The following is a 133,604-nucleotide window of genomic DNA, read 5'->3' on the forward strand; positions in this document are numbered from 1 at the left end:
ACTGGTCGATATCTTTAAGATGATATTTCATGAAGGGGCTAAGTCCACAAGGACAATAAAGACTTTGTTGAATGTGCCCATTATTGTAAGACTATTTTAAGTGGACGCTTCGAAATTATATCGCATAATCTAAGCATGCATAATTATCCATTTTGTAGTCTTCATGAAGGCTTCATAATAATAATAATAATAATAATAATAATAATAATAATAATAACAAAAATGAAATAAATAAATGAAATGAAAATAATAATAACAATAATGATAATAACAATAATAATAATAATGATAATGATGACGATAATAACAACCAGATAAATATTTGATTCGTCATGAGGTCGAATTTACGTGGTCTGTGGTCGGTTTTTATGATCATCCTTAATTCAAGAATAAGTGAGTGATTGACTAGATCTTTAAAAAAAAATTGAGAAAAAATGATGATGAAAACTAGAATGGTTATAATCATGACAATTATCAAAATTTTCATATCGATTGATTGATTGATTGGTAGGACTTATATCATTTCAAGTTCAACAATACAATTTGAAAATAGGCCCTACTAAAGTTTTTAAGGGTAGACAGTGATATGGCGCTGATTTTTGTGTGATTTATTCTCCGGTTTCTTCTATACCGGGGTAATCATTTAAGTCACCTGGGTGGAGAGTAACAATTTTAAATTAACGCCTTACATACGGACATTAAAAATGAGTTATGCAATCCTTAATTGGGTCTGTCAAATTATTCATTCTCAAATTATATTAATATCCGAATGAGATATGTGTAAATATTGGAATATTAGACGATTCTTTGATCCTTGTATACAGTGCATCACTGTAACCCTGCACATTTCTCTGGACATGAATTGTGATGACTTTGGCTACAGAGGGCAGTATTATTATAACAAAGGCCCCAATTTTTGCAGTTGATCGTATACAGTTCATTAGTACAATTGATCGCAAATGATGATCTATGCAATCCATCATTAAAACTAGCCCTATATGATCATTCACTAAGCTTTGTGATACAGAATAAACGCATGTCTCTTTTAGAGTCCCACAACATCAATACCAAACCTCCTTAATCATACTAAACATTCATGTAAAGCACGTTTGGAATGTCTTGATGAGTAATGATGATTTGCTTAGCATAGAAGTGTTATTCTGTTCTTTCTTTCATCTGCTCATTTATTTGAAATAATTTGAAATAATGAAATATTAAACGAGACCGTAAATTCCTATTTCGGCGATCAAAGGAGCGTTTCATGATCAAATCACGTGTCAAATGATTTATCTGACAATTGTTTACTGAAGTAACAGTGGGACGTAAGTCTCAGTCAACCAAAACCAATGAAAGTTGTCAAACCTGAAAACTTGTCGGATGAAAAATTGGCAAAACGCTCCCCCAAATAGTATTGGTATATATTGGTACTGATTGGTAGTTTCTTCATGACGATATCAGTTTTTGTATTTTTTTTAATTCATCTAAGAAGAATAGAACATCGCCCACCGATTTAAAGCTAATAAACACAATACAATACAGCACGAATAATATTCTAGGTAATTCTGCAGGTTCAAACAGTACATAAATCATCTCCGATCGCGTTTGCCTTTAAAACAAACACTTGAGATCAAAACGTCTAATATCACTGCCTCTCTATAATATGACCATTGCACGCAAACGATCTTTGGTTTCCAAATTGAAGCTGTGTTCGAGTCTTCAAGATTTCCCGTGAGCTTAATCAAAGAAATACGCTTTCGATTGATTGAATGCCGGGGTCGTCCCAATCAAGTTTCTTACACACACACCATCCATCACATCCACCTCATAAATTTAACAACTTTACCTTCAAGCGCTTGAAAGATGCACCGAACGCGGAAATTAATTATAAAAAATCCAATACTATTGTCAGTGTGTCGCGTTTTCGGTTTTAAAAATATTATTTCAAACCAAAGAAAATAAAATAAAAAAAAGTAAGGAGGGGAAAAGAAGAAACAATAGGTTGACAGATATCAGAAAAACATGACTGCGATGTTTGAATATATAATTATATCTGTTATCAAATTGGAAAAAAAAACCGTAATTATTAGGTTGCCTTGCCCGTGTAAAAATTACCTGGACCCAACCCTTTTAATTAAAATCAGTAATCTTATCAATCATGGAAACCATGCATTCTTTCATAATATCTTCCTTTCCATAAAGGATTGTCATTTTGATTCTTCCTGGTGTGGCGAGGTGCCGTGGTCTAGTGGCTACGACTCTCGTCTTTCAATCTGAGGGACGTGGGTTCGAATACCAGTCATGGCGTTTTTTCCTTCAGCAAGATACTTACCCACATTGTGCTGCTCTCGACCTAGGTGGATGAATGGGTATAAGGTAGGATTTTTACCTGAATGCTTTAGCGCCGATATAGCGGCTCAGCTACAGCCGGGGTAATAATGATACCAAGTATCAAGTGCAGAAGAATATATGCAATATTATAGCTGCGCTATCCAAACTGGATCGTAATTATTATTATTGATATTGTGTACTTTACCTCTTTATATAAGTTAATGGTATGTTATAATAATTTGTACCTAGCTGATTAATGTAAAGCTTAACGTATTATTATCGTTATTATTATTATAAGCCAGAAAGGGGGAATAAACGGTTTTGCACGGTGGGGGGGGGGGGGGGGGCGAAAGTAGAGGCCGAACATGCATGAAATTACAATTCGATTGTCATTACCACGTGTTTTTACATGGTTTCTGAAAAAAAAAATACGTGAGGGACAACTACAGTGATAAGGACCGTTATTCATAATGTGAGTAGAGGCTCGCTTGTCATGATTCCTACAAAGGCTTGCTTCTTATAAGGACCGCTATTCATAATATGAAATAGGGGTTGATAGAGGCGTCTCCCCAATTTATGGTCTCACCTCCCACAAATAAATGTCCCCTTAAGAAACCTGAGGAATGACGCGACAATTTTAAGTCCAAGATTTGACCACCTCATTTTGCTTTTTGTTATACAGTGCGTATAAAAAAAAGTTTACACTAAGAAAAAAATCCTGTAAAATTATACATTCGTAATATCCTGAAGATTTTTCCACATTTTTACATTGGTACAGATCCATTTAAGCAAATGACGATATAACTGTCGAAAAATATTTCCGCGTAAGTGAATACCACTTAATTTTGAAAAGTTAGTGAAAATTGATTTGCGCAGAACTTTGAAATAGTTATGCGAATAAAAGTAAACCTTAATCATGAAGAACACGTGTAATTTAGCTAGTAAAATTGATTTGTAGATATCTTTTACCTTTTTTAACTTGTTTCATTGCCCCCAAACACTTCGAAGAGTGCATTGCGCCCCACCCCTCTCCCCCACACACCGAGGCCATCGTGACGATATTTGCTTTACACTGAGCTGTGATTTACATGGAATGGCTTAGGCTTGATTTTCATTTTGTTAATCATTGTCAAGCTTGGGAAAAGTTTGGAGAAACAAGTATTAAATGAAAAATGAAATGTAAACCCACTTTAAATGATAAAAACTTAGTAAAAAAATGCTGGATATGTCTGATATAAACTTTTGTTTAGATTCATTTATGTCCTCAGATCCAGCGGGCACAAAAAGGGTAAAGTTTGTGCTTACTAAGTGTTGAAATTTCAATTTGGGTGGCAAAATTGTTACAAAATGCTTGATGGTATCCGTTTTATTTCAGTTGACTAAAAGTGCAAGGGAAATGTATGAGAAATGTTTCGCAGGGTAAGTTTGATTTCGCCTTTTCCCCTTGATACAGCGTGAAAACGAGCATTTTTGCGCAAACAGATTTCTGCGAGCTTTACAAAAATGGACAGTGCTCACTCAAGTGTAACATTCTGTCAAAACTTTTACTTTCATTGGATAGATAAGACCAAACCCCAATATTATATGTGAAAAATTTACCAATATGTTGTATACTTTTTAATTCCCAGGGCTTTTTCAAAGTGTAAACTTTTTTTTGATACGCACTGTAGATCAAAGATTTCTGGAACTACTTCCCATATGCAAGCAGTATATGGCGTCATCCAACATTAATTATATAAAAAAAAGACCGTTTGCTGGTTTGCAAACAAAATGTGTTTTATATTCCAGGATTAATGAAGAAGGAGAAGAAGGGGTGTGTAATGTTTCTTTCGCGATGTTATTGTGAGAAGACATGCATCCGTGACCGGCCAATCAGTTTGGCGTCGATGATAAAAAGTGGGATGGAATAACACCAAGACACCAGCTTCAATTTTACTTTGTGATAAAATCAATCATTCTGTCCATTACCTCTGCAAGATTGATTGAACCAGAACATTTTTTTTATTGAAGATTAGTACCAAAGTTGTACAGCAAGGGGGGTGTTTTGCAACTGGCATTTTATTTTGCGATTTTTGGCAGTCACTGCATATCTTCCGTCAGTGATCTGTTTTAGAAAGGGTGTATTCTAACTTTAAATCAATACTTGATACTTTGCTGTCTTTGTTTATAGCTGTATATATATATCATGAGCCTAAAAAAACAATTTCCCAGATATATGACGAGACCCAAGATCTTGTCATCTGATCATCTCTCAAACACAGGATGTAGACATGACGAGATCCGAGATCTCGTCATCTTATCCTTTTCCCTAAGAGATGTAGACATGACTAGATGATTATACGAACACCTGAATCAGGGTACTAATGGATAATTCGTTTTTCCTTTCCAATCATCGCAGAGCAAAAACGGAAATCAGCCCCGTGGTTCGGTCTTTGAAAACACAAAAACGAAATCACAACGAGAAAAACGTGTTGTGATTTCGTTTTTGTAGATCAAAAACAGAATATTGAAATCAGAAATGCTTTTGGGCTCTTTCTGATTTCTCATTCTATATTTGTGTTTGTTATATATCAAAAACAAAATCAGAACACGCTCTCCGCTCTCCGCTCCGTGATTCTATTTGGAAAAACGCAGACAGCGAAAACGAAATCGGAAACTAGCTTTCTACTTCCTGCTCTGTGATTTTGTTTTTCGCACAGCCAACAGCCATATCGAAATACTGTTTCTGCTCGTCCTTTCTTTCAAGTATATTAAAGAGCGCCCTTACGTTTCCGATCGTTATACACGTGCATGCGTGACTATTAAATCTTCTCTCATAAATCTAACTAGTAGTATTTTAATAACTTACAGGTTTCTTTACAGTTTTTTTTTTGTGATACAACCAGCAAGAAATGGTGAATATTTTGTTTGACTTTAATAGGTTGTACTGCTTTTCAATTAGATATATATATTATGTATGTTCATCAGTGTAAGAGACTAACTAGGGGATTTAACAGGTGAAGCGTGTCTCGGGCAACCATAAAAACACTGGCATGCCCAAATGCAAGAACATTTAGGGGACCAACTTGAGTGAATAAAAGGGCATAAAATTTTTGATTTTTTTTTCAAGGGGCCCCCAAGGATATCCCAACGGCCTAGCCGGGGTAACAAGGTATACTAACTCGTAAAACTCGACTTCGGCAACGAGATAAACACTAGCTTGACCCGATACATGCATATTAAGGGGGCTCAAATTTGCAAATTTAAAGGAATAAAGGGCTCTTTCAAGCATTTTTTTTATTTACAAAAAGGATTTTTTTTCAAGGGGCCCCCAGGGATATCCCGACGGCCTAGCCGGGGTAACAAGGTATCCTAACTTGTAGAACTTGACTTGATGGGCAACCAAACACTAGCTTGACCCGATGCATGCATATTAAGGGGTCTCAAATTTGCAAATTTAAAGGAATAAAGGGCTCTTTCAAGCATTTTTTTAATTTACAAAAAGGATTTTTTTTTAAAGTGGCCCCCAGGGATATCCCGACGGCCTAGCCGGGGTAACAAGGTATCCTAATTTGTAGAACTTGACCTGGGCAACCAGATAATTACTAGATTGACCCGGTGCATGCACATTTAGGGGGCTTAAAGTAACAAAACTAAAGGAATAAAGGGCTATTTCAAGCATTTTTTATTTAAAAAGCAATTTTTTCAAGGGGCCCTTTATTCCTTTAATTTTGTTAATTTGAGCCCCCTAAATGTGCATGCGCCGGGTCAAGCTAGTGTTTATCTGGTTGCCTGGATACCTGGTTATTCCGGCTTGGCCGTAGGGATATCCCTGGGGGCTCTTGAAAAATTACTTTTTTATTAAAAAAAATACTTGAAATAGACCTTTATTCCTTTTTTTTTTAAAGATTGAGCCCCCTAAATGTTCATTGGCCGGGTCAATCTAGTAGTTATCAGGATGCGCGAGTCAAGTTCTACAAGTTAGGATACCTGGTTACCCCGGCTTGGCCTTCGGAATAACCCTGGGGCCCCTTGAAAAAAATCCTTTTTGTAAATAAAAAAAATGCTTGAAAGAGCCCTTATTCCTTTAAATTTGCAAATTTGAGCCCCCTTAATATGTATGCATCTCATCAAAGAAAATTGAACATAGTAAAATATTACATTCACTATCATAAATTAAAAAGCGATGTAAAAAAAAATTACACCATAAATACAAAGCTTGGTTTAAATGTACAAATATTGTGATCAACACATCCATACATTTGACAATTCTTAACGAAAATGAAGTAAAACAATGTCATGAATAAATTCTAAATCAATTCAATTTGTTCTCAAAATATCTGATATACATTTTTTTTCTAACAAGATTGATTCCATAATTATTTTAAGGAATACATATTCTTTTCTCTTACATTGATCAACATACATAATATATATGTCTAATTGAAAAACAGTATAACCTTATTAAGTCAAACAAACTATTCACCATTTCTTGATGGTTGTATCACAAAAAAGAACATCTGTAAAGCAACCTGTAAGTTATTATTATTTTGCCTCCGACGAAGATTCTGCTAGGATCGAAAGCTTAGGCCCCTTTTTTAATTTCTAATTATTAAAATACTACTAGTAAGATTTATGAGAGAAGATTTAATAGTCACGCATGCACGTGTATAACGATCGGAAACGTAAGGGCGCTCTTTAATATACTTGAAAGAAAGGACGAGCGGAAACCGTATTTCGATATGGCTGTTGGCTGTGCGAAAAACAAAATCACAGAGCAGGAAGTAGAAAGCTAGTTTCCGATTTCGTTTTCGCTGTCTGCATTTTTCCAAACAGAATCACGGAGCGGAGAGCGTGTTCTGATTTTGTATTTGATATATAACAAACACAAATATAGAATGAGAAATCAGAAAGAGCCCAAAAGCATTTCTGATTTCAATATTCTGTTTTTGTGTTTTCAAAGACCGAACCACGGGGCTGATTTCCGTTTTTGCTCTGCGATGATTGGAAAGGAAAAACGAATTATCCATTAGTACCCTGATTCACCTGGGTGGAACTATTAAGCTTCCATAGATTTCATATTAATAGGTTGGTTAAACAATCCCGACGGTGATTATGATTACCCAAGGTCAGGAGGAAGTAGTTTTCCTGGTAAAGGAGAGGATTGGCCATGAATAAGATTATACCAGCAATGAATAATTTTCGATTTCAAATATGAAAGTACTTATTAACTCATTACACTTAAAAGAGGATTTAGACGAGTACTTTGAAATTTTGTTTTCATTTACTGGTGACACGCATCACTTCGCATAGTACACTAACCCTAATACTCCAACGTGATTTAATGATACATTATAAGAAATCTGTAAATCGCATTTCATTATACTTTGGTACTGAACGGGAAAGTAAAAGCAGAGATCAGAATTTAAGAAGAAAAAAAAATGGCATCAAGTGGAAGTTTTAATCAAAATATTTATGAACAGTAGAGGGCGTTTGTCAGTATCTATTGCTGCTCTGGATTTATTGCATAAACTTTTCGCACATATTTTATTCTGCAATTACAAACTGAATTTCCTACAAAATATACATTGCATGAATGTATATCGCTGTTTTCATGCCATGCTATAATACAAATCGTAACTCTATGGAAATCCATCCGTACCATAATTTTCTACGAAAAATTTGCACGATGTCCTTTGTATGCAAAGAGAAGCGCAGTGAATTTTCAAGAAAACAATGAATGCAAAAAATATTTTGAACAAACATGCATAATAGATGTTGACGTTGTTGACCGTCCATAGTTTCGATTAATCGGATCAATCGTAAATCTTTGTAAGACGGGGCACAGGAGGGTTGTCATTCTATAAGAACTCATCTTGAAGTCGTTGCCACAAATGGCATTAATCTTTAAAGTCAAGCCCCCAAAAGTTGATTTTATTTAAAAGAGAACACTATTAAAAAGGTTGGGCAACATACTGTCCACACAACAAATTATTAAAAACTTTATCAAATTCTGGGTAGTTTTAAACCAATAATGTGTTGAGTTGGATAAATTTTTCAACCAATTGTTGTGTGGACAGTATGTTGCCCAACATTTTAAGAGTGAACAATCAAATAACAATTTACGAGATTTCACATTTTCACTGGGTTTTCACTATTTCCCACAAAGCATTCATATGCGTAACACGCTGATAAGATATGCAAATGAGAGAGTCGATGGTGTCACACACACTTTATTCTTTTTTTATTAATTTTTTTTTTTTTTTTGCATTTGACAATATTAAAGAATCTTCATTAAATCACAATAGCCAATAGGATACAGCAATACAGAATTTCCACATTTTATTAACTGTTATTACTTAGCCTTTTCTCAATTACTTAATATAAATTATTTCTTCAACTCGCTATAGGGATCCACGCTCTACAAGCAATGCTTTTCATTATATAATTATGAGGTAAAATTGATTTTGTACTCATACTTTATTTTGTATCTGTATTTGATTTATATTTGCAATGGAAATGAAAATAAACTTCTTGAATCTTGAATGGCAATTCCACATGTTAAGGGAAAAAATGTGCTTCACTTTATAATATATTCAGATTCAGATATTTTTATTGTCCAATTGCAATCGGTACAAATGGAAATTCAATTTGTTCGCACAAAATAATTCATAATTTCACATGATACACACAAAAGATTACACGATACATGTAGTAAACATTATGCAAATCAAAAAGCAAAGATAAGAGAAATTAAGATAAAAGGCAGGAAGGGGGGGGGGGTAATATAATTTAGTATGGCCTAGTGCGTTTATCCGCCACTTTTTTACCCTATAATCATGATTCCAATCATGATTCAAATCACGATTCTGCAGAATCACGATTGCGTTTAGTCGAAATTGAATATAATCATGATTAGAATCACAAACATGAACTACGAAAAAAAGGGCGTTTGGAAAGACGTTTCTGCAGAATCACGTACGAAAATGTTCGGATAAACGATATCGTGATTTGAATCATGATTATATGACGTCATTGTGTCGAGCTATTTCCGGTTCTTGCCAAGGCGCGCGCCCCACGTTGTCACATCACATGTACGTCGCCGACCTCCAATTAAGTGTCCAACGTTGACCTATACTTCCTGGGTCAAACTGCGCACTGTGATGCGCACTGGATCGGTCCGAATCCGAGGAGAAACAGCGTTGGAACGAAGGTCGTCTAAACCCTGATTCTGTAGTAATTGTGATTCATGTTTGTGATTTGAATCATGATTCCAATCATGATTCAAATCACGATTCTGGCTTGAGGTCGGATAAACGCAGCCTATATATGCACGGATTGAAAATGGAACGAAAGAATTTACGAAGCGTGAGGTTCTGCCGAGAAGGGATCTCAGACGTTTGCCTGACCTCATCAAATTATATAGGGAGGGCATGGTTCTCAAAGATATTTCATATTCGTATAAAATGAGCAGGTGACAGAATCAGTTCCCTTATTTGAATATCGACCCGGATGATAATGCAAGCGAAACTTTAAAATGTCATAAGTTTCTTATTTCATATCCGATTATGGTAAAGTGTTCTCGTTTTTAACTTGTTTTGTTGGCGGGGAACCCTAAATGGAATGAAACCCTTAATTTGTAACCAGGTTTATTTAACATTAAAATCATGTAATAATTATGTGACATGGTGCATTCGTTTCCCATGTATTTCAAGATGCACGTGTTTATAAATAAATTTTGGTCAAAAGTGGTTTTAGTTCCTTTTGGGCTCTTTAAAATCTAGATCTTCATATCTTCCAAGAAAAAGAGAAAGAGAGGGGGTGGGAGGGGGAGGAGAGAGAGGGAGAGAGGCAGAGAGAGACAGAGACAGAGAGAGAGAGAGAGAGAGAGGGGGGGGGGTATGTAGAGCCATGGCTGGGGCCTACTTGGGGATAGGTGAGACTACGTTTGACCTAGCTAAAGCATCCGTCACCATGCATCACCAGTTTTACATGTATAATGCTATTCACGGTTACAAGTCGAGCAAAAACTTGAACTCTTGACTTCTGAAATGTTGAAAAACATATCCTTTGTCAACCTGTACATGGACCACGAGCGCAGCATATTCTCTGCTCTGGAATGTAGCTCTGTGCATTAAAGAGGATTATATCTCTGCATTATCATAAACATTCTTTTATATGTTTACTGTGACATATGACGAGGGGAAAATATGAATTAATCGATAATATTTGCATGATTTTGTTATCACTGAAAAGATGAACTTTTGACTCCTGAAATATTGAAAAACATATCTTTTGTCAACGTGTACGTGGGCCATGAGCGGAGCATAGCACTATTTATGATGTATGGTATTATCAATTCATTATGCCTCTGCTCTGGAATATAGTTCTGATGTGCATTCAACAGGATCATATCTCTGCATCGTCATAAACATTCATTCATTTACTGTGACACATGACGACAGGCTAGGGAAACTAATGAATTTATTGGTAATATTCGCATAATATTTTTCATCACTGAAACATGTTCGCGCAGGGCAAGCTTCGTCTGCTGGGCTGCATATGTTTCATGCTCGTGTTTTTTCCACTCTGGGTGATAGATGCATGGCGGCTTTCTTGGCCAGCATTCATAGTGTGGGGTAAGTTGCTTACAATTTATGAGAGTATAGTACTACGACAGTATGTATGTGGTATTATTCTGGTTTTTTTTTCAATAACGTACATAAACGTAGGCATGGTGGGAAGCCAACTCTATACAAAGATGAATTCGATCGGCACTAGTAGTATAAAGGTACGTTATACTATAAATCATTTCTTTGAATATTTTCTACATACGAATTCGTACGTATAGGCCTTAATACCTCAGGTCTCCTTTCATATTAAATCGACAATTTGACCACTAGAACTAGAATAACAATAGTCCTCAAGATAAAAATGATTATACGACACGTTAGCTCATGATTAAGGGCGCCCTCAATAATAAGGGTTTACGTAGAGTATTGGTGTCCCACTTAAGATTGGCCATTATTGTCCCCCTGCCATACCTCATTCATCTTATGCCCGTGATATATTTGATTTCCTACTATTTTCTATACCATGTATACAATTTTTCACAAATTTCGTCTCTCTTTGGTTGCAGTGATGCGCAAGTTTGGGTACTATGGAGAAACGTGCAGCTTAAATGAAAATGTTGTATGATGCTTTATGCTAACTGTAACTGGCGTTCAGACGGCCATCCCCTCCCCCTCCGAAAAAAAAAGAAAAGGAAAACTTTTGTGAATAGTTTTCTCTTTTCAAAATCTTTCTAAGAGTACATTTTTTGGGGTATTAAAATGGTCGAAATTGTTGTTCACTCTAATATTCTTAAAACTTTAGCTCCATCTACCATACCTGACCCCCTCCAAATATTGTTGGCTCATTACGCCACTGCAACTGTGTGACATAGATTACTAATGTATGTTTTCTTAAATTCATTACAGTGTGTGCTCTCATCTGCATGTCTACGATTACATTTATACTGCTACACGTCTCCTTCTTGATTGCACCAAAATATGATGACGTCAAGCTCTTAATATGTCGGTATTTATTCATGAACATTATGGAATGGGTTGGGGCTTTCTACCAGAAACGGCAAGAATTGGACTCGATCCATTGCATGGAGATGCAACAAAGGTTTCTCATGAAGACATTGTCGGAGATGGCGAAGACTGCTTACGGAAGAGACCACGGATTCGCTAAGATGACTTCAGTGTCTGACTTCCGGACCAGTCATCCGCTGACGACATACGCGCATTATCGGCCGTATGTGGAGCGCGTCGCACAAGGAGAGGAAAACGTGGTACTCCCAGGAAAGCCTTCGAGGATAGCTTTGACATCAGGAACAACAGGACGTCGGAAGCTTATCATCGCTTCTAAGAAACGCCAATCTGTCTTTCTCTTCAAACTGGGCACCGTGGTGTCTCGTGTGCTCCGAAAGCGGTACGATCCTGGGCAGTCCCTGTTGCAAACGGTGTGTCTTCTCTACGTTCACACCGAACCGAAGATGTCTGAAGGTGGGATTCCAATGGGCCCTATCTCGATGATTCAGATCCCAGATCTACTCTTTCGGATCACCTTCAGCACACCGCCGGCGGGAATGCGACTGACCAATGAACGACATGCTATGTACGTTCATCTCCTTTTCGGACTCAGAGATCCGACCCTCAAGTACATCAGCGCATTCTTTGCCCCGACAATGTACTCGTTCTTTTCCCTACTCGAGGATGAATGGCGAGATCTCGTTGATGATATCGACCAAGGAAAGATTAATGTCCACCTCGACATCGATGCTGATGTTAGAGCTGCTCTGAAATCAGAGTTGGTGCCAGATCCTAAAAGAGCGGCTGAACTAACCAAGGAGTTTCAGAAGGGTTTTGTCGGTATTGCAAGACGGATATGGCCGCGGATGAGGTACATGCTTGGGATATCATCTGGGGCATCCGTGGTCTACGCAAAGCGTTTACAGGCTACGTACACAAAAGGTAGGTCTACTATTTTTCTCCTACAGCATTTGGGAAATCAGTGATGTTTGAAAAACACAGTGTGTTTTACAGTGTGTTCACTGATCGGAAGACAATGTGAAACTGTGCTATTAAAGTGCACAAAATGTAAGATACTGAATCCTATATTCACAGAGCCCACTATGTGTACACACTCGACATTGCACTGTCCAGGTAACCACAGTGTGACATTATCTTTTCATTCTAACACACCGTCATAATCATATCTCCACATAGTTCACTGTTTGAACACCCCTGTGAACACACTGTGTGAAACTTCTTTCCAGCAGGGAAGCAACGAGTTTGATGATACCAACTGAAGATCACTCTTGCCAAAAGGTATACTAAATTTAGGAACCTGTATCGAAATGTACCAGCGGCGTGTCAGAACCTGAAAATTAACATGTCAAATGCAAATAATATCACATGTCAATAAAAGTCAAGATCGTATTTTCAGACCATTTTGTTCCTCCTTATTCTCGGACTTATTTTAGGGATTCCACTCATTTCGTCTACCTACAACGCATCGGAAGGTACAATTGGCACACTTTACGGAAAAGACCATCAGTACATTGTAGTCCCTGGTGATCTGTTTTACGAGTTTATCCCGATCGAACATAGGTAGGCCCTAGATGTTTACTCAATACACTCGTTTCAGTGCTTTATAGCCCATTATTTTACTCTTCTCCAGGAAAATATACCAATTCCCCTTATGGCCTTATTGCTTCTTAGCAAAAACTTCCTCACAATTATAGTATTTATGTTTTGGAAAAAAAAAGGAGGAATAAATGGATGCTCTAATTCGACTACGAAGGGAAAAAAATGATGAAGATCAACACTCAGAAGAAAAAAAAGAATATGAGTAATCATAAGCTTCAAATTCAGTAGGAATTCCGGTTCCCTCCTGCCCTCGGATATCCCTTTTCCTCGTAAACTTAATTGCTAGCCTTCCAAGTGGTAAATTGAAAACATGAGTTCAACTGGAAACATACCGACTGGCTATTGATACATTTGTTTCTTGAGAGTGTTAATACAATTTAATGTGATTTTTTTTCTTAAAGTGAAGAAGACCAACCCGATACACTCTTGGCAGACGAAGTCAAAGAAGGCCAAACGTATGAACTCGCCATCACGAACATGGATGGTCTTTATCGATATCGCCTTGGTGACGTCATCAAAGTGACGAAGTTCCACAACAGTGCTCCAATCCTGGATTTCCAGTACAGGTGATTGTAAAACGACCGTATACATCCGATAAGTGTTGCGGTTTACCTTATACGCATGTCGGTATCGAGATCGATATTAACGAGTTTTCGCTCCACAGCTCAGGATGCTTTCAAAAACACAGAAAATTTATTGTCGAATGCCCTTCATGGCAATGAGCAACCAAAAAGTCTTTGTCGATAATTGGTAAATCAAATCAGCAGTTTCGTCCTGGACTCTGGGCGAACGACATATTTGCAAGTTGTCGTCAGCTCCGAAACTTCAGACGAACTGCTGCTCCTGTTCACCACTTCTTTACAAAGGCCCGTATTCTGAAACCGGGTTTAATTTAAACTCTGGTTTTAAGTTGTGGTTTAACTATGGAAAGCCAGTTGTAACATAAATCTCTAACAGTAGAGGTTCAGCGTATCAGCTCATTTGACTCCCAAAACATTAACTGCCTAGGAAGGGTAAGTATGACAATTGTCTTCACCATTAAATAATTAGTAAAGAGCACAGTAAACATGAGAAGCATTCACTGTAAACAAAAATTTGAAACGTTTGGCTTCCCATGATATTAGCACCGAGTTAGACCACGGTCTAAGTTAAACCCGACTTCATAATACAGGCCAAAGACCTTTTAGTTGTTTCATTGTGATTTTACATGCATTTTAATTACATTTTACAGTGTTCTTGAATTGGTTCTGAGTGGCGGCGCGAAAACCCGCTATTGTTACGGATCCACGTAGAGCGTTCCACAAGGCAGTCCAGATTGAACCTTCAAAAAGAGAAGCTATATCTTTCCCAAAACTATAACGTGGAGGGACGGACTCCCAAATTCCCTAACACATGCCTATCCCTTCAACTTTGGCTATCAAATACTAGTATATCAATGACAAAAATTAATGTGATTGAAATGGTCATTTTAGGATGGAAATAAAATGACAAATACATTTTTCTGTATAAAAACAGATCTGGTGAACTTCTGAATTTGAAAGGAGAAAAGACAACGGAAGTGAACCTGAGGTCAGCCATCGTAGATACACTAGCAGCTTCCGGAAAGGTCATTGTTGACTACTCCTGTGTCGAAAGTGTGCTTTACGAAGATGCATTAGGTGAGATCCATTTTTGTGGATTTTTTTCGCCAAAACACATCTTCCTTTAATTTGCATTGTCAAAATAATCTCGCATTGTACCACGATGCTGGGGCCTGTTAAAGAGTTACAAATATTGTAACTTTGTCATTAATATGGCAACTACCACGGAAATCTGGACTGTGATTGGCTTCCCCACCCTGTTAGCATGTGGCCAAGTGCAGCAGTTAAAGACCTTAATGAAACGGGCATGTGCTATAATGTGATTCGCTTGTTTTCAGTACACTGAATATGTCATACAAATGTATGTTCATATAACATGTTCTTCTTCTGATTTAGGTCATTCTGATCTCAGAAACAGGGTCTATTATGTTATATTTGCTGAACTGGATGACGACGACAGCACAAGCGAGCTGAACGTTGACGAGGTACTCTCTCTTTCATTTTCCCTTCCCCTTCACTCACCCTCTCCCCCACACTTCCATGGATTCCAGACAATCGGCACAATCACGACATTATTCAATCAGCCACATTATCATCACGTAGCATGGTTTTATATATAGAACTCTTAAAAACTCAATTTCCGATAAGTTAAATTGCTTCATTTCGTCTAAATGAAAGTCAATGAGCCTGTTTTGCAATGAACAACCAATAAAAGCCAAATTCCTTTGAATAAAAATAAGTTTGCCAATCAATGTGGATATAATGGCAGAATCCTGTTTCTAGTTTTTTCAGCAAAAATGTAATCTTCTGAATTCCCATTCGAGTTTTCAAATATTATTTTGTTATCAATTCTCAGCTAACATCACAAGTCGACACTCAACTACAGGCGGATGCAGCAGGTTACGCCCATCAACGGAAACGAGATGCGATTGGTCGGCTGAAGTTAGTCATCGTCCAACCAGGATCCTTCCAGGCTCTTCGCGCTCATATATTGGCAAACACCGCATGTGCATCCGCGACACAAATGAAGATCCCTAAGAAATTACTCAAGGCAGAATGGATACAGCTATTGGTGGATAGAGATATTGAAAACGTCTAACGTCCAAAAGGGTTTATAGGGACTATAGCAACAATACCCCTCCTATCAATGTCAAGACAATCAGTTTTCGTTCCTTGCTCAGCGCATGCGACATGGTTGTGCGAGTGCTTCCCCCTTTTTTATCTTTTCCTCTTCTGAGGTACTTTATTTCATAAAATAAAAATAACAATATAATAGCATGTACAAAAAATTTATGAACCGGTGTAAATCAACAAAAAAAGTGGTTATATATACAGATGCAGAAAGAGTAAGAATATCTAGAACAGAAACATATAGAGTTCTACTAATGTATCTTTCTTATTTTTGTATTTCCACTAAACATAATACTTGAAATCATTTTTAAATATACCTTCCAAATTTCTAAAGTAATTAAGCATAATTATATACCTTGTAAATTGCATATTGTGAATAAGCTAATAATATGTTAATCGAATTAAATTTAGACTCACTGATTTAAAACCAAATACAATATTTTTTTTCTTCTAAATAAATGTCTTTTTGAAGCAAATCTTATCAATTTATGAACCCTTTCCCCAAAATCAGCTGCTTTCCTTATATTCATATTTAAAAAAAAATTCTAATATTGAATACATCTCATTTGGCATGTCAGACAGAGTTGTAAATTCTTTCCGCGTGCTGATATTTTGCTGTTAATTCAAGTTGTCATATCCAATTATCAAATATTTATACTTAAATACTTAAAAATCTTCCTGGTGTATATGCCCATTGGTGGTGGCTATTAAAAGTATTATTCACATTCGGGTAATAGGATGATTCCATACGTCATTCGAGGTATGTTTTAAAAAAGGGACGGTATAATCAACACTTGCCGTCTGACAAGGTGTCAGGGCCCCGTTGCAGAAAGCGTTGCGATCAAACGAAACTAACAAAATCAAACGCAGCTTTCTTTTCAACCAATGAAACGCTCGCACTCCTGGACTTGCATTTAACACTTTAAACGCAACTCTTTCTGCAAATGGTCTCTTTCCTGAAATGTGATTGGCTGAGAATCATAGGTGTTGAAGATCGTTAAAGGACAAGTCCACTCCAGCAAAGAGTTTATTTGAATAATAAGAGAAAAATCAAACAAACAAAACACTGAAAATTTCATCAAAATCGGATGTAAAATAAGAAAGTTATGACATTTTAAAATTTCCCTTAATTTGACAAAATAATTATATTCACATCCTTGTCGGTATGCAAATGAGGAGACTGATGACATCACTCACTCACTATTTATTTTGTATTTCATTATGTTCCAATTTTCTCCCTGTTGTCGTGTGAAACAATGATTAATTCCTCCCTGAACATGTGCGACTAGCATTGTTTAATACTATATGGTTCAATCAAGTTGGTCCGTACTGTCAAATCTGTAAAAAAGAAATATTGTATAATTCAAACAATAAAAAACAAAATAAATAGTGAGTGAGAGACATCATCGACTGTCTCATTTGCATGTCACTGAGTTGTGCATATCACTGTTTTGTGAAAAATAAGCGAAACTTTAAATGTCATAACTTTCTTATTTTACGTCCTATTTTGATGAAATTTTCAGCATAATGCTTGTTTGATTTTTCTCTATTTATTCAAATCAACATTTTTCTGGGGTGGACTTGACCTTAAAGGAGAATGAAACTCTTGGAGCAAGTTGGCTTTTGTGAAAGCAGAAAAATCAAAGAATAAGATCAACAAAAGTTTGAGTAAAATAGGATTAGCAATAGAAGAGTTATGAGCATTTGAATGTCGAGATCACTAATGTTATGGAGATCCTCCCATTGGCAATGCGACCAAGATCTATGATGTCACAGATGAACAACTCTCCCCTTTTGGACGCTGAAAATATACCCCAAAACATCTCTTTTTGCTCATTCTAATCATATGACAAACGATTCATCAATGATATAATGTTGTGAAACCTATGTACTTGTCCTCTCATAAAGAGAACACCTCACCTTGTGATAGACTCTATAAAAGTGATAATATAAGTGAAATAAGTACTAAAGTAATGAGGGAGTTGTACGTGTGTGACATCACAGATCTTGGTCGCATTGCCAATGGGAGGATCTACATGGCATTAGTGATCTCAATATTCAAATGCTCATAACTTTCTTATTATACATTCAATCTTCCTCAAACTTTCAACAATATGTTTCTTTGATTTTTCTCTTTGATATGGATTCAGCTGGTTTCAAGGGTTTCATTTTCCTTTAAATATACAACTTTCGAATAAAGGAGGTTTTGCCGGATGAAACATCGAGCAGTCCTGACATCGTGTACGTCCTTTCATGAAACATTCCTGAAAAAACCCACAAAGTCATAAAGTTGAATATAAGTTAATCAATTTATTTTGATTTTTTTTTTCATTGTGCATATAAACATCTATGTACTTTAGAATTAAATGTATGTTATAAAGTCAGATTAATTGAATATATTTATACTGAAGTCTTCAAGAGATATTTATTATTTTTGTCATTAGCTAAATAAGTTGTTTTTTTAATACTCTAAGGCGTTGTAAATCGCTTTGTATTCATTATTTTGTTGTCATTTTCTAAATATAATTTTTTTCTAATAAAATTCTAAAAGGCGCTGATCGCAATTACAGCTTCTGCTGGGAATTGGGGATGTGGTTCAAAGAAGGAAAATATTTAAAATTGAATACAAAGAGCAATTATCTACTCATGCTTTCATCATCTTGTGATTGAATAAAACTGTTTTAAGTGCATTTACTTCCATTATTATATCAATTGCTAAAAAAATACCATATATCCAAAATATTCTTCGTACATTACTGAGCACAATAATTTACCTTCAAGAAACATTATTCAAATAGATGACTGATTTCAGTCAGTGATTTCAAAATTTGATTTGCGAGTATAAAAAAGTTACAAAGATAACAGAACAATATGCATACCAGACAACCATGAGCAAGTTACATCGGTCATAATACAATCCGTCTTTTAGCTGGATGGCGGTTTTTATGATTCACGATTTATCTTGCAAGTGTAAATCATTACAACATTGATTGCCATCATAAAGGTTCCTTTTCTTCATTTTTAAAATTTCAGTCATTACTCATTCCTAAGTTTGTCACCTTTGTTTACACGGAAGCAAAAGCAAATACATAATCTAAGAAGTTTATAAGCGAGGAGCATTACTGTTAAACATATTAAAGTTAATATCAAAACAACATCTAACAAATGATACTGAATAAACGATAAGTCGTGGGCAGGGGATCGCATGTAGCTTCCACCATGTTTGATGACGTGTTCTATCCAGAAAGCTGCTCGATCAGGTGCTGTCATTGGCCGGTCTCTTAAAATAGCCGAAGCACGCTTCGCGTTCTTACTGTACTCTGGATTTCCCAGAGCTTCTGTCAGGGTCTGGTAAATGTAGTCTGCGTTCAAACGTGTCTTGTCAAGAGTGGTACCGAGTCTCAACTCCTTGACCATGACAGAGACGTCGACCTGGTCGCCGACAAGGGGCATGACGACCAGAGGCACACCGTGGTACACTGCCTCCAGGAAACCATTGTTGCCACCATGATAGACCAGGAGACGGGTCTTGGGATGACCGAGGACATCCTGGAGAGGAAGCCATGACAAAAACTTGATGTTTTCTGAAAAGCGTTCTGGTGGATCTGCTCTTAGGTGAAACAGAACCTTATGAGGCAAACGGCCGAGAGCCTCGAGGAAATCCTCAGTGAGCTCGGGTTTTGATTTAGTTATCTCTGTGAAGTTCGAACCAAGCGAGAATACAACGACTCCTTGCTCTCCAGAACTTTGCATGAATCTTTCCAACTCGTCCTCTAGACGCTGAGCTGGTCTTGCAGTAAGACCACCAACTGGAATGACATTCGGAGTTAAGGGATACGGGAACCCAATTGAAAAATCCGAGTTAATGAGATATAAATCAACTTCCGTGTGAATAGAACTTTTCATTTCTGGATCCAGACCGTATACATCTACTATCCCCTGAAGGGGTTTTGAAATAAGGTTGTAAGTAAATATGTTTCCTACCAGGTACGAAATGGTATTACTAACGCGTTGTGGGAATGACATGCTAGAAGCCAACCCTGTGGAAAGCATAGGTTGATAGGATGGGTTAACTGGAGACCCAGCAAGCTGTTGTATGTATGGGAATGCTGCTGAAGTGGAGACGACGACTCCACGAATTTTGGTGCCTCTTTGCTTTGAGAAGAATGCCTTCATGTAGATTCCACAAGGCCAAACCACATCAACCACCACAACATCCACATCTTGCAAACGTTTCATAAGCTTCCCGTCGCTAAACAGTGCCTCGCAACTCCGCCGGTTTAGATCCGAGAACATTGATGCCAGGACAATCATTTGGCTATACTGCTTACCAGCAAAAGCCAGGTCGTTCATTTTGTATTGAAGGTGTTCATAATCTCTGTTTAGACTTGGAAAGCTATAGGTTTCGAACTTTAAAAAATCAGTGTACTCGGGCTGAACATATTTCCCGCTAATCAAATCATTAATTAAAAAGGTTACCTCATGTCCTCGATCAACGAGAGATCTTCCTATAGGAATCAATGCCATCACGTGGCTCCCTCCTGTATAAACTCCTACGAATAATACTCTGGCACTATCACACAATACTGAACGGCCAAACAACAGACAGATAGCAAAAAGCACATAGCCATTTTTGAAAGCCATATTCCATTGCGCGGCGAGACCCGAGTCTAAAGAGGTGATTATTATCTATCTAAATAACCTAGCGGACAGTTTGGTGACAGTTCGTATGATATCATTATTTGGACTTGTCGATTTCCCTTTATCGTTGAGTTCATTCATGGTATACTTAATAAAACAGGACTTTGAACTCATATTACTAGACACTCGCACTTGAACTATATAGTCCGACCTCTGAATACAGAAAGATTGTGTCTTTGTGGTAAACTGTAATCCTTTCCTTTTGGTTTGGCAGAGTTTGTTTTGGGTGCGTGGGGGGGGGGGGGGGGGTGCTCATGGGCTCGTACCCGTGCCAGTGAAGTATTTTTTTCTTAAAGGACGAGTCCACCCCAATAAAAAGTTGATTTGAATAAAAAGAGAAAAATCCAAAAAGAATAACACTGAAAATTTCCTCAAAATCGGATGTTAAAATAAGAAAATTCGTGGGGCTATCATACAATACGATTTCAGGGTGTTCATGATTGGAATTTGTTACCTTATGTTGTGAAAAATTCTTCAACTTTAACGAGATTCAAATGCTTATGTAAACAATTATTGTTTAAACGTTTGATGTGCACTGAGTAGAGGGCATTCTTTCTCCCTCTCGATCTCTATCTTCCCTCTTTCTTTCTTCCCTATCTCTCCTTTACTTTTTCTCTCCTCTATTTAACGAATGGATAAACAAAATTGCAAAAACACAAAATAAACTGATAAAGCAAGCGAGCAAGGCAAGACAAATAAATATTGATTCTAAATTGTATGTATATGACTGTGTGTGTATGTAGGTGAGGGGGAATGTGCCATCTTATCGGGTGATCGCATCCGATCAGGTCATATTTTCGCAATGTTTTGTGAAAATTATAATCCCAATATCCATATTTCAAGGGGCAACTACTTCTTGCCCCCACCACCCCTCCGCTACGTACGTCCATGAAACAGAATAACACGTTAAATTTTAAATTCTCATCCATGCAATTCAGTGGCGCGGAGAGAATGAAGGAGGAGAAGTGTAAAAGGAAGAAGGAGGAGCAGAACAAGAAAAAAAAAAGGAGGAGAAAAGAAGAAGAATTAAAGAGAGGAAATAAGAAAAGAACAATGAAGCATATTTTACGCAATTCCCCTTCTCATCCCATCATCTTTCTTTATCCCATTAAAATATTTGCTTGTTTAAGTTTATTGAATGTATGAAAATTCTAGTTTTTGTCCCTTCAAAGATGAAGAGCGCATCTGGGCACAATGAATGGTTGATAGTTAAGCGATAAATTGCCGTTTTAAAACCTCAAGGAGTAAAGTCCACCGTGAACCATCTCCATCCCCGTTTCCGTTTGTCATCCCTGACCGGCTTATCCTTGAGAACATTAATGAAAAGTAATATATTAACTAATATTTGACAAGAAAAGAGAAACCGAAGGGTTTGCATAAAATCAATATGGATAAGTTATTGTCCGTAAAGCATTTTTAGTGAGGGGTGATTACGTCGGGGGAGATATATTCCGCGAGGGAGTTGTCTGCTAGGCCTATAGTTATATAACGGAGAAGTGTGTCTCGTCCAGGGGAATTTTTCTTCAGCGGGGTTATCCACCCCGCCGAGTGGACCGGTCCACCAGGGGAGTTTTCCTCCGGACTTGTCATCTGCAGTTTGAGGGGGCTAGATATGGTGTACCGCATAAAAAAAGTTGAGAGCGAGTGAGCGAGCGAGCAAAAAATTCGAAATTTGTGATAGATTTTGACATAATATTAAGAAAAAGAATAGCATATTTCAACTTCTATCTTTCTTTTTCTTTCCTTGGTCGTGATTTATTTATCTTCTTTTTTTTTTAGGGGGAGGGGAACCCCCCCCCCATCTGAACGCCAATGTTGAACAGGCTTTTTTATGTGCGTTGTTGCTAAGCGCTATGCAAGAGTGGCGTGACGATAAAAAGAAATGAGGGGGCACAGCATGGCGCGTGTGGCAAAAGTTTCTTAAAAATCCCGAGCGAGCGGAGCGTGCGATTTTTTTTCACCTATTCATTAAAATCTTACTTAGTGATAGATTTTGACATGAAATTCAGAAAATAACATATCTGACACTTTTCCAGTCCTCTTCTTTCTTTCCTTCTTCTACTTCAGTGCCATGTGGATGGGGTCCGGGGGCGGAGCCCCCGAAACCTTACGAGCTTCAGCCATTTTTAACCTAAAAGATAACCATTTTCAATCAAACCACGCACATGTTTTTCAAAACACATTACTTCAACGCAGTGGCATTATCATATTAACCAAACGTTTTGAGGGGACACAACATGGGAAATGTGGGAAAATTTCTAGAACGCCCCGAGCGAGCGAAGCGATACATTTTTTCAGCCCTATGAAAATGAAATTTTAATCATGTAATTGTCTATCCCTTGGCTGTGGACAATGACAATGCTTGGGTGGTACCTCTAAATTTCTAAACCTTTAATATTTTTGTCCTGATTACGATCGTTATTGCACGAAATTTTAGCAAGCTATTACAGACTTCATACACATACGCACCCATTTCTTTCTTCCCGTTCTTTATTTTTCATCCTCCGCAGCCGGGCAGTGTTCTTATTTTTTTTCTCTCTCTCTTTTCCCCTTTTTTCAATTTATCTTTTCCGTTAGCATTTTTGCTCATTTCATTCTACCTTATTTCCCGTTTCTATTGGCCTCTTTTCTTTCCCTTTCCCGCCATTAATTCTCGTTCCAATTTGTCATTACCCCTTTCTCGCTCATTTTTTTGAAAGTAGAATTTCAGGATGATTTAATTTATTCTTTCCCACATGTTCTTGTCTTCCTCCCCCCTTCCTTTCGTAGTTTCTTCTCTTTATATTTTTTATTTCCTTTTTCCTTTCCCTTTTCTTGTTTCCACTTTTTCTTCCATTTCTTTATCTTTCTTTCTCCCTATTCATTTTTCTCATTTTTTTTAAATCCTGATAAGCTCCGACCGGGGTATGACTGCCCTCTGCCTGTTACGCCACTGCCTCCGCAGTAGTTTTGTCCCTAGGGAGATTTTAGAACCGAAGATACTAACTTCATGGAAATAATAGATTCAATCGGTATACCCTCCTTGTTTTCCCCAGTTAAAGTTTCTGTGAAAATAGAAAACGAGAAGTTCCATTGGTATCCCTCAACATCCACTAGCGTGGTGCTAGAAAGCTTTAAAAATACTAAAAATTCCTTAACAGAATATTAACCTTACCTCAGATAAGGATTGTATAGGCCTAGCTCCCCCCCCCCTACACAAAAAACCCACCAGAAATCGAGTTACGATTATGAATACATGCATCTTGAGAATTACCAACAAACTGTTTAAAAAAAGGGTAAAATTACAAAACGTCCTTTGGTATTTCAATGTCAATTTACTCAATTACATAATAGGTTTTGAAATTGAAGTGCAAATAAATATCAAAATAATTGGTTCGATGTATTGTCAAACTATAAAGCACAGCAATTAGCAAACTCATTTTCTCTTACAGGGTGCGACATAATATATATACTTATAATGACCGACATGCATTGTTGTAATTGTGACGTCATGCCCGACATGTATAGTCATACATTTCAAACGCGGGCTTTCAGAAGCAAGTACGATAGCAATAGCATTTATCCCGCTGAAACAGTGAAGTGTTGAACATTCATCAGTAATTTGAATTAACTAACATGACTTGTGAATGTCATTATCATATGAATATCTTTCTCTTCATATCAATTTTGTCTACTTTGATTTTTCTATGACGGTCACCGTCCATTATGGGCACTGTGTTGAAAAAAAAAGAATAGTCCGTGTTTAGAAATTATGGAGTTTTAGTACCGCGGTGTTGAACGGATTCAAGAACATAGAAAATGTTTTGTCTACTTTCATTCATGATAAAGAGCAACGAAGAAGTCTTTGTCGAGCATTGGTCAATCAAAACAGCAGTTTCGTCCTGGACTCTGGGCAACCGGCATATTTGCAGTATTCGTCAGTTTCGAAACTTAGGAAGAACATGCTGTTCCGCATCACCAATTTTGACAATGACCTCCCAGCTGTCTTTGTCATTTGACCGGCATTTTCAATGCATTTACTGCGTTCTTGAATCCGTTCGGCGTCGTAGAGCGAAAACTCCTTATGTTTATTGTACTAACTTTATGCAGAAGATCGATAGGCCTACACCACTTAAATCCTGGAAAATCGATGTGCAGTTCTGGTTAACATTGTTTAACTGAGTTGCATGTGTTTTCATTTAGGACAACGCATGCATTTCAAGAAAGAGGCATTGATTGGTTTTAATTTCAATACTGTACAATTCATAATCACATTTTCCCGAGTTTCCTCCTAATAGTCGAAATATAAATGACGCATACTGTGTAGAGATCGTATATCTCTGAAATCAAAGGAACAAGTTCATTTGCATAAAAAAAGAGAAAAGATCAATGAAATTTTGAGAACAAATCTGGACAAACAATAAAAAAGTTATGAGCATTTGAATTTCAAATCACTAAAGCTATGGAGATAAATTGGCGATATGACAAAGATTTATGAGTCACATAATTAAAACTCTCCCCGTTATACCATTAAACATATATTTTCCGCATTATAATGATTGCACAAACCCTTTGTTCGTGATATATTTTATGAAGCCTCTTGTACGTGTCCTCCGATGAAAGAAAACACAGGTCTGATAAATAGATAGACTTGATAAAAGTGATAATTTGAGTTGAATCATGTAGGGAAGTACTTGGGGAGTTGTACAAATGTGACAATTTGTACATACTCCCCAAATACATTTTTGTGTTATTGCCAAATCATTTCTGTTTAAAGTTCTATGTCCAAATCATTATGATGTCAACTTTCAAAAGGCTTATGACTTTCATATTTTATTTCAACTTTTCTAACTTTCATATTTCGTTTCTTTTCTTTTTTTCTTTTTCAGCTAACTTTCCCCCAAAAGGTTTCTGAGGTTATTATGTGTACAATTTGCTGATCAAAGTTTATATCAACTTTATGTTGATCGAAGGTTAATTCAATTCAATTTATTTACATTCTCATTAAAACATGAAAAAGATACATAAGATACATAAGTAAAACATAAGTCACAACATACAGAAAACATATTTATGAGAATGAGGGGCCAACAAAAATGAGCAGATAGCCTTATCGAGCGTTGACCCAATATCTATAAAACAAAAACGATAAATTTATTACAAAAACAGATAATATAAATAAAAACAGATATTAAACACATTCAAAATAGCGTAGTCATACAACAAATTAATAATACAAACTTAAAAGATGTAATTTGTAATAACCCAATAACGTTTTAAAGAATTGAGGGTTCGGCATGTTTAAATAGAATACGGTAAATTATTCCAAAGAATAGGTCCTTGAAAATAAATTGAGTTATGAGTGTATTCTTCAGGTAATAAGAAGCACAATTAGGTAATGGTTACTCAATAAGAAGGCTTGCGTATACAAACTCGGTCATTATTCTCTTCGCAGGTCCATGCCATGGTTGAAAATGACCAGAGAAGAAAGAGTGATTTTCAACGATAAAAAAAATCACTGTCTGGCTGCTATGGCATATTATAAGCGAATAGTGAAAAACTACAAAATACAGTCTTCCTCAATCTACTAGTAAAAATGTATCTTATGAAACCTATAAGTATACAATCTTATCACTCATCAAACAATTATTTGGTATAGGAGCCTATACGCACCTTGATATCAGGAGCCCCTCATCAACTGCATGCATGAAGCAACTGGACTGCTACCGTGGAGTTACCCCACACCCCTCTCGGCCAGAGCAGCCCTCGCCCTCGGCGGCCGTGGGTGGCTGGTCAAAGACACCATAAACTATTGTCTCCAAGTCTCCATCCTTCCGAACCTTGCTCCCGTTTTCTTTCTTTTAATACTATAAGTCCCAAGCTTTTCTGCCTCCGCATTTTCCCTTCCATAATTATGTTAATCCTTAGTAGAATTCAGTTCGACAAAACCAGTTCCATTATAGTACGATTTAAGGCTGCCACGGAGCGGAATTATATTTACAAACGGAAGGTCAAGTGCAGGCTTCACGGGATCGGATCATCACCAATCAAATTTTCGCGCGGGTCCGGCGGTCCGGTCGTCGACTTCTGGCCGTATCAGTGGACGTCTGGACCGCGACCGAAATTAGAACTACCCTGTCGCAGAGGGAGCTGCTCAATAATTATCAAACAAACTTTCGTTTTTTTTTAATGAAATATTGTTATGACCATGCGTGACGGTCATAACAATATTTCGTTATAAAAATCGAAAATGATGAATTTTAACAAATTGAATACTTCTGACAAATACGCACATTAAAATGCTGTAGGAAGTAAAAATCATTTTGAAAATAAATGAATTGAAATTGAATTATTAAACTAGATCCTCTCCTTAAGACTGCCACTTAATTATAGGCCTATCATTAAATCATTTCATCCATTTAATACACTTGCACATACGATATTCCCTGTTAGTCTATACACTGTAAAAACTGTGGTGTTAAAACTGACACCAGTGGGTGTTAATAGAGGACCACACCCTCTGGTGTTAAAATTACACCCTAGAGATTGAATATAACACCAAAGAGTGTATATGTAACAACCAAAGGTGTTGCAATAACACCTATAGGTGCTAAACTAACACTGTCAATTTAACACCGGTGTAAAATAACTGGTGTGGTCCTCTTTGTACACCGGTTAACACCGCAGTTTTTGCTGTGTAGGCCTACCAAATAGAAAACAAATATTTTAAAAGTCTGTATATATGTATGCCGGATTTTTAATGCTAAAATTCCCCATGGCATTTGTTTTACGGGCCCCGCAAAATTTTAGAGTTTTTAGTAGTTATTTTATCTAATTTCCCCGAGACTGTTAAACTTCACCCCATCAAAGAAAGAAGAATAGACTTCTATATTTTATACTAATTACTTTTGAATAAAAGTATTTGTTTTTGAATGCCTTCAAATTCCTTCAAATACAGTGACCATCAATAGGCATATTAAAGTAATGAAGCAAAAGGTCCCGCAAAAGGTAATCGCGATTGTCTCATTTCACCTCGATTTCCCTAACAATCATTGAAAATACAAAACCAATGGGTATCCTGCCTCGCATCTAGCTTTATATAGATCGCCCCTCCATATATACCGAATGCAAACCCGTCAAAATATGGATTCGGGCTAATATAGGCATGATAGGGGAAGAAAGCTCTCAAGCTAATGGTGACGAGTAGATGATGGCTGTGCTGACTATCGCTGGGCTCACTGGTATTCCATTTTCATCTGGACACAGGATGTTTTTATACAAAATATATTTTGGACAACCATTAATTTTGATTTTTTTTAATAATGTCTAGTTACGAGACACGAATGATAGTATAGGCTACAAGGGCCTCGGAACGATTTTGAAGGTGAGAGCGAGGGGGGGGGGCTGAGTGGAAAATGGGGGTGGGGCTGTCCACGAAAAAAATCGCAACCAAAATTAATGGTCATTTTTACGTTTTTGTACACAGTTTTTTGAGAAAAAAAAGTGGGGGGGGGGGGGGGGCTGAAGCCCCTGGTTCCGCGCCTAATGGGTCAATACACTTTCAACACTACAGAAATGACAGACTGAAAGTGATGATTTTAATTCTTGCTCACTGCCATTGCCTGTAATATAGGGTGCCTTAATACGATTTTAATATGGTAATTGTTTCAAAAAGCAAACGGATTCAGAAAGCAAGATGTAATGATAATTTTTCGCGCTCGCTTTGTTTAGTTTAGCTTTCATTACATAAAGTGCGTAGAATGACAATTTTTAGGCCAAAATGTCAAAATATTTCAGCTCGCGCTTCGCGCTCGCATTATTTGATTGTTAAAACATGTATCATCTTCATGGGTGACTGCAAACAATCCCTTAACAGATCCCTTTTCGATCAAGCCAGAACGTTTATTAAAAGTTTCTTCTCGCGCTTGGCGTTTGTAGTAATTATTTAGTTACATACGCATTTTGTTCAGGATCAAAAACATTGCCCAGAATGTTAAATTTTCAGGACAAAATACATGAAAGCTAAACAAAATTAGCTCGCGCTTCGCGCTCGCACTTTTATATAGGGCTTATGAAATTATTTCAAATTTATGTTGTTTTATAAGCCTAAAGCTAAGAAGTAAGTATGAGGACTACCCCTTAAAACAAATAAGATGAACTTTGAGCAGCCGATCAGGGAGAATATGGGTGAAAATAATTTCGGGCCCCATTTCTTATTGGCGAAAGCTGGATCTAGCCCTGTGACAAATACACTCATAATTATACACACAGAGAAAAAAAAATTGTTGCCCCCCATTAAAAAGCAAGGACCCCCAGTGCCCCCCCCCCCCCCCCCAGGAAAAAAAATCCTAGCTACGCAACTGGTCGAAGGTGGTGAACATCTAGTTAGTTCGGGCAATTAAACAATAATTATTGACGAAACCAGGAGGCAAATTCACAAGGCCCTGGGAACAATTTTGGGGTGGGGTTGCTGATGTACATTTTGACAAGCAAGCGAGAATAAAAAAAAAAACAATTCCCCAAAAGGGGGGGGGGGGTTCACAAACATGTTTCTTCGGTCTCGAAAATATTGACAAGCACCCCAAAGTAGAATAAAAATGGGTTTCACTACAAAATATAGGTCAGTTTGATAACATGTTTCCATTTTTTAACACCTACAATAATTTATGGGAGTGCTGCCTATAATCAGCTAGACGCAGCACCCCCAAGGAAAATCTTCAGCACCCCCGCATCCCATGCAGGGCCATGAAAATCACAAGGTAATAGTTGGGTCACGGTATTAACTGACATTGATTGCTTGTCATATCGAAAAGTTTAATTTTCTCTTCTTTTTATTCCGGATGGGGGCGGGGGTCCTCTCGCTCGCTTTGCACCTCTCACACGGCAGCATTTACTTCTTTTTTAAAATTAATTTCTTGAATGTGTGTACACCCGGGCGTTTGAAAGCCTCAGTTATGCATACATTTACGTAGGAATTGTGACTTTATTCGTACGACTGCATGGTGACCTTATCTTTGCCTTGAAGATGAGGGATATGATATGCAAGGCAGACCAAGCTTGCATGAAAAAGAAAAATACCCTGAGCTAGAACTCAACTGCTGGAATACAAATTAGACGCTTTGTCGATCTTTGATCAATTTTTTGTGAGAACTAAAAGGGGGTCAGATCTCATACACTTTGTTGATTTTGCTAAAAAAAAATAATATACTCCTTTTCCTATTTTTGACAATGTTTCTCTTTCTTTTCTCAGGTACTCCTGTTTGCATGCTAGCAATTTTTTTTAATTTTTTTTTTTGGGGGGCACGTGACCCCATATCCCAGTGTAGTTATTCACCTGGATCATGACTATCACTGACCTGTCAAGCATATACAAGGAGGATATTAATTCTTAAAAAATGTGACAAAACAAAATTTTAAAGGATTGCACTTATATTTTTTTTGCACTGAACGTGCAAGTAAAACAAAAACAAAATCGTGATCGATAGCGCTGCTGCATAGTATCGATATCTAGCTGAGGCGGAAATACTATCTCTCGAACCCGAGAAACGAGAGTTCTTATTTATTCTATTTGCGAAGCATCTGAGTCTCTCCCAGTTATCTAAAGTATATAGAAATCATGCAGGTAATGAAACGAAGTTTTGAGTGAGTGAATGATATTTATGATTATATATTTGTGTTGATTTTTAAGGGAATGTTGGGAAATTGAATAGAGGAAGCCTGAATACAATACACAAAAATGCACATTCGGGACTGAGCTGTGAGTACGTTTAAACATTGCACTCGTGATAAATCAATGGAAATGAGAAGTGGGCGGAGCTCCAGCAGAGCTTATCAATAGTCATTGCCGTGCGTGGATTTCCTTATTTGGTTATTAAAACATCTTCTTGTGTCTGGCAAAGGCTAAAACGTTTAAGATCTACATGTGTAATCATGATTGTTTTGTTGTTTTTGTTAATTTTCACTGAATTGGTTGTTCATTTGTACTAACTTTAGCCTTTTTAATGATAGGGAAGTTAGGGTGTCTGGAGAAAAGAAATATTTTTCTTATTTCAAGAAAATATCACATTTTTTTGTGAATTTGAAGAGAATTAACCATCAGACTGACAGAAATATAACATTTTTTGTTTAAATCCAATTATTTGCTGCAAAAAAGAAGAATGAAATTAGGTCAATTTTCAGCATTTCCTTGCCATAGACTGTGTAGTTAATAAATGGACACACACAAATCCAAATTTTTAGCTTCCGAGAGCTGTTATAAAAACTTATAAATTCATTATTAATGCCAAAAACTTGTCCATAAAGTGCCTAATATGAATTTTTATGCTCTTTCTGATGGTATGATTTTTATAAAGATTTGAAAACCAGATCACTATGAAAAATTGCGACAAAGTGAACAAATTTGTGCAAAACAAAAATTTCATTTTCCCATAGAAAACGCATGGGGAAATGGCAATCTCAACACACACACAAATAAGGGTTTGCAATTTATCTCTAAATCCTCATTTCAAATAATCCTATAAACTTGTCCTTACTGTTAAAAGAAGCCCCTGAATTTTCTCTTTCCATACATGCCAAATACAAGTTAAAGGACAAGTCCACCCTAACAAAAAGTTGATTTGAAAAAAGGAGAAAAATCCAACTAGCAAAACACTGAAAATTTCATCAAAATCGGATGTAAAATAAGAAAGTTATGACATTTTAAAGTTTCGCTTAATTTCACAAAACAGTTATATGCACATCCTATTCAGTATGCAAATTGGCAGACTGATGACGTCACCCACTCACTATTTATTTTCTATTTCATTATATGAAACATAAAATATTCTAATTTTCTCCTCCTTGTCAAGTGAAACAAAGTTTTATTTCTCCCTGAACATGTGGAATTACCATTATCTTAACAGTTCCTTATTGTCAAATTTGTAAAAATTGAAATATTTTATTATTCAAACAATAAAAAACAAAAGAAATAGTGAGTGATGGACATCATCGACTCTCTCATTTGCATATCGCTGAGTTGTACATTTAACTGTTTTGTGAAAAATAAGCGAAACTTAAAAATGTCATAACTTTCTTATTTTACATCCGATTTCGATGAAATTTGCAGCGTTATGTTTGTTTGATTTTTCTCTATCGATTCAAATCAACAATTTTCTGGGGTGGACTTGACCTTTAATAATTAATTCAGATCACATTTTTATAGCAGCCTGAATTTCCAGAAAAAATTTGCCATATTTTCCCCTAAATCAGCCTGTTTTAAGCTGACACTTTTCAGTGTGGCTTCAGACACCCTAATGATAGGCAAGAGTACCGTACTTGGGTCAAACCAAAAACTTTTGTAATTAGACCTACCACTACAGACACTGATTGAGTCAGCTAAGGTTAGTAGGCCTAGAACTTTGTAGAAGGAAACTTTATATTTTCTGAACATACACTATACATGTAGGTATACATGCACTAAATGATAATTGTTGAAGTATTAGTAATACTCTCAAACTTGTCAAAGAATTTTCTTACCATGACACAGGTACATGTAAATTAGATGGCCTTATTACAAAACAACATCTAAACTCAATCACAATTATTGGAAATACTCCTGTAAAATTGCAAAAAAACTGACCACAATGCACAACCATATCGTCCATCTGCCACGTCGACATCTGGTTTCAAGAATTAAAAGACTTTGTAATATATAACACTTACTTTGCTTGGAAGACGATTGACAGATGAATAGAATTTGTAATAGTATGAAGGTGGGCACCATGTCTGCGCACCTAATTATGTAATTTTTAATTTAACATGAATTTGTTTTAATTCCACAATACTTTTTCCATTGATAAAGTTCCTTATATGCTTATGAGGAAGTGTGCCAAAAATCTCATAAAAATTGGAAATAGATAATGGCCAGTCATTTTCAGATTAAAAAAGAAATGGTGCCCCATGTCTGCACACCCATTCACTTTACACACGATTCAGGGATTTTGATGAAGAAGGCAGCGTGTTGAGGCCGTCAGATGAAATGCCTAAAATTAAGTATTTTCCACCATTTTGAGTCAGATTTTTTAATGAATATCTGTCTATGTATTGCAGGTGTAAAGTTTTTTATCGTTGTGTATCTTCTTTTACTAGTATTAGAATCGTGCAGATAGGCATGCATGCAGACATGGGTGACTGCACAGACTTGGAGAACCTTACCAGAACACCATTGTGATTGGCACTTGTATTCACAAGAAGAAGATCAATTCGGAGCAAGACGAATTGTTACCTGTAGACTTATTCTTGAAATTAAAATATAACCACAGAAACAGTATTTCAAAAAGCTGGTTTCAAGCAGATCGTATTGTGAGAAATTACTTTGAATATGCGCTTCAATTTTTCCATTTAAGACTTTCATTTTGTAGCTTTTTCATTGGGTGAGGCACCTCACTGAAGGTCCCAAAAGTAAAATGGTTAAGCATATTTGGCTAGCCACCATCGGTCAAGTGCATATATCGGGCAATCTTCCATCTGTGTAGGCGAAGAACATGAAAAAAGATAGATACACTACCTGCTACACACAAAGAAAAAACATGTGAAGGATGGAGTTATGGTAAATGCATAGCAAACTGCCATGAGGGCGCGTCGGGGTCTAGTGGTTCTGACTCTTGCCTTTCAAACAGAGGGTCGTGGGTTCGAATCCTAGCCAGGGCGTGTTTTCCTTCAGCAAGAAATTTATCCACACTGCTGCCTGCACTCCACCCAGGTGAGGTAAATGGGTACCGGCAGGAAGTAATTCCTCAAAAAGCTGTGCGCACTGGAATCGGTAGACTAGCTTAGCCGGGGTAATATAGGAGCACCTTGAGCACCTAGCAAGGTGGATACGCTATACAAATCCTATATTATTTATTTTATCGTGAAAATACTACCCTGCTTAACATTAGGCAGCATGTGGATGTACTATGTTTATATTCACCAGTAATTTCATAAGTCATGTCCACTAGTTCAAATTTATGTCCACTAGTTCAAATTTTATGGTAATTTTTCTATGTATGAGTCAGTGGAGGAAACAGATTGAATTGAATTTTCCAAAACATTTATCATCGATCTTCATGCTCAGTCCCCAAATATGCAACATGAAATAAAACCAAGAGATAAATATATTTCAGTTATTTATATTTGATGCTCTCTATTAAGGATCCAAATGAGGATACACAATGGAACGACGTCTTGCGAGCCAAAGGTATTATTCCCGAGAAAGAAGCAACGGTGACGGAGGATCAGATAGAGGACTTGTTAGACCAAGCTATCAAGCACAAGACTGGAGTAGGTGCTGAAGGTGAATTATAATAATATTAATAATTTAAAAAATGATAATAAAGTAATGATAATGATAATAAAAATGAAATCACCATCACATGTATGATGTTTAATTCCTTATTACAATCATCTACAAAATTAATTTAAAGATCAATTTCAAGATTGGTGCAAATCCTCCCTGAATTGATTGGTTCAATGATGCTGAAAATGTTCATGTACAGGTTTCAGAATTTGCACTGAGGTTTGAATGTAATGTAGGAAGTATTATTAGCAATTTTGTCCTTTTATTGGTATGTTTATTTTTACCAGAGAAAGCATTAGAGGACATGACATTAGATGAACTGGATGAATTAGAAGATGAGGAGGAAGAGAGGATACTTCAACAATACAGGTAAGGAACAGTTTAATCAAAATATTAAATAATGATAATAATAATACATGACATTTGTATAGCGCAGTTTCCATCTTGATTAGATGCTCAAGGTGCTCCAGAGTAGAACAACAAAAACTATTTATATGTACATATAATACATGTCTGAACAATAAGTCAATGTCTATCAAAAACACTCTTAAACAGGTATGTTTTCAGGTTGCCCTAGAAGGTGGTCACTGAAGTCTGGGCTTTCAAACTCTGTGGAAGAGAATTCCACAGAGAATTCCAATATTAATGAGATTTATAATGTGCTAAATCCACTCTGCAGAGTGACCAAGGTGCAGAAACTGAAATATAAAGTTAGGTTGGCAAGCATTGAACATTATAGGAGAATGAAACCCTTGGAGGAAGTAAGCTTGTGTGAGAGCAGAAAAATCAAAGAATGAGTTCACATCGAAATGCTGTACAATCAGTAAGACAGCTACAAGCATTTGAATGTCTAGAACACAATGGAAGTTCTCCTACTGGCAATGCAAACAAGATATTTCCTATCCCTTTTTGTGTGTATTTCAGGCAACAGAGATTAGCAGAGATAAAGAGGATACAAGACAAAGCAATTTACGGCACAGTCAAGGACATTTCTGCTCCGGATTATGTACAAGAGGTTAACAAAGCTGGTGAAGGTGTATGGGTAGTGTTACATCTTTACAAAGTAGGGTGAGTGGTATACGTATGTCCTGTATTTACTTCTTACAAAAATATGAGTTTGAGACAAAAAAATTGAAGAAGTTATTGATGAATGTTCGTTGCAAATCCAAAGAATAATAGGAGTAATGTGATGTATGTTTTTAATATTCATTGACCTCACATGCAAACAGATGTCTCTTGGTATAATCGATTTTCATAAAATACCACCTTCTCTGAAAATTTAGAATTATTTTATCAGTGCATTCATTTAGGTTACGACAATTAAATCCATCCACGCTTTTAGAATAATGCCTGTTCATCGATCACTGGTTAAAAAAAATCCATCTCCTTAAGTCACGAGTCTCACCAAATTACATCTATATATTAAACATATATTAAAAACTGGGCAGTGGTGTCAGAAAAAACATTCTTTATAATTTTTTTCTGGAATGTGCTTAGAAACAGTTTATGATACTAGTATCGGCATTTAGAATATGATTAAATCTATGAAGTAAGCAACTTCATGATGGTACATGATACAGTACATAATTCATAATCTCTATACCGTACACAAATGAAAAAAAAATGTATGTACCGGTAATATATTACAATTAATTATTATCCTAGATCATTTTATAATACCTTAGATCAAGTTCTTGTGAAATCACATTAAAGCACATTATATTACATGGTATCTTAAAAAAATGCACACTACATGTACATTTTGCTACTACATTGCAGAAATATAAGATTTCTTGAAAGTTGCTATTGAAATTGATGAATATTGTTTTGTAAAAAAACAATATCAAGTGCTTCCCTTTCAGACCTTTCAACCAATGTAAATTCTGATGAAAGAGTACAAATTTGCAATTATTAACCACTATAAATAAAAAAAAAATTCTACTGCTATCTACAGCACCCGCACCTGCACCTGCATTGCAGCATTTTGTTCAGTAATTACCAATCTTAGTCACGAACCCTTTTTATGAGGCCGCCATCAATTACAAGCTTAACCGCTCACGGTGGCGGTCTCCTGCGTTCATTTGTTAATGTTGCTTTTTGTTATTATTAGAATGTGAAGTATATGCCCACATCATTTTTTTTTTCTAATTATGTATTATGCTTATATTGTATACATTATGGATTATTTCGTATATTGCAAAGAATGTAAATATTTTTGATAATGTATTGTGAACGCAGAAATAAAAATAAAACTAATTATTAATTCATTCTTATTTTTCCTGATAACTTCACTGCGCAGTCCTGGGGAAACTACTGTTTTTTTGTTAATTTTATCTGAGCACAATAATAATAATAGTTAAATTTATATAGCGCTTATTACAATTTGTGTCTAAGCACTTAACACTTTACTTACTTTACTCTGTTTCTACTTTCAGTATTCCTTTGTGCGCACTCATCAACCAACATCTCACGCAGTTGGCGGACAAATTCAGGGCCACCAAGTTTCTTAGGAGTATATCCACGACGTGTATACCGAACTACCCGGACAAGAACCTGCCTACATTATTTGTGTACTATGAAGGAGAGATGAAAACGCAGTTCGTGGGTCCATTGGAGTTCGGAGGGATGAACTTAACGATAGAAGGTTAGTTGGAGCATGGACCTATAAGAAATGGACGATTAACGCGATCATTCTTTTGATGCAATCATAGTCGCCGTCTCCTGATTATGTGCATATTAATGATAACATACAGGTGCTTTGACAATAGCGACTACCAAGGCGAATCTGATCTTCACAAAGGAATGTTTTGCTCTTTTTGCCGTTTGTTGGCTGATGTCTTGTAGCAGATTATACCTTTCAATTAAGATGTTTCAGATTTGGAACAGCAAATTGAGAAGCAGACGATTTTTGTGATATCAAATTTATTATTATCGATTTGCACGCTTCTGCACACTCATAATGACTTTTCTAACAACCAGAGGGGGACGACCCCTACAAGAAACCCACCATGTTTCTCTGGAATATTATGAGGAAATCTTTAAAATTTGATTATAAATTACAATCAATCAATTTCATTTTAGCCTCTATCTTGAAATATTCATACATTTTTCCAAATAAAAACCATGGAACTAAGATAACCATTTGTAAACCAGAACTGCACATTAATTTCCGAGAATTCAGGTAATTTATTACCTTCTGCGCATACAATTTGTCTAATGTTAAATGTCTAATCACCGAAAGCTTCTGTAACTCATGGTTTAATTGACGGCGACCATGATGGTATCACAGGAGATAAATATGAAGAGAATGTTATTCACATGACAATGACAGTCAGATGTTAGTGAATTCATTAACTAACCGATTAATGTCCAGCTTTCATAGGTCTATGGTTGGAGTGTCATCAGCTGGATAGCAACCTGTATCCCTCTTTGTCACTTGTTTTTCTCCTTTACTTCTGAATGACCCGTATTCTGAACTCCGGTTCAATTTAATCTCTGGGGCCTGTCTTACAAAAAGTTACGATTGTATTGATCCAATCAACTGTAACTCTATGGAAATCCATCAGGGTCATAATTTTTTCGACTTGAAATTTGCACAATGTCCTTTGTAAACAAAGAGAACCACAGTGCATCTTTAAGAAAACAATGAATGCATGAAAATACATCATAGCTAGGAAATATTTTGAACAAGCATGCGTAATACATGTTGACGTTGATGGCCATCTATAGTTGCGATTGATCGTATCAATTGCAACTCTTTGTAAGACGGGGCCCTGGTTTAAAGTTGTGGTTTAACTATGGATAGCCAAAGATTACACAACTCTATGTAAACCAATACAGGTTCAATTTGTCAGATTAATTGATATTCAATTTATTCATAACTGTCTGGGAATAATAACTAAAGTAGTTTCCTTCACTGATAAAACATGGGGACAGAACATGATAAAGATGAGAAACTTACAATGTGAACAAACTGAGCTATCTGGTGTCCTATGATTTAAGCACAGAGTATGAACGTTGCCACAGATAAACTGTACTTTACTGGCCATTGGACTAACAACTTTCGCTCCTGTTACAATTGCTACTCTGCTTTTTCTCTTTGAGGTATAGGGTAAGGTTTAGGCTTGTGATAGGGTTTTCTTTGTCCAGAATAATGTGAGGATTAGGGTACATTAGGTTTTATGTTAGGCTTAATGTGAGGATTTTCTGTAGAAGCCATTGTTGCAGGAGCATGTGTCAGGGAACCATTAATCTGTTTCTTTTTATCTTTCATACCTATTTCTCTCCATGCCACTCTAATGTTTCTCTCGATGTTTCTTCACCTTTGCTCATAGAGCTGGAGTGGAAGTTAGCTGAAACGGGAGCTATGAAAACAGACATGAAGGAGCCTCCTAAGCCTCAACTCAGGAACACCCTCACCGTCTTCTCAGGGCGAGGCCAGAATGCTGATGATTCCGACGACGACGACTACTGAAGACTGCCAAAAGGGGTGGAGGTTCCCGGATTCAACTCGTCCCTTTTGCTATTTGACATGGATATTATCCCCAAGTTTCGTTCTGATGCAAACTACCTAGTGACAGCTTTGGTAGTTCTATTACATTGCCATTCTTACAGGAACTCTGTCACCATCTTTGCAGGGCTTGACTAGATTATTCGTGATCTTCAGAAAGGATTTCTTAAGACTTTCTCTGGCATTGAATTTAACTTCATCTGTTCAGTACAACTCACAGGTCAACAGGTGTTTCCCTTTTGATATTTATTATTAAGCATTTTGCAGTAAAGAACTATTTATAACATTAACTTCAACCATGAGACCAAAATGGAAACAACCTTGCCATCTTTGTTCGGTGTGACTGGTATGTAGTTAACTTTAAAGAGGATATGTAAAATAACTGTCTTCCAAACTGAAAATAGTACAATATTTAACATATCAAAGCATTCTTTTGCTCTGTGACCTTATAGTTTCCTACCAAATGGAATATCGTTTAAAGCAGATTATCGACAAAGCCGATCAGTGTTGACAAGCTATACAACATTTTGAAGCTATCGCTTAGAATGCTTTTCATAATTGGGGGCTGTTTCCTATTAGGAACGACTAACCAGTGTTACAGGGAGTGTTTCATCATAATCTTCTGACAACTTTCCTTTATTTCCATTGGCTTAGAAGCACAGGTGTTTGACTAATAGGCTAAAAAAAGTTGTATTCATGTATTCTCACCCTACACTACAAATACCCCATACCAGAGCTATTGTTTATAAATTATTTATTGCTATCAATATCGGGTATAATCACTCTACAGTGGCATTGAAGTTTGCTGTTTTGAAGTGCTGAGAAACAGCTAATGTACATGTGTAATTCACCAAGTGTAAGCATCAAACAGTAAAATTGGGTAAAATAAGTTCGTCCTATACGTGGGTTCTTCCTGAAATGATTTTTCTCCAGTTTCTGGTTCACATGGAAAAAGTGTAACGCTTTCAAATTATAATGGGTTCAGCCATTCATGAAGTGACGTAAAAAATAGGGAAAATTGGGTTGGTAGTGCAAGAAGGTTTATTACTTTTAATATGGAATTGCCTAAAATCAAAGTCAGGAATGATCGAGTATGTAGGTGATTGCAAGTACTATATAATGATAGTTTGGAACTCGAACTTAGACCCACTTCTCATCTACTGGCTGAAACTAGTGAAAACCAGTTTAATATGTAATGGGAACGCTTGAAGCGATCTTGGAAGTGATATTAAGTGGTCTTCCAAACCAGTTTGAAAAACCACTCTCAATGTGGTTTTCAAGACTGCTTTATTTGCCTCGTTTAACTGGTTTAAGCGTGGATGAGGACACAATCGTTCTTCGCACAAGTATGGGTGCATGTTAGACACACTAGTACTAAGTACACACTGGGTGATTTCAAGTTCAGAGTTGACCTTTAGGTGTTGGGTCAATTTTTACACAATTATAACGCCAAACATAATATGAAGATGGTCCCGAAAAGTCACTCACTAGTTGTTAAGATGTCCATAATGTGATCTGGATCAGTTTTGCAAACTCTGAATAAGTTTTGGAGCTAGGGGAAGCAATTCAAATTTCAACACCAAGGCCAACACCGGACTTGAAATCACACATTGTGCGTAGAATGCCTACGCTGCGGTTTCAAATTTTGTGCGAACATGTGACCCCATGGAGATGGAGATGAGAATGCTAGCATACCAATCTTCTAAACGGGTTTCCTCTAGGGGAAAACCAGTTCAAGAAAGTATGATGAAAGTAACATGATGAAAACTAGTGTATGATTGATATAAGACCATCAAAAGATGGACTGTATTGTGTAGAAGTAATCTTGATGAATTAAAATTAATGTCTCCATAAAACTCATTGTGCCATGTCTTCCCATCATTGAAGTCAGGAAATTCATTCATGCATGGTTTATAATTATAATGTGTTGAGATAACAAATCACACAATGAACTGAGACTGAAACATAAATGATTAATTAGCTTGCCAAGTCAAGCGTTATTTTCAACCCATGGTCATAAAATTGTAGTTATAAGATATCACTCACTTGATGTCACTGGTAGAAACTATGAAGTCATTGAGATGACTGTCAATAATATAAAAAATAAAAATAAAAACTATTAAAGAGACTTCTTAATCATGCTTAATATTTTTTTTTTATTATTTCTTTTGTATCCTACTCTTTAAAGTACGAAATTGATATATTACAATGTGAATGGAATGAGTACATAAAATGAATAAGTATATGTATTCATTTATATATCAGGAAAAAAACAGCTGAATAGTTGCGCCTCAAATTATTAGACTTCATGTAATTACTGGTTCGGGAATGGTTTACATCAGGGCCCCGTCTTACAAAGAGTTACAGTTGATCCAATCAATCGTAACTCTATGAAAATCTATCAGTGTCATTTTTTCTACAGGAAATTTGCACAATGTCCTTTATAAACAAAGAGAAGCACAGTGAATTTTCAAGAAAACAATGCATGAATATACATCAAAGCTGGAAAATATTTCGAACAAACATGCATAATAGATGTTGACGTTGCTGGCCGTCCATAGTTGCAATTGATCGGATCAATCACAACTCTTTGTAAAAGACGGGCCCCAGAATTTATGACCATCTGGTACATGAACCCCCTCAGGCCCAATTGCTTTCCAAGCATACTTCAAGATTGGTTTGTGTATGTGTAGGGGGCGAGGATTGGGGTGTTATCAAGTTACTCATTACTTTATCCACAATTGACTGAAATATGGCAAGCCAAAATGTTTGTCAAAATGATTTTGAAACCATTACCATTTTTGTTACGGTCAAAAAAAAAAATCTGGGATATAAATTGTATAGTGCTGGGTAAATATTGAGGGCTCATATTTTGCTATTTCATATTCCAATATTTCATAAAGTCGTGCACAACTTTACAGGTGGCTGTATGAAACTGGCCCTATTTCAAGGATGTTATATACACATCTGTATTTGTGTCAGGTAGTAATGAATTAACTAGAAAAGTGACAAAAGTTAAATGCTGCAAACAATTGCTAATCAAAGTTATAATTAAAAATACACAAACATCTTTCTAGGCAGATTAAAATGTTGGGAGCAATATTTCTTTTGTCATGATATGTATAAGAATTTCAAGTTACTTATGTGTATGTTCAGTGTTGAGGAAAAGGCTTATATACAATGCGTGAATAGTAGAACATGGAACACACAAAGAGTTGCTACCATTTACAGAGAGATATTGGGGGGGGGGGGTTACACTGTTTTTACAAATCTGTTTTGATAATCATAATTGATAATGTTATCCTTTCAGTTTTTATATATTTAATTGTAAATACAAGCCATTTCTGAACACATTAAACATTCATTTTGTCTTGTTTATTACTCTGTTTGATATTTCATCCCTTGCTTCTTTTTCCCTTTTCCCGTTTTGTTTATTTTCGGGGCGAAATCCTCGGGGGAGGGGGGCGGGGGAGACTACCCCCTCAAGTTTCTTGGGTTCATTATGTCCCCACGTTGGAGTAATGTGTTGTGTAAAAGCTATATCTGTGCAATGCCGTGCTAAACATCGGCAACTTTTTAAGGTTTAAAATGGCTGAATTGATCTCGATAGCTTCCACTGGGGACCCCACATGCATATAGTGCTTTTATCTGATGCGCGCCTGGTGTGCGCTACGCGCAGATTTATATTTAAAAAATCCTGTTCATTGCATGTTTGTTTTAATGTATATAAAGCATGATATGACCGGGAAATTAATGGTTCTTGGCAATGCCCCCCTCCTCCACCGACCCCTGTGGCAATTGGGTAGTTGGTTGTGCTGGAGATGACGGTGGTCTTGATGACAATGAATAGTGAGGGTGGGGTGATTATAATGGCGATGATGTTGATGATTGTGGTCAGTGGCGGCGCCGCAGGAGGGGCATGCATGGGGGACCTCGCCTTATGGGTTTTTTCAAGTTATAAAAAAGGAAAAGAAATCTGAAGAAAATGCAAAAGACGCGTATATAAAAACAGGCATACGAGGTCTTGGGGTTGTTACGCTTTATCACCTCTGTAATTTATACCAGATAAAAAAAAGGCCGTCTTGCCCCCAATCCAATTCCCCGACGTCGCCCTGGTTATAATGGAGATGATGATGTTGAGTGTTTATATTGAAGGTGGTCATAATGGAGGGGCGGGTCCCATCTTCGCCACTAACGGGAGGGAGAAATTTTTCATCCAAATAAGCCAGTTCGTAGTTCCTTTCTGCGCATGATCAGAGGAAGGCCATTGGTACTAAAGTGACATGGTGGTTTAAAATTTAATGACATAAGCACCAACTTTGATGCCTTGATTATTCATATTTTCTTTTGATCATGTTTTTCATTTACATCCACAAAAAACAACAATGCGTCCACGAACGCCTGGTATTTCACAGTTTGCCAAGTACATTGTGCAACATGCTATAATATGCATTCAAAGTAGAAATCAACAAATACCTTCATAAAGGGTTCATAAGTGTGCTAATCTAGTCACCTGGTCTACTCAATTTCTTCATCCTGCTATGTAAGGCATGCTTACGTAATATCTTGCTTTGAAATCTGCCTCTCATAATGAAAGAAAATGAAAGGTCATTTGACCAAAATTGTCCATGATGTAACTACGAACAGTTCTATTTCCCCGCTTAGCCCCTGAAAGCTTTTCTTTTTTGACAGAGTCATCCTCTCTAAAGTAAAGACTGAAGTTTTAGGTACTAGTAGTTATACTAGTACAAATTTGTGGATATATTGTGTGATCAGACCTGAATATTGTACATTCTGAGCATTTTCTTAATTAAGACCAAGATGTGTATCTAACTTGACGCGAAGCGCCTGGACTGATTTTTTTAAAATACACTGATCCGAAAAGGGACCTGTTTGGAACTGTGTGCAGTTACTCATGAGGAGAATACAAATCTCACCAACCAAATAATGCTAGCGCGAAGCGCGTGCAGAAAAAGTATTGATACTCCGACCTGAAAAAGCTTGACAATAGCTGTCATAAATAATAAAACCTAAAGATTTGACTACATTCAGCCCAAATCAAAGAAATAACCTGTCATATACAAGCATCCTTGTTTAAAGTGAACTAAGACGTAGTCAACGAACACAGTAACTTCACTGCACAATAAACATTCCGGTTTAAAGTTGTTTATTACAAACTGTATGATTTCGATTTTCGAATCATATTCATTTCAATGTTATTCAACATAATTTCATGACAAAATATATTGAATTTTCTTGTTATTCAAAATTAGTTTCATTTTATGAGTTAAGAAGTCAATATGGAATGAGAAAATATTCAATATGGAATTGGAGAAAAGAACGTTCCGAACATCATTTAGGGGATGATTATCAAATCAAAGGACTTCTCTGATTGTTTGCGGATTCAGTCCAAATGTCCATATGATTTAAATGAAGATGGAGACCAAAGAGTTGATTGGAAATTAATATCGATGACTGATGGCGTAAAACGACGAATGCCGAAGGAAAACGAAGAATGCCGAATGTCGAAGAATAACGAAGAATGACGAAGTGTGTCGAAGAATGACGTCATCGAAACTTGGCGCGGTGTGACGATGCACCCAGAAGCTGTCAGTAAAGCTAAAATTCAGTTATCAGGATTGCTGAAGCCTTAAAGCATAGCCCCAACAAAGACGTACTGCTCATTAGTAACATCTTCCTGACCAAAAGACCCTTGAAAATTTAATAATATCCCATTATCCAAAATTGAATATTCTAAAGTTTCAACATTTTCAAATATTTTTTATTAATAATCATTGTTTTAGTACCCGTCTTTCTTGTTATTCATTGTGCATAGACAAAATGTACACTATTAATAATTTCTCAGTAAATTGAATCAGTCCTTATAAAGTCAACACAAAGTCACTTCTGAAAATTATCAAACAAGCACTCATCCCAACACTGTACATAGTATACTTGAGATAATTAATTAAAGGGATGGTCCGGGCTGAAAATATTTATATCCTAATACATAGAGTAGAATTCACTGAGCAAAATGCCGAAAATTTCATCAAAATCGGATGACAAATAATAAAGTTATTGAAGTTTAAAGTTTAGCAATATCTTGTGAAAACAGTCGTCATGAATATTCATTAGGTGGGCTGATCATGTCACATCTCCACTTTCCGTTTTCTTATGCATTACATAAAATCATAATTTTTTTCTTTATTTCATACTTGTGTGAATATGTCTCCCTTATAATGAAATAAGTTGCATCAATAAATATCTAATGCACTAAATCAGTTGTCAATCCAATTTTTCTAGTTTTTGGAGGAAAAAAATTGAGTAAACCTAATTTCATATAATAAAATACAAAAGAACAAGTGGGGATGTGACATCATCAGCCCACCTAATGAATATTCATGACGACTGTTTCCACAAAATATTGCTAAACTTTAAAATTCAAAAACTTTGTTATTAATTTTGTTATCCGATTTTGATGAAATTTTCGGTATTTTGCTCAGAGAATTCTACTCTATTTATTAAGCTATACATACTTTCAGCCCGGACCATCCCTTTAAGACAATCACATATGTCTTGCCTAGCCGACTGACAAGAAGCATCGGTGTTTCTTTCATTTTCAAAGACAAAGTCTTGAGTACAACTCACTATCATAATAGTCCTTTAGATCAAGAATAATTTAAAGCTGAAATAAAGAGTGATAAGAATATTGAATAAACTCACCGCATCTGTGGATATAATAAAACTACAGAGAGTGGTTAACTAAAAGTTAAAACAAAAATTGAGGGTCGTTTCTTGCTGGCTCCTCGGAACACAGCCTCAATCAAAGAGAAACAAAATAAATCTGAAACCACTCTCTGTGCACAGCAGCAATTAGGTGCACTGTAAACCAATATATTTCGGGTGGGTCTTGGAATCTTAAATGTTTTTGTTTTTCTTCACCCGTTGAGAACCAGGGACCTACAATAAAAGGACCTGCAAGAACTGAATTGGCCTTTAACTCTTTCTTTATTCAAATGACTAAACGCGTAGTCCTACAATGACGAGAAATAAAATAATGTCATCACAAGGCCAAAAATGAGCAATTTAACGTTTACATCCTTTCAAACAAAACACGGCATAATCACAAACGTACAGATGGGGGGGGGGGGGGGGGGGCATGCCCCCGAATTTTTCACGACAAAGAAAAATATGAGAAAAGAGAAAGAATTAAAAAAAGGAAAGGTAAAGGAAAATTGTGAAATATAATACCTCAATTTTGATTATTTCATGTAAAGATCTATCACAAATTTGATTTTTGTGTTAAAAATGTTATTCCTCTTTTGCTCGCCGCTCTCTCGAAGATTTTGATAAATTGTGCTCCATGCTTTATGACTGGCCCCTCTTTTTTTGGTTCATTACGCTATGCTTGTGAGAACACCATTTATTATATTTTCTCTGTTAAAACTTTTCTAAGTGAAATGATTTCTTTTTCCAATTTTGTTGTAGTGACAATTTTGACACATATAAATGAATTACTTTTCGTAACCATTATCAGAATATTTGAGTGCGAAGCGCGAGGTGATGATTTTTGTTGTTTTGTTGTTGACATGATGATGGTGGTGGTGGCGGTAGTGCTTGTGGTAATACTACATCATCGACTCATTTGCATAATTGCATATCAGATTAAAGTATATATGCACCTTTTGAATTCAAGTCTTTGAAAGAAAGAAAAAAAGGGAGAGGAATTTTTGCTCGCTTGCTCCGCTCCCTCGCAACTTTTTTATAATATAAATTTTGCCCGATACACCATATCTGGCATCCTCAAAATTTTTGGCTCATTACGCCACTGCTTGGTCCCGATAATCATAATACCATTTTTTTCATTCTCATCTGACCTTTAATGAGTTTTCATTGAACAAAATCTCGACCGTTTAATCCGTATTTGCTATTTTTATTTATTTTCCCTTCTTCTTAAAGGACAAGTCCACCCTAACAAAAAGTTGATTTGAATAAAAAGAGAAAAATCAAAAAAGCATAACACTAAAAATTTCATCGAAATCGGATGTGAAATAAGAAAGTTATGACATTTTAAAGTTTCGCTTAATTTCACAAAACAGTTATATGCACATCCTGGCTAGTATGCAAATGAGGAGACTATGACGTCATCCACTCACTATTTCTTTTGTATTTTATTATATGAAATATTCTAATTTTCTCCTCATTGTCAAGTGATACAAAGATTAATTTCTCCCTGAACATGTGCAATTAGCATTGTTTAATACTATAAGGTTCAGTCAAGTTGGTCCTTATTGTCAAATCTATAAAAAATGAAATATTGTATAATTCAAACAATAAAAAACAAAAGAAATATTGAGTGATGGACATCATCGACTGACTCACCTAGTTGTGCATATCACTGTTTTGTGAAAAAAAATAAGCGAAACTTGAAAATGTCATAACTTTCTTATTTTACATCCGATTTTGATGAAATTTTCAGTACTATGCTAGATTAATTTCCTCTATTTATTCAAGTCAGCATTTTCCTGGGGTGGACTTGACCTTTAAGTTTAAGTTATTGATCATTTACCCTCATCATCCTCTGTTAATGTATTTAATTCTAAACAACTGAAACAACTTTTTCAAGGCACGCTCACTCGCCACATTTCTCCAATAATTACACACCCATTGAAAGACGATGCCTGGTCATCATTCTGTCTTCCAACTATTGAAAATTTGCTAGCCCGCTCGCTTCGCTCGTTCTCATATTGACACCTACTGCCATTCACTACTGTATATACCAACAAATCCTTTACAATATAGCCGTCGAAAACAAATTCGCGATAAGCCTTCAGCATAAAGATGGAAGTATTAGTGTAAACATTTACAGGAAATACCTACGTATACATTGCAAGTGATGTGATAACTACACACCACTTGAAATAAATTTTTGAACACCATCTTGTCTTCCAACTACTGAATATTAGCTTGCGCTTCGCTTGCTTGCATACTGATATTGACTGTAATTCATCACTTTGTATCACAACAAATCCATTGCAATGTAGCCATTGAAAAAACATCATTGCAGGCCTTTAACTCGATGATGATTGCATTATATCTACACGGTTATTTACCCCCATATACATATCCGTTGGTGAGGGGTGTCCCCAAAATTTTGAATTTTAAGGTGGATATGTTGATATCATCCCCCAACTGCTCTGACCGGATTTACGCCAGAGGCATTGTTTGTTCAGATTATTGGAGAAAGTTAGCCTACGTGCAGTAGTATTTCGCCTACTTGAAAAAAAAATGCGAACACAGGAGAATAGTTTGGCTTAATTAGCAATTGTAGTTTAGTCAATTAATAGTCATTTTTATCGAAATAAACATTTTTTACCAGCTATCCCCCCAAAAAAATATATAAAAAATAAAAAAATCGTAATTTCTTTCTCTTTAATGTTTAGGGCTTTGGTGTGTTTAACCCGATTTCAGGCGTGCCTAGGAAATAATATTTCCAGTCTTGTGACCCATTCTTCAAGCCATAATACCCAATAGCCAGTGTTAGGAGGGTATTGAAATTGCCCGCGCCCCCGCTGTAGTCCCCAAAGCACTTTAAGTCTTCCAAATGACGTATCATGCCATCTATGCATAAATCATATTCTGACTGGCGCAGCGACGACAAGGCGCGTCGAAAATGACGCCAAAGATGAGCGAGGTTAATGCCACGAAGCGCCAGCAGAGGAAGGATTAAAACCATGATCTTCTCCGAAAATATGATTGCATTCATCACATTGATGGTGATGTATTCTTGTGTTGTTTTGGCGTTGTGCAAGGCTTGGTAATTCCAGCTTAGGTGTACAGCGAGCCCGAGAGTTGCGAGGTTGACCGTGAACAACATCCAGTAATGAATTACGTAGTTGAAGATTTGGAAGTCACGATAGGTTTCGGATAGACGCCCTCGGCAAAAATCCAACCTACAGTAATGAAAATAACAAAAAATGCACAAGTGATAGATCGGGTCTCGCAAGTACACCGGTGTTTGTTTCGCGATTACAATCCTACACACCTAGGTCTACGACAAAATGAAAAAAATAATTACAAAAATGATTCTTACCTTTTCTTATGTTTGACGATAAAAGCGAGGTCGACCTCCATCTCGTTTTCAAACGATTTCCTCATGAGGAACAGAAAGGCACAGAAAGCGACGAAAACGAGGAATAAGAAAGACTCGAGCGTCGATTGGAATTCCCAAGGACCATGACTGTGTTCGACGAGGGAACCGAATGCGATCTTGATGGCGGCATCGATCATAATCCATACACAGCCAGCAACAATGAACCAGGTGCCGTCTGGTGATCGACCACGACTTCGTGTGGATGCATTGGACAGATACTGGAGTCTGCGCATGACGTAGTCCTGATGGAGGATCGTTGGCCAACTCCGTAGTTGGGGCTTGATCTCGTTGCTTGATTGGGAAGGACTCCGATTACCTTTCATGTCAAGAGCAAAATCCAACGCTTAAATTATTAAAGTATCATAATTTTAATTATTATTGTTTGTATTCTCTTCCCTCTATGGAGATCTTCAGAGTCATATATACCTCTTGAACTCTTAAATGGAAATGATAGACGTATTGTAGTTATAATTTGAATTATTGTGAATTCCCTTTTTATCTATGTCGGGGTTTAGTTTTTTGCAACGGCTGATCAGCAGTCTTCCATGATGATGATGATTGATGATGATAATGATGATGATTATGATGATGATGATTTGGATTATGATGTTGATAATGATGATTATGATGACTACGACGACGGCAATGATGATGATAAATTCTAACATCATCAGCAAATTATCTAATCATCCATTAAGAAAAAACAAAGTCTACATTGGCAAACTGGAGATCGAGGGGGAATGGAGGGGGAGGGGTAATATAGGGCCCACTTGAAGTCCTATCGTAATTACAATATTTCTGGTCAACATACACAATCATGTATGTGTTATTGAAAAAAAAAAGCGGAATATTAAGACTTACCATTGAAGAGATGTACAAGGTGAGAATAGAAGCAAATGAGGGGAACAGATCCTATAATACCAAGGAATGAGAAATACGACGTTAGGTGCATGATCTGGTCTTTCTTGCCGAAATACTTCGTAATATAGATCGCAACAAGATATAAGGTGGCCGCCGTTAGGATTGTCATGGTAACAAAAGAGACGAGACTTCCAATGTAACGGTGCCTAGGACCATGGCCTGAAAGTGTAAGAAGAGATTTGACGGGTCACAAAGTCATTTTATTTGTTCATTTATTGGTAAAAAAAAAGGATGAGCAACAGTAGAGACTGAATTGGTCAATTTACATAAGCTGTTCCGGGAAGAATTAAATGTGTATAATGTCCTTGCAAAAAATTATAATAAACTATGTGTAGCGAAAAGGATGTAAGGAATAAATAATGCTTATAGCCATGAATATAGCCATAATATGTCTGTAAAGCGCTTAGAGACGTCGTTCCGATGTATTAAGCGCTATATAAAAGCGGATTATTATTATTATTATTATGAACTGAAGGGAGGGGTACGTGCCGTTTAGAAATTGTCCAAACAGTCATTTTGTGAAACAATTTTGCAGAAACATCCATGAAAACTGTGCAAGAGATCGTTATATTTGCAATCGGATAAAATGACCTCGATGGCATTATTATGTTCTTGTGGGTTTATCTCTTCTTGCCTTCCAGAATGGATCACCGAAAGATGCTACTATTACAGTTAAAATAATATATCATAATATCTTATCCACACCTAAATAATGACATCCAGATGGGGGCGCGCTTAGGGGACAATACCCGCAAAAATTTTCCCAAGGAAAAGAAAAGAAGATGGAAAAAGAAAGAATAAGAAAAGGTAGTAAGATCAATTATTTTTGTATGATGTCCAAATTTTTCACAAAATTAGATTTTCATTAAAAAAAAACACCATATGAGATCATGAAATGTTTTTCGCTTATCACGCCACTGAGCTGAGAATTAATTGATTGATGCAATATTGCCTTCTATTGTGAGGATAGGATTTTTTTTCTTTGGAGACGTGTGGGCATGCATTGAAAGAATTAAATGATCATGTAAACGGATAGTAAATAATGAAAACGATTTCATTGTATCATTATATGACCACTACGAGCGTTTACTCAAAGCTTGCGTGATGGGGACAATGTTCAGATTGTAAAAATGACGATGACAGTCATGGCAGTGATGGTGAAGGTTATGGCGAGGCCAAGGGCGGAAATCTCTCCCCAAAGGTAAGGGGGGGGGGACAAGGGGCTGGAAAATTTGATAAGCAAAAAAAAAAAAGAGGTTATCACCCCAAAAAGTAAGGTCATCTCGTCCAAAATACATGTCTTATTTCGATTTTGAATAATGTATATCCTTCCATCATAAAAAAACAAAATTAGTAGGGGGGACATTTGATATTGTGTCCCCCCTACTATTTTGGGTAGGGGGACGCGTCCCCCTTGTCCCCCCTGGGATATCCGCCCATGGGCGAGACTGAAAATACGATGATAGTGGTTGTGGTGCTAGGATAGTGACGATGTCGTTGGCTGCCATAATTCTGAATATTTGTGTTGATGGTGGGGACGATGGCAAAATAAGGAAAAAAATCAACATGATAATGATTTAACTTATAATGTTTTGGGAGAAGGCTATGAGGATCCATTAATATAATGCTGGTGGGATGGGGGCCGGGTGTCCAGATACTTTAAAATTTTGAAAAATCTTTTTTTTTTGCTTTGGATTGCACAAAAAATATAAATTCAATAGGCATAGATCGAGATGTAATTTATTTCAGTTCTGTTCTTTATAATATTGCCTAAGGCATTGCACTAAAAATTGATGAAACTTTGCTTGTTAACATTTTCAAATGGTCGTTTTAAAATCGATTGTCCGGACACACAACAATATTGGGTATACCCCCACACCACGGCATGCACGCTTACCTGTTTCACTTGTCGGAAGAGGCCTAGCATCGCCGTCCCAAGCCATACTCTTACAAACTTCACATTCCACAGAACGTGATGATCGTTGCGCGCTGCCTCCGATTTCTTGGCCATTGGTACACTGAGAGTGAGAACTCGCTCGATCTCGACCGCGACCACGGACTCGAGTAGGCAAAGGCGAGCCGTTGCAACCACGGATTTCAAAAGGTGAGACAAAATCTTTGTCGAAAACGTTGGGTACTCTACCGTCATCGTGCGAATCCCTGCTAGCGTCGTCGTCATCGTAATCGTCTACCCCACCTCCTCGACCTTCCCACATCACGCATTGGTCGCATTTCGTCTTGATTGTGATAGGGCGGGGGTAAAAGATACCCAACAACTGGAGGCTGGTCTCGATCAAACGTGTCCATTTCGTTATTGCACTCATGTTATTTGTTCGCGACATTCCCAGCTAGAAGACGTTGTGGGTTTGTTTCAATGTATATCGCTAGTGGTACGATAATGGATCTGGTTAGTTCAGTTCGGTTTCCACCCCCAAATTTATCAATAGCTTGTCCTCCCGTGCATGTCATAAATTTGATTCCAGCATCAGCCATTGTCGCATTTTATGGATATAGAGTATACAGCCTAATATGATAGAAACCATCCATTATAATGTCTTCTAATGACCGAAACTGTAAAATCATTACTCTGTTCATCATTCCCTATTCATCATTCATGCCTGGCATTCATGTCATTGGCGTAAAGTGAATCCGGTCCTAGGTGTGGCGGGGAGCGAGGAGGGGAGGGGATAGTCATGATAATAATGAGCTAAAAATCCACATTTAGGGGCCCGCGGGCACCTCCACATCAAGGGCTATTATGTCCCGGGGGTATTATGTATACGGATACGCGGAGTACACAAAACGTGATAATAATACTATCTGACCTACACCCTTGGTAATGTCAAGAAAGTCCGATCACAATTTTTCTTTCTCGATGGCCGTTTTAATGGTTTTGTTGTGACATAAACTATGTCCCTATACCCTTCCGATTGTCAGTTTAGATGTCGAAATGGTTAACTGTTATGTGTACAGCTTTGCCTGATAAAGCAACAATTTGGAATTAATTTTCATTTTGTTTTTAGTTTTCATTTTTGTACCTACATTAATGACTTTTAACGCAATCTTCCTGAATGGAAACACATTTTGGAGAAATAAAAAAGGTTGATCTATGGAGAATGGGCAAAAGTGGATTTAGTCCCTTTCGCATGTAAAATCTACATATGTCTATGCTGGCAAAATGAACATAAGGGGGGGGGGGGACTGCATAGACAAAAAATCAAATCATGCATAAAATCTTCAATATCACTATCGAAAAGTCACAAGCTCCCTTTCACTTTTGATGAGTGATTCAGCATATCCTCGGTTTACTCCCTCGATATAGAGCTTCATTAAATATAATCTTAGTCACAATCAAAGGCCCCGAAGAGTCACACCCGCCCTCCGTGGACGAAAAATGCTAACCCTGCCCTATACGTCTCCAAATATTGAGGCATTATTTTTCACATCATTTAGTAAAGTAGGAAGGAAGCCGGAAAAGGGGACACTCATGATGAAAACATCTATGCATTCAGTGGCGGATCCAGGGGGGGGGGGCACAGGGGGCGCGCGCCCCCCTAATATTTGAGCGGCGCCGAAGCCGCCGCTCAAAAAAAATAAAAGAAAAGTAAAAGAAAGAAAAGGCGCCGCTTGAAAAAATAAAAATAGAGGAAAGAAAAGAAGCCACTTAAAAAAATTATACACTGATATAATATTAGTAACAGTAAAGGAAAGACAATACCCCAGCAAAGCACAATCATATCATCTTCCTTATCTTTTCTTTTAATTACCCTTTTCCCAACAACTTCGCCGGTTGAAAATAATCAGCAGTGCGCTGCCTGCATATAACTGGCGCCAATCAAGAATAATCAGCGCCACCTAAATCTAAATCGGCGCCGGACAAGAATTTTTTTATTTTATTATTTATTTATTTATTCATATTTCACCAGGGTAGCTCATTCAACAAAAGTTGATCTTCCATGAGGCCCTGGATAACAAACAATACAATTATATACAATTAAAAACAATCAATGGTGATAATACATATACAATCATCAGTCCATATGCTATTGTTAAAATACAGACGTATAAAGTGATAACAGTATTATATAAAGTAATATATCAAAAAAGAGATGATAGTTTATAGCATCAGTCCTGAAAGGGGAATGGTATTGCATCCCAGTTGATCAGCCTAGGCAAGATTGAGGAAATGTCTTTGAACAGAGAGTTTGAAATTATTGAGGGTTTTAACATTTTTAACACTTTGTGGGAGACTATTCCATAGAACGCAGCCATCATAATATAAAGCAGTTGTATAATAATCAGTACGGCATTTACCTATAACTATATCATGATGAGCACTTTGTCGAGTATTTACATTATGAACTTTAGAAATTTCTTTAAAAACATTTTTAAAACAATCTGCTGATAAGTCATGAAGACATTTATAAATAAATATACACCTGAAGTATTCTACTCTTTTCTTAAAAGGCATCCATCTTAAACGAGTAAACATTTCATTAGAGGGGGTGTATATATTACAGTTTAAAATAAGTCTTGCTGCCCTCTTTTGCAATTTAGTCAACTTATCACTTTGACCTAAATATCTATTCCCCCAAATTTCACAAGAGTAATCCATTTGTGTTTGAATGAGGCATACATATAATAATTTCATTGAAGCTTCACCAACATATGGTTTGACTCTTCTGAGCATGGCAAGTCCTGCAAATACTTTTCTACATACATAGTCAACATGATTGCACCATAACAAATTATCATCAATAATAACACCAAGAATAATCAGCGCCATCTGGTTATAGATCGGCGCCGGTAAAGAAAAATCAGCGCTGCCTGAGTCTTAACCGGCGCCGATCAAGAATAATCAGCTCCACCTAAATCTAAATCGGCGCCGGACAAGAATAATCAGCACCACCTGGTTAAAAAAATCGGCGCCAGTCAAGAATAATCGGCGCCTCCTGGTTCTAAATCGGCGCCAGTCGATTATGAATTGCCGCTGCCTGAATCTTACGTGACGTCGGTAAAAATAATCAGCACTACTTGTTCTAAATCGGCGCCGGTCAAGACAAATCGGCGCTGCTTTTGTCTTAACCGGCGCCACCTAAATTTGAATCGGCGCCGGTCAAGAATAATCGGCGTCCCCGGGTTCCAATAAATAGGCGCCGGTAGAATAATGAAGAAGGGCCTATTGCCAACCAAATCTAGATCGGCGCCGGTCAAGAATGATCAGCGGCACCTGGTTATACATTTTATTGTTGAATGGTCATAACGAATAACAAAGCTTATCGCATGCCCTTACAGCATGTACAGAGTGGACTGGGGCGGGGCAGTTGCCCACAGATGTCATGAAATCTTTAATTTGTTATTTAAAAAATCCCAGAATCATTCAAAAGTGTAGAGCAAATCCTTTAATTTTGATCTTATTTTCCAATGCTTTAATAAAAAAAAATGTCAGTCACTTTTCTTCTTTACACATTCCACATTGTGCCACCTCTATGGCCTTTAGTGTAAGACAGCTACTATAGTGTTTTATGAAGATGATTCGATATTTTAGTCCAAAACTTTGCTAAAACCCGTTGCTAATACCGGGAGTGTATAATTACGCAACCAGACGTATATTCGTTAGACCTTAAACCACTAAATATTATTTTCAATGTATAAATACAGTTTGTCAATACTTTTGTTTTAACGTTTAAATGTTTACGCCACAAAATTTGATTTATTTTCATCTTCCAGTAAGTTAAATATTATTCATCTGATCACTCAGGAAGAAGTTAAAAACAAAGATAACGATACCTGTAAAACTGGAGAACTATTTCAAAAGCTCTGTCTTGAAGGATCTCTTTCTGAATTCAGGTCTTCAGCATTATATCCAGTTTCATCAAAATAATTAGATAAAAATTACTCATCATTACAAATTGCATTATATTTAGTGAAAAGCGTCACAATATATATAAATACCAAATTCTGTATATAGGCATATACATCATGTACATGAAAATTGAATGATAATATATAAACCTGGATTGGTGATGTATTCCAAATGATTCATGATGTAGTATCATTGTATATACAGAGGCGTCGATCCTGGGGGGGGGGGGCAGGGGGCGATCGCCCCACCAATGAAAATATTGGGGGGGGGCAAACATATCGTTTTGCCCCCCCCCCCCATGATTCCGCATTTGCAAACATGAAATAAGATGGTAATGTTACACATAAATCAGCAAGCGAGATTGAGCTACACAACTCGTTCTTTATTTAAAATCATGCTCAAATTGTCCGCTTTTCAGATTGGAATATAAAAATTTTCAGCTCGCGCTTCGCGCTCGCATCTATTGTTTTTTTAGATACCCATCTTAATCATTGGTACCAAAAATGCTTAGAATATCAAGCTTTCTGGTCAGAATATAAAGAAATTTCAGCTCGCCCTCGGCACTCGCATTATCTGTGTAGTGAGATATGTATCCTCCTCATGAGTTACTGCAAACAGTCCTAAACAGGCACCTTTTTCCTGTTTTCAGGTCAGTATACTAAAAAATTTCAGCTCGCGCTCGCATTAATTTGTTGGTGAGATATGTGTCTCTATCTCATGAGTCATATAAATAAATAAATATATATATATATGCATATGTGTGTGTGAGTTTGTTTGTTTTGTGTGATCGAGCGCCTTTGGAAAGTTGATTCATGATTTTGCCCCCCCCCCCCCCAATCTGAAAAAAGGATCGACGCCCCTGTGTGTGTATATATATATATATATATATATATATATATATAGTAAAAAAAAACTTGTATCTCAATTAATATACAAAAGTATTGGCCTCATCGCAATAAAAGGGTTAGTACATGAGATTTTGAAATCGCACATAACATGCATAATTTGTGTTACTTTTTGCTTGTTTCTTTCTTTAATAAGTTGTTAAATCTCTCTCTATATATGTTTTAGAAAGATTATATGTTAGAATTGATGTATATTTTCTGTTATAATGAGATATGTGGACTTCAGGGAATGGTCGTACGCAGCAAGGGGATGGGGGGGGGGGCAAATTCCCGATCAGCTGTTGTAAAAACACTTTTTTTTCCTTAACATTTCATGAAAACTATGAAAAATGTGCAAATGTGAGATGTGCACCAAATACTTCTTTTTACACTTGTAAAAAAAAAATCGCCCCATTGAGCAGCTCGGTCCGTTTACTCTATCGTTTTTATTTTATTTTTTTAAATAAGTTCGAGTCTTGCCCCCCCCCCCCCGGAAATATTATCTGCGTGTGGTCATGCAAAATGGCATGACTAGAAATTTTGAAAAGAGCATTTGACAGGGTCAGACTTTACCCCTTTTTCAACATTTTCTTTTATGGCGCCGGTGAAGTGCAAAAATATGTACGCCGCTCGGCAGTGCGCCCCCCCCCCCCTTTCGCCAAAAGCTGGATCCGCCTATGCTTATTTATGAAATCTATCGTAAAACGCACTTAGGCCTATGTTGAAAAGTAATCAGCTGCAGTAGTTATGAACGGCCTTAGCCTATATATGGACAAATGGAAATTTTTGAAAATCGCGAGTTATTTAGTAAATCAAATGGCTCACTTTTAAACACTTTTTGCAGCATAATATTAGACAGATAGAATAAAGAATACACATTGTATACCGGGATTGTATATACACAGCTGTGTCAAAAGACTGGTTGCCAAAAAAGAAGAAGAGTTATATAGATCCCCATCATCGATTCCCCCCCCCCCTTCCCACCTAGACCCCAAACTTGGCTAGTCTACCTGTTTCACAAAGACTTATAATAACAAATGCACATTATTTCTCCAACAAATTTAGTGTCAGCCAATCAGATTGAAAAATTTCGGTATATATTAAAATATATTCAACATATAAATATATATAAATGTAACAATATATATTTATTTAACTATATGTATGTATATATATATATATATATTTATATCATTACATTTGTTACTTTGTAAACTGTATCAAGAGAAAAAAAAAAAAAAACATATAATATAACAATATATACATATATATATATATATATATTGTTAAATAAATATATTGTTATATTATATGTGTTTTATTGTTTTTCTCTTGATACAGTTTACAAAGTAACAAATGTAAAAATAAATCGAACCAATTAATTGAGCTCATTATAGGTCCCAGGTACATGTACAAGTCATGAAATATTGTTTGAAAAAACCTTGTGATACAAAATAAGTTTATAATGATGAAAGGCTGGTCCGAGTTTTGTCGCGATCAGTGACGTGGCGTCTGGGCGCGGCGCGCGGTCTGATCTGGCGAACAATAATTGATGACGTGAATAGATCAGCTGCTGAGCTACGTAAATAAGAGGAGTAAATAGGGTAAATAATATCAGCTTCTAAAACAATTTATACTGATGTTATTTTGGTTTAAGTAGTTAGCATATTTGTACAATGATTTTAGTGTGTTTAGGAATGTTTTCTTGTATGTTAATGATATGAAAATTAGAGGCCTAAAATATAGGTATATTATTTTCTATCTAGTCCCACGTGTTGTAAAATTTGTTATGTAATTGTACGGGACCAGTAATTGTCAGTGGCAGTGCCATATTGAATCCTATTACCGAACACTCATAAATTCAATCATATCAAACTTAATATAATTCGCATGTGAAATATTTGGTCACTTGAAAGGCCGTAGTTACTGACCAAACATGTGTTTTCTGTAGGAAAAGTTTGAAAATTTACAAAGTCAATGAATGACTGAGCCAGCTGATCATGATGAAAATTGAAAGACATGATCATGCTGATCAGCATTTCTTAATTTTTGTTGGTTTGAAATAAATAAAGATTTTGAAAATTAATGTGTAATTTGCCCTTTTTCATCATCTATGGGCATTATCCTGGTTTAACTAAGTCACCAGTCCATTCGCTGCCATTTATTTCGTCAGCGCTGGTGACTTCTTTCCACTCCCATTGACTTTGTACACAACGAGTGCACACCGACACACACGAGAATAGAGGTGACTAATTTTACGATAAGGCCCATCTATCTAGATCCAAATATGTAATTCCTTTGGAGAAATCAGGGAGTTGGGAGGTTTTTGAGCATATTGAAATGTGGAAGGCCACGCTATTTGAGCGATTCGATCATTCCATACTCCATATAGAGTTAAATACCCTCGAACATAGTTTTTTTTTTTCACTAACGATATTCATTATAAAAGCGTGATTTTACATGCTGAAGATGTGCTTAAAATATCAAAATACTTTGATTCTTTTTTGTTTTGCTTGTAATATTTCTAAAATATGTTGTCATTTTTTTTTTTACACCTTTTTGTAATCGGTAAGAAGCAATGTTTACAATTTTCTTTCTGTTCATTCTAATTCTTCATGCAAGTGCCGATTGAGCTGATCAGCAGAGAAGTGTTTACCAGCCGTCATCTCCAAAACTTCACTGATAAAATCAACTAGGTATCTGCAATTAATATGGAAAGAGTACGATTAAAATTGAAATTAAAAAAGCATGCGCTTTCATTGACACTGGGTCTGCACTTTTTTTTTTTTTTTTTTTTTTTTTTTTTACCTTGATGTTGGGCATAAAGTATAGAAGACTTATTTGCCCCTCTGCATCTTCTTAGAACTTGTCCTCAGTTATAAACGTAACAATTTCACATGCATGTGTGGGTTTGGACGATTTGTGAAAATTCTGTGTCTGGGTCGAAGCGATTATACTTGGTTTTCCAGGCCTTCTCTAGATTTGATTTGAATGAATTTATACTGCTACTGTTTACGACCTCAGAAGGTAGGTCATTCCATAGGTTGATTACCTGTGCGAGAAATCCCTTTGCCTGAGTGTTGAATGAGCTCTTAGCTTGATTATTTTTCTAGAATGTCCTCTTGTCCGAGGTTGAGTGTCAAGTTTGAAGAAATTTGTACAGTCTAAATCATCTATGCCCTGAATAATCTTAAACGTTTGGATCATATCCGCTCTATTTCTCCTATAGGATAACGTTGGTAGATTTAGTTTCTTCAGTCGTTCCATGTAGCTCAAGTTCTTCAGATGTGGAATTAGCTTGGTTGCTCTACGTTGGATTTTTTCCAGTTTTATGATGTCTTTCTTGAGATAGGGGTGCCATACACTACTGCAGTATTCTAAAGATGGTCGTATGATTGACTTGTAAAGTTGAACCAGACCTCTTTCATCCAAATTTGAGAAGGTTCTCTTGATAAGTCCTAAGAGGCGGTTTGCTTTGGCACAAGCTTTGATCACATGTTTAGAAAATTGCAAATTGTTATCAAAGGTTACTCCCAGGTCATTTTCCTCTGTCACTTTTGGAATTTCAGAAGTGTCATCTGGTACTAGTAGGTAGCTCATACCTGGATTTTTTCTTCCAATAGACATTACTTTGCATTTCTTCTTGTTGAAAGTTACTTCCGCCCGAGCAAATCACCCGTCGACTTTCGCCGGGGAAGAGATGTCAGTGCGAAAGGGTACATTTTTTTCTTTGCCGGGGAAGTGAGGAATGCGTGCTGGAGAAGTTTGCCGGAGAAAAATGAAGAGGCCAGTTTGAAAGGGGTATAAGTAAACTGCATGTAACCACGCTTCGTTCAGGGTAGATATAGAAGTTTAGATTATCCATGAGTAGGTTGCTTGATGTCAATGTTGGACTAAGATGTTTGTCGCCTGTCACGTCACGCTGCACCTCTGAATTTTTGCGAACAAGAAAAATGCAAGGTGCATGTGTGCGTCATCACAGAATATCACTGGGAAACTTGGCTGTTAATTTTTGTTGGTCTGAACATGATTAACATCCCCAACTGACTCGCCAATAGCCTGCAAAGTATCATTGAAAATTTTAAGAGAATTTTATAGAAATATATATTTTTTTAAATCTATTTATCCATAGATCGTGAGTGGCATCAAGATCCAGAAAGTTTGAAGTTGATGGAGAAATCAGCCTTTTTAAAACAAGGATAATGCATCATGGACTTTCAATCTGCACTGTCTTTTTCTGCAACCATTTCTACCATTGGTCTCTTTTTGACTGGCATGTAAGTATGATGTCCTCGGCATTGGAGTGTTCCATTACCTTGGGACTACATTTGTACTTGCAAAGTTTTACACTGTGAAGTGCAATTTTAACTTCAACGAATTGTACATTGGTGTAATTAATAAATAAATGATAAAGTTTGGTTATCCACTCCAAAGTAAATTTTTCAATAGAAGTTATCAGTGGGAAGCTGTAAGTATGTATAAGTTCATGTATATACAAACATTAATCATTTGATGTTGTATAATTTGGGCTAATGAAATTTACCATTTCATTTTCTTTTTTACTTGCAGACAAATTTGCATGAAGATCAGATCACAGGGTAATACAAAGAACATCTCCATTTTTCCATTCATCGCAGGTATCATAAAGTAAGTGTACTCTATAATGACCTCATGTATAGCTTGTATCTTAATCCAAGGGTCAAGGGTTCGAATCTCACCCAGCATTAATGTTCTTTGGCAAGGCGCTTATCCACATTTGTCACTCTCGACCCAGGTGTTAAATGGGTATCTGGTATGATGTGAACGTCAATGTGATTAGATTTGCACGTGTGCACTGATAAATGGTTGCCTGGCCAGGATACTTTCAGGGAGTGGAAAAAGTGTACTTAATTTGTGGAAAAGTGATGGATCCTTTGACTGCGGTAATAATAATAATTACAATATAAAGTGCTTAGAAACACAAGTATGAAATGCTTTTATTTAAAGTATTGTTACAATAGACATGACGATATAGGTATACATGTATAGATAAACTATGCTGTAATAGGAGACCTACTCGGCCTTGTATATTGGGCTCCATAAGTTCCTATGAATTTTATTTATATTAAAGGTCAAGTCCACCCCAGGAAAATGCTGACCTGAATAAATAGAGAAAAATCAAAGTAGCATAGTGCTGAAAATTTCATCAAAATCGGATGTAAAGTAAGACATTTATGACATTTTGAAGTTTCGCTTATTTTTCACAAAACAGTGATATGCACAACTAGGTGAGTCAGTCGATGATGTCCATCACTCACTATTTCTTATGTTTTTTATGGTTTGAATTATAAAATATATAATTTTTTATAGATTTGACAATAAGGACCAACTTGACTGAACCATATAGTATTAAACAATGTTAATTCCACATGTTCAGGGAGGAATTAATCGGTGTATCACTTGACAAAGAGAAGAAAATTAGAATATTTCATCTAATAAAAACAGAAGAAATAGTGAGTGGATGACATCATAGTCTCCTCATTTGCATACCAGCCAGGATGTGCATATAACTGTTTTGTGAAATTAAGCGAAACTTTAAAATGTCATAACTTTCTTATTTTACATCAGATTTTGATGAAATTTTCAGTGTTATGTCTGTTGGATTTTTCTCTTTTTATTCAAATCAACATTTTGTTGGGGTGGACTTGTCCTTTAACGTTTGTCATTTTGGTTTCATCGTTACTTAAACAGGGACGTTTTTAGTATAAACTTTTTTTTTTTTTTTTTTTTGCCCTCCAGCACAGTGCTATGGACCAAGTATGGTGTACTGATAAAGGATCAGACAGTCATTTTTACCAATGGAGTTGGTATTGTTCTTCAAACGGTTTACACACTTGTCTATTACTTAAACACAAATGATAAGGTAAGTATATTGTTTATCTTAGCACTCTTAGCACTATTTCATGAAGCCTGTCAGCACTGACACGGTGTGCAATTCATGTGTACCATTTGGTTTGCATGACTAGCTCTTCTGTACTGGTCAAGTAAATTCTGGAAATCTATTGGCCTAGGAAGGTAGGGATCTTTCCTCCTTCATGATTGGCTCTCAAACACCACAGGTTTTACATGTAATTGCATGCCATTCATACTTTTATGCAGCTGTGTAATTGGTCTTTATTTCACAGCTGATTGATTTGATTGTATTCATACATGTAGATGATAATATTTATATAGCGTTTTTCTATATTAATATACAGTACTCTTCTGCGCTTAACAATTGGTATCATAATTGTTATTACCCCGGCTATATCCGAGCCGCCATATGGGCGCTCAAGCATTCAAGGAATTTCTTTCTACCAGGTACCCATTCACCTCACCAGGGTTGAATGCAGCACAAAGTGGGTAAATTTCTTGCTGAAGGAAAACACGCCATGGTTTGAAATCAAACCCATAACCCTCAGATTGAAAGACGAGAGTTGCAACCACTAGACCACGACGCCTCAACAGATATATGCTTAGCACCCCCTCCCCCTTCCAGAAAAAAAAGTTTGCTTTTACAGAATGGAAAAAAACTAGGGACAGTCAGTCATGTTTGTTTTTGTCTTTTAAGAATGATACAAAAGCTCCTCATACTTTTCTGTTGTGGATTTCCCACCTCAAATGTAAATATAAAATGGAGATACATGTAGTGTTATTTTTTTAAGGTCATAAATATTAAAACTTAGGTCGATCAGCACATGTTTTTTTCAAGGGGGGGGGGTCATATCTGAATGAAGTTGGAGTACAGCAAACAAACTTTCCTCATTTTTTGTCCGATTATAAAAGCAAAAATATTTTCATTTGATTTCTTTTATTTTTTTTGCAGAAGAATGTACATTCCAAGCTCCTATACACAAGCCTGATCTTGTATCCAACATTAGGAGCTGTGAAATTCATGGACATATCAGCAGCAACAGCCATTCACTACATAGGCTTAGCATCCTCATTCGCAACAGTACTCATGTATGCAGCACCTCTTAGTGTAGTGGTAAGTAAACATATTCTTAAACCCTGAGGAGACTTGGGGGCCTTCTTCTCGACATTTTCACGATTAATCTGTAACATGAAAAGCCTGTGCAACGTTGTTTAGTGAGCCTTTTCTTTCAAATCTGGCGCAACATCTGAGACCTAAAAATGTCATCAACGAATTCCATTAAAAAAACTCTCACTTACACACACAAAAAAAGAAAGGAACATATATATGAGAAATTTCAAAAGCAATGAAATGATAAAGCATTTTGAAACCAATTATTTTAATATTTATTTGGAGTTGATGAGATATCTGTGTGGTCATGATTAGGTCCATGATAAAGCACTCACATGTCTCTATGTATCACTTTCCATAGCAAGTGGTCACCCAATTGGTCAGCTTGCTGGGTGATCTTATGCACAGTATATGACAAATCTTAATTATTTGTCCCTTTCTTTTTTTATAGATATTTATGACTTTCTTTTGGTCTGAAAATTTTGGGAATGATTATTTGTACACTTCAAAGACATGTGTACATTTCTTTCCATCGGAAGTAATTTTTTCCTACTTTTTTTCTAGGCTCAGGTCATCAAAACCAAAAGTACTGAGGCCCTCCCCTTTCCTCTATCATTTGTGGGATTGATAGTATCGTTGCAGTGGTTCTTGTATGGACGTCTTGTACAGGACTCGTTTATTCAGGTGAGTTTGAGCAAGTTAAGCAATTAATTCCTATTGTTGGGTCACTAAGCAAGTCCTATACAGTAAAGGGTGCAAGATCTGACTTTGGGGTTGAGAGACTCCGGATCTTTGGCAGTGCATGGCTTTGCAAGGAGAGGCAGACCAAGTGTGTTGCATTGTATGGAAGTGATAATAATTATAAGATCACAGTTATTGATCACATTACAAATGTGACATTTACACAATGATAAGAATAGATAATAGACATAATTCATATAAACAAGTTCGAATCTAGATAAGGGATAGATAAACTCTTCGCTTTACCCCCTAACTGAGCCAGGCAGGAGGGGAGGGGGGGCATTGGTTTAACCAAAGCGTGATTATTTCCTTATGTTGTATTCCAAATCAGAAATGATTGAATTACAGAAAGTATGAGGAATATGTTTTACTTGTACAGAATGTGACCAAAGCTCCAATAAGAGAATTTGGTAAACAGGTTGTTGATGCGGCCTGTATTTATTTAGTTTTCCTGTATTGCACCTGACGACGATGGTACAAAGTTCAATGCACTTTCATTTTGGATTACCCTAGATGTTGATAACATGTATTGGCACAATTATCATGATATTGATTTTTTTTTCCTTCTTCTAGATTCCCAACTTCATGGGTATGCTTCTGGGCGCATTTCAAATGTCTCTCTTTATTCGATATCCTGGCCCCTCTCGGAAATACGACCTCTCGGGACCATCGAGTGTCATTTGAAGGACTTGCTTAGATAGCAATGAAGAGTAAACAGTAACACTCACAGAGGAAACCGGTTTTATCGGCTTTCTCTCTGACACCAAGAATCTTGAAGTTTCTATTCCTTGATTCATCCTTGTGCAATGACGGTATAGGTTACAAAAGGCAGGAGGGGATCGAAGAGACGAAACATGTGTGCTATTGTATTCTCAACAAAGCTTTTAACCTGTTGCCAGCTGGAACTCGGTGCAAACTGTACAAGGGCTATGGGAATTACAGAATTCAGTATTCAGCGGGTTAATCTTACTCCATGAGCATGGTCGCATCGACTTTTGAATTCGGCCAGAGTCAGCTTCGTTAGCCCTGTGAGTCATCAGTTAAAGTGCTTGAACATGGTAGTGACATTTGAGGGGGAGGTTGGATGATACCTTCTCCCCCTCCCTTTGAATTTGGAATTTTATACAACGTAAGAGAAATAATAATCTTAGAGTGACCAAAAATCTCATAAAATAACCTTGAATGAAATGTACTGTCGTTGCTGTTGAGACAACTTCTAAAAAAAACCTGAGTAAGATGGTGTTCATGATATACTGCGAGTATGTTTAATGTTAAATGAATAAAAAAGAATATGTGTCTCTCTCGGTCTCCCCTCTCTCGTTGCTGATCATTGGATTTTGTATGGCCATGTGTTAGGGAAAGAAACATGAATTACAAGTTGAACAAAATTCAACAAGAAACATGAGAGAGGAGGGTTTATGAGAGCTTGAATAGAAGTCGGGAAGTTCTGTAAAGTTGTAAACACTATCTATTTTGATGATTGACAGTTTAATTAATATCATGGTGACGTAGGGTATTGACAAATCCCATATTTGCTTCAGTACACAGAGTTACGGAAATGACATCTTTTTTGAAGTTCTAGACAGAATTTTATATTTTTTTAAGTGAACCTATTTATTTGTTGTCTATGCTATTATATTTGGTACACGTGATACGGAAGTACAGATACTGAGGAACAATCGCAAATACTTGATGATTCTGCCCAGGCCCAAATTAGAGAGCTATCTCTAGCATCTAGATTGCTATCTACTCACTAAATTGCCAATTTGATGTAGCCTTCGATATCTCACCTTAAAAAAAAAACAGCTTTCGTATTCCTTGTCTCGTTTCTTTCAAATTTACACCATACAGTTTGTCTTACTATTTCTACTTCACAAGTCATTTTACATGTACAAGCAAAGTTTAATTTCCCTTTAACCAAATGCCACTTTCATGTAGCACATTGAAAATGTTTTTGCATGATGGAAAGGGATTGAATTCTGAATACCATTATAAGTACCATCATAACTTTCATTACAATTTGCATCATAAGTTGCCTAGTTAGAGCGTATAAAACATGTGTTGTGCTTTGTAGCTTACAGGATATTGACTAATTGTTTAATTGTTAATTTTGCTTTGAATTTTGTGTAGGATCTTCAAACAGAAAGTTCCAATGGTATTTTATAACACATTTCAGAATACATGTACCCTAAAACACAATTAGGTAAACTGTACTCTGAATAACATCCCCAATATTCATCTACAGCGCTTACTATTGTGTCCTAAACATTGAATTTGAACAACTCCTTATGCCAAATTAATATATGGAATTACCTGCATTTTTGAAATTTTAGGGTGATAATATATATTTAATGTTGCTGGGCCTCTAATGCCACATTTTACAATAAATGTGTCGCTTTTATTTCCATATTTTTGTAAATTATTGTAATCATGTTATAATTTTCTTTAATGAACTAGTATCTGATAATTTTTTATAGATTTAGATCATTTCTTGCAATAAATCTTTTTGTAGGCATTAAAAGTTTGCAGCTCTATGCATTGAAATAGGTGATGGTTTAACTTAATATTTTTTTAAAGACAATCATTTATTACAAATGACATATCTCTGAATTACCTTTGGGTTCAACTCCACTTTGGAGAAATGCTATAATTTTTTAGTTTGGCAATCCCAAGCAAAAGTGGACATTTAAAACAAAAAATATGTTGGCTCTTGTCCAAATCCAGACAAAATCAATTCTCATACATATTCCACTATCTAAAAAATTCTGGGGCGATCGATCCTTTGCTCATGCCGGACTGGCCCTGTGGAATTCACTACCACAAGAGTTGAAGAACTCAAACTCTGCAACATCTTTCAAGGGCAACCTAAAATTGCATTTGTTCACAAGCAGGAACTAGGTTTGAAAACAGACATTTTTCCTCATTTATAATGTACCTTTTCTTGTACTTCTCTAAGTTCACTTTACTTTTATGTTTTGCTCTCTTCTAAGCGCCTTGAGCATTTAATCAAAATGGAAAAGACGCTATAAAAATCCTATGTATTATTATTATTATAAAAAATTGTGGATGTTGGCAATTTATATCTCATTACAAACAGAGGAGCTGCTCGTCTGTGACGTCACAAGATCAAAATTTAAAAATTCATAACTCGGTTTATTCTTTGAGGGATTTTCATCGGACCTCTCTAATGTTTCCCTCTAATTTTCTGCTTTTGTTAAAATCAACTTATCGTCAAGGTGATCTTCCCCTTCAAGCGATCATATTTACAACGTTATGCTGCATATCTCCGAATTTGTATGTATTTACAGTGTCTTTAATATTCTGATCAACTCAACCATAGTAATGTTGGGGGCTACTTTAAATGAATGCATGTATATGCTGTGATATTTTGCAATCTGCCTTTAACTTTAAATGTATATTTTAATTGATTTGTTAACATCATCCAGAAAATTTAGATTGGAAAAGATTTGTTTTAACGGTAGTATGAAAAGTTACTATCAATATAGTAACTCTGACATCCAATGGTAACTTCCCTGAAATCCTTGATTCTGATTGGCTGATTAGCATTGTTACCATGGTAGTTACTATTGAATGGCAAAATTACTATGATAGTAACTTTTATGCAACGGGCCCAGGAGGGAGAAAAATCATTATTGTTTGGCTATAACTGAAAAATGTATCTATTAATGAATTTGACAGACTAAATTTCAAATGCACGATTGTGGTATATCAGTAAAGTATTATATTTGTTTTAAGAATACGATGCTATTTCTCCTTAATAGTATTAGATAATTCATTCGGTTTTCTAATTTGATTCTTGTGTACATGTAATATGTATCTTTCTGACCATTCCTTCTTATTTTACATCATTATACATGTGTGCCAATTTTAGTTGATTTTTTTTATTGAACGAAGATTGATTAGTTCGAAATTATTTTGATTTATTGCCAGTGGGTTTTACATGTAGGAATTAATTCAGTTTGCTCACGTACCTGTACTGTGCCTTTTAAGTGCATTTTTGAAAATGATCTTTTATTGAATTTGGAGGGGAGGTAACAGAAATTTGTGACAAAGCTTTTAATTGACTGTAAATATTGCTGTTATTTCATATCTTTTCATTCATAATTCTTTAAGTATGCACATGCTTTTCTTGTAAACAGATCTGTGTTGAAAATTTTTGTTTCAGATTTGCAATTCTGTAAAGATGCAATTTAATAAAACATTTCTTTGTATACATCTCATTGATTATTATCACATTGACTATCTTTAATCAGAAAAGCCCATTGCACATTCCAAGCCGTTTGCTGCCCTTTTTGGAAAAAAAATAAGTGTTGATTTTTTTTTTCATCTCAAACAAAATAAGATTATGGATTAAAGGATTGACCAGCGACGGGGGCAAGTAAAGGAATGGGGTCTAACGGCTGATGAGCATGTAAACATAAAAAAAACCTGTTAAGGTTACAATCATTTCCAAATAAAATATAACTCGCAAAACATTGAATGAAAGCCTTAAAATCAAATCGACCTCCAATCCCATAGTCATTTGAAGTATAGCGCCTTTTCCTTTCGGTTACAAAGAGAAGTGGTTGTCACGTCACGTTTCGTCAGCATAACTATTTTTGTTGTCTATTTGTCATTTTAACCTCATATTGACAATGGATTAACTATTTGCATATAATCACTTTCCTGAGGCTCTCGATTATCTTGTTGAATAAAGCAATGTATTAAAACAAATACTGGTATTTTGATGTACTATTTAATAATGTCAGTCTTGTTTTTTTGTTTTTTTCAGTCAAGTGTTGTTACCATGGACTGCCAAGTTATATTAGTATTTTCTCTCTCTCTCCGTTATTTTGATGAAAAAGGTCGATGGAATTTTCTTCTTCAATTGAAAAAGGAATAGGCTTACCGATAAAAATCAAAATGATTTGACTCTTCGTACAAACCAGATTTTCCCCCTGTAACTGTACTGTTCGATTGGTTTAGATTGTTCATGTAGGTGAGTGTGGGTGTGTGAGAGAGAGTGAGAACATAGGGGTAGAGAGAGATTTGAAGGACTTTAGAAAAATAAACCTCACTCGCCATAAGAACGATTGATCACAATGGTTTTGATTATGACATAAATTACTGAAGTTGGGCTCCACCATGCATATTGATATGCGATCGAGCAAATTCTCAATAGTTCAAAGACTGGATGGAGTTCAAAACTGTTTTTCTTTTGAAAGTATTATAGCGATAAAATTAGGATTAAACAGTCGAAATGTATTCAATGAAACTCATTTACTCATTGGTTGGATGTGAGATGAGAGTGGAATAAGATGTCATCATATTAATAACGCACAGATAGTGCTGGAGATTATCAAACTGGTGGCCAGTGACATCCCAAAGATACGAAAGACAACCCGCTAGGAACCGACCAGATTGAACAAGAATCATGCAGAGAAAAGATTAAAAAAAGTAAGCTTGATAAGAATAAAAGGAGGACATTGGGATGGGGTCGACGAAAAAAAATACCGTGATGATATTTATAGTAACATTGGACCATTATGTAACTCAAGTGTCACGCGCGTAAAACATTCCCCGTGCATAGACTTGTGTGTTAAAATGGCACTCTTGAAAAATTCATAAAACATAAACGTGAAATTAGATGGTCGAATTTTTACCCGGGGGGGCCACTTCCATTGACGAGTGGATACCATGCGCGACCATGGGGTCTCGAAAAGCACCCTAAACACGTATTTTCCAAATTCTGAAAATGCACCCCTTAATAAGTATTGGCGTCTAAAACCATACCCTTAACAAGTATTGAAAAAAAAACGATACTCTTGACAAGTATTCCCTGAAATGAACCCCTAAACAAGTACAGTGATGGGTCCATCAGTCGTTGGTTTTACCTTTAATACACACTTGGTTTAGTACGGCCCCATGCATATCATCTTCTACACCTCGCGCAAATCGGACTCTATATTAAACACGTAGTGCTGGGGCAAAAAGGACATCCTTTACTCCTTTATAAAACATTTTAATTTTGTTTTATCATTCCCGCAAATATGACCCTAAACACGTAGCTTTCCTAGCGAAATAGATACCCTTTTTTCATTATTTTTGTGTTTTTGACACCCTTATCACGTTACGTACGTAACGTGCCCTATCTTGAAAAAGACATCCTTTTTACGTGTTTTTTTGGTCGCGCATGGTATCCACTCGTCAATGTAAGTGGCCCCCCCGGGAATTTTTACTACCATTGGATAGGATATATATCTGACATTCCATATCTGACCAGAAAAGGGTAACGTAGCCAGCTTATTTAAAAAATAAATCGCCATTTATGAAGATAACTATGATGGGATCAAATTTATCAACTGAAACAGTAAAATAGCCCTAATTTTTCCGCCAGTCAAAAAATTGTTCCAAAGTCATTGATATGTCTTCCCAATTTGGGGAAAGGAAATTCAGTAGTTACCATTTCTAGAATCAGTGTTAGATTTTCAATTTTATTCATACACTTTTGTCAGCAATCAGCAATATCAAATTGAAAAAAAAATCGAATGGGCTGGGTCGAACGAATATCTTTAATTTTCCTGTTGTAATTAGGCTCATGAAACTCCCAATTCTATGCATTGGAGCATACCCTAGTTTACAGGCACGGACCTTGATTGAAGCTTTGGTCAACAAGTGGGTAACACACAACTAAGACTAGCACAAATACGACATGCTGTTGCAATTTCCTGAACGAAAGCGACCTTCTGAGCACAGGTCACTGTATATTCAGACCACTTTCCTACATATATGTATACATATGTATATATATGTATATATATATTATACATGTACTACAGCTTTGGCAACTCTTTTATAAAGAGTTGCCAATAAAAGAGTTGCCAAAGCTGTAGTACATGTATAACTTCACACATTTGTATACTTTCTCCCATACGTGTACTGTATCAAAACAATAGCTTTGATCCAGCTAGCTGAGGCATGGCGGCTTGTCATTGTTCAAAACCCACCTTCACCCGACAAAGGAAATTATAATTGGTATGGTGTCGAAAATCTGTCTATCTGACGGTCAATCGGATCGGGGTTGCCCTAGCCACTAACCCGTCTCTGTGGTCTAGTGGTTAAGGCACCGGCGTTCAAAGTTGGGGGCCCGGGTTCGATTCCCGGCAGAGACATTTTTTCGGCATCACCAATTTTTCCAAAAAGGGTAGATAGCTCTGGGGAACCTTGATCTAAGCTACGCCTACCATTGTTCTCTTCATCAATTTCTTTCACACTATATGTATATATATATATATATATATATATATATATATATATATATTAATAAGGCAAAGTGGTAATGCATTGTACTTAGTTCCAACAGTTTATTTTGAATTCCAAACTTTCGACGTTAAACATACGTCTTCCCGTATGTTTAACGTCGAAAATTTGGGATTCAATTCAAAATAAACTGTTGGAACTATAAGTACAATGCATTACCACTTTGCCTTAAAAATATCTTCTATGTCCAACACGCGGAACGTAATATCGTTATATATATATATATATATATATATATATATATATATATATATACCACTATTGACTGTATTGACTAAATTGACTGAAGCCATCACCCGTCATTTTACAGTCAGACCGCAGGTCCCAAGAAAGTGGCTTCTTTCATCCAAGTGATATTCATGACTTGAGATGTTTTGCATATTTAATGAGCTTGATGCGGACCAAAACACCTCTTTTCATTCGGTCATTGCTGCTCTAATTGTGCATCGAATTTCATGAATTTGGTACCATTGTAAAGAAGAAGAATCATTCTTTTAGGTCATGTGTTTGGATTTATTCAAAGATTTTGTAATATAGGTTAAAATTTTGATCTAAAATATGCTACAAAATAAATATTTTCACCTGACAAAAGCTGCTATTTTCACACTTTATTTTTGTTTGAGCCCAAATGATTTTTATATCATGATGAAGCTGAATATGTATGCTTTGAAATGATATAGGTTTCAAAATAAGAATTGGTTTAATCGGGTCAAGATCACACTTTTCATTTGCCAAGTACATAAAGCAGCTTGAAAACAAGAATACTGCACTCTGATTGGTCAAAGAGACCACACAATGGCAAATTCCAACGGTCCCAGTGCCTGGGTTCGTGGGAAGGTCACACTTCCCATGTGGTAATCTCCTCAAATACCCCGCGCCTGTTGTTCTGTGAATCTTATCCAGCCAATCAGAACTCTGGATTTCATGCAAGTACAAAATTTCAGAAATCTCGTCTTGTACCTTGGTGGGAAAAGTGTGATCTTGACCCGATTAAAAGGTGCTGCATATCAAGAGTGGCATTGTGAGAAAGTACAGAAGTTCAGCTTTATGTTGATATCAATATCATTGAGGCTCAAAATAAAAAGTTTTGCACAATTTGCAAAAGAAAACAGAGGAAGAAAATTCAGTTTTGAGGCACATTTTCAGGCCAGAAATTTACTTATTTAACAAAATATTGTATACAAAATAAATGACCAATATAAAAGAGTAACATTTACTCTATCTGATGGTGCAATAATATTTCATTTAACTTGAGGTTAAATCAGGTAAATTCTTAGAGAAAGAAAATCTCACGAATCACGAGATTTTGCAAGGAGGAGGATTCAGCCACGAGATGATTTGGATGAATCTGGCCTTTTTGCTCATTAGCATAGGGACCTGCGGTCTGACTGTTTATGACTTTCAGCTACCAAAGCCGCCTATACAGTGCGTCCCAGAAAAAACGAAACCGAGATTTAGCGATGATTTATCATAACTTAATCATAAATAAAATAGACAAATGACCTACCAATGTAAAGCTTAGAATCTCCTCTTTCATCTGATATTAGTGAGTGAGTGAGCAAAAACTATTTGAAGAAAGGATACCAAAAACTCATTTGGCGGGGGGTATCTGAATTTCAAAGAGAAAATCGCATGACTGAAAAGTTCAATATCTGCTCTTTTATTTGATACCTTAATCACAGAAAATGGTCGAGAAGTAAAAAAGTTATGATCCCTCGAAACAATGCTTGTATTTCCATAATTTCATTAAATAAACGTATTTTCACTGGCTTCCCACAGAAGCTATCGCACGGTAACAAAAGACTTAATGCATGGCTGATCGTCAACGAAACGGAATGTCGAGAGAGTTTGAACGCTAGCCTGTAAAACCTCTTCATTTTATGAAATTATTGAAATTCAAGCCTTATTTCAAATAACCAGAACTTTGTTATTTCTTGACCATTTTCTGTAATTGAGGTATCAAATTAAAGAGCAGATATTGAACTTTTTAGTCATGTGGTTTTCTTTTTAAAACCCAGATACGGCCCGCCAAATGAGTTTTTGGTATCCTTTCTTCAAATTGTTTTTGCTCACTCATGCGTGAATGAGGAATTATCTAAGTAATACCAGATGAAAGAGGAGATTCTAAGCTTTAAAATGGTAGGTCATTTGTCTATTGTATTTGTGATTAAGTTATGATAAATCATCGATAAATCTCGGTTTCGTTTTTTGTGGGACGCACTGTATAGAGATACTCAGTGGTGTCAGGTGTCAGAATGCAGTGTGTGCCAGTGCGGCTATTATCAGCTTTTCATTGTTACCCTTTTGTAAATGTCATGCCAAGCACGACTGAATGAAAAAATATTTATGATACAGATCTGGCATTAAGGGTATTAGGTAGGTGTTATGCTTTTGGTAAAACCACAGGTTAGTGGGCAACTACAAGTTTTCTCTAAAATATGTTTCATATCTGTTTGATTGACTGAATGGTTTATGAAGATGCAGTGGTGGTTATTTTATAACTTATGTAATCGGGACTAATAATAAATCTAAGACATTCTAAGTGGTATGAAAATATCATTCCAATTTTTCGTCTTAAAGCAGGCCTTGCAAAAAGAAAATCGTGTTCTTGTTACTCTATGTACACTGCAGAGTTTTCGACGATGGAAATTTTGCTTCATTATTAAGTTATTTGTGACTCACATCTTTATGATGTCCATATTGTTCATTATGTGATCATACTATCAATACACTGAGCATACTGCATGATTGTTTTTTTTTCAGCAGAAAAAAATTGCTGAACTTTCCCGGAAAATAACAACAGTGCAAATTACAGTATTTTGCAGGCATTCAGTTTGTGACTCCCTAGTTTCATTCAATACAAAAATTATAAATAGTGGGGCTATTGATTATGATGAAGACTAATGTACCAATCGGCAGAGGGATGGACAAATATCCAGATTGGTTGTTTTACAAAATCATTATCCTTAATGTTACAACAGGTCACATTTAGTTTATCTTGCTGCAAGATATAGGAGATCAAGGTGATATCTACCTCATCATGAGCAAACACACCATCAGCAAGTGTCTCCATTGTCGTATGCTACCCTAGACCATGGACCTACTACTAGGTCCATGCCTAGTATAGGCATACTCAACATGCTTGTCAGCCTCCGTTTGTTGTTCTTGCTCCTCATGATATCTCTCGTAGGCAGATTACTGGTGATGGAGAACTTATGGTCTATGATAACTTCACCAGCTCTTAGCATTCTCTCATAATTCTTGACAGAAATGTCATTGTACACGTCGAAAAGAGCACTCTTCTTTCTTCCATCTGTATAGTGACTCAAATGTCCTTGGGAAGGTGAGATGAGATCTAAGGAAGTGCCACCATGGGGAAATAATGGAAGTGTCGAGATGGAGAATATCACGGGAGAGGTCTTTGAGCATTGTTTAGATCAGGATGGTAAAGACAACGAGGAAGAGGATATCCCTGAATACCTTAAGGTCAAGTGGAAATCGAGTAAACTTCTCGAACTTGCTCGAACTTATTCGAGAGGAATACTACACACCACTGAAACATCTTATAATAGGCTGTTATATATTAGTCTGGGATGAGTGGTCATAAGCTCAAGCTTTCCAGATGACATCTGGTAGCCATCTTGAATTAAACCTGAAGATGATCCTATATTGCAAAAGTCATAACATAAACGGATTCTACACACCCCAAAACCTCTAAAAAGAGGTATTGCTCATCATTCTGGGGCAAAGGGTTCAAAAGTCGATCTGGCGGCCATCTTGGATTTGACCTTAAGATGACCTTATATGGCAAAATTGATAATAGAAATGGATTCTTCACACCACACACCCCTAAAAAGAAGTATTCCTCATCATTTTCGTACAAGGGGCTCAAAAGTTAAGTTTTTAAGTTGGTATCTGGCGGCCAGTTTGGATTTATGCAAATTAGCAAAATTACCCAAAGTTGCCGTTTGGGCAACCAAGCTGAATTTGTTCTAGGACCCCATAGGAACATGAATCATGAAAGAAACTTCATAGGAAAGAACATTTCTAGGTTGGTGTACTGAGCCAATGGGACTGTCAAATCTACTATAACCAGGTAATTAGGGAGGAGGACCGACAGGGCTTTGACAAGACCCGGATGAAAAGCGTGAACCATCATCCTTCCTAAGATGACAACGTATAGCGCCATTTGTCAGCATGATCACAGATATTGGATGGTGACACCATGGTAACTTGAAGCACTTTCAAGTATTCGACTAGTCTAGATGTGGACGTTAGTAGTTATTTTGTTTGAAAACCCCTACATCAGTCCTCTCTCTCTTTTCACCTTCTCCTTCGAGAAGGAGAAGGTGAAAAAAGAGGGGACTAGTACTGATTTAGAGGTTTTCCAAACAAATAACTACTAACGTCAAGATCGAGACTAGAGCGAACCTTGAAAAATAGACCCGTTTTTTCTGCACCATTCTGCTCCAACAGTGGACATTGAACCGAAGCAATCTGGACAAACAACATCAGGGTTGCATGCGTTTTGTTTTTTACAGACCAGACATGTAACGGTACTGTCGCGAGACCGTACAATAAACTCTGCTCAAAAAGCTCATTTTTGTGCGGCGTTGAGGTCTTACTGAAACTGACTAACTGAAACGGATCTCACTCAGATATATCGTATCAACGTCTTAACCCTCCGACAGACGTGAACCACAGATATTGCATTCAGTTTGTATACTTTTCACATGCACCCGTTTGAAGGGTGTCATAGCAGCCAGTAATGGCATCTTCAGATGAGAAAAGTTTGGACCCATGGCGATACGTCATAATTGTTTCCAAGTTCATGGTTTATTTTCTGCATATTGGACTAGTCAAATCTCTGTCTGTACTCATTCCCTATCTCGTCATCCAACTGGACGTGGACACCGCAACGGTTGGCGTCCTTGTTACCATGGAAATCGGAATATATTTTATGGCTTGTAAGTATTTCCCTGCGTTCATGAATTTGTTTTTATGTTTAAAGGTAGTTAGGTATATTGCATGATTCAAAATCACTGCTACACCTTTTCTGTTTACCATTGGGAGAGCAAATGAATTCATTAATTTTGCTGATCAAATGTATCCGCGAAATACACGATTAGCTAATATTATTTAAACTTATAACTTTAAGAATTATTTTCCCTCTCTCCTTTTAATCATACCAGAAGTGCTTAGCTAAAGGTTGAAATATATATATACAGCTGTGCATTATCTTTGTTTATTGGTCTTCGCATCTTCATGCTCATGAAATACTAGGATTAATAATCAGGCTAAAATACTCTTTAAAGAATCGGTATTTAACAACATGCATTCCCATTTCTTTGCCAAATGGGGTCAATCAGGAAAAATCTACTCTACTCATGTTTTTCATCAAATTTGGATCTCAAATTCTGGGTTTCGCTAAGAGTCTGCGAAAACTAAAAAAACACCAACAACAATAAGGGCCACTCAATTGCGATAAAGCTCGGAGAGAACCCTAGGTGACTTGGGGCACTTGCCCCCGTCCCCAAAAAATATAGAGAGAAAAGTCCACGTCTAACAAAAAAAAAACGATTAAGGGTAAACAGCAGAACAGGGAATGGAAAATGGTTAATGTGATGTTATTTTCGGAGGCTCGCTCGCCACTTTTTCAAGGGAATTTTAAACCCATACATATCCCATGTTCTGCCCTATCATTTTTTTTCTGGCAACTGCAAAGGTCATATGCCTATCTTCATATTGAAAAAAATCCAGATTACCAATTAATTTTAGCATGTTTAGAAAGACCAGTAGCATTACAAAATAGATCTATATACACAGCTTTCTAATTTTTAGAAATAAAGTATTAGTATCATTGATTAAATGTTTATCGAAAAGTAATTAGTTCGCACTAACAGGCGCATCTACTACTTCTAAACATATGCTAAAGAGAGGCATGACGCATGACCTCTCGAAATGTTGAGGTCGTGATATTTTCACTATTGTTTTCTCTAGCCGGCTGGCTCTTCCGGTCTGTTAACCATTTTCAACAATTGTTTTTGTATATAGGTCCACTTGGTCATTTTCTGAACCATAAGTTTGGCTCTCGTCAGGTGACAACAATAGGAGGCATCTTAGCTGCAATTTCGTTCATGGCAGGAACATTCTGCAAGACAGCGCCCTCTCTTGGGTGCCTTTTATTTTTCACAGGTGATTATACATCGTTTGCTAAAAAAAAAAGAGATACACATTTAGACTTGCAACTTAAACATATTTTGTTTTATATGTTTTTATTATAAGTTTTCTTTAAATTAGTTTTTAATATAAGTTTTATTTTACATGGAACCACCACGTAGAACATTAGAAGGGCGCACTAGTGTTAATTTTCACCAGAGCTGCCAGAACGTAGGGGGTGGGGATTCAATCTGACAATAAACTGGTCTTCATTAAAGCAGAAAGAGAAGAAAAAATATTAGTGAAGATGTGACGACAATTCGTCAAAGAACAAGGATGTTATTTTTTCTTCAGTTTTTTATATTGTGACGTCACAGATAAGCAGCTCCTCCATATGTCGGATGATAGATTCCACAAGATCCATTTTCTGAAAATATGAAATGAGTTTATTAGTGAGGTGGATAAATCATCACACACATCATAATTGCACACCGCCTTCTACATGTTCTACATGACAAATATTATATTTATCATGTTTATTTAAACAAAATGAATTTATGGGATTGATATTACATGATATATAGGGAACTGCTCGCATGTTATGACGGCAAAAATTGGAGAAAACAAAATTAATGACTTTTATTTTTAGATGGATTTTCAATAAACCTTCGTCAATATGTTTGTTAATCATTTGTTAATGATTCTATTCCATCCAACACTTTGTCAGGGTGCACTTTTCCTTTAAACTGCATCTTAAAGGGGCTTAAAAAATTTTTTTTTCAATTTGTTTCCCCTCCACAGGGATTTTATTATTATTCAAAAACATAACAAGATATCTTTTCAATGACAAATCAAATTAATAACAACGAAATACAATACAACAGTAATTGTAACAAATATATAAATTGAACTGTCAGGTTTACATAATAGTAAACAATTTAAGGAACAATGGCGAAAATGGCGAAAATGGCGAAAATATTCTTGCTGCTGAATGCAAGTCAGAATATGAAATTAACAAGGACAACGCTTAAAACATAACTTTATACAACAGTACTCATGCAGAACCTCTTCATGTAATTTGAGGAACATTTGAAAGTTCCCAATATGTGTAAAGGAAACTTTGAATTGTTTAATTTCAAAGCTCTATTGATTTTTTAAAGCTCTATCCTTTCCATTTTTAAATCTTTATCCATTCAGTTCTTTAAAGCTCTGTCCATTTCATTCTTCGAATAGTAGAGAGGACAAGCCGAACAATCATAATAAGAGACAGTTTGTCTTCCTGTCACTGATACATATTTTCTGGCCATTTCAGTCAGTAGTACACTCTGATTAAGGTTTGGTCAAAATAACCAATGCGTTGGTGACCGAAACAAAAGTGGTCAAATTTACCAATTTATTTGTTGGATTCTACCAATAGAAAGGTTGAAATCGAACATTTTATAATCGGAAAACATACATTACCCAACAGATTGATTAAATTTGACCAATCCTCTTTAAGAGTGTCCGTTTAGAATGATAAGCACTATAAAACTGTGAGCAAGCATTTTTTTTTTTAGTGAAAGATATCCTGTGATTTTTCAGTTCAATTTTCTCTGGACATCGTTGATAGAGTCAAAGCTACAGCAACACGTGAATGTTATGTTTATCTTCTTTTCCATAATATTCAACCATAGGTCTCCTTGTTTATCATCTTTTCCATAACTGATATCTTCAACCATATAGGTCTCTTCGTTTATCTTCTTTTCCATAACTGATATTTTCAACCATAGGTCTCTTCGTTTATCTTTTTTTCCATAACTGATATCTTCCACCATATATAGGTCTCTTCATTTATCTTCTTTTCCATAACTGATATCTTCCACCATAGGTCTCTTCGTTTAACTTCTTTTCCATAACTGATATCTTCAACCATATATAGGTCTCTTCGTTTATCTTCTTTTACATAACTGATATCTTCAACCACAGGTCTCTTCGCTTCCCCGTTGAATCAAGGATCGAGTGAAGTGCTTCACCAACATTACAGAGACAATTTCGGATTAGCTTCGGCAATCACGATGATGGGTAGTCAAATCGGGAGTTTCGTAATGCCCTACCTGACCTTGATAAGTATGGATGCCTATGGGCCAAGAGGGAGCTTCTTGATCCTTAGCGCCATGATGTTTCATTGGGTACCAATAGGAGCCACGCTGCGTTCATATCCGAAAGGCCAATCTGAAAGTGGAACATCCTTGTCTAAACTGTCTACAGGGAACGATAGTGATGACGCTGGGTGTGAACGTGAGCCACTTCGAACTAGAAACGATGATCAGGTCTGTCAGCTTCAGAGCAAAGAAATAACAGCCACAGCGAGTAGCCCCCGCGATTTACAGTCTGATCCAAACACTGGACAGATGGAGAAAAGCCAAAATCTTCGAGAAGGAATGTTCAGCATGATCCGAAACACCATGCTTGATGCCGTAGATTTTGTTAAAAAGGAACGCGTTTTTGCATGCCTTCTGCTTCCCAGCCAGGTCTTTTTCGACATGTCTTACATCGGTTGGTCAGTGTTTTTGTTCTCCTACGGAATAGCCGAAGGATTACGTAAAGACACAGCCGTGTTCTTAGTCATGATCGCTTCCGTTGGCGGCATCGTCGGAAGACTCTTCCTCGTAGTATTCCTGTATAAGTACCCATTGTTAACGATACCATTGCTGCCAACAAGCCTCTTGATATCATCCATATCGCTCCTGGCGTACCCTATTAATTCCTCTCCGACCTATCTATGCATCTGCTCTTTTGTCGCCGGGATTGGTTTCTACAATACGTATTCAACATTCGACGGAGTTATTTCTTTGAAGGTCCGGAAAAATAATTTCCCAAAGGCCATTGCTTGCTCCCTGATGGTATCCGGGGCCTCTTTTCTTGCTTCTGGAGTACTAACAGGTAAATATATACACACTTAATATTGAGGGAAAAAGCTGAGATAGAAATAACCTTTTCAAAATTGAAGAGGATTTCCCATCATTGAGAGCCCTGTGTAAGATGGGTAACTCTGGCTTTTTTTTTCATATCTAACTCTATCTATTTCATGGATTTATTTTCTTCAAGTAAACAGATTCAGCAAATATATTGGCTCAGTGTGTGTGTAGGGGGGGGGAGGGTGGGAGGTGCTGTGGCCAAGACGCCTGACTGCACATGGAAGGTCCGGGGTTCGTTCCCCGGCCGCGGCACCTTTGCCCGTGAGCAATGCATTTTTTTTTTATGTTCTTTTATCCTGCATTCAAATAAATGGAAATGCTATACGCATAATTGGTATTACTAGGTGTGCACTTGTTTAAAGAAAAAAGAAAGGAGGTGTAGGGTGTGTTGGATGGGTATGAATATTTGTGGGGGCACGGGTCCAGAGATGTTAATGTATCATTACGTAGTCATGGTAGTGACACAACTCAGTGGTCTGATTATATGGAAACACCTATAGTATAGTATTTATTTTCCGTTTAAAAAAAGCAAAACGAATGGATAGCCCATATTCAGTTTAGTCGACATGACAATACTGTTCTTCCATGGGGTCCATATACAATAAAAAGTAAACAAATATGAAAGAAGAATAACATAAACGTTAATCAAACAAAATAATAAAAGTGGTAAAATGTATCATGTTACTAACAGGAAAAGATAATAAAATTCAATAGTTTGGCAAGAGTTTACACGAAATATTTCATAAAATGAATGAATTGAATGAATTAGACCACCATGATAACTCTTACAAAATCAATCACGCTTAGATTAATTCTGTAAGTCCTGAAATATTGTAACAGCAGTGGTTTTCGACCAATTTCTAAATTGATCATGCAGAAACACGCACATTAGACATGTTCCATACTTTATGATATTTTTATTCCTGAGAACAAAAAAGGGTAATATAAAAAAAACGAATAAAATGAATGTTACATAATTATTTTACATACATTCTTTTACATATTTTTTTTCTTCAAAACGTACAATTTAGCATATTTTATGACTGAAAGAGCATGCATATACACCCCTTCATTTCTCATGGAATTTTCACATGGTCTGGAGTCGGTTGCCCGGCGTTACTTTACCACGCTCGTGGTAATAATTATTTTCCTCTCTTCTTTTCTTTTTATTTTCCACCAGGTTTCCTTCATGATTTGCTTGGTTCATACAGGGCAGTCTTCCGTATACTGGGGTGCCTCGTTGGGATCATCGGTGTAACAATTACGATTCATATCTGCGTGGAGGCGAGGATAAAACGGACGAACAGGGGCCTATAAGTACTTTTCTTCAAGCGGGTCGTTAATAACTTAATATTCCCTTATTACATAATAAGTCTATTGCTGTTTTGTTTGCTCTGAAATACACTTGACACGTGACAGGAAAGTTTGCCACCTCCCTAATAAATCGAAATACCCACGTGAATCGATATTTCAGACTTGTGTGTAATGATAAAGGTGTGCGTAATCTTTGTTCATAACTTACAGGAAATATCTTTGGCATACAGATGGGAGTGGCTTGGGACCAACAAATATAAGGGGAAAGGAGAAAAGGAAACGGAAAAGGGTGAAATGTAATATAATTTTCTAAAAGGATGTCAAAAACTGTAACAGAATTAAATGTTTGTATTAGAAAGGGTCAGAATTTTTGCTTACTCGCATTTTGTTCCTACGCAATGGTTCCCCCTCAAAATATTTTTTTATCATTACGCTACTGAAATACATGGTACAGTTTGTCTTTTCTCAAAATATATTTTAAAAAGTTTGTCATAAAAGACACACACACACAAATTTTTTTTTTGTTATTCACTACCTTCGCTAGCTTGCATATGTGCATAAGTCCACATTTGCGTTGGCCATGTTGGAACTTGCCTTCCCCAAAAAACTTCCAAGGATAGGATGAAAATAAATAAAAAGGAGACAAGAAACACACAAATGATTATATGTTATTATTCTCTAAATAGTCTCCGGACTATGAACCACAAAGCCCCACCACAGCACTTGCGTCCTTTGGCAAGGCGATTTTCTATATTTGCCACTCTCCACCCGGGTGTGGTAAATACGTACCCGGTAGGACAAATGTAGGAAGAAATTACTTGAATCGAGTGTCCGATCAGGGTATAGCCATGCTAAAGCCGGGTTGATAGTATGCAGCGCTTGGAAACATTGTGTTAAGCGCTGTACGAATGTTGCATATTATTATCATCATCATTGTTATTGTTATTATTATTACTATTATATTATTATTTTTTCTATTGTTATGATTATTCATGTACTGCACTTTTCCAAAAATTTCCCAAGGTGCTTACAACAAGACAAAGAATACAACAAAGTCTAAAATGATATTTGCAATCCTAAAACTCTGGATTGGAAAAAAGAAACGTCTGAATAAGTCCCTTTTAAGTAAAGAGGAAGATGGTGATTGTCTGAGTAAATGAGGTAAATTATTTCAATATTTTTAAATAAATATTAGGCCACAATCTATCACAAACTTCGACTTTTCTTTTACAAAGGTCCAAGTTTTCGCTTTAAAATGTTGCTCCACAAATATTTTTGTGGAGCAACATTTAAATGTGTACACTGTAATATTTACCCTATGAAATATCTGTTTATGTTCATCCTATATTTTTTATTTTGCAACTCGATATATATATATGAAATCTCGCAATAAAAAGTAAAATAAGATACACGTCTGACTTGTAATCAATCTCAAATTCTGCCATGATTCAGATATTCAATTGTGAAGTCGGGGGATAAAATATTACATCAAATGAAGTTTGTTTCTCTGGGATCATTGTAGTGTTGTTTCTACATTCAACACTCAGCATCAAAGCGTGCATTTTATGGTGGGTAAGTGGGGTTCACTATTTTTTTTTGCACAACTGTATGTGTATATATACATATATATATATATATATATATATATATATATATATATATATATATATATATATATATATATATATAAATCATCATAGGAAGATTTTGAATCATATAAATACCAACTGTTTGGTGCGAACATATTCTTCATTCAATGAATTGTCTACGCCATTGTCTTAATCTTGCATTAACATTGGTTTATATCTACTTTCAGGCAGTTAGATTAAAAGGAAATACCAACTTATCAGTCCAATAATAAACAAGCATGAAATACTGAAGACACGGGGATATAAACTATAGCATATACCAATTCAGGTCATGGTTAAAATTATGATTGCTTGAAGGTTTGCATCGCGGAAGTGGTGTATGGTACACCAGTCTTCTCTCCTGCTCCTGCTATACAATTCAATTCCTCGACTCAGGCCAGCCTTCTCTCATCTACCCAAGCCTCTCGCCCTCCCCACTACTCAGCTTTCCACTCCTTCTGGCTTAAAGTCCTTTTCAGGACTGCACTCAGAGATAGTGAAAAGGTCAAATCAGCATGGACTCGCGATGGTCGAATTGTTGCATTGATTCTAACATCGAACAACCGTGAAATAACAAAGATCATCTCATGTGCTAAAGACCAGGGGGGTGTTTCATAAAGCTGTTCGTAAGTTAAGAGCGACTTTAAGAACGACTGGTGATCCTTTCTTGTGGTAAATGGTATATTCATTGGCGACGGTTTAGTGCATAAGAAAGGATCACCAGTCGTTCTTAAAGTCGCTCTTATCTTACGAACAGCTTTATGAAACACCCGTCACTATTTGATTTGAATATCTCAGAGATATGATGGGACTACAGAGGACATTATTTATCTTACCTGGCTCAAGTGTTTCTTTCGTCCCGTATTGCATTATATAATCTGTTTTCCATTTTCCATTTTCTTTTTTAAATGTATATGTGATACTTAATTGGGCTGGTCGTGTGTTGTTTGGATGTGTGAGAGTGTATTCGTTTGTACTGATGGATGATTATTGTAAGCACTGCAATTCTCATAGATCTACTCCTACTCAATTTCTATGTACACAATGTATATCAGATATATTCCCTTTCAATCATTTTATTGACGATTACGAATACTATTGGTCATTATATAATTTATTTTGCCTTAAAGGTATTGTTTAACTTTGTGAGCAGCCGATTTAAAAAAATTCTCAAACCAGGATGAAACATGTGTACAAGTGCATGTATTATAACTAATAAACCCTGAAAACAACCATTATTGCGAATGAAAAGCTAAAACTACGAGGCAAACCCCGAGTTTGTAAATAGGCGTCTTATAGACGCCTAAATAGTACACATAAGTGTATGGGATGAAATTAAGATGGTGTTTTCGGTCACTTTATATTTCAATTTTTGAAGCACTAAATAATTATTTTCGAACGCAATTTTTTCTGGGCTTCATTTTTGTAACATATCACAGACACAGGTGACAAGTGTGACCTTCTATATAGCTCAGATTTTTTTAAAGTCAAACCAATGTTAACCAATCACTTTAATCATAGCATTGACACCGAGAGAATTAAAAATATGAAATAAATCCATTTAATATGAACAATACTCAGCAAAATAATTTTCTCAATGACATTGTTGTATATGATGACTTTCAGTGCATATCTCAAGGTGAAAGTAATTATATTTTTCCAGAAGAATTTCATGAAAGATTTACTAATTACAAGGATTATTTTTCAATGATTCATTTAAATATGAGAAGTTTATGTAGAAATTTTGATAACTTTCAGATCTTTTTGTCATCTTTAAGGTATAATTTTGATATCATCGGTGTGACGGAAACATGGTTTACTCCCAAAACTCATCACAGTATGTATGATGTAAACAATTATTCTTTAGCTCAAATTTCAAGACAGGAACGAAATGGTGGAGGTGTTGCTATTTATATAAACAATTGTATTGATTATGTGATTCGAAATTACTTATCTTTATGCTTACTGATGATATTGAAGTACTTTTTATAGAACTCAAAGGATCCCTTACAAACTCTGTAATAGGTTGTGTGTATAGACCCCCTAATACCAATTTATCATCCTTTAATGACAAACTTAATTTATGTTTAGAATCATTGGGTAAGGAAAAGAAAAACATTTATATGATGGGTGATTATAATGTTGACTTATTACCATAAACACTCCAAAACAAATGATTTTTTAGAAACAATGTTCTCTCATAACTTGTTTCCTGTCATAAGTAAACATACACGAGTTACATCAAGTTCGTGTACACTTATTGATAATATTTTTATTAATACTTTTCATGAAAATGTTGAAACTGGTTTGCTATACACAGATATTTCTGATCATTTTCCTATATATTGTCTAATTAATGTAAAAAATAAAAGTAAATTTCTGGTTTTTATACCTGTTAGTAGGGTAGATGTGTGATACAATTTATGTTTTTGGTTTTAAAGTATAGATGAAAAGTAAAATTTGACAGTTCTGATCAATGTTGCATGGATCTACTAAAACTGTGTCTTTTTTCTAATTTACAAATAGTTCAGTTTCAGTTTAGAAGCTGGAGTTTATTTTTTGTTGACAGATAAAAAAAAATTAAAAAGAGAATGATTAAACAAATTATGAAGAAAATTGAAATCCGACATATATGAACAGGCATTGCTTGCAGTGACCAGAATATTGCTTGCAGTGACCAGAATATAAATCAATAAAACTGCATGGCTGCATGAGACCGGTAGGAAGTAATTCCTTAAAAAGCTGTGTGCGCTATGAACGCCTAGCTTAGCCGGGTAATATAGGAGCGCCTTGAGCACCTAACAAGGTGGATATGTGCGCAATATAAATACCCTATATTATATTATTATATTATTATTATTCGGGGAGGGGTAGCCTAGGGCAGGTGACCCTTATTCATTTTGCCTTTTTTGAGGGGAGGGGGAGGTTGAAGAAGGAAAAGGTTTAAAAGTCAATATAAAACTGATATGTAAATGGTGCATAGTCAGAAAATTCCATGTGTACAGTCAGTGCAATATTAAATTACTATAGGAATACATGTAGCTGCTATGACCCCACCCCCTCCCCGAGTAAGTAAAACATATATTTTTTTATCTTTTAATAATTCAAAATGTGAAGTATTATGAAACTTTTATGACTTAAAAAAATCTTACATATAAGTACCAAGAAATCTATGCCTTTGGAAATTATATAGCACTGGTAAATGTTAATCTGTAATGTCAGTTACCGACAAACAATAATAAAATGTTCAAATCAAAGAAAAGGAATTAAGAAATAGAAAAAGTTTTTTCATTGAAATGTTCTTAGTAACTCAGGTATACTTCCACATCAAGCTCACTTTCATATGAAGCCCTGCACAGAAGATACAATACAATGATTCCACACATTTGACTTCCATGTGTTATCTCTATGGGAAATTAAGTGTAACGTCAGTTACCGTAATGTCAGTTACCGAGCATGGTCGTGGAAAAATTATCATACCCCCCAAAAGACAAAAACAAATTATTTAATATTTTGACACATCTTAACCTAGTAACGAAGGTATATTTACATATTCAAATTATTACTCCAGCTACTCAGGGACATGAGATACTTCAGTTTTACTGAACACCCTGAAATTGCATGTCCTTTTTGCGTAATGTCAGTTACCGACACATTTTTGCTTGCTAATGCGTAATAAATGTGGTTACATTGAAAAACTTAGTTTCAGAGTATACAGCAAGGTTCACTTTATTAACTCTATCAAAAGCAAACTCCCATCATTTGTTGTTTTAGAGATACACACAATGAAAGGTGTGTAAGATTGTGTCGTGTAATGTCAGTTACCGTGAAAATGCCAAAATGTATTTCGTTTTTCTCTCTTTGCTGACGATACAGTTGTCATATTATCTCACAAAAATATTCACACACTTATATCATCAGCCAACTTTGAATTACGTAAACTGACATCCAGGTTTCAGAGCAATAAATTACTTCTCAACTATGAAAAAACTACGACATAGATGGGAAACCAGTTACAGTAATAACACTTTTACTAACCCAACTTAGGGGCAAAACTCATTTACAGTCCGCGGCCATCGTAAGGGCCGATAAGACATCATCCCTCGCAGAGGGCGACATTTCTCAATACACATCAAACATAATAACATATTGGCGCAACCACTTTTCTCTATCTTTCCATTGGAATTAAGTCGACCTCTAACCAATTGGCTTGGGGGACAATTACTTTCTAAACAACAAAATTAATTCACTCTTTAGAAAGGTAAAACAAAACTATATCTGTAGTTATCTCGTCAAACCATGGATTCCGGAGAACACACCGGTAGACCTGCAAGGAAGGTATCACATATTAATCAAAGTAAGTTGACAGATCAGTATCAATACAAAGTATTGGCCATTACCATGGTTACTACATAAAACTAATTAAAAGGCATAATGTACCTTTAAGATCGTAACATACGCCTCACTGTACCCTAACCCACTGTGAATGTTTCCCCCTAATACTACTCTCTGATATCTATTCTGTAAAAAGGATGAGATCCACTGATTAATCTTCCCATTGATACCATATTGCTTGAGTTTGAGGAGAAGTCGTTGATGGGGTACAGTGTCGAAAGCCTTAGAAAAGTCGGTTATTATTATGTCAGTCTGAGACCGTTTGTCAAAAGAAAGAGAGAGGTCGTGCATGGTTTGTATAAGCTGTGTTTCGCAGGAATGTGATTATCTGAAACCATGCTGACATTTTTAAAGAATATTGTATGATTCAAGATGATTCATTACATGGGTATGTACCACATGTTCTAATATCTTGCAACAAACAGAAGTGAGAGATACAGGCCTATAGTAGTATCCCGTAATTAGTAACCAACTGGAATAAAATTATTGGAAATGGTTTTTTGACTGATTTGAGTAGGTATGAGTGTCAACATTTACCAAAAAAAAGTTAGGAGGAATACGGGTTGGGGAAAGTGCTTTTTTTCAAGGTCAAAGGTCAATGACCTTTTTAAATATACTGTATCATGGTATCTCCCAGATAAAATATTACAGGTTGGTGATCATGGTGTCAAAATGCACAGATTCTTACAAGAAGATCAAATAAAATCAAATCAAGTACCTACAATGCTCATTCACCCATGAAATTCAAGTTCAAAGCCTTTCAAAGTTCAATGACCTTTATTACATTATATACCATATACGGTATAATGGTATCTCTGAGATGAAAAGGTGCAGGTTGGTGATCTAGGCGTCAAAATGCAGAGGTTCTTACAGGAAGATCAAATAAAATCAAATTAAGTACCCAGAATGCACATTAAACAATAAAGTTCAAGGTCAAAGCCTTTCAAAGGTCGATGACCTTTTTCCTACATTATATACCATATACGGTATAATGCTATCTCTCAGATGAAAAGGCGCAGGTTGGTGATCTTGGTGTCAAAATGCAGAGGCTCTTACAGGAAGATCAAATAAAATAGAATCAAGTACCCGGCCAGAATGCACATTAAAGTATAAAATTCAAGGTAAAAGCCTTTCAAAGGTCAATGACCTTTTTTACATTATGTATCATACTGTATAATAGTATCTCTGAGATGAAACGGCACAGGTTGGTGATCGTTGTATCAAAATTCCCAGATTCTTACAGGAAGGTCAAATAAGATAAAGTTAATCACCTAGAATGCATACTAACCCATAAAGTTCAAGGTCAAAGGTCAGTGACCTTTTTACATAGGCTATATATCGTATAAAGGTATCTCTGAGATAAAACGCTGCATGTTGGTGATTTTGATGTCAAAAAACAATTTTTGCAAGAAGATAAAAAAGACTCTAAATAATCATACAGAATAATCCAATATCCAAAGTCAAAAGTCAAAAGTTGATTAATATTTATATATCCATGCATGATTCCCCCAAAAAAGAAATTAATCCATTATATTCACATTTTATTTGTGAATAATAGAAAGAAAGATAACTATTTGTAATGAACACTTGGAAGTCTAATAATTTCACTCTGAAAGAAATAAGGATAAAAAATGGCCATGGAAAATATATTTAGGAGTTAAAGGTCAATCAACTATGTCAATAGCGTCAGGGAATTTAAATAAATAGGTCGATATAACGTGATTGTGGCATGTAGGTATAGTGATTCTGATGGGAAAAAGACTGACCTGCGTGGAAAAAGAACACAAATTTAATAGTTGAATCCTTGACCAATGATGATGTCAAAATACAAGTTCGAGGTAAAATTGGATCAAATAGCACTTTTTCTTATAATATACTGTAATGCATTGACAAAAGTGTAAAAAGAAAATCATGTGTGATATAATTTGAAATGGTGACAATGGTGAAGTTACCTAAAGTAGCAGAATTTAGATATGCATTTTATAAATCTAAATCAAGGTACTAATTTCTCTGTAGCAATAGGTCACTAACCTCAAATGCTACAATCAATACTATAACACTATAACTTAATCTGTAAATGGAAAGGATAGGCCTAAGTCTTATGGCAAGCATCATCCGAGAACATTTTCATATAGCCAGGGACAATGACGAAGAATTAAAATAAGGCAATCATTAGAGCTGCAGCTTTTTTGTCATAGATGAAGTTAAGTGTCTCAACTTCAACAAAGAGTAATTGAACTCTTGAAAACCTTCTGACATTTTCAAGACTTTGATCTGGCCCATTCAATGAAAGCCTAACGTTCTGTCAAGGGATATCAGACCAGGATCTATATTATTACTGATAATTGCACAGCTTGATTCTCAAGAACTGGAAGTGGTGCTGTATGAGTTTTGTTAGGTCGATGGATGTGTACTTGTAAGCTATTATCTCCTTTTGAATTTCATTGTTATATGCCTAATTTGTGCATGATAACAATCAGTTGTTCTGGACCAAAAACATGATCCTTGTACAAACTGATACCTAGTAGAAATAGCATCATGGGTGACGTACGGCAGAGAGCAGATATGAAGTTTTGTCTTGCAGCATTAGCATCACAAGAGATTCTGGCAGCTCGCAATGAACTGATGAAATGTACTAATAATACGGGAATTCACTTTTGTTGAAGTTGATATATATATAATTTACTACATGTATATGACAGAAGCTGCAGCTCTAATGATGGCCTTCATTTCATCATCATCATCATCAAAAGACACGACAACCTTGATTTAGATATAATGATGCATTAAATGCTGCTACTTAAGATAAAATTAATTCAAATTATATACTTGATTTCATTTATTTTTTCAGTGCTTTTGGCAATGCATCGTATATGAAAAAGTGTTATTTGGTTATCAACTTTTTTAACTTAATTTCCACTGATATTTTGGAAAGGGCTCATTGACCTCTGACCCCTAAATACATTCTCCATGGCCTTCATTATTTCAGACCGAAATTATGAAACCTCCATGTTTTCATTACAAATTAGCCATGGTTTTTTACATTATTCAGATATAAAATATGAACACAAAAGATATTGTTTTTGGTTATTTTTATATCATATAGATTATATATTTCCTCTGATCTAGGATTTCAAGGGTGAGTATTCTTTATACTTATTTTAGTGTTGTTTAATCTTCTTGTACAAGTCTTTGGATTTTGGCACCAAGATCACCAACCTGCGGTGTTTTATCTCAGAGATACCATTATTATTATCTAATGTTAAAAAGGACATTGACCTTTGTCCTTGAATTTTATGGGTGAATGTGCATTCTCGATGCTTAATTTTATTTTATCTTCCTGTAAGAATATGCGTGTTTTGACACAATGAACACTAACCTGCACCGTTTTATCTTAGAGATACAATTATATAATATGGTATATGTAGTATAAAAGGTCATTGACCTTTGGCCTTGAATTTTATTGGTGAATGTGCATTCTAGGTACTTAAGTTTATTTTATTTGATCTTCTTGTAAGAATCTGTACATTTTGACACCATGATCACCAGCATGTACCTTATCATCTCAGAGATACCATTATACGGTATGGTATATAAAGTAAAAAAGGTCATTGACCTTTTGAAAGGCTTTGACCTTGAATTTTATAGGTGAATGTGCATTCTAGGTCATTAATTTTATTCTATTTGATATTCTGGTAAGAATTTGTGCATTTTGACACCATTATCACCAACCTGCGCCTTTCCATCTCAGAGATACCATTATACAGTATGTACGAAAAGGTCATCGACCTTTGACCTTGAAAAAAAGCACTTTCCCCAACCCGTATTCCTCCTAACTTTTTTTTGGTAAATGTTGACACCCATACCAACTCAAATCAGTCAAAAAACCATTTCCAATAATTTTATTCCAGATTGGCTCTTTTGGGGTCTAATTTAGGGATACTATAGGCTAGTTTTCTGGTTTTGTACGATCTGTGAATGGGAGTGACATTACGCCAGTCTTCAGCTATATGTCCTGTGTTAACAGAAGCTTGAAATATTTTGGCAAGAATCGGCGCGACTTCATGGAAAAATTCCTTAAGAATACGAGGAGGTATTTCATCCAATCCCAGTTGCTTTCTTAGGGTCTAGATTCCTCAAGAGTTTTTCAATGCCGGGGGTGTGAATGGTTATGTTACTTATACCAGGAATATTACGTGGAGGGAAGTTTGGTAAAGTCTGCAAGTTTTCTGTCGTGAAAACTGATCATTAAGAATATCAGCTTTCCGGCTGTTCTCTGAAAAGAGAATGCCTTTTTCCTTATCTTTTAGTGCTAGAATACCCGAAGAGTCTTCTTGGAGTGGACCTAACCCCTTTTGCAACCAAACTCTTCTGAAGAGCTCATTTGTCAAAAGGGGTTAGGTCCATTTTGTTTAATAAATTTTATTGTTTTCTGTCTCAAAACCTATATAGATTTTTAGTCGCTCTAATGATACCAAAGAAAATTTGAAATTCATATTAAAACGTGAATGAAAGGGGCAAAGAAAAATAACTTTTTTATTCAAAAGAGATTGGATTCATTTCAGTTTGCTTGCAAAAGGGGTTAGGTCCACAATGATAATTTTTGGAAAAAATATGTAGAAAAAAAAGTGAAGACAGGTAAATTTATTTTATACCCAATTTTATGTTCACATGATAGGGTAATACATCATGACAAGTTTCTCATTAGAATATTGCAATAAGTGAGAATTAAAAAACATGATTTTTCTCGGAATGGTCCAAAGTAGACCTAACCCCTTTTGCAACCAAACTCTTCACTTTATGATAACCAGAAGAAGGCGGGGATGGGAGGGAATAATTGTGGCTTTTACCTTCTTTTTTCTAAGAGATTTTGGACAGGAAGTACCCCCAAATAAGTGTATTTTTCCGTATGATTTTTATTGTTAGAAGTTTTGGACGGAACTGTAGGCCTCCTGCAGAAACTATTGATTAACTTTTGTCATTGTCCCAAATACTTGTGGTGCAGAAGTGCATTGCCCCACATAACGAGGCCTGCCCGGTACGCCATGGATTGGTGATAAATGTATTGTTGCTAGATATTTCGCATTCATAAAATCATGACATTTGCATTGTTCGAAAGTCCACCGGCCTTCACTTTATTTTTCTGAAACTTCTAACGTGACCAACGAAATGAATCCATTCATTGCGTGCACGACAATTTAATCATATGACGCAAATTAAAATGTGCGTACACAGCAAAAAAATGTGGTGTTAACCGGTGTACATAGAGGACCACACCACCAGTTATTTTACACCGGTGTTAAATTAAACAGTGTTAGTTTAACACCTTTAGGTGTTATTACAACACCTTCGGTTGTTACATTTACACTCTTTAGTGTTATGTTCAATCTCTAGTGTGTAATTTTAACACCTCAGGGTGTGGTCCTCTATTAACACCAACTGATGTCAGTTTTAACGCCACAATTTTTACAGTGTATGTTACTGATTCGTTACAAGATTCAGAATTAAGTCTAGTTATCAATACAATGATAAGAGCTGGGGAAGAAAGATAAAACTTTGAATAAAAGAGACAGAAGAGTATTATGATTTGAAATTAGTTTAACATTAACATAGAAATTAGAATCATGAAACATAACAACACTGTCTATGCAGAATACCTGTTGAAAGATACAATTAAAAGCAAAAAACAAAAAAAACAAAAAAATGATTTATCACATTGTAGAATTAAATACATTTATTTCTTTACAATCAAATTAAACACACATATTTAAAGACTTTTCTCATTTCCGATAGAAATGACAGTATACATTTTCTACAAGAACAGGATTAATAAAATTGTGAGTTTATATATAATACCAAGCATGTAGGAACTCTATATAGGTCATCTAATTATTTACCTGAAGCTATGAAAAATGAAGAATGAAAAACCACAAAAAGATTAACAATTTGAAAACTATAACGTCCATCTAGTGAAACAAGTTTATAAAACCTAGAGAAGTTTTATTTTTAAAATAAGCAACTGGTTTAACATTTTGAGCAATAGTTGTAAGAATGACAGACTTAAATAACGTGCTTATTTTAAACAGCGTTTTTTTACAGTGTGTGTTTATATACATTTGAGGCCAGAAGTTTACATACACCCAGGAAATTCAAACAAAAGTTGACACTTGCCAAACACCATATAAATTTACTGTATCTTATGAAATATTTGTGCTATCATGACGAATTTGATATCAAACAGATGATTATGTCATGCCCCTTCATCATATATATATATATATATACATATATATATATATATATGATGAAGGGGCATGACATAATCATCTGTTTGCCTGTATAAATTATAATTAGTCTTTATAATGTAACCTCTCGAATTCACCGGCGTGATAACAATGTAGTGTTTAATGTCCCATACCTTTACCGTTTCACTTGAATGAACTTAAGTCACACAAATTCCATATCACACCAGAAACCGAACGCACGACACTGCACACCTCCGAGTCAGCCCGAAAGACCCCAAAGACCCAGGTAAAATTTATTTGTATATATTCGTCATGTTTGTACATCATATGTGTATGTATGTGTATATGTACATATGTATGTATATATATATATGTAGATGTTCATGTGCATGTATTTTGTATATGTTTGTATTTGCATATATTGTATACGTACGACGTCATTGTTACATATGTTATAATATCAGTATTATATGTCCATATGTCCATCTGTTCCTCCCTCTGTACTATTGATTATGTTACATATGTTATTATATCAGTATTATATGTTCATATGTCTATCTGTTCCTCCCTTTGTACTATTGATTATGTTTCGTTCGTTTTTGTTTATAGAACCCATGAAGAAGGCCTTAGGCCGAAAGCTCGATTAAATTGTGGTCTTCCAGCAACGTCAAATCGTCTTGTAATTTTTTCGCCTATATATACATATATATATATATATATATATATATATAGGCTTACACATGTGTGCGTATGAGGGTGCGTTCGTTCGTTTGTCATGTTTGTGTGTGTGTGTGTGGTGTCTGACTAATCAGAGTGCAGTATTGTTTTCAAGCTGCTAAATATAATCGGCCTCTGAATAGTGTCTCCCGCACAGTCTCCGTGACACGAACAAACCACATCTTCTTTTGAACTATAGCATTTTAAAGCATGGGCCTTCAGCTTTTTATGATCTAAAAAAGTATATAAAAATCGCGCGGAAACAAGAAAAGAAGGTGTCAAAAAGAAGTATTGTTAGGTGGAAATAACTATGTTTAGGCATGTTTTAGATTAGAAGTTTAACCTGTACTGGAAAGGTTTTCTAGATTATGACCTGAGATAAAGACACTTTTTTACAAAATTATAAAAACATGAAATTTGATAGAGCAGCAATGACCGAATTAAAATGTATATTTTGATCCGCACCCAGCTCATTAATAAATGTGCAGAATTTTCTAGTCAAGAATTCACTGGGATGAAAGGAGCTCATTTTTGGCGACCTGTCTAAAGAATGCCGAACCAGTGCATGATTTCAGTCTCAAAAGTTATAGTCCAGTCAATATAAGGTTTGACCCACCACCAATTGCAAAACAAGATATTCCACTGCAATGCTTTCAAGAAATGTCCCCTAAACAACATACTAAAAGTCCCAAGAAATCCAAGCAGTGGAAATTTATGAAATTTGCATATTATGCAAATTAGCCATCAAAAGTTAGAAAAATAAGGTAAATAGCCCAAAGATTACAGATTGAGTGTCCAAAACAATTTAATTTGAGCGAAAATTCATGGTAAATAACTGTATTCAATGTTTTTTGTCAAAAGTGAAAAAAAATCTACCTCATTTGCATAATATGCAAATAAGATTCCTTATATGGGAAAATGTCAAGGTATTGTGATTTTTCTCTCATTAACTGCTTGAAAATTAAAATTTACATGCTGCTATCACTAAGGACGTTGAATACATTTGTATCGAGCTTAGTGTCTGTAGTATAATTTGCATATTATGCAAATAAAAGTATCTAACATGTTATGAATATTCAAGAAAACACACTGGTGATACATCCCTCAAAAATTGCAAGTAGATTATCTATTGAAATTGTAATTTGGCAATACCTTACAGGAAGGTTTCCTAAACACCATATTAAAAATCTTTAAATATACAAGCATATAGGAAAATCACAAAATATGCTTTTTATGCAAATTAGCCATAATAAATTACAAATAAGGAAAATAATCCAAATATTGGAAATCAAGTGCAGAAAACAATACAAACTGAACTGAAGCCCATGATAAGTTTTACAAATTTATTATTTTTTTCAAATAAAAAAAAAATTGTAAATAAATCTGCCTCATTTGCATATGTATGAGCATCTTTGTATGGGAAAAAATCAAGAAATTTTGATTTTTCCCCCAAAACAGTTATGAAAACATTTCAGTCTAGATCAATATGATGTGATCACTACAAATGGCAAATACATTAATAATCAGCTTAATATCTGAAGTGTAATTTACATATTATGCAAATAAGCATCCAACATGTTTTAAATATTCAAGGGAACACATACGTGATACTTTCCTCGAAAATTCCATGTAGATTATGTGTATTAACCATGATGACCTTCCCTACACTTCTTGCTTGGTTGATATTGACATTTGTCACGAGCAGTTACCCCAATCATATTGTACAATGATGAGTCCATTCTACATGGATCCCACTGCTGGAATGCTTCATTATTTCCATCCAAGTCTTGCTCTCTTCTTGACTTTGCAGAGACTTTGCGTTTCTTGCGAGTATAGTCCACGCTAGCAAGCTCCTGGATTGCTAAGTGATCAGTACAAGATGTCACACCCGTACAAATAAAAGCCCATTAGCTTAGAATATTTGGTCCTTGTAGCACACCACTTAGCTTATAAACTTGGGGTCCTTGTATTCAAAGCGCTTAACGATAAATCTCCACCCTAAATCATATACATATACATCAGAGCTCATATCTCGGCATAGACCAACACGCAGTCTCAGATCAGCAGATCAAGCATTGCAGAGGGAATCTCTCAGCCACACAACCTGGGATGACAGAGCCTTCAACATCTCTGGGCCAAAGATGTGGAATAGCCTTCCCCCAATTTATCAGGAGAGCAGAGACCCAATCAACTTCTCAGTCTTACCTGAAGACCTTCCTGTTCCCCACTCCAACATTATCACAAGAATAACTCCATTGTAGCATTACTAGGACAGTACTTGAACTGAATGATGATCCTAAACACTGTTTGAAGACCATGAAGACACTGAAATTTGTGAGGTATTTCCTATTTTTGAGCAAGCGCCATGAGCGCCCAGCTGAGGCGGATACCGGCGCTTTATAAGAAACCATCATCATCATCATCACTTGTCTTGGTGGTGAATATGAGTACTTGCTTGGATCACAAGATCTCTGGGCATGCTTAATAAGAGTAACAATGGGTATTTGCCGATACGAGCAACATGACAGCCATTCATAAATTCATGATGAAGGCTTAAAGTGCATTATAGGAATATTTCTCAGATACAGGAATCGAGATTAGACGTTCTTGCTGAATCCAGTTGCTGCTTCATGATGAAGCATCCAATTACTGTTATTTCCTCTTTGATAAATTTCCTATGGCAAACATCTCCAAATATCAAAGCTATAGTTTCTAAGTAAGTCGTATGCAAATAATAATATTAATTTCCTGATATTTATGGTAAACAGAAATTCCTCAGTGATACAATGAACAAACCAGATGGAGGACTTAGCCAGTGTGGCGTGTGATACGTCGAAACAAACCCAATAATCAGACCGAGTCTAGACTATAGTGTTGATGAGACTGACTGGTTCAATCTGCAATTTAATACAGAATAAACAATACTTGTGTAAGCTGAAATGACTACATATCATGACGCATATAACTATAAGACAAAAATGGCTACAGATTTCCAAACAACAACCAAGAATGACCTTGACAAGTTTCAAGGTCACATATCAAGTATAAGCATATTGTAAACGTCATGTATTGATTTATTTACCCTAAATTCATCATTTTTGTAAAACAGTTTTCATAATAAAATCTGTTTACTTATTTATGTTTACATGGGTTATGACAATGCAGACATCACGTGCCCAAAGGCGCCAAATTCAAGTTACATACACAACTACGTATACCGCCGCGTTTCTATTACATAATGCATGCATATACACGTATACGGCGTTTTCATTAGAACAAATTCACTGAGCCTACATAACTTTGCCATAGTAATTCGTAATAACTTAAACCATATTTCAGCATGCCACTTGGCTTATCTGAGAATTTTAATAACTAATAAACTTCAAAATAAACAAAATAGAACTTACGTCATTGGGCTCGTATCACGAAATTAGAGAAATTAACAACTAAACTGACAAGCGACACGCTTTCCATGACTGTACAAAAAACAATGCGCCCTCAGGCGGTGAATTCAAATCTAAATAAAAATCGATTTACAAGATAAAACAAAACAGTATCAAAGCAAATTAGAAATTTCTAAAAACTTAATCCTGTACACGACAGCCAGATTATTGCCTTTCCAAAAAGAGGACACAACATAATGGAACACCCTTAACATCACCATCAAATACTATCCAACATTGATTAGACAGTGTGTACCAATTGCAGGATTTATTTGCCACAATGTGTTACTCATTGGTATACTGTGAGGTTATCCACAGGAATAAACCTTTTAGTAATTATGGTATGACTAAGGATGTTCTTCTGGAGGAATGCTGACTTTAATAGTGTCATGCAGATGTACTTTGGACAATCATACAACTCTCTGTACTGTTATCGAGCATAGGAGACTAACTGCCAATTAAGAGGACTTTAACAAGAACATACCGTTAACCATGTCTTCTTCCGACACAAGTTGCCTCAATGAGCTAATGAGACAATGGACATAAGTTGTGTCGGAATATGTCAAGAGTTTTAGAGAAAGGCTAGGAAGGCTTGCACATTCTAGAGCTCCAAAAGCATCAGTAAGGTAAAGCTCAGAATTGCTACAATGCATTAGAGATGACCATAAGAGGGTTTGTAGACAAGCCTATAATACATTATTTGTTGACCGGATTGACAATCCAGGCTGTAACAATTAGCATGTTGGGAGCCCTTAATATCAATAGCTATGACTACATTGGAATAACATTATTAAAGGAAGGCAAAGATTTATAGTCTTAGTATTCACCACTGATCATGATGATGGTGACGCTGATCTACAAGTCCTGGGACCCAGTCCTGACCCAGATATGGCCAGAAAACATATTGTTTAGTCAAGCAGGTGTAGCCAGACTACTGAAGAAATTGTTAAAGAAAAAACCTGCATGAAGCTACTACGCCAGACGGAATCTCTGCTACACATCATTCTTAGTGAGACTACTCATCAGATCTTACCTGCCATAAGTTTGCTTTTCCTGGCCTCCCTTTATCATGTTTATCCGGTAAAATTTCAAGAAAGTTGTCAAATCTAACAAACTACACACCATTTCAAATTATGTGCTTTGTATTTGCCAATCCCATCATCTTGTCAGACTAACAACGCGGCTTAGGAAGCGAATAACATATTTCTAGTATTTTTCCGTGAATGTAAATCATATTAGGATTTGAATGCTTAGTGATAGCAGCATATTAATTTGAAAAACTGGAATGTTTTCACTGCAGTCAATGTGATAAAAATCAAAATTTCTTGACATTTTCCATATAAGGATACTTATTTGCATAATATGCAAATGAGGCAGATTTGCTAGCATTTTAAAATAAAGACATTTAACTGATAGTGATATAGTAGCATGTTAATGCCAACATTAATGAAATGTTTCCAAGCAGTCTGTATGAGAAAAATCACAATATCTTGACATTTTTCCATATAAGGATGCTTATTTGCATAATATGCAAATGAGGTAGAAATGTTTGCACTTTTGATTAAAAACATTGAATTCAGTTATTTATCATGAATTTCCATTCAAATTAAATTGTTTCAGACATTTAATTTGTAATCTTTGGATTATTTCCCTTCTTTTTCAATTTTTTCATGGCTAATTTGCTTAATATGCAAATTTCATAAATTTCCACTGCTTGGATTTCTTGGGAATTTTAGTATGTTGTTTAGGGGACCTTCCTGGATAGCATTTCAGTGGAATATCTCGTGTTGCAATTAGTGGTGGGTTACTCCCCTATTCTGGCTAGATTGACCGGACTATTAGGCCTACCCTACACATTCGTATTGTAACTCTATAGAATTCAGTCATGAGTTTAGATTGCATACAACAGCTCCTTCCATTGGACTCATTACATATCAAAGCTTCGAAAATGTATATTTAAGTATTTGGGGTGATTTGTCATAAATCACATTTCCGTAACACCTAAGTTTTAACAAAATTTCCCCAAAAACTTCAATTTTTTACATTAAACAATAAATCATTTATATATATTACAAAATCTGTTATTACGGAGCAGTGCGTGATACTGCTACCAAAAATCCATAATTCATCTAGCACAATAGCCTAATATCGGTTATAAATAGCAATTTAAAACTAAATTCATCCTAAATTCGAAGTTGAAGTTTACATAACATACGTCACAGGAAATCGTACGATTCTGCTGATCTATCGTATTTTCTTTTCTTTCTTTTTTTCACATGAAAATGCATACCAGTTTGATATGGACCACGTTAATTAAGTGACCTTTTAAATGTTGTTAGTACGAATTACTACAAATTCTGCAGTGTGAGTATTCACGTTCATGCTTTACGGCCCTCTAAACATTTTCCTTGGAGGGCCTATGCCTGTGTTACGTGTTTCCTGTGTTTCGGGAGAAGTTGGAGCGGGGCGCCGCAACGCGTTGAGGGGTAAGAATCCCTCGAGACCACAACATGAATGACCGATTTATGAAAGTATCGGTATATCATTGATAAATACCTGGTTCACTTTTGACGATTCGTATCACGATTAAAGCCGTGGTGTTAATCGCAGTGATCGTATCAGTTCGTATCAGATCAGTCGTGACAATCGCATCGATCGTAGCAAAATTTGAAAGGTTCATTTTTTCGCGATCAGCTACGAAAAGCCAAATGTAGCGTTTGTAACAGATAACACGACAGTGAGGACGAGGGATAAGGCCCGGCGCAAAGTATACGATTCGTTGCGATCCGAATTTCAAAGAAATTGTAATAACATGCATTTGATATTGACATTCCAACCAATAAAATCATAGCGTTCAAAGTTCAGAATAGTGGTAGGACTACTGAAATCGAAATTCAGTCTCTAGTTCGAGCCTCCCGGTACGCAAATCCGAATCGTAATAACGTCATCATTTGGACTTTACTCCGACCACAAGGGCTTGCTGCAAATCAAAAGTATGATTTTATTATTTCTAACATGATGTAGAACTTAAAAGGAACTAATCTTTCTTCCTAGAACTTTCACATTTTGATGCGAAATGCGATTTATAAAAAAAATTGCATCTAACCGCATAGTGAGCGCTGGGCTATTACCTCCCAAAGGACCTATTTGGTAACAGTGTTGATAACCTGTTTACCTGATATATCAGCATCTTCATGGTCATGTACAAAACTTCCCTGTTTTGGTATAGAACCATCATCGTCGTTCACTGCACTAGATTCACTGTGAGAACGCGTATTGCGAGAGAAAAGGTCACTAAGACATTTCCGAAATTCGGTTAACCGAGTCCAGTATATGACTGGATTTAATATGCCATTTAATCCCATCAAGGTAAATGATAGGGATAGATAAATCGTATACCAACGGTATACCTCGAAAGTTGTTGCGTTTCGAACCCAGTCTGTCTTCAAAAAGGGAATAAAGTAATTAAAGATAATCGGAAATAAGCAAACGACATTCGAGACTGAGACGAGTGCAAATGTAGCCAGGACACTCTTGTTTTGTTTAACGCGCTTTTCTAGCGCACGCCCCGACAGACCGGCCTTGCGCCCAGCGCTTGCGATAGCCCAGTACACGATAACGTAACAAGCCACACAAAGACATTGTGCTACAACGCTAATGATGAATAGAAGATAATTTTGAATTCCCGAATAACGATGACGCTCAATTAGTTTGGCGATGATGAAGAAGGCCCCGATAGGGATAATCCAAATGAAGATACAGGCCAATATGCAGCGAGGCGCCGTTACCAGGTTCCGCTTGTTGAATGGGTCGAAACGGAGGGTGATGAGTCGAAACATAGCTACAGATAAGGTGCTACCTGCTTCGATGATCAGTGATGCACGCATTACCAATATAACATTGTTATCCTGAAACGACAACAAAAAGAGGATTTCTTTAATATATATTTATCCCATTCCTGTAATGCGTTCTAAGGCAAGTTTCTAAAATATTTCGATCAAAAATGCATCAAATTTACACGCATTATTGGCAGTGAGTCCAAACTTCGCGTACGTACTTCGCGGACTGTCTTTATCTAAAAAAACTAGCCAATATCCTTAGAAATCTGACATCATTTTTAAAGAGAAATTCCAGTAGTTGCAGTAAACACTGATTTCATGAGAAAGTCTGTAAAACCAGGCTTAATTGTCAGTATATCATCGAGGATCTAGATCTGGTACAGTTACATAAACTGAACTTTGTGAAATCTTGAAATCTACTCTGAAAAATGTTCAGACTGAACTTCCCCAACACAGATAAGCGCACGTGGGACAGTGTATAATTATTGCTTTGAGCGTCGGGCCCGACGCTCTACCCGAATCCTGTGCTTATTTGCTGATTTATCAGCAATTACACAATTTCTTCCAGAATCCTTTGGCACATGCGTTTTATTTATACAAACAGACACTTTGGTGGTCATTTCATTGGATTCTGTATGAACTCATTTTGATATCGTTACCAAAACTAGCATTTACCTTTAAGCATTTTGTCATCAATCTTATATAAATAACTTACCTTCTGAGCTTGAGTTTTTTTTAAATCTCCACAAAAAGTTTGGTCCGCGAGGTCACACTTTTTCAGAACAGTTTTCCAGCACAGCGCGCATTCGTCGATCGGAATAGAATTTTGAGATCGCGATACCGGCGGCGAAACCCCTTGACCTACTTCACATTTTCGTAAATGATTTTATAGTTTACGATCTGGCCGTCAGACACCCCATCATACTTGTAAACTTGTCGGTAATACAAAATGGATTAGTCAAAATAATATCCCTTGGTAAGTAATGTGTTCGACCGATAAAATTTGCCAAAATCAACCAAATTAAAACAGTGGGTGATTTCAAGTTCAGTGTTGACCTTTTGGTTTTTGTGTTGGGTCAATTTTTACATAACATAGTATAACACCAAATATAAAAGGAAGATCGTCCTTAAAAGTCACTCACTAGTTGTTGGTTGTAGAGAAAGGTATACTAAAGGGGTGTGAACATTAAAATTCGGGGGTTCATGTGCTTGTTTTTAAACGATCCATCAGCACCTTTGTTGGAGCAAAATAATGTGCTTTTAAAAAACACAAAAACGCATCGAAATGCTTGTCTCTACATAAACATAAATTCTACACCACTGTCCCATTAAATCAAACTTGAGGTCACATTTGACTTCGCAGCACTGCAAAGTAAAGTATTCTAAAGGGGTCGAGGCGTTTGAAAAGATTATTTTCAGCTAATAGCTTCGTAAAATAACACACACAGATGCTGATAGAGTGCCGATCACTGGAAAAAAAATCAGCCGATGCCTGTAGCTGATTACTCACCTGTTCTTGTGACGTCAACGCGCATGGCGTAAAGTATGCGCAGATAGGGATGCGCACAAACATAAAGGCCCGAATTCACAAAGGTTTTGAAAACCCACGGTTGAGTCCATGGTTTATGCAGATTTCCTGTATAAATTACGCTTACTTTACCGCGTATCGGGCGCGTGTATAAAAAATGTCCAATGCTGATGCGCGCTTTTGTCACAGTGCGCCAAATTGACGCCTATTACCATGGTTAGATACGCTATTTTATGCATGAGTCCACCGTTTTTATTCATGAGTCCACTCTTCAAACAGTGGACTCATGAATAAAATAGCCATGGTAACAGGCGTCAATTTGGCGAACTGTGACAAAAGCGCGCATCAGCATTGGACATTTTTTTATACACGCGCCCGATACGCGGTAAAGTAAGCGTAATTTATACAGGAAATCTGCATAAACCATGGACTCAACCGTGGGTTTTCAAAACCACCTTTGTGAATTCGGGCGAAAGGGAACGTCCTTAGAAGCAAAAATGAAATATTTTAAAGATAAAATAACCTCAGAATACCACCTCGGAATACCGCCACTCGTCTTTCCACAGAGCCTTTCGAAATTGTCATTGAAAATACGGTTGTATTGTTAGACCAATTCCGAAGATTGCAGATAAACATTCTATTACAAAATTAGATCTTTAGGATCACTGTTACAATTGCCAAGAATTCAATTATATCATCCTTCTAAAACCACCTAAAGGTGCATAGTTGCGTCCTTTTAGGTGTCACATTGACATTACCTAAAAAAAAGAAATTATAGCTTTGCTTTTTTTTATTATAATGAATGTAATTTTTGCACCTTCGTTTCTAATGGTGCAGTGTGACCGTAGGGTGATCGTATCATGCTAATCCCACGAACTCACTTGGGTGACGTTCGGCAATCGTACAAGTTTCGAGAAAGATTCGTGATCGTCGATAGGTCTACGATTTTCTTCTACGCGGAGGTATAAACTTTTTTGCAAAAAAAATCTTAAGTTCATAGCCTTTAACGCATCGCTGGGTCATCACGGTCATCGTAAGATCATTTTTTTTTTTTTTTTTTTGTAATAGTATTTATTAATCATGTGATGGCGCTCTCGTAACAAGAACAGCAAATTATCCGTCTCTCCTGATTTTCACATTGTTTTGAGGTCTAAATTGCAGTTATATGCAGGATTACCAACCAAGGACAACTACATAACGTTCCTAATCTTATATTGGATAAGATGTCTTACGACCTAAGAAAATCTCAGAAGGGAAAGCCTACAAAAACCACTGGATCTGTACCAACGAAAAGGCCAAACCCATTCTCGCACAACATGTACAAAGCTCTACCGGATCAGCTTACCCCCAGCCAGAGACCTGGGGAGCCAAGCCAGGTAAGCAGCCCTGCCAACACATCCGTGATTACACCTGTTAACGGAACTAACACCTCTACGCCTGACCGCACATTCCAAGATCAAGACTTCGAACAATCTAAATTGGATTTATTCCTAACAAAGAAATTCGAAGCTATGCTTGAAAGGGCTGTTGATCGGCTTGCTAAGAAGATTGAAGCTGTTGAGTCACTTCTAGGGGATTCCCTGGAATTCGAGCGACAAAGGGTCAATGACCTTCAGGTCAAACAAAATCATCTAGAGACCAGGATCAAGAACTTGGAAGAAGAAGTGGCAAAGAACGGAGCCGCTACTAACAAATCGGAACGATTCTCCAGGAGAAATAACATTCGTCTGGTTGGGATCGACGAGTATCAGCAACCAACATCTCTTCCCGCCGATAGCGCATCTTCATCCGATAGTTCATCAGCTTCTGAACCTCACCAGGAAGATTGCATCACGCTAGCCGAAGACAAACTACGATCTTTCTTTGGTATTACGTCGAAAGTTGAACGAGCTCATCGTGACGGTAGGAAAACCAACGGAAGACCTCGTCACATTCTTGTGAAGCTTCTGTCATATCGCGATAAAGTTGATGTAATGAAAAGAGCTCGCTCCGTTCTGAAAAACCAGAGTTTCTTCATCATCGATGACCTTACCAGCGCTGACCTCCAGGAAAAACGTAAATGGTCCAAACAGGTCCAGGCCCTTTACGCCCAAGGAACCAAATTGCGTTTTTATGCAGGAAAATGGCGACTCCGTGGAGGTGACCCTTTCAATTTTGAGTCTTCATCCGACGACACCTCTCGCATCACAACCATTGGTCACGCTGGAGTAGTGTTCTAATTTTCTCAACCCGCTGTATGAACCAAGGTTAGTTTCAATCTCCCTGTGACGGCAACGTTCCTTCTTCTTTTTTGCAAATATACATAAAGAGATTAACGTTTTCACCTTTGTTTTTTTCCTTTTTTTATCGCTATTCATTTCGATAATGAGATATCATCCTTCTCAAGTGATTAATTTTAGTCTCCGAATCATCTGAAGACCCGTGGTTTTGATTTTTCGTGGGATGTTTACAACTTGGTCACTGAGATCTCGGACTATTATCACGATTATACAATTATTATCAATAACTTCCTCGATCGTTCTTAAGACGGCATGATTGAATTTTATCTTTTCGCATGATTCATGTGTTTTCGCATTCATGATTTTCCTCCAGGTCAATTAAGCCTCAAGTACTTTTTTTTGCAACAATGATGTCGACTCCTTGAGAGAAAATTTGATGTTCTTTTTGATTTTGATTCAACTATAATTATGTCGAGAAGAAATAACTCGATGTTCGTTATAATTTTGCTATGACAATATGCATATCCTCGATCTGGATATCAATGTTATTATTCGTATAAATGGTAAAAAGGGGAAACTGCTTTTTTATATTTCACTCTCTATAACATCTAAGTGCTGTTAGTGGATATTTCAATTAAAGAAGGCCTACCATGTACTAAATCATTCTTATCTCGCCTATATACGATCTATTTAATTGGCACCCTTTCACCAATAGGCTCTACTTTTATATTTCCCAACATTGATCCGTTTTTTATGCATCTAGATACCTTATTCGTTTGCATGTTGTGTGTTCACCTAGCTTTAGGTTCAAGCCTGAGGCAAACCATAAATTTATAAATCGAAATCATAACTGAATCGCACAAAAAATCTCGTTCATCAAAAGTAGTTTATGTTGCTTATTAATATAATTCATGTATAAATCACTTACACGGATGTTTGTGTGAGTGTGCTTTTAAGTCCTAGTATGCACCAATTCTAAACAATCTAGCTACACTACTTTAGTCTTATTAAGCAGTTAAGGGTGGATGCAGGATCTTACACACTCTGATTTACCGGCCATCAATCATTTGTATTCATTTAATGTAGAATCGTTATTCCACATGATGTTGGCATCTGTTTTTTGTTTGTTCTTTTTGTAATATGTGCAATCTAATCACTTATATACACTGGTTTTATTGTTTTCCTTTCTCGTACGTTCATGATTTTCTTAAAATGAGTCGATTAGAAACCACATGCGCTTTAGCACCGTGTTTACAAAAGACATTGACACGATAGAGGCATTTACTTCATAATTTCTCACAACTTGAAAAGTCTTCCTACCAAATTTGAGAAATCACAATGTTGAAGCTTACAGGGTATGATTGTCTCTTTTTCATGTTCATCCAATCAAAGTGTCAACGAGATCCAATATATAAAAAGTGTTTACTTTCTGATTGATATCAATTGCCATCTATTTTGAACAGAATCACGCATCTCCTTTTCACGTTGGTCATCAGTATTTGTTTTATGTTCTATTGGTACAGTTTTCCCCACTTCGAACATGCTGCTTTGTAATTTCTCTTCCCCGTTATAATATATCTGAATTGATCAGTAGCAAATAGCTATTTGCTATATACTACGTTTTATTTTCCTAAAATCATACTCAATTTCAGTAAAATCAAACTCATGGCTACGCGCCTCTTGTTACTTCTATCAAGACACCTATACTGTTTTATCGCCCAAGGTGTGCTTGACGTTAAGCTTGATGTTCATCCAATTTTAAGTTTTATCAGGAACCAAATTTGCAAATTTGTTATATAAGGTTAATACGACTAATTGAAGTACACTTCATTGCTAATTTGCTTACTACTCCTTGATACGGATAACACATTTTGCAGATGTCTCCTTTTGTATTCATTACGCACCAGCAAACTTGACAATATAGGCTACATCAGAAATTGAACTTTACTGAATTAATCGTGCTTGGAGCGCGAAGCCTTATCATTGGCTTGCCAATGACCTCCTTGTCTCTTTTGTTTGGAAATGACTCATTAAAGGGTTAAATGCAGTGAATTGTTATTTTATTTGTCAATTCAATATCAGTGACGAAGGGAAACTCCCTGGTCATATATATTTTGGACTTATCGAATTTACCGCGTAGAGGCTCCCTGCATCGCGCCGGTTCCTTGGGGTGCAGTTCGGGTCGCGGTGGGGAGCTGTGAGGCTTTTGCCGGGGGTTGGTGGACCGGGACAGCACCGGAATCTCCAATTCTGGGTGGCGACATGTTTGCGTCTGTTCGTGTGGTGCAAATATTCGAATTTTCTGCTGTCCCGGTCCGCCGGCTTTCGGCGGGAGCCTCGGGGCTCTCCGCTGCGACTCTGGCTGCATTTGCAGAAGAATCGGTGCGTTAATGAGCTTCGCCTGCGTCCCTGCAGTGAATTTGAGAACTACCTAGATCTTGCATCGTTAACACAATCTTTAATCATTGCAATGTTTTGGTTCTTTTTAATATTTTGCCTCTTGTTTTTTCCCTGAGAACCACTTACCACTGACGTATATTTACGCAATGATTTTTTGTATGTATATTCATATGATCGATCTTTCTTATTCTACATATCATACAGGCTTAAATCCTGCTTCCTGCTTTGTTTTTTTTTTTTTTACTATTTAGCTTTCTCCATTTGATATGACCTCGTTTGTTATTTTTGATAGATTTCATCACGCTTCAGGAGAGACGGACACAGTATGATTATTATTTTTTTTCTGTCCTTGCCTTAGTTTGCTTACTTACGTTCTTGTTGATATTTGTTGCTTGTTTGTTTACATTTGGCCTATTTTAAGTTATTCACTAAGGATCAGTCAAGTTTGCTTTGTTTTCATTTTTGTCCTGTTTTTCATCACCTTTATTTCCAACCCCCCCTCCAAACTTTGCACTGCACAAGGTCATTATATATCTCACACTAGTGTTCAATTCCCCTGCTTTATTTTTGTTCTTTCTTCTTTTACTCCTCTTTTATTGCCTTTTCACTGACACACATTTTTTTTTCTCCTCTTCTACACATACTCGGGAACAGGCACGTAGCACAGTGTATTGCTTCCTTTAGGTTTCGTTTACCCACCATCTCCCCTGCTAATGACGGATTTTTCTAGGTTTCCATTTAGCTCTCTAAATAACGATGACTTGTTGTCTCTCTCGGCGCAACATGGCGTTACTCGCACACTAGATAACCATGATAACTCCAACTATGATGCACACATACAGAATTTTATGGACAATAATACATCCGATCTTAATTACAATTTGGATGCAAATGATCACTTCGGACAGCTCACTACATCACATTATTTCACAGAACAACATTTCAAATCATACATTACATCAGATAACACTGGCGAAAGTTTTTTTCTTCTCCATTTTAATATCAGAAGTGCCAGTAAAAACTTTGATAAACTTAGACTATTTCTAGATAAAAACCGGTTTCCGAAATCTTCATTTATTGGTTTAACCGAAACATGGTTCTCTGATTATCCATGTTCCCTCTTCACACTCCCTGATTTTGATTTGATTGTTAACAATAGAACGCTAAGACCTGGGGGTGGTGTAGCTCTTTACATACCGCAACAATACGACCATACTCTTATAGCTAACATGACCATATCTAACGACGTTCTAGAAACCTTATTTGTTGAAGTCACAAACCCCAAAGGTAAAAACTTAGTACTTGGTGTTTTTTATAGACCCCCTCAATCTAATGTTAATACTTTTTTAGAATCTCTTAATGAAATTTTATCAAATCCTGTTTTGAAAAATAAAGATTGCTTTTTTATGGGTGACTTTAATATTAACTTAGTAGATTGTAATTCAAACAGCACCTCACATGAGTTTCTTGAAATGTTTCTTTCATATTCTTTTTTACCGCTTATCACTAAACCGACAAGAGTGACAGATAACTCGGCCACTTTAATTGATAACATTTTTAGTAATATAACTCAACAAATTCCCAAAGCCGGTATTATCCTTAGTGACATTACTGATCACTTTCCAATTTTTGCTAAATTATCTACAAATAAAATTATCATGAAAGAAGCATTCAATACTCCATTTCGAAAGATAACTGATGACAACATAAACAATCTAGTTAATAATTTAAATACAACAGACTGGTCAACTGTTTTTGAATCCACAGACGTTGATGACGCATATAACTTTTTCATTTCCAAATTAAACTCTTCTCTAGATACTCACGTTCCTTTTACCACTAACAGAAAATCAAATTATAAAAAGGTTCCACTCCACCCTTGGATTACTAAATCACTTTTGAGATCAATCAACCGAAAGAACAACCTTTACTATAAATACATAACTAAACAAAGTAACGAATCTCGCTTTAAATATACTTCATACAAAAACACACTCACTACTTTATTACGCATTGCAAAAAGAGAATATTATACCTCCCAACTCAATTTGTTCAAAAACGATATGAGGAACACATGGAAAATCATTAATGGAGCATTAAACAAAAACAAAAAAAGTACTTCTATAACAAAAATAAAAGTAAACAATACAACTACCGACGACAACATCTCAATAGCACAAGAATTTAATTCATATTTTTCAAACATTGGCAACAATCTGGCAAGCAAAGTCCCTCAAACTCATAAATCTTTCAACAGTTTTCTTGACAACCCAAATCCAAACTCTATATTTTTTAATCCTACGAACACAAGAGAAATTATTAATATTGTTAATAATCTACAGACCAAGAAGAGCCCAGGTTTCGATGGTATTCCTAATTTCCTACTTAAGAAAATTATTTTAACTATCGTCGATCCTCTGGTCCACATATTTAATGTTTCTATGAACACAGGGAAGGTACCTAACCTAATGAAAATAGCCAAAGTCATCCCCCTTTACAAAAAAGGTGATAATCAACTTGTTTCTAATTACCGTCCTATTTCATTGCTCACTTCGTTATCTAAAATTCTCGAAAAACTTATACATACTCGTACAATTACGTTCTTTAATAAATTCAATACTTTTTCGAACTCGCAATTTGGTTTCCGCGAAAATCATAGCACCTCGCATGCAATTTTGACTTTTATTAATAAAATTACTTCTTCCATAGATATAGGTTGTCATACTGTTGGTATTTTCCTGGACTTCTCCAAGGCCTTCGATACCATTAACCACGATATACTTCTTCATAAACTTTCTTTTTATGGTATCAGGGGGAAGGCCTTGGAGTGGTTCAAGAGCTACCTAACAGACAGGTCTCAATTTGTGTCAGTCAACAACGTTGTTTCTTCTACTCTTCCTATTACATGTGGAGTACCACAGGGTAGTTTACTTGGTCCTCTTCTTTTTATTACATATATTAATGACATTAAAAAAAGTTCAAATTTACTAACATTTGTATTGTTTGCTGACGATTCGAACATTTTCTTTTCTCATGATAACGTAAACCAACTTGTAAGAATTGTAAACTCAGAACTTATACATGTCACTGACTGGATTAAGGCGAATAAACTATCACTTAACTTACAAAAGACGAATTTTATGCTTTTTAGTAACAGAATAAATACAATACCTGACAACATAATTTTTGATAATACTGTTCTTGAAAATGTTTCAGAGACAAGATTTTTGGGGGTTACTATTGATAATAAGCTATCATGGAAACCACACATCAATAATACATGCAAAACAATTTCAAGAAACATCGGAATTATCAACAAACTCAAATATTTTCTCCCATCTCACACTTTACTTACACTGTATCATACATTAATATTACCATACATTAATTATGGCATTTTGGCATGGGGTTGTGCGATCCAAACACAATTACAAAGAATACTGTTGCTGCAGAAGAAGGCTCTTAGAATAATTTTTCAAACCCAATTCAGATCACACACAGATATACTATTCTTCCAAAATAATATTCTTAAAGTGAGTGATTTATATCTTTTCCAACTCGCCCAATTTATGTATAAACTAAACAAAGATGATCTCCCAACAATTTTTTCAAATATGTTCTGTAAAAACTCCTCTATACACGATTACCCAACGAGACAACGTAATTGTTATCACCTACCCCCTACCCGTACTATATTAGCGAAAAACTCTTTTATCTTTTTTGGACCTGTGTATTGGAATTCCCTGCCCAACGACTTTAAAGAATCTACAAACCTTAATATTTTTAAACGCAAACTTAAAAAGATGCTCATTTGTCAATACTCCACACCAACAAGTCAAGCTAACACATAACCTAAACTAAAACTACATAATAACTTAACCTTTAACTGCCAATACATTTGTCAAACTTTACTTATAAAAAAAAACAACAACACTGCAACATGATACAATACATTACGACCTGTGCACCTGCCATGTTCCTCCTTTCATTTGCACTTTTTATTTGCACCTCCCTTATCTCCCTCTTTCTTTCCTTTGCCACTTTTCCCTCCCTATTATGATTTTGTAAGTACTTTTCTTTGGTGTTACCACTGTAATTATTATTATTTGAATTACTTTCTCTTATTTTTGTTGTCGCTTATTCGTTTTATTTTGATATTTGTGGATTACTTGTTTTAAGTTTGTCTTCTGTGTCCGTCTCGATTTTTGTATAGAGTTGTATTTATAGTTTGTTTATAATTAGTATTGAAACTAAGTTTAGGGGCTTGCCTTCTCTACAAGCTTTTGCTTTTCTTGGCAAGTCCCTCCGTTCTTTTCTTGTTTCTTTTCATTGATAATATTACTGAAACAAATTGTAGTTTTGTTTAATTTATATTCAACATTTGTTACGAAATTTCATTGATTTGTCTGTATTATCGATTATATTGAATATGTATTGTTACTTTGATTATATTTTGAAAAAATTGTTGAACGGAAATAAAATCTAAATCTAAATCTAATTAAAATCATTCAATTCAAATTCATACAAGTAATATAATATCAACAAAACACTGTTCACAAAGTCAAATAAATAAATAATTGTTCATAATGCCTAGTTGACACTTTCACGATTTTTGGTCCCGCACTGCCCCGCAATGAATGCGTGCCAGTGCGTGACACTTTATGGCACGACTTGGCTATATCAGTTCACGCAATGTCCCGACACGTTCACGACATGTTTGCGCATTGTTTGCGCATAGTTCGCGCATAGTTCACGCAGTGTTCACGCACTGTCCCGACGTGCTTTCAGCAAATATTCTCGACACCCTATTTCTGTGACGTATCTAGCGCAAATTTAAATATTCAACGTTCTGGTGTTGACACCCTCTACGTTCGTTGATTAGAACGACTCACATTGATCACGTGGTCTGCACTCACAATTTTGCGCATGTCATGCGCGAACTATGCGTGAAGTATGCTTGACCTATGCGCAAAGTATGCGCGACCCTGTCGTGAACTAGTCGCGAACTGCGTGCCACTACCCCGGGGGTGGGGTACCCACTGTTTTTACGCCACGCACTGGCACGCATTGGCACGACTTGTTTGCGCATAGTTTGCGCACAGTTCACGCACTGCTGCAATGCGGGAAGTGCGTGGCAAAATTTTCAACATGTTGAAAATTTTTTTTCGCTCTTCACGCATTGCTGCGCATTGCCGCTCATCGTCCCGCCCCTTCCCGCAAGTGTCGACGCATTGGCACGCATGACGCAATATCAGTGCGTGAACTATGCGGGAACCGAAAATCGTGAAAGTGTCAACTAGGCATAATACAAAAAATTATACATACAAAAAATACAGAATATAACATTCGAGTCATCTACAACAAAGTAAATACTTAGTCTGTAGAAAAAAAAAATACAGACAACAACAACAAAAATTTTATAGCAACGCAATTAAATTGAATGAGTAAAATGAATGAGTAACCCCCCCCCCCCCTCCATATCCCATCTAAGCCCAGCCCAGGAAGCGCGGCCTGCTTCCCTCCCCTCAACCTAGCTACCCTCCATTTCAATCTGCATTCTGTGCCGCAATCATGATCTAACTTGTGCACCTAAATGTATGCTTGAATTTTCTTAGCCCCAGCATCTCTAGAAAATAAACTTGTCCCATTTTTTGAAATGGTTTGTTAATAGACCTCTCTGTTCAGCTAGTTTTCTTTCTTCTAGTCTATCTTCTTGTATTTTTTCCTTAATATGGTTAAGGGTCGGTGGATCTTTTGTGTTTCTACTATTCTTTAAAATCATATACTTTATCAGGATTATTATGTGATTTAATAATTGAGCCTCTCCTTTAGTTGAACATTCCACGCCTACGTGTACACCTTTTTTATCTATATTTGTAATGATAGGGAGTTGAAGCATGTTCCCACATTCTTTCCATATAGTTTTTATCTTATCACATGAAAAGAATATATGATCATATGTTTCTTCTTCTTTACTACAGAATGAACATAAATCATCTGTTGTCATTTTAAATAAATATAAATATTTTTTTGTGTATAGTATATTGTGTAATATTTTATATTGAAATTCTCTGAGTCTACTATTCAGAGTCGATTTTCGTGGTCTTAGAAAAATCTCAGAGATATCCTTTTTTGTTATATTATATTTTTCCTCAAGCTTTTTAAATGCTTGGGGTATATCCGATTTCATACTTATAAGAGTATCGTATATTCTTTTTGATGTGATGTCTTGCAAATCAAAAATCCTGCCCTTTAATTGAAAATCCAAAACTAACTCACTATCTATGGAACTTTGACCATTTTTTTTCAGCGAGTCCTTCCAAAAGTATGGAATATTATTAAAAATTTCGAGTATATTTTCTATTTCAAAACGATCCAACCCCATTTTTTGAAAGGTCGAAATAGACTTCATTTTCCCATCTTTATCTACAATATGATGGAGTTTATAAATTTTCTTCAAAAACAGCTTTTCATTATAATATGTTTGTCCTTTCAAACGGATGAACCTATTATTAAAAATGATCTCATTTCTTTTATTCTTCTCTTCTTTAAGTAAAAACAATTTCTTATTAAACCATACATCTAACATTTCTGTATAAAATTCCGGCAGTTCAAATCCTATCAAATCCATTGTGAGGTTACTAAAAAAAATTAGCAATCCTCCCATACCGTGTGCTAAGTATCTGAAATATTGTTTCCATTTCATTTTTGGCTCTCCCATTATAAGTCTTTTAATCCACATAATTCTTTGTGTCTTAATGAATAACTGAAAATCTGTCATTTTTAGACCAGCATGATCATAATCTAAATAAACAATGTCTCTTTTAATTTTATCTCTACCACCCCATAAAAATCATTGCTCGGGTATCAACGATCTCCATACGACCTCTGTATGATGTGGTGTCAACCATTCACGGACATTGAAAAATATTCACCAGGCTAAATTTCGTTCACAAACATTCACATTTGATACCAAACCAGTTCAATTAATAGCTTCCAAATCGACGGCAAGATCGCAAACTGCAAAAATATTGACGAAAAGTATGAAGTAGGTCGAGGGGGTTCGCCGGTATCGCGATCTCAAAATTCTATTCCGATCGACGAACGTGCGCTGTGCTGGAAAATCGTTCTGAAAAAATGTGATCTATCTTCGCGGACCAAAGATTTTTAGAGATCTACACAAAACCTCAAAATCAAAAGATGGGATATCTATATCAGATGGACGGCAAAATGTAGAATCGGTCAGCACCTCATTTTACTCACATTTTTTTTTTATATTATCTGCTTGCAAAATGATGATATCGTGATGCTTGCTGAGAAGTTACGATTTTTTTCGGAACTATAAATTATTGACGAAAAATATTTTCATGAATACTGCCAGTGGCGTACCTAGGATTTTCCACAGGGGGGGGGGGGCAAAAACGTCCGCCCAAAAATGTGACAAGCAAAAAAAAAAGGTCTTCAAGCTCGTCAGGAGGGGGGCAATATAGGTCTTCAAGCTCGTCAAGGGGGAAAAGGTCTTTCACTTTCGTCAGGGAGGGGGGGGGCAGGTATACGTCCTTAGCATGGGTTATGGCTCATCAGGTGGGGGGGGGGGGGGCAGAGTGCCCCCCCGTAGGTACGCTAGTGAATACTGCACTCATCCTAAAGAAACTTACGGTATCAATTTTAGGTCGCTTCTCATACTAATGATGTAAATTTTTAAAGATATCGAATAGTTTTTGAGACCGTCCCCGAAGTACTAACAAACGCAAACTTGGACTCACTGCCATGTACAGTTTTCATGTTTGTCTATTGTTTTTGTTTGTTTGCGCCATTTTTTCTTTTTGAAGGGGAATCCACCCATTACGATGTCCAACACGCGAAATCGTAAGGGAATTTTAACTCATACCTCTCTCATATTCTCCCCCAAGCCCATGGCAAAAATTACAGGGTTCTTCTGCAAAGCCCGTGCTCATGTATTTACAAACTTACCAGTCTGAGTCCGAAATAAAGCATCAGCCAAAGAACAAAAGGTAGGGCCGAAGCAAAACAATCTACCAAGGCGATGTTGCAGATGAAGATGTTCTGTTTCTTCCTCAGCCTCCTGCTTCCAATGATGACAAATATCGTCATGGTATTGAGAATGACACTTATTAAATTTGTAATTAAGTGATAGATGTTTTCTTCAATCCAACCCATGATAGAAGAAATTTAATACGATAGTACGTTAATTGGTTAGATTGCCCCTTTATTCTTGCAAAGGGATTTCTCTGGGGATATCTGGTTATTGAAAATGCAATTCAGCTGCTGAGAGACTGGAAAACGTAGTAGCAGTTTCCATTTATATATCAATTTTTTTTGGTGAAATCAGTGTCGATGTTTCGAAGACAAGTCGATTTCCATTATTGTAAAAAAAAATCCCAAGGATTCATACTTGGTCTGTCGGAATTGTTGCCAGTAATAATTATGCCGAGAGTTATAACGTGATTAATAAAGAAAAAAACATTTTCTTCAAACGTCAAATGCTCATGCTTAATCTTCGTAAAAGACAGAAATTTGATACTGGGTTGTATGCTGAATTGAATAGGCTATGAGAGAAGGTTGTTCTTTTTTTATACCGCAATACCTTCAAGAAGACCTTTTATCCGTTGGCAATTCCTCTGCATTTCTCTCAGCATGCTGACTTAAATCATTGTAATGCATACGATACCATTTATGCCAAGTAAAAGAAATATGAAAAGATGACCATCTCCATCTTCTCTTTGTTATTCTTCTTTTCTTCAATTTAGCATTGTATGAAAGTCAGTTGGAGATAGTTTCATGGAAGACCAAAAGATAGATACTGATGGACGCTTTGTCATTGAACAACGGTATTGTGCGTCACGCAAACCCTTGTGAGTTTGTAGTGAAGTCCCTGTTTTCATCTTAAGCAATATCTGGAATCAATACTGGCAAGCCTTTTTTCTCTCCTGTATAGCAATAATTCACCTATCTGACCTTAAGACTGGATGATCGAGTCAGAGAGAGAAAACGAAAACATGCGACTTAATAGAGTAATGTTGTTCACTCTAAATCCAAACTCTTTTTATTGTCGATCGTATTTCTCTTTGAAACTTTATATAAAATCAAACGTATGGGAATTCGATTATTTCTTTAAAAATGGGGGGGGGGGGAATGTTGGTCCGTCATAATAATAATAATAATAATAACAATAATAATTGGCATTTATATAGCGCTTTATAAATCTATGACTGTTCAAAGCGCTTCACAATTATTATTAACCGGTCACTGGATTCATAGCATTTCAAGCAGCCTGTTAGGCGCACACTTGCTAAACCAACATGACGGTTGTTTCCTACCGGTACCCAATTAGCACGTGGGTGAGAATGGCAAAGTGTGGATTGACGCCTTGCCAAAGGACGCTAGGCCATGGTGGGATTCAAACACACGACCCTCTGATTACAAGGCGAGAGTCAGAACCGCTACACGGTTGTTTCCTACCGGTACCCAATTAGCACCTGGGTGAGAGTGGCAAAGTTTGGATTGACGCCTTGCCAAAGGACGCTAGGCCATGGTGGGATTCGAACACACGACACCCTGACTACAAGGCGAGAGTCAGAACCGCTACACAACGGCGCTTCCACCATCATAGTCATCTATGACAGATCAATCATTTTTTAAAATGTAGATTATATCATATAGTCTGGTCTGTTAGCGAAATTATGTGGACACGGTGGACAAAAGCGTGATTTTTTCTCCAGACCTTTGTTTATGTATAAGAATTAAGAATGGGGTATGCTCCAAAAAATCTGGCTGCAGGAACAGTGAAAAAATGGGTGAAAATGTCCGAATTTATGAGTCTAGATTTGGCTGATATATAGACTAGCGCTAGTGCAAAACTCAATAGCAGTGCATTATTTTGCATTGGATTAGTTCTTGAATTCAGACCCTTTTTGAACAGATCTTCTGTTTGTCCTCACATCTCAATGCACCAAATATCTGAAAGCAGATGCTTAACAAGACGAAGGGTGACGGTGGAGGGGGTTGAATGTTGGTGTGTATGTACATATTTTGGTCTCGGGGTAAAGATGTGCGATACATATTTTTTGCATGTGTTGGAAATTGTGTTGCCATGGTAACAGTGTATCATTGCAAAAATAAGGTAAAAATCTTGCTGTTAGAACTACTTCCTCTGTTTTCATCCGATTCTCATGAAATTTGGCACACACATTGGTCTTGAGGTGAAGATGTCTAAGACACATTTTCAGAAATCTTGTTGCCATGGTAACAACATATTATATGGTGAAAATTGGGAAAAAAACTTACAATTCCAACTGCTTCATCAGTTTTCAATCAATTGTCATGAAATTTGGCACACACATTGGTATTGAAGTAAAGATGTACAAGGCACTTTTTGTGTGTGTTTCAGAAATTTTGTTGCCATGGTAACAACATATCATATGGCAAAATTTAGGTTTTGAACCAATTTTCGTGAAATTTGGCTCACACATTGGCCTTGGGGAATAGATGAGCAAGAACCTTTTTTTTGCATTTGTCAGAGAGTGCATTGCCAGGGTAGCCACATATGATAGCCAGAAATGCAGGAAAACTCATTGTGGATCAAACTACTTCCCCTGTTTTTAGTCAGTGCTCATAAAAGTTGGAAGAAATATTCATCTTGGGGTTAAGATTTATATTAAATTCTAAATGTCTTCTGTGCATTAAAATGTTCACGCCAGAGTGTGGGGGTATTAATCAGTATCACCTTCATTAATATTTCTAGGTTTTGGGGGGAGGGGCGGGATTGGTCCTTAAAATCTGACATCAAAATAAAGAAGGTCAAAGGCGGTGGCCATTATAAACATAAAAATGATAAACACTCTTAAAAAACGCATCCCCTCAATGCATAGGCTGGAGGTACACTGGGTGAATGTGAAACCTTCCGCTGAGGCAGAGGAGTTCCAACACTGGCGAGCAAAACGAAATGTGCACCCCTTCTACTTTCAACAGCTGATTTTCCAAACCTTAGTTCCACCTCCCTAAGATGTTCACCCCTCCCCATACCACTTGTAGTTCTACCTCCCCATGCTCAAACCAGTCTACACCTTTGCCCCTCAGGGATCTTTGCATTTTTAAAGCTAGACATGACTCTTTTTTTTTTGTGTGTGTGGGGGGGGGGGGTCTTTAGAAAATGACCTCAAAGGATTATGACTGGGAACTTAATCCCCCCCCGAAAAAATAGGGGGCTGATTATTTTTTTAGCAGAAAATGCCCCCCCCCCCCTAAAAGGTAAGTAGAGTCCTTTGCACTTCAGACCATTCATTTGAAGTTTAATGCATTCTGATTTGATAAAAAATTGTTTACAGTACCCAATTAACCATTGTTTATTTATATTCTCCTACTCAGTCTTTTATTCATATTCATATTCCGTTCCTACTCTTTTTTTAAACTTTCAAATCCCTCTTGATTTTGAGCTTCACCATACCATCTCCTTCTGTTTCCTCTCTCTCTCCAAGTATATTTTTCTGACATATTTTAAAGTGTACCTTTTAATCATGCAACTAATTATAGAAATATAAATATATACAAAAATCTCTGCACTTGTTTTAGAAATTCACTTGCAAATCCATGACTCAATAACATACCATATCAAAAATATACATATGTGCACAATAGATTTTAGCCTTATATTTTCTTTCACTTCATTTTTCCAGTTTATTTCTGTCACAGCCCCTGCTTTATACATCCTACATCTCCCATTGTCAAAAAAAAATATTATGTTTCAGTAGCAAGATTGTTGGATGCAAACTCTGACTGTCATAAAAACAAGTGCAAATAATTTTCCATTGGAGTAAAGACAAACTTATAAGGGATATGACTACAATATAATTATATGTAGATAAACTTTTATTTCTCTACATATAATTATATTCTAGTCATATCCCTTTCAGATGGTGGTAACTGCAGGAATGGGAAAACTCAGTGATAAAACTAAAATTTTCACAGAGGATTTTCGGAAAATAACTACATCCATTTTGGTCAAGCAACAGTTATTCCATTCTGAATGCTGCAACCTTGTTAATATGAATTTGAATTTGATGTAATTTACCAAAATATAATATCATGACAGTCATTTCTTCAAAACTAGACATTGAATATTGTTAATAGTATCGACAGAGTGTAGCCAAAAATGATTATGAAGAAAAAAAAAATGTCATGGTATTATATTTCGGTGTAGGTGTAAGCATTCAGAATGGAATAATTGTTGCTAGATAATAATGAATTAAAATAGCAAAGAAATATGTACTGAGAAAGGGAGGCAAAGAAGGGGGGGGGGAGAGGAAACAAAACAAGAAGGTATGGTGAAGCTCAATAGTGCAAAAGGTGATGAAAGACAGTCAGAGTAGGAACTGAAATGAACAAAGACTGAGTAGAAGAAGATAAATAAACCATTGATTAATTGGACACCGGAAACATTTTTTTTTTCAAAGTAGAATGTTTTAGGCTTTAAATTGATATGCTGAAGTGTAAAGGATTTTTCACCCCCCCCTTTTTTTTTGGGGGGGGGTTAAGTTCCTAGTCGTAATAATTTCCTTTTACTCTTTTATGTGGCAATTTTCTAAAGCCGCCCCCCCCAAAAAAAAAAAAATGGAAGGGGTGTTTTTTAAAAGAGTGTTTAAGTTCCTAATAGTCATGGACTTTAACCTTCTATATTTTTTATGTTGTCAGTTTTTAAGGACCTTCTCCGCCCCCCCCTCCCCCCCCCCCCCCCCTATTGAAGGTGATTAATACCCTGCGCTATTATTTGACGTTATAAAGGGGAATCCAACCCAAATAAACACTTGTTTTTAGAGGAAACCATAAGAAAGTTGTGAATATAAAAGTTGTAAACATTGGTAATCAGTAATCACTATACCCATGAAGACTTCAAATTGACCGCATATGTGATGTCATAGTGATGTAAGGCAAGGACCACTCTTCCATGTACTGGAATAATTAATTGGCTAAAATTTCTTTTTTCAAAAGTTTTACTTCAAATTATATCTTTCTTTCATGAGGACATAAAACATTATACTACCGGGTTTATACTACGGCCCCAATGGAATAGGAATTTAGGAGAAAATTAAAAATCCTAATAATTAAGTACAAGTCTTATGGGAAAGTTTTCCTTGCGGCATCATCCCTTGTCATAATTTACTTACCCAGTTGCCAATTTGAATTCTACATACTAGTAGCCTTAAGGATCTTAATTTTAAAGCAGCCATAACTTCATTTTGCTTGTCCGATTTCTTTCAAACTTTCACCATTCTTATTTTTCTCCTTTTCCATGCACATAACATTCTGACCAAGGCTGGATTCCCTTTTAACACTGAATATGAATCTTTACCCAAAATAAATATTTGTGTCAACTTTTATGAGCACAGGCTGAAAACTGAGAAGTAGATTGATCCACAATGAGTTTTCCCCATATTTCTGGCTATATATGTGATTACCAAGGCAATGTACTCTCTGACAAATGCAAAAAAAAAATTCTTGCACATCTTTACCTCAAGGCCAATGTGTAAGCCATAATTATTTCATGAGAATTGGTTCAAAACTGATGAAGCAGTTCAAATTGCAAGGTTTTTACCTAAATTTTGCCATATAATATGTTGTTTCCATGGCAACACAATTTCTTAAAAACACACAAAAAGTGCCTTGTACATCTTTACTTCAATACCAATGTGTGTGCCAAATTTCATGACAATTGATTGAAAACTGATGAAGCAGTTGGAATTGTAAGTTTTTTTCCCAATTTTCACCATATGATATGTTGTTACCATGGCAACAAGATTTCTGAACGACACACAAATATGTGTCTGAGACATCTTCACCTCAAGACCAATGTGTGTGCCAAATTTCATGAGAATCGGATTAAAACAGAGGAAGTAGTTCTAACAGCAAGATTTTTACCTTATTTTTGCAATGATACACTGTTACCATGGCAACACAATTTCCAACACATGTAAAAAATATGTATCGCACATCTTTACCCCGAGACCAAAATATGTACATACACACCAACATTCAACCCCCTCCACCGTCACCCTTCGTCTTGTTAAGCATCTGCTTTCAGATATTTGGTGCATTGAGATGTGAGGACAAACAGAAGATCTGTTCAAAAAGGGTCTGAATTCAAGAACTAATCCAATGCAAAATAATGCACTGCTATTGAGTTTTGCACTAGCGCTAGTCTATATATCAGCCAAATCTAGACTCATAAATTCGGACATTTTCACCCATTTTTTCACTGTTCCTGCAGCCAGATTTTTTGGAGCATACCCCATTCTTAATTCTTATACATAAACAAAGGTCTGGAGAAAAAATCACGCTTTTGTCCACCGTGTCCACAAGTAGGGCATTTTTGACGCTAACAGACCGGACTAATATTACATAATGTAAGGAAGCCATTAGCGGGTACACTGTAAAATATATTGGGTAAAACTTTAAGCAGCACGAGGGTAATCCAACCAATTCTGGGCAGTATTTTTACCCAATGCAGGAAGCATATTATCCGTTAAGGTTAAAAAATAAGGGGTCGGTGGCCAGGGGGGGGGGGGGGGGGGGGTAGCAAGAGCCAAAAATTTCCCGGTCATATCATGGCATGAACAGGCGTAATGGTGTTATGAGGCGACGATTTTGAGAAAGCCAGACATTGCGTATCAGGCAAAATTTGTCTTTAAAAAAAAAAAGTGCGAGCGAGCAAAAATTTTGACATTTTTAATACAAAACTCAAATTTTGTGATAGATTTTGACATATTATCCAAAGAATAATATATTGTACTCTTCTCTCTTTCCATTCCCTTTTTAGGGTCTGCATGCCACTGTGAACATGACTCTTTGCGGCAGTAGCGTGAAGAGTAAAAAAAACGAGAGGCGCAGTATGGCGCATGTGCTAAAAAGCTGCTTAATATGAGTCCCGAGCACAAAGAATGCACAGGTCTGTACGAGAATTTTTATATTCAACTAATTTAGTTCTTCATAAAATGTTCTTGGAGAATAAACTTATATATTTAATAGGAGATTTTGATATCAATTTATTAAAGGACAAGTCCACCCCAACAATAAGTTGATTTGAATAAAAAGAGAAAAATCCAACAAGCATAACGCTGAAAATTTCATCAAAATCGGATGTAAAATAAGACAGTTATGGCATTTTAAAGTTTCGCTTAATTTCACAAACAGTTATATGCACATCCTGGCTGGTATGCAAATGAGGAGACTATGACATCATCCACTCACTATTTCTTTTGTATTTTATTATATGAAATATGAAATATTCTAATTTTCTCCTCATTGTCAAGTGATACAACAATTAATTCCTCCCTGAACATGTGGAATTAGCATTGTTTAATACTATATGGTTCAGTCAAGTTGGTCCTTATTGTCAAATCTATAAGAAAATGAAATATTGTATAATTCAAACAATGAGAAACAAAAGAAATAGTGAGTGATGGACATCATCGACTGAGTCACCTAGTTGTGCATATCACTGTTTTGTGAAAAATAAGCGAAACTTTTAACATGTCATAACTTTCTTATTTTACATCCGATTTTGATGAAATCTTCAGCACTATGCTAGTTTGATTTTTCTCTCTTTATTCAAGTCAGCATTTTCCTGGGGTGGACTTGACCTTTAAATGCCACGTCTTGCCATAAAGCCAATGACTTTTTGAATATGCTGGTATCCTTTTCTATGTACCCATTAATTCATCACCCTACCAGGGTGACTGATCATTGTGTTTCTTTATTAGATAACATTATTACAAATGATGTTACTAATAAACTAAATGGTGTTATTTTAATAGATATTACTGATCATTTTCTTGTATCTACTGTTCGTCATCATAAAATTAAACAAGAAAAATATTTCATAAACAAAAGAATCTACAAGGAAAGTATTATAATGGAATTCAGCAAACGATTGCAAAATGTCAGATGGAATTTGAAATCAAATGACCCTAATGTAAGTTACGGTTGTTTTTTTGTCTAAATTTATTCGTATTTATGATGAATGCTTTCCTTTTCAATAAGTAGATAGTAATACACGCAAACATAAACCATGGATTGATAAAAATTTTATGAATGAAATAAATAAGAAATGAAAGTTGTATAAAAAGTCATTTAGAATACAAGTGAGTATAGGATAAGTGTCTACAAACAGTACAGAAACAGGATTACAAAGGAAATTAAGAAAGCTAAATATGAATATTATAAAAATAACTTTTATAGTCAAAATAAGTGTAATCATGGTAATAGCAAGTTGATTTGGAAGACCATTAATGCTGAACTTGATATGAAATCTGTTAAACAATCTGTTGATAAAATACACCATAATCACAAATAAAGAAGATATTTCTAATCATTTTAATGAATACTTTGTCAATATTGGTATGAATTTAACAAACAGTGTGCAATATACTACTACTAGTAAAGGTTGTGCTTACTTAGGGTTAAAATGCTAATTTGGGTGGCAAAGTTGTTACAAAATGTTTAAATATACCTCTTTTTTATTTCAATTGCCTTAAAATGCAAGAAAATGTATGAGAAATGTTCCGCACGGTTGGTTTGATTTCGCCCTTTTTCCTTGAAACAGCGTAAAAATTGGCATTTCTGCGAATGAAACCGATTCTGCGAGCTTTACAAAAATTGAGAGGGCTCACTCAAGTGTAAGATTCTGTCAAAACGTTTACTTTCATTTGATAGCTGAGACCCAATCCTATGTGAAAAAATTATCCCCATGTTGTATATTTATCAATTCCCATGACATTTTCAAAGCGTAATATTTTTATTGATACGCACTGCATAAACATGATAAACAAGGTGTTCTTAGCCAATCAAAATTTGGGAAGGTTCTTAGATCTGACAATTTGTCAGACGACAAAATTTATGTTGATACAACGCTCTCCGGGATTCTGCACTGTTGTTAAGGTGGTTTATCAGAGTTAATATTATCCTGATTATTGTGCAATTATTATGAAGGAAATATATCGAAATGCATTTATCACTAATTATTTCTTTTAATATAAAAATTTCTTTAGGATTAATTGAATAAAACAACATTGATTTATTATTTCCAACCGCGTATTCTAAACTGACAATTTTTTTTTCAAATAAATGTTTGCCTTAACAAAAACTTATAGGGGGGGAGCGACAGTAGCAATAATTGTAGGGAAAGGCAAGAAGGGGGCGAAATGGGGGAGATGGGGTAGGACCAAGAAGCAGACCGAAAGATGGCTGCAGGCATTTTTTATGGAAAAAAAGATGAGGGCGAAAGAGAGAGGGGGGGGGACCAAACCAAAATATATTTTGGTTATTCTTGTGGTTTATGTGAAAAAAAAATGAATGGATGAATTGAATTGAATATCTTTGAAAAATCTGTCCCGGAGATATGCTTCATATCCACAATTACGGAATGTGCTGAACAATATAACCGGTTTTCAGGTCAATATAAACAAAAATGAGCTCGTGCTTTGCTCTCATATTATTTCAGTGAGAAAAGTGTAATGTTCTGTTTTCAATTATACCTCCTCATTCCCCCTTTTCAGGTCAATATATTACTGAAATTCACCTTGCGCTCACATTATTTGTTCAATGAGACATGTTCTGGATATATTTTTCAGGTCCATGATTACTTAATGTCCCGTTTTCTGGTCAATGCCTCCAAAATATCAGCTCGCGTCGCGCCCATATTATTAATTTACTGAGGTAGGTATCATGTTCATAATTTCTGCAAATACTTCTAAAAAATATCAATTTTAAAGGGGTATATCCAAAATTTTCAGGTCTCGCTTCGCGCTCGCATTATTTCTTTTACGAGATACAGTCCTGAAAATAAGATTTATGTTTCCGGTTTTCAGGTCAATATATATATATATTTATATATATATATGTATATGCTTCCGCATCACGCTCGTATTATTGAAATACGTATCATTTCATCAATATCCGCAAAAGCGTCATAAAAACAAACTGATCAATGGAAATGTGTTACATGTATCTAAGACAAGGTATATTGTAACTGTAACATAAATGGTATGCTTTGGATATGTTACAGTGTTGTTTAAATGTTGATTTATTTGTTACCTGGCAGTGTGTCACTATATGGTATGCCATATCCCTAAATTGTGGATTTTGGTACTGTTATTTGTTTTTTTTAAAGGGAGGGAAGGAACAAGGAGAAGGTTCAAAATTTATTAACATTTATCATGTAACTTTTTTTCTGTTTTGTGGTTAAGGTCCATTAATTCATCACTTTTACACCAATTTAATATCTATTTATTTTAATTCATGTTTCAAACTGTAGGAAAACAAATGGTTCACTGTTCATTAACATTTTGGTGTGAATTTTGGCTTGTTTCATGGTTTGCGTTTGTTTTTTGCACTTTTGGCTTGGGCTGTTTTTTTTTTGTATTTGAAGCCCTGAGCTGTGATATCTTGTGCGCCAGCGTGCTCTTGTTTGTTAGCTTTGCAATTTTTGTTTTTCTCTTTTTGCTTGTTTTTTTTCTTCTAATTATGTCAATTTTTCTTTCTATCACAGTTTACGATCTCATGCAGCTTCAAAATGATATTATACCCCAAAGAAACGTTTATTTGTATGTTGACAGTCATCTTGTTTCATGCAATCCTGTTATCCCCATATTCTGTAAGATCTTGTTTAATGGTAATAATATTTCACTATTATGCCCCACCCTAAAATTTTGGATCTAAAATTATGTACTTTTAATTGTCGAGGGATTCAAGATTATGTGAAAAGACGTAAAGTGTTTCTTTATTTAAGATCCATCCAAAGTGACATTATTTTTCTTCAAGAAACCCACTCGTTAAAATCTGATGAAATATTTTGGAAACAGCAATGGGGTGAAAAAGCATGGTTCTCTAGCTATGCATCAAATAGTCGAGGGGTAGCCATTTTGATCCGGAACCATGTATCCATGGAAATAATATCACTTTACTCTGATCCTAATGGGAGATACCTGATAACATCTGCAAAAAGTAAATGGGGTGCCCCTTATTTTAGTCAATTTATATGGTCCGAATAATGATGACCCTGACTTGTTTCTTCAAGTTTTTAGTAAGATAGAACAATTTAATTACACTTCAATGATTTGTGCTGGCGATTTTAATGCGGTTTTAGGGCCTCTGGACTATCAAGGGGGTAAGGTCACCCATTCAAACAACAAAGCAAGTGAAATGTTATTATTATTGATAGAATAGTTTAATCTTTGTGATATTTGGCGTAATTTTCACCCAAACCTTAAGCAGTATACGAGGCATCAAAAATCCCCTAAAGTTTTATTAAGACTTGATTTCATTCTTGTTTCAGATAATTTTGTCACTAATTGTGTGCAGTCTAAAATAGTTCCAGGAATTCAATCTGATCATTCTCTTGTTATTCTAAAATTTAAAGACGCTCAACCAGTAAGGGGTCCAAGCTTCTGGAAACTGAATTGCAAGTACTTGCACAATGATGTAAATTTTATCGAAAGTGTTAAAGAGAAAATTGAAGAGTTTAAATTAATTCATTCTGCAAGTGATTGTAACCCCAATATTTTATGGGACTCTCTTAAATGTACAATTACCGGTACATGTATAGAATACTGTGCACGCAAAAAGAAAGAAAATAATTTAGCGAAAAGACATCTTTTGAAAGAAATAGAAGATATAGATAATAAATTAAGTATTGATTTAGACAATGATGAGCTTTTTAAAGAAAAAGAGTTTTTACTGCAAGCATTAAATGACATCTTAGATGAAGAAACTCAAGGTTTATTTATTCGTTCTCGAATCCGATAGGCTGAAGAAGGAGAAAAGAGTTTCAAATATTTTTGTAATCTTGAAAAACGAATGGGAGAGAAGAAAAGAATTTTTAAATTAAAAAACAAAAACAATGATATTATTGTCAATCAACCCACAATATTGAAAGAAATTCATTCATTTTACGACACATTGTATATGAAGCCATGCAATGCTGATAATTCAGATGAATCAAGTAATGTAATTAATCATTTTTTTGCAATCTATTGTAATTCCACAGATAAGTGATGTCGATAAGGATTTTCTTGAAAAGCCTATTTCTAAAAAGGAACTATATGATAATAATAATAATAATAATACACAGTTCTTGTATAGCGCATATCACAATTATGAATAATGTCTCTATGCGCTTCCAAAGGACTTGGATATTATTACCCCAGCTGTAGCTTGGCAGCCGTAATTACTAAGATTACAGCGCACACGCATTTCAAGGAATAAATTCCTGCCAGGTACCCATTCACCTCACCTTACAAAATGGGTTAATGTCGATCTCTCAAAGAAATTATGATACACTGACATCAATGAAGCACAATAAATCACCAGGTCTTGACGGCTTACCGGCAGAATTTTATATTGTATTTTGGAAGGATCTGTCTGATATGCTATTAGACTCATACAATTTTTCCTTACAAAATGGGTTAATGTCGATCTCTCAAAGAAATTGTGTTATTACTTTGATCCCCAAGAAGGATAAGGACACTTCCTATTTGAAAAATTTTAGACCTATATCTTTGCTCACAGTAGATTATGAAATCTTAGCCAAAACTCTTGCAAATCGTTTGAAAAAATGTCTCACATATTTGATTCACCCTGACCAATCCGGATTCCTAAAGGGCAGGAATATTGGGGACAATACAGGTTAATTAATGATATAATAGAAAATACATAATTTAACCAAACTGCAGGTACAATTCTCCTTTTGGATATTCAAAAAGCTTTTGATAGTGTTTCCCATTATTTTCTTTTTCATGTATTAAAAAAGTTTAATTTTAGCGACAAATTCATTAAATGGATGAAAGTATTCTACTCTTCCAGGAGAAGCAATGTTACTAATTATGGACATTTGACTAACCCGATAAACATGGAAAGAGAATTTTTCAATGGTGTCCCATTTCCCCTTACTTGTTTTTATTAGTGATCGAAACAATGGCTCTTGCCATCAGACAAAATAAAAATATCAGTGGAATTCCAATTGAAAGTACATCTGCTGAACTGAAAATTTCTTTGCTAGCTGGTGATTCTACATGTTTTATTGATGGCTCTGAAAAATCCTTCAAATCATTATTTAACACAATTGATAATTTTTCTGAAAGTTCTGGTTGTAAACTCAATATTTCCAAATCAGAAGCAATATGGATCGGATCTAAAAAGGGTTCACATTTAGCTCCATTTTCTGAGAATGGTTTGAAATGGAATAAATTTTCTTTTAAAACTTTGGGTATACATTTTTCATTGAACACAAAACAATCATATGATCTTAATCACAAGGTGAAACTTAAAGCTAAATGATATAGTTGCAGTAAAACACTAATTTCGTGAGAAAGTCTGTAAAACCAAGTTTAAGTATGACTATATCATCGTGGATCTAGATCTGGTACAGTTAAATAAACTGAACTTTGTGAAATCATAAAATCTAAGCTGAAATACGATCACACTGAAGATCGCCAACAGCCCAACACAGATAGGCACACGTGGGACAGTGTATTATTATTGCTGGAATAAAGACCCTACGGAAGTGACCGAATCCGCGCTTATTTTGCTTATTTCTCAGCAATTACACATTTTCTTCCAGAATCCTTTGGCACATATTTTTTATTCATACAAACAGACACTTGGGTGGTCATTATATTAGATTCTGTAAAAAGTCATTTTGAGATCGTTACCAGAACTGGAATTTACCTTTAAATCCATTGAAAGTACTTTAAACTGTTGGCGCGCTAGAAATTTATCTCTAGTTGGGAAGATCTGTGTCATATATAAAGACCCTATTGCTGACACAACTTCTTTATTTTTTTTCCGTTTTGTGTATCAAAGTACCCAAGAATTTGTAAGACAATTGAATACAATTTTGTTTAAATTTATATGGGGTGGTGGCAGTGATAGGGTCAGAAAATAATTTATATGCAATGAATTTATTGGAGGTAGCTTAAAAATGATTGATCCATATGCTTTCTCTGTGGCACAGAAAATGTCATGGGTCAAAAAGCACCTGGATGATAACTATGAAAGCTTGTGGAAATCAATTGAAATGTCTACTTTAAGTAATTTTAATGATAAAAGTGATATTTTATGGAAATCCTATGCTCCTTTCAGTATTTTGAATAAATTTACATCCTGTCAATTGGCTGAATCACTTCATACATGGTATATATTCAGAGAATATTTTGTTAAAACTGAATTCAATGTAACGTTTTCTTCAATAGGTTTTTGCCAGTGCATTTGGTTCAATAAGAATATCTGTTCAAAATCAAAGCATTATTTTTTGTACCAAGACTGGCTTGACAAAGGAATAGTTTATATTAGTGATTTGCTTAACCCTCCCCATCCTGGCCATAAACTCTTTATAGAACTTGTATTAGATTATGATATCAGTAAACAGGATAGGAGGAAATACAATTTTCTATTGAAAAATAAACCATCTGATTGGTTGGTCACATCCGACCTGTCCACAGATATGATATTTGACAAAATAAGAAACCAACTATTGAAAACTCACAAGGTCCCCAAATTTGCATATAGAGTTATATTAGAACCATGTCTTTCAGAAAAACAAATGACTTTTTGGAAAGACCTTGATGATACTGGTCAGGTCGGTTGGGAAAAAAATAATCTAAATAATTTCAAATGTACTATTAGAGTGCGCATTCGTTCTTTTTATTTTAAGTTATTTCACAGAGCAATAGGTTTAAATGATTTTTTGTATAAATTTAAAAGAAAAGACTCCCCTAACAGTTCTCTTTGTAAAGCTGCCCCTGAAACGTATGTCCATCTGTTTATAGAGTGCCCTGTTGTTAAACCCATTTGGGTTGAAGCTATTAAGGCTATTGCTAAGAAAATTGATAAACTACAAACTGTCTCTATATTTGAAAAAATGTTTCGGGTTTTGAGTCTGACGAATTCCTAACTTTTTTGTTTCTCTTACTTAAATATTATATTTATATATGCAAATTTCAAAATAAGCCACTAAGTTTTGAAGGTTATAAAGCCTTTATTGCTGTTAATAATAAACTTGAATATGGTATTGTATTGCCCCCCAAAAAAAAAAACTTACCATGCATTTTAAGAAATGGAGATTTAACATATAAACACTGATATTGCTATTTAGCACATGAAATTTATACATGTATCATGTGTACATTTCCATCTTCATATAAATTTACTTTATCATGTTTATGGGAGTGTTTATGTCTTTTTTTTTTTTAATGATTGTCTTTTCTTTGGGTTTTGCTTTTTAAGTGTAATGCTAATTTGGTATCTTATGCTGCAGTATCTATATTTTGGTGTTTAATACCCCTTTCATACTGCCCTCTTCATTTTTCACCTGCGAACTTCGCCGGCGAACTTCTCCGCCTCGCATTCCTTACTTCCCCGGCGAAGAAAAAAATGTACCCTTTCGCACTGACATTTCTTCCCCGGCGAAAGTCAACGGGCGATTGCAGAACAAACGAAAGAAAATTGTAAACATTACTTCTTCCCTATTACAAAAAGGTATAAAAAAAAATAATTACAACACATTTTGGAAGTATTACGATAAAAACAAACAATATCACCTTGTTTTTATATTTTAGCGCATTTTATACATGTAAAAAAAATTATGTTCGAGGGTATCTACTTGGCCATAGCATTCAGCTGAGCTTGCAACTATCGCGCGCGGAATCTCGGTACAGGGGACTTCGGGAGAGAAAAAAAAATGACCTCTGACGTCACCCTTTTTAGATCCGATCCATATTGCTTCTGATTTGGAAAATCAATAAAACATTTAAAAAAATGTATATATCCGCAAAAGCCCTTAAAATGTTTTGTTTTCAGTTCGATATATCAATACAAAAAATTAAGCTTTCGCTTCATGATCTCATTATTTATTTAATGAGAAAGGCCTACGTATACATCATGTTCATGATTTTGAAATAATACCATAACAATTTCGAAATCCTTCTGATGGGTTTGGTATTAAACATTTTTTTCTGTTACAAAAAATGAAAAACAACTCTTATTCAATTCCATAACGTAAACAAGCAAAAAAAGTGTGTATATCATATCAATTGGTACAAAAATGAATAGCGGATTTCCAGATTTACACATATTGCAGCATCAATGAAAATATTGTTTAATCAAAACAATTTTGAAGAAGTAACAAAACACATCGCAGATACCACACACACCCTACCCCCCCCCCTCACACACACACACACACACACACGCCAACGCACACAACCTGTCATCAGTCGTCTGCTAGACGATGGTGGTAAAAAAGCATCAACTCCGTAAAAAAATAAAGAATTAAAAAATTATTCCCATTTTCTAAATAAAAATTCACTTTTAAAATTGAAACTTGATGAATAAAACTATTTTCATCATAGTAGGGGTAATGTATTTCATGATATAATCACCCGCACAAATAAAATTACTTTATGATTCTTGAGAAAATGTCATTTTTGTTCTTCTGCAATTTACTTTTACATTAACGCGACAAACTTGAAGAAGCTGCTTGTCTGGAACGTCATGAAGTAAAAAAATGATAATAAAAACAGTCACCGATATCTTTTCTTCCATTGTTCTGCTTTTATAAAGACCAACTTATCGCCAGGGTGATCTTTCCCTTTAACTTCATTTTCATGAGATCCCACAATTTCAGCCAACTCTTGATGATCTGGGATCCATTTCATAAAAACTCATTACAATTTTTTTTTTTACAATAACAGTTAAAAGCTACTGAAATCCATTTATCTGATTGGCTGATGGTAAATTTGTTATAGAAATTGTGCATTTGTTATCATAACAAGTCTTTGTGAAACGGGACCCTGATCTCTCGAAACGCCCTCTATTTCGCAAATTTGGTTTTTACACAGCCTTCAAATTCTTTCTCATGACGAAGACTGCTTTTAAATTTCCATTATGATTTCCCCGTACACGAAATTACCTACTTCATTTGATCATGCTCTCCTCGTGTAGAACAAGGGCGCCCTCCCTTTATGTTATAATTACTTGTAAAGAATAACAAAATCCACAATCAAAGACCCTAATGGAAGTGAAAGGGTTTGTTTATTCATTACATAAACTTCAATAGAAAGCTAAAAGGCTACAAAGTACAA

At 35.9% G+C, this 133,604-nt stretch overlaps 6 protein-coding genes across 6 annotated transcripts; 4 read left to right on the forward strand and 2 right to left on the reverse strand.

Moving 5' to 3' along the window:
* Positions 1-10,368: 10,368 nt before the first annotated feature.
* On the forward strand, positions 10,369-16,953 carry LOC135154405 (uncharacterized). The gene is made up of 7 exons (XM_064100554.1): positions 10,369-10,946; positions 11,787-12,827; positions 13,340-13,466; positions 13,907-14,071; positions 15,021-15,163; positions 15,482-15,570; positions 15,942-16,953. The coding sequence occupies exons 1-7, from the start codon at positions 10,832-10,834 to the stop codon at positions 16,182-16,184; spliced, it is 1,923 nt and encodes a 640-aa protein (XP_063956624.1). The 5' UTR covers positions 10,369-10,831; the 3' UTR covers positions 16,185-16,953.
* Positions 16,954-18,514: 1,561 nt separating this feature from the next.
* On the reverse strand, positions 18,515-20,947 carry LOC129278792 (UDP-glucuronosyltransferase 2B7-like). The gene has a single exon (XM_054914963.2). It carries the CDS (start codon positions 20,858-20,860, stop codon positions 19,253-19,255), a length of 1,608 nt encoding a protein of 535 aa, XP_054770938.2. The 5' UTR covers positions 20,861-20,947; the 3' UTR covers positions 18,515-19,252.
* Positions 20,948-30,361: 9,414 nt separating this feature from the next.
* On the forward strand, positions 30,362-42,079 carry LOC129265891 (viral IAP-associated factor homolog). The gene is made up of 6 exons (XM_064100563.1): positions 30,362-30,518; positions 34,067-34,208; positions 34,499-34,580; positions 35,136-35,279; positions 36,647-36,855; positions 38,546-42,079. The coding sequence occupies exons 1-6, from the start codon at positions 30,513-30,515 to the stop codon at positions 38,683-38,685; spliced, it is 723 nt and encodes a 240-aa protein (XP_063956633.1). The 5' UTR covers positions 30,362-30,512; the 3' UTR covers positions 38,686-42,079.
* Positions 42,080-46,056: 3,977 nt separating this feature from the next.
* On the reverse strand, positions 46,057-52,011 carry LOC129265903 (uncharacterized). The gene is made up of 4 exons (XM_064104281.1): positions 51,693-52,011; positions 49,736-49,954; positions 48,815-49,217; positions 46,057-48,674 (listed from the first exon to the last, which is right to left on the reverse strand). The coding sequence occupies exons 1-4, from the start codon at positions 52,009-52,011 to the stop codon at positions 48,161-48,163; spliced, it is 1,455 nt and encodes a 484-aa protein (XP_063960351.1). The 3' UTR covers positions 46,057-48,160.
* Positions 52,012-58,040: 6,029 nt separating this feature from the next.
* Positions 58,041-69,023, forward strand: LOC129261093 (sugar transporter SWEET1-like). The gene is made up of 7 exons (XM_064100569.1): positions 58,041-58,149; positions 60,678-60,822; positions 61,115-61,192; positions 62,324-62,447; positions 63,390-63,551; positions 64,113-64,232; positions 64,863-69,023. The coding sequence occupies exons 2-7, from the start codon at positions 60,755-60,757 to the stop codon at positions 64,971-64,973; spliced, it is 663 nt and encodes a 220-aa protein (XP_063956639.1). The 5' UTR covers positions 58,041-58,149; positions 60,678-60,754; the 3' UTR covers positions 64,974-69,023.
* Positions 69,024-76,146: 7,123 nt separating this feature from the next.
* LOC129265914 (monocarboxylate transporter 1-like) lies at positions 76,147-83,427 on the forward strand. Its single transcript, XM_054903827.2, has 4 exons — positions 76,147-76,576; positions 77,664-77,804; positions 79,734-80,690; positions 81,906-83,427. The coding sequence occupies exons 1-4, from the start codon at positions 76,378-76,380 to the stop codon at positions 82,040-82,042; spliced, it is 1,434 nt and encodes a 477-aa protein (XP_054759802.2). The 5' UTR covers positions 76,147-76,377; the 3' UTR covers positions 82,043-83,427.
* Positions 83,428-133,604: the final 50,177 nt, after the last annotated feature.

The sequence above is a fragment of the Lytechinus pictus genome, chromosome 1, assembly GCF_037042905.1.
Source record: "Lytechinus pictus isolate F3 Inbred chromosome 1, Lp3.0, whole genome shotgun sequence".
Taxonomy (NCBI): Eukaryota; Metazoa; Echinodermata; class Echinoidea; order Temnopleuroida; family Toxopneustidae; genus Lytechinus; species Lytechinus pictus.

What these genes read in the sequence shown, in the direction of transcription:
- LOC135154405 (XM_064100554.1), top strand. Translation starts at nt 10,832, where the DNA reads ATGTTCGCGCAGGGCAAGCTTCGTCTGCTGGGCTGCATATGTTTCATG. An exon ending in GCCAGCATTCATAGTGTGGG is followed by an intron (nt 10,947 to 11,786) that starts GTAAGTTGCTTA and finishes AATTCATTACAG; the next exon opens with TGTGTGCTCTCATCTGCATG. An exon ending in ACAGGCTACGTACACAAAAG is followed by an intron (nt 12,828 to 13,339) that starts GTAGGTCTACTA and finishes GACTTATTTTAG; the next exon opens with GGATTCCACTCATTTCGTCT.
- LOC129278792 (XM_054914963.2), bottom strand. Translation starts at nt 20,860, where the DNA reads ATGGCTTTCAAAAATGGCTATGTGCTTTTTGCTATCTGTCTGTTGTTT.
- LOC129265891 (XM_064100563.1), top strand. An exon ending in GACTGGAGTAGGTGCTGAAG is followed by an intron (nt 34,209 to 34,498) that starts GTGAATTATAAT and finishes TATTTTTACCAG; the next exon opens with AGAAAGCATTAGAGGACATG. An exon ending in TTACATCTTTACAAAGTAGG is followed by an intron (nt 35,280 to 36,646) that starts GTGAGTGGTATA and finishes TTCTACTTTCAG; the next exon opens with TATTCCTTTGTGCGCACTCA.
- LOC129265903 (XM_064104281.1), bottom strand. Translation starts at nt 52,011, where the DNA reads ATGTGGGAAGGTCGAGGAGGTGGGGTAGACGATTACGATGACGACGAC. An exon ending in TCTTCCGACAAGTGAAACAG is followed by an intron (nt 49,955 to 51,692) that starts GTAAGCGTGCAT and finishes TTACACTTTCAG; the next exon opens with GCCATGGTCCTAGGCACCGT. An exon ending in CCTTGTACATCTCTTCAATG is followed by an intron (nt 49,218 to 49,735) that starts GTAAGTCTTAAT and finishes TAATAATTTAAG; the next exon opens with CGTTGGATTTTGCTCTTGAC.
- LOC129261093 (XM_064100569.1), top strand. Translation starts at nt 60,755, where the DNA reads ATGGACTTTCAATCTGCACTGTCTTTTTCTGCAACCATTTCTACCATT. An exon ending in GGTCTCTTTTTGACTGGCAT is followed by an intron (nt 60,823 to 61,114) that starts GTAAGTATGATG and finishes TTTTACTTGCAG; the next exon opens with ACAAATTTGCATGAAGATCA. An exon ending in ACTTAAACACAAATGATAAG is followed by an intron (nt 62,448 to 63,389) that starts GTAAGTATATTG and finishes TTTTTTTTGCAG; the next exon opens with AAGAATGTACATTCCAAGCT.
- LOC129265914 (XM_054903827.2), top strand. Translation starts at nt 76,378, where the DNA reads ATGGCATCTTCAGATGAGAAAAGTTTGGACCCATGGCGATACGTCATA. An exon ending in CGGAATATATTTTATGGCTT is followed by an intron (nt 76,577 to 77,663) that starts GTAAGTATTTCC and finishes TTTTGTATATAG; the next exon opens with GTCCACTTGGTCATTTTCTG. An exon ending in TGCTTCTGGAGTACTAACAG is followed by an intron (nt 80,691 to 81,905) that starts GTAAATATATAC and finishes ATTTTCCACCAG; the next exon opens with GTTTCCTTCATGATTTGCTT.